Source organism: Notamacropus eugenii, chromosome 3, assembly GCF_028372415.1.
Source record: "Notamacropus eugenii isolate mMacEug1 chromosome 3, mMacEug1.pri_v2, whole genome shotgun sequence".
NCBI classification, from domain to species: domain Eukaryota; kingdom Metazoa; phylum Chordata; class Mammalia; order Diprotodontia; family Macropodidae; genus Notamacropus; species Notamacropus eugenii.
The window spans coordinates 303,696,708-303,804,819 of record NC_092874.1 but is presented as its reverse complement, the minus strand read 5'-3'; the positions used below and the strand labels follow the sequence as shown (position 1 = coordinate 303,804,819).

The 108,112-nt window shown below is 48.9% G+C and overlaps 6 protein-coding genes, 2 long non-coding RNA genes and 1 pseudogene across 23 annotated transcripts; 4 read left to right on the top strand and 5 right to left on the bottom strand.

Moving 5' to 3' along the window:
* The first annotated feature begins 8,519 nt into the window (after positions 1–8,519).
* On the top strand, positions 8,520–18,017 carry MIOX (myo-inositol oxygenase). Of its 3 annotated transcripts, XM_072596427.1 has the most exons (11): positions 8,520–8,626; positions 9,759–9,827; positions 10,071–10,151; positions 10,350–10,512; positions 14,411–14,478; positions 14,821–14,930; positions 15,327–15,394; positions 15,642–15,691; positions 16,048–16,160; positions 16,282–16,357; positions 17,491–17,580. In XM_072596427.1, the coding sequence occupies exons 1-10, from the start codon at positions 8,612–8,614 to the stop codon at positions 16,355–16,357; spliced, it is 813 nt and encodes a 270-aa protein (XP_072452528.1). In that variant the 5' UTR covers positions 8,520–8,611; the 3' UTR covers positions 17,491–17,580. The 3 variants fall into 3 exon arrangements, 2 of the variants coding, with proteins under 2 accessions (XP_072452528.1, XP_072452527.1); XR_011964293.1 differs by lacking the exon at positions 16,282–16,357 and having other exon boundaries at positions 16,048–16,244; positions 17,491–17,569; XM_072596426.1 differs by lacking the exon at positions 16,282–16,357 and having other exon boundaries at positions 17,491–18,017.
* Positions 18,018–36,593: 18,576 nt separating this feature from the next.
* On the top strand, positions 36,594–38,753 carry LOC140496549 (uncharacterized). 2 transcript variants are annotated; one of them, XR_011964290.1, is made up of 3 exons: positions 36,594–36,995; positions 37,385–37,510; positions 38,411–38,753. It is a non-coding gene; the product is annotated as an uncharacterized lncRNA (long non-coding RNA). The 2 variants fall into 2 exon arrangements; XR_011964291.1 differs by having other exon boundaries at positions 36,600–37,012.
* Positions 38,754–43,959: 5,206 nt separating this feature from the next.
* Positions 43,960–51,376, bottom strand: LMF2 (lipase maturation factor 2). The gene is made up of 14 exons (XM_072596410.1): positions 50,911–51,376; positions 50,188–50,441; positions 49,856–49,884; positions 49,259–49,455; positions 48,884–49,062; positions 47,433–47,574; positions 47,176–47,310; positions 46,893–46,998; positions 46,547–46,643; positions 46,286–46,468; positions 45,596–45,764; positions 45,207–45,318; positions 44,880–44,976; positions 43,960–44,609 (listed from the first exon to the last, which is right to left on the bottom strand). Exons 1-14 carry the CDS (start codon positions 51,002–51,004, stop codon positions 44,313–44,315), a joined length of 2,091 nt encoding a protein of 696 aa, XP_072452511.1. The 5' UTR covers positions 51,005–51,376; the 3' UTR covers positions 43,960–44,312.
* Positions 51,377–51,475: 99 nt separating this feature from the next.
* On the top strand, positions 51,476–60,199 carry NCAPH2 (non-SMC condensin II complex subunit H2). 2 transcript variants are annotated; one of them, XM_072596411.1, is made up of 20 exons: positions 51,476–51,728; positions 54,186–54,287; positions 54,886–54,942; positions 55,257–55,340; positions 55,493–55,561; positions 55,699–55,778; positions 55,886–56,019; positions 56,784–56,879; positions 57,165–57,268; positions 57,808–57,885; positions 58,122–58,188; positions 58,414–58,521; positions 58,636–58,689; positions 58,809–58,879; positions 59,110–59,203; positions 59,288–59,344; positions 59,447–59,499; positions 59,589–59,690; positions 59,771–59,920; positions 60,031–60,199. In XM_072596411.1, the coding sequence occupies exons 1-20, from the start codon at positions 51,621–51,623 to the stop codon at positions 60,169–60,171; spliced, it is 1,809 nt and encodes a 602-aa protein (XP_072452512.1). In that variant the 5' UTR covers positions 51,476–51,620; the 3' UTR covers positions 60,172–60,199. The 2 variants fall into 2 exon arrangements, with proteins under 2 accessions (XP_072452512.1, XP_072452513.1); XM_072596412.1 differs by having other exon boundaries at positions 51,620–51,816.
* Positions 59,577–62,726, bottom strand: SCO2 (synthesis of cytochrome C oxidase 2). 2 transcript variants are annotated; one of them, XM_072596423.1, is made up of 2 exons: positions 61,937–62,726; positions 59,577–61,529 (listed from the first exon to the last, which is right to left on the bottom strand). In XM_072596423.1, the coding sequence occupies exon 2, from the start codon at positions 61,513–61,515 to the stop codon at positions 60,775–60,777; it is 741 nt and encodes a 246-aa protein (XP_072452524.1). In that variant the 5' UTR covers positions 61,516–61,529; positions 61,937–62,726; the 3' UTR covers positions 59,577–60,774. The 2 variants fall into 2 exon arrangements, with proteins under 2 accessions (XP_072452524.1, XP_072452525.1); XM_072596424.1 differs by having other exon boundaries at positions 62,072–62,726.
* Positions 61,769–62,553, bottom strand: LOC140532115 (uncharacterized; annotated as a pseudogene).
* A 103-nt stretch (positions 62,727–62,829) lies between the features above and the next one.
* Positions 62,830–71,568, bottom strand: TYMP (thymidine phosphorylase). Of its 9 annotated transcripts, none has more exons than XM_072596422.1 (11): positions 71,365–71,568; positions 70,875–70,914; positions 70,605–70,739; positions 70,170–70,372; positions 69,701–69,799; positions 69,381–69,510; positions 69,095–69,213; positions 65,732–65,894; positions 65,412–65,642; positions 65,086–65,226; positions 62,830–63,093 (listed from the first exon to the last, which is right to left on the bottom strand). In XM_072596422.1, exons 2-11 carry the CDS (start codon positions 70,900–70,902, stop codon positions 62,939–62,941), a joined length of 1,404 nt encoding a protein of 467 aa, XP_072452523.1. In that variant the 5' UTR covers positions 70,903–70,914; positions 71,365–71,568; the 3' UTR covers positions 62,830–62,938. The 9 variants fall into 9 exon arrangements, with proteins under 9 accessions (XP_072452523.1, XP_072452515.1, XP_072452517.1 ...); XM_072596414.1 differs by lacking the exon at positions 71,365–71,568 and adding an exon at positions 71,223–71,352 and having other exon boundaries at positions 70,851–70,914; XM_072596416.1 differs by lacking the exon at positions 71,365–71,568 and adding an exon at positions 71,223–71,352 and having other exon boundaries at positions 70,851–70,911.
* LOC140496550 (uncharacterized) lies at positions 70,295–74,318 on the top strand. The gene is made up of 2 exons (XR_011964292.1): positions 70,295–70,413; positions 72,453–74,318. It is a non-coding gene; the product is annotated as an uncharacterized lncRNA (long non-coding RNA).
* Positions 74,319–84,919: 10,601 nt separating this feature from the next.
* On the bottom strand, positions 84,920–88,286 carry CIMAP1B (ciliary microtubule associated protein 1B). Of its 3 annotated transcripts, none has more exons than XM_072596409.1 (7): positions 88,194–88,286; positions 87,540–87,676; positions 87,133–87,336; positions 86,576–86,677; positions 86,130–86,251; positions 85,847–85,993; positions 84,920–85,312 (listed from the first exon to the last, which is right to left on the bottom strand). In XM_072596409.1, exons 2-7 carry the CDS (start codon positions 87,646–87,648, stop codon positions 85,232–85,234), a joined length of 765 nt encoding a protein of 254 aa, XP_072452510.1. In that variant the 5' UTR covers positions 87,649–87,676; positions 88,194–88,286; the 3' UTR covers positions 84,920–85,231. The 3 variants fall into 3 exon arrangements, with proteins under 3 accessions (XP_072452510.1, XP_072452508.1, XP_072452507.1); XM_072596407.1 differs by having other exon boundaries at positions 87,540–87,792; positions 88,194–88,260; XM_072596406.1 differs by having other exon boundaries at positions 87,540–87,824; positions 88,194–88,251.
* Between the last annotated feature and the right edge of the window lie 19,826 nt (positions 88,287–108,112).

The following is a 108,112-nucleotide window of genomic DNA, read 5'->3' as shown; positions in this document are numbered from 1 at the left end:
TCTCTTCATATTTTTAATTGGGATTCAGATATAAATCATCCTAGATCAAATCACTATCCTACCACTATTATTATTTTACATACACATTATTTTAGGTTATTTACATTTTTATTCTATTTAATATTCTGCAGCTGCTTGCACAGCTCAACAAAATGATTGCCTTTGTAATTGAATAAAAATGCTGGGGTGCAAACTTGTCTTCTGGAGGCTCATTGAAAACCTTCTCTAGGCATGCCCAGTGGAAGAAGGGACAGTAAAGGTACCTTATCCTGTACCCACATGTTTTAGATTTCTTCTGCTAGTTCTCGAGCAAAAGTTTTTATTCCATGTACCTTGGAAATTAGGATTGTTCTGTATAGTAACGTCTATTAACATGTTGCCATTAAATTTTGTTAAATGAAATCACTAATTAAACATTAAATCGATATTACATTACGGTAAATGTGGACAACAGCTCTGTCCTTTAGGGCTTCTGCCCTACTTTCTCTTTTCCCTCTATATTATTTGCTTTGGTGATCTCACCAACTTTCAAGGGTTCAGTGATCATTTCTATGCAAATAATTTCCAGATCTACATATTCAGCCCTAGTCTCTCAGATGAGCTTCAGTCACAAGTCTCCAACTGACTCTTGGCCATCTCAGAGAGGAAGGCTGGCGGACATCTCAAATCCAACATAGCTGAAGTTGAATTATGATCTTTCCTCCCAAAAATTCCCATCTTCCTAACTTTCCTTTTAATATTGCTCAGATCTGCAAACTCCATGTTTCCTCAACTCCTGATTCTTACTCCAAATGTCTGATTCATTGCCAAATTTTATTATTTCTACTGTGTCATTACATCCCTCAAAAATGACTTCTTTTTTCCATTCGCACAGCCACAAATATGAGTTCCAGCCCTCATTCCCTTTCACCTGGCACTGATCTTCTAAATGGTCCCTCTAGTTCAGGTCTCTTCTCATTCCAATCCATTCTTTACTGATCTGCCAAGCTGAACTCTCTAAATGCAGATCTAACCATTGCACTTCCCTGCTTAGTGAGCTCCTCTAAGCTCACTGTGAGCTGCAGGATCAAAGATAAATTTCTCTGGCATTTAAAGATCAGAATCTTCATAGCCTGGTCTCTTTCACCCTTGCCAATCTTCTTACACATTTCCTCACTTCAGTCGCTGTACAGCTCAAATACAGACATGACTGCCCATGTCTTTGCCCTGGCTGGGCTCCATACCTAGAATTCGCGAGCTTATCACCAGTTTCTAAGGATGCCTGTAAGATTCAGCTCAAATTCCATTTTCTTTGGGACTTTCCTGGTCCTAGATGCTAAAGCCTTCCTTTTTCAGATTGCCTTCACCTTCTTTCTATCTCTCTCCATAATAAGATATATACATATATATGTATATACGCACACATACATACACACATATATCATGCATGTACCAGTTATTTACACGTCATTTCCCACATTAGCTTGTAGGCTTTTTGAAGGACAGTGACTATTGCATTCTCCAGTGCTTTTTATTGGACTTGGCACACAGTAGGTGGCACACAGAGACTGACTCTGATGAGCTGGTTCCAGCACAATTTATTTGTTCAATTCTCAAGAATCGTTTGAGGTCTGTATCTGAGATACAGGGTTTTGCCATTTCGTTAGGATAGTAAGCTTCTACAATGTAGCCACCGCATTGAATCTTGGGAAGTATTTCATGGGTGCTAAATTTTTGTAGCCTGCAGTGTTGTGCTACAGTTTCCACTACACATTTCCTTGCATAATCTCCACTGACCACCATGGTCATTATCTGAATTTATGTAATATCCTCTAAGATTAGGGGGTACCTGGAAGGATAACCCATGACTGTAATTCACTGAGTCAGTGTAAGAGGATGTTAATCCCTGTACTTGTAACCCTCTGGACCGTTAGCAGGGACCTCTCTCCTCTCCTTTTTCTTCTAGGTTGAAGTGAGGTGCTGTTATCTTGCTCCCAAGCTGAAGAGCCCATTTACTCAGCATGCTGGCCTAATCTGATTTCTGGTTGCTGCTTACTTTGATAAAGAGGGTTATCAGCTATTTCTGAAGGTCTTTTGCATAACCAGTGTTTGATGGGAGATCAGCCAAATATTACTCTCCCCAAACCATCAGGGAAAGTACCTTTATTCTTTTTTTAAAGATAGATTTTTGTGGTTATCTTCTGGTTTTCAACACCTAGGTTTCCTCTGTATCCCCTGCCCCCTCCCATCTACCTCTTAATCACAAAGGAAAAAAGAAAACAAATCAGCAGAACCACCAATACCTGGAGGAGATCCAAGAGCTGCAATGTTCCCCACCCTTGGGACACCACCCCTGGACTCCCCAACTGCCGTCCCACAAATGAGGAGTCTTGTTCTAATCTCTTCTTTGGGGCCAAGCTTTTTCTCTGTAATTTCACAACATTCATTTTCAAATGTTTTGTGGTGATGGTTCTTTCCACTTTCATTGTTGGCATCAATGTGTCTCTATTGTCTTGGCTCTCTCCTCCCTTCATTTTGCACCCTTTTGTGTAGGCCTTCCCATACTTCTCCATGTTGCTAACATTTCCTGTTGAAATATATGCTGATATTTTATTATGTTGTTTAGCCATTCCCTCCGAAATGCCTTTTACTCTGAACCCTTGGAATCATGACTTTGGCAAAGCCAATTCCTATTTATCTCAGTTTCCTTACAGGGCTCTCATGAAGACAAAACAATTTCATATTTGTAAGGTAAGCTTAGCACAATGTCTGATACGTAGTAGATACAATAATAATATATATTATTATAGTTCCTGTTGCTATTTTCATCCTTGGGTTTCCAATATTTGAGATGTGATAGCCAGACATAATTCTAGCCCAATACCCTTTTTGGAGGTAAGTGAGAATGGTAGGGAGGGCCTAGCCACAGCCCTCTTACTTCCTATAAAGAGAAAATGCAGTCTCCTCTTGGAGACAGATTGGGTTAGTCCTTAGATGGGATAAAACTCCATGCCACATGAGAGCTGAGCTGTGCCTGTATTTAGACACCAACCACACACATATAACTTGCATCTATATTTATTCCATATAGACTTATGTAGGTACTGGTGGTATGGTCCTTGCAGGTAGGCGTTGTTTCCTGGGCTTCCTGCCAAGATGGCTTCTGAAGGGGGTGATAGACCTCATTGCACCCCTGTGTCTACTCCAGATAGGAAAAGGGGCCCCTCCACCCAACAGCCAGACTAGAGAAGAGACACATGTTGTCTCTCAGTCTCTTTGTTCTGAGGCTGCAAGAGTCAAGAGTTTCTCTGGAAAAACCTCAAGATAGGGTCTTTGGAATTGCTGAAGACCTCAGACTAAACAGTTCAGGTTCAGGGGTCCTGAGATACCAGAGAGAGGGTCCTGAAGATCCAGTTCTCTGAACCTCAAAGATCCAGAGCATCTAATCCCAGGGGCAAGACTGAGCAAGGCTGACCTCCCCTTCCAGGAAGCATAGCCCAAGATGGACCGTGGCCATGTCACAAAGCCCTAATTCCAGAAATGAAGCTAGAAAGGTAAGCACTGGCTTTGCCAGAGTCTAGTGTCATGCCTGGGAAATAGGAAGTGGTTGATAAAATGCTTGGTGACAGATAGTTTGTCTTCTAAAGGATAGCTCTGGTGGTGATGACCTGCTCCTAAAGCACCATCACAAACTCCAACACTTCTTGAAACAGATCCTGGCAATTCATTCAGGAGTCTGACATTTCTTTGCTAACATGTCATAGGATGAGCTCCTGCCCACGGAAAGCCTATTGATTTAACTCTTGGAGCTTAGCCATTCCGTAGGCTGAGTCCAGAAGTAAACCAAGTTCAGTAACATTTGACTAATCCAATGACGTGTGTCTCTGGCCAGCTTTTGTCCTATTGGATGAAGTGGCATCTAATAATAACGATATCTGTTATTACAGCTAACATTTACATAGCCCTTGAAAGTTTACAAAGCTCTCAACAAATAATATCTCATTTAAGCTTCACAAGAACTCTGCAACCTAGGAGCTATTATTAACCTCATCTTACAAGTGAGGATCCCAAGACAAGTGTGATCCTGGGCAAGTCACTTCACCCTGTTTGCCTCAGTTTCGTCATCTGTAAAATGAGATGGAGAAGGAAAAGGCAAACCACTCCAGTATCTTTGCTGAGGAAACTCCAAATGGGGTCAGAAAGAATTGGACATGACTAAAACAACAAAATGGTAAGGCAAACAAAGGTTCGAATGACTTGCCCAAGGCCATGCAGCTAGTGAGTATCTAGGGCCAGATTCGAACCCAGCTTTTCCTGATGCCAGTCCCAGAACTATTCACTGTACCACCCAGCTGCTTCTTGTTCCAAAGATATTTCTGTAAATTTTTAACCTGATTATCATGTGCTCTGAGAGTGGCTATTAATCTTTTCCCTTCTTTTTGAGTAGGAACTTCTTGTCTTTCTGTATTGGCCTTAGATAGGGCAATTGGCCCTGTGTTTTGTCAATGTTGTAAGGTTTGGGTGTTTTGTAGGATACTCTCTAAAGCTATTATGATCCATTTTCCAGGTGTGAAAGAAGAATTTTGTAGGTGTTAACTACTTTTTATTAAGCACATATTCTTACCATTGAGTTCCAATTCCAGTAACTCTCTTGATATATATACGGCCACACATTTGTCTTTGATAGCTTGCTCAGTTCACCAACAAGCATTTGTTAAGTCCCTACCATGTGCCAAGCCCTGAGCTGAGAATCGTTTTATATTTTCTTAAACCTTGGTGTACTTTGCCTGAAGGAGGTATTTGTTGGCATCAGATTTATCCTTTGGTTCCATTTCACCTCCAGATTCAAAGCCAAAGCCTTCTGTTTGTAAATTTCCCTCATGTGCATTGATCCGTTGATTCCAAATGACATTTGGATACAATTGGAGAAAGGTTCTTCAAATTGAAAACATTGTTTAATGTGTTTCCCACCAGAGCACATCACTCGATGTCATCATGAGCATAAAGTGATTAATATGGAATTGGTACTGTTATTCTTCTTCTAGAATTGCCCCATTGAAGCCCTGTTTACACACATACTCACACACGCACGTGTCTCTCTCTCTCTTTCTTTCTGTGTATGATCCTCAAAGAGTAGTACTCTCTGTGAAATCTGACTTAGTCATTGAATGCAAACAGTTTTTCTCTTCCTTCTTCACTTTCCATATGAAGTTCCCTTGATTAGATAAACAAGACCCAGGCAAACATAATTTCCTTCGCTAGGAATCACAATCCCCATGACAGTCAATGTGAGTAATCCTTTGTTAAGTGTTTGCTATATATGAGACACTGTGCTAAGTATTAGGAATGCAAAGAAAGACAAAGACTCTGCCCTCAAAGAATGTCTATCCTAGTGGACAAGACTACAGGTGAACAGTTATGTCCTCAGTGTGTTTGTCCTTCATTGCCGAAGAAGACCATGCCATCAGAGAAATCATGACATGACTTACACTTGATTTTGTTTTGAGTGAGCGAGGGCTGTGCAGATCACCAGCCTCACTTCTCCTCCAGAGCCATCTGAATCCAGTGACCAGATATTCATTAGGATGACTGGAGATGACCCAGGATGAGGCAATTGGGGTTAAGTGACTTGCCTAATGTCACACAGCTAGTGAGTGTCAAGTGTCTGAGGTGAAATTTGAACTCAGGTCCTCCTGACTCTTGCACTGGTGCTCTATCCACTGCACAACCTAGCTGCCCCCCACGTCCTCAGTAAATTGGAGGCAAACTCAGAGAAAAGATGCTGGCATTAAGGAGGACCTGAGCAGGATTCTTGTAGAAGGTGGAATTTTAGCTGAGGTTCGAAGGAAGCCAGGAGGCAGAGACAAGGGGAGAGAGCATTCCAAACACAGAAGAGAGTGAAAATATGCAAAAGTGGGAGAGGGAAGGTCTTGTTCTAGGAACAGCAAGGATGGGGTGGGGGATGGAGAATAAAGTATAAGTGGCCTGGGAAGGTAGGAAGGGGCTAGCTTATTAAGGGCTTTTTAGGGTCAAACAGATGGCTTCATATTTGATCCTGGAGCTCATAGGGAGCCACTGGATTTTATGGAGAAGGTAGGAGTGGGGATGGTGTGGTCAGAGCTAATTTAAGAAGATCCCTTTGACATCTGAGTGGGGATTGGTGACAGGAAGATCAGTCCCTGGTTATTGCAATGATCTAGGTGTCAGAAGATGAGGGGTGATGGCAGCGTCAGAGGAGAGAAGAGATGTTAGGGTAAGATTGACCGACTATGGTGACAGATTGGCTATGGTGGGGCAATGGGGTTCAGAATGATGCCTAGGTGCCTGGGAGGATAATGGGACCCTCAGACAATGATAGGGGAGTTATAGAGAAGAAAGGGTTTTGGAAGAAAGATAATCAATTCAGTTTTGGACATGTTGGGTATTAGATGCCTAGTGGATATCCAGTCTGAGATGTTTGAAGGGCAGCTGGAGATTAGCAGAGAAGTTGGATATGGCTGCATCAGATGATCTGAATCCATGGAACCTGGAAGGTCCTGAAATGAAAGAGCACAAAGGGAGAAGAGAAGAGGGCCCAGGACAGAGCCTTTGGGGACCCCACTCTTAGTGGGAATAACCTGGGTGAGGATTATACAAAGGACTCAGAGAAAAAGTCAGGTCTAATTAGGAAGATATCCAGGAGGAAGCAGTGTCGTGAAAATCCAGAGAGAAGAGAGTGTCCAGGAGAAGATCAGCTGTGTCAGAGGATACAGAAAAGTCAAGAAGAGCATGGATTGAGAAGAGATCATTGGATATGGCGATTAAGACATCATTGGTAACTTTGGAAAGAGCAGCTTCAGTTGGATGATGAAGTTAGAGGCCAGATTTAACTCTATGTGGAGTGTTAAGAAGAAAGTAGTGGCAGTACCCACTGTAGATGAGTATCTTGAGTTACAAAAGGGAGGAGAGATACAGGACAAAATCCAGTGGGGATGGATGGATCGAATGAGAGATTTTTGAGGGTGTGACACAAACATGTTTGTAGGCAGAAGGAAAGCAGACAATAGGTAGAGAGAAAATTGAAGTTTAGTGAGAGAGAAGATGTATTTGAGAGATGTTACCATTGACAGAGGGGGCAATCTGCTGGAGAAAATGGATGGAATAGGATCACTTGTGCATGTAAAGCCAACTCTTCATGGAAGACAGCTGAAGGGAGAGATAGTGATAGAAGAGCGATAAGCTGGGGATGAGGAAGGGAGGAAGGAGAGCTCTCTCCACTGATTGATGATGGTGACCAAACTCAGAGTATCCTCTTGTCTCATCCAATTAAGAGAGGCAGTTCTTGGTTCTCATTTGACCAACTTGAAAGGGGAACCTTTCAGTAAGGTGGTTTAAGAGTGAGTGATTGAGTTCAGGAAGATACTTTCTCCAATTTCTGCCATTAATGTGACTGTTGCTCTATTTGGTAAATGTAGCAAAGTATTCCTAGATCTAACCCTGAAAGAAACCTTATTATGACAATATCTTGTCCTCACTTGAATCAGACAATTGAATAGAGGACAGATCATTTCAGGAAGACCCAGACCCTTAGGATGGGTCTTGTTCATCTTGTTATTTTACAGATGAATAAACAGAGGCTCTAAAATGTTTAACGATTTTCCGCTAGGTCATACAGGCAGTAAGTTGCAGAGCTCTGCTCATTGTATCATGCAGCCTCTCAAAATAAAAAATCCCAAACTTAAACTTAGTTATCTTTTTGCGTTACTGTTGAATTTAATCTTTTTTTTGAGATTACTATAAGATGTAAGGTGGCAATTGCTTGGATCGTAAGGGTATTCTGATTAGCAGAACCTTTGTCTAAGCAAAAATGCTTGTATACCCATAAATTGTCTCTGATAGACTTGGGTTAAAACCCAGAGTAGTGTTCTCCTTCCAGTCACTCCAAAGTTCTTGCTTGCTGGAAATATCCTCTGTCGTTCTTATTGGCAGCCCTCCAAGCTCTTCCATGGCCCCTGCTCAGAGGTCTGTGGGGGCCTCAATCATCCTGGTTTTACTTAGGGTTGTTTTCCCAATTTCCCTCAAGATATAATGCTCCTTCAGCCTTACTGGCTGTTAGCATATTCCTGACTGGAAATCAAAGTAGTTCCAGGTCCCAAGTAGGATTTCCAACAAGCTCTAGTGACCTACCTCGCTCCTCTTCTCACTGAAGCCCACCTCCTTCCTTGGGGCTTCTTTATTACTCTGTTGGCCCACCCTCCACTTCATGGGAACCCACTCCTCTCCCATCCTCATTCCATCCAATCACACCCCATTCCATCCCACTCCCATCCTGCTCTCTCTCCAAATGTGTTGTCTATGTTGTCTATGGGGTAGAGGTCAGAGTGAGCCCTCCAGGGAAGGGGGGAAGGAAGGGGATAGATTCTGACATATTAACTAGTGGTGAGCAGGCCAAGGTCAGCAGGTTAATTGGTCACTGATTACCTCTTGGCCAGGAGCAACTAGCTTAGGTTAGATCTGGTCACTTCCACTGATGTTTATGTAACCTAAGGGTATATATAAGAGCCCCCTGGGCTCAGACAGATCACACACAAGCCACAGGTGACACTCTACACATCCCCTTCCCATCCTGTTCATCACTAGGCCTGTGGTAAAGATGAAGGTTCTCATGGTGAGTGTCCTGTCTCCCTGGAGGCCTTCGAAAATGCTGCTAGGCTGTCTCCCTCCTCCAGACTGCTCCTAGAATCCTCAGCCCCTGGGTGCCCCCTTTCCAGGCTGCTCCAGGGCCATGACCTCTAGGGTACCTCCATAACTGCTAGACTGCAGTACAGTTCTGAGCTCTGGGTACCCTTCCTCTAGTTTGCTTCCAAAACTTTGAGGGAATGGGGGGCTGGGTATATAGTTTGGGAGGTGGGATTTGGGATCCTGAGTATACTCCTTAGCCCCAGTCCCCTACACGGCCCCCAAGGTCCACCCAACGAGGCTGGTAAGGGACAAATCAGGGAGAGGAAGGAGGATGGAGAGGAGAGCAAGGGCCTGTTGAAGAAACTGGGCTTGAGGAGAGCAGAACCCAAAGACTTGGGACTTCCAGGCGCACAAACCTGCAGCATCATTTTCCCTGCCTCAATGCTGGAAACAAGTCAGAGCCAGTCTCCTCATTTCATTAGTGGGGAAACTGAGGCTTGCAGAGGCCCAGAGATACCTACAACAATCCATGGTGACTGTGGCTCCTAGCTCCTGGGACTCTTTCCTTCCTAGGAGGGGGGTGGTTTCTTCCTCCTGTTCTCTGTTGCTCCCCTCCAGTCGGTCACAGGGCTCGGCTGACCCTAGGTTGCCTTTTCTTGTTTTCTCTAAGCCCAGAGGCAGAGATGTACTTCCTCATTATTCTCAGTGGGAGGGCTCTCTGCACTTTCCCTTGGCTCCCAAGAGTGCCTCCACCCCCACCTCTAGGCCCAGGCAGACAGTGTGCATGTAGGTGGGTGACCGAGTATGTCTGAGGGGGAGCTGGAACAGGGCTCAGTGGGTCTGGAAAGAGGTGTGAATGAGTGGTGGACCGTGTCTGAGTGCGTCTCTGTTTTCCAAAGCTGATCATTTCTAGGGCGGTGATCCCAGCTGTCTCAGGGTTACTGCATCTTTTTTCTCCCTCTCTACTAGTGACATTCTGGAATAAGCTGAAGCTTCTGGGCTGTGGGGTCCCTTCCCCCTCTCCTGCCTCAATTGAGGCCTTCTCAATGGAAGACTAGCCTTCCTATCCTCTCCTGAACTGGCTGAGCTTATCTCCTCTTCTCCTCTTTTCCCCATAGGATCCAGACCCTTCTCAGGTTTACCGACCTGATGACAGCAAAAACAAAGAGGACTTCAGAAACTACACTGTAAGAGCTGTCAGTTTGACCCTGATAATGCTCCCTATCCCTGTCCCTGACCTTGACTTTGACCCTAGCCTGCCATCCTGGAGAGAACCACTTCAGTGGCCAATGAAGGAGGAAGGGTGAGGGTGGAGGGTGGAGTGGCCAAGGGGTAGAAGAGAGAGGGTCAGAGGGTCAGGCATAAGGAGGCCTAGGCACAGTGGAGTGGGAGGGAGTGGGGTTGGAGTCTAACCTGACTGGCACTTGCAGTCAGGACCCCTCCAGGATCGAGTCTACACCACCTACAAGCTCATGCACACCCACCAAACTGTGGACTTTGTCAGGAAGAAGGTGAGACAGGAGAAGGGTCCTTTGCCTTGGGGTAACAGATCTGGGTCAATGGTGGGCCCATGTCCGCGGTGATGGGTCATTTCTTGGGGGTGATGGCTCTGTGACCTGGGGGAGATAGAGTCAGTTTCCTTGGTGTCATGGGATCCATTTCTAGGGGATGATGGATCCTTGTTCCCAGTGTGTGGTTTTTGTCTCCAGCATGAGGAGTTTGGTGGATTCTCCTACAAAAAGATGACCGTAATGGAGGCTGTGGATCTGCTGGATGAGGTGGTGGATGAGTCCGACCCGGACGTGGACTTTCCCAATTCATTCCATGCATTTCAGGCAGCTGAGGGGATCCGGAAGGCTCATCCTGACAAGGGTACCTCCTGCTTCCCCCAGTTCCAGGAATTCCCTGTTCTTGTCCCTGTTCCTCCTGAGAGGTCCTCTCTCAGTCCTCTCCTCATGCCCTCCTTGGGACAGATGGGGTGATGCCCCCCAAAGGCACACATGGAATGCTAGCCTTACATGGGGGGGAAGGTTCTGCTCTCCCCTCTGGTCCTGCTGGTTCCAGACTCTGCTTATGTGTACTGCCCTTATTTCTGTATGTGTTTAAGGGAGGGCAAGGAGAGGTGATGAGCAAGGTCCCCGACTGGGCACCAAGAGACCTTGATCCTAGTGGAAGTTGTTCCTGACTGCTTGTGTGATCCAGGCAGTTAGTTCTCTCACTTGGCCTTAGTTTCTCCATCTGTACAATCAGGGCTTGGACTGGGTGATCTCTGAAGTTCCCACCTCCCCCGTTCACTTCCTTCATTTTAGTTGGTCTTATTTTTCATTCAAGCCCCTCCCTGAACTCACTGACTCCCATCTAGAGAAGGTCCCCTCCTCCCCACCTGAGCCAGGGAATCAGGGAGTAAGAATGATGGAAGTCAGGCAAGAGAGATAACAGCCAAGGGAATGTGGAAGGCAGGAGCCAGGGAGTCCACAGGTTCAGAACAAGAAGGAGAGGGAATCCTTCTCCCCAGGCAGTTTCTGGTAGTAGGGCACAGGGCAGGGATTAAAATTGTAGCCATCTTACAAGGATTAAGAGAGGAAGGAACCTGGTCCACTCCCATAAAGACAGAACAAGAGAGAGAAAACCCCAGAGCCCACAGGAGGGAGCCCACTCATTTATTTAATATACTCATTCATTCTTTCACTCAAAAATCACTATTTCACTGAATTGTGAGGAATATTCCATTGTTCTGATTGTTATTTCCAATGGAGTTAATTTCAAAAAGCAGTCACTATTGTCCTTGATGTTCAGTGTTTGGGTGAATTATTGTCCAGGTGGAGTTTTTTGAAAAGATTACTATTATTTTATTATGTTTCCATTCAAGTATTCCTCCAGTCCATCCATTCACAGAATCAGAAAAACCCAGAGTTAGAAAGGAACTCAGATTTCCTACTAAAGCAACAATTTCCTCCAGGCTACAAGCTGTCATTTGGCCTTTGCTTGAAGCTGTCCAGTGATGGGGAGCTCACTACCTCCTGATGCAGCCCATTCTACTTGAGCATGGCTTGGAGTGTTTGGAAGTTTCCCTTACACCACTGTGAACCTAAGGTTCTAGCCAGCTTGTCCTAAGCCACTGGACCAGAGGAAGGAGGGATGCTGCTGCTGCACCTGCTATAGCTGCCAAGGTCCTGAGGGAAGACAACTCTCTAAATATGAGTCTGAGAGAGACAGAACTGGGGAGGGAAATGCAACCTCCTGCCTTCCCAGCCTGAAGTGGTGGTGAAGAGTGGTTATGGCCTGTCTAGGGTGCTGGGGCCAGAGTAAGGAAGGTGATGATCTTCTGCCCCTGGGTACCAATTCCAGGTCAGGGCCACATTTAGGAAAGATTCTTTTTTCAATTAAAAAACCATTCATTAATAACTTACTACGTGCAGGGCACTGGGGATCAAGTGCCAGAGAGGAAATAGTTCTTGCCCTTCAGGAGCATACATCCTTAAGAGTTATTTCAGTTCCCTTCTTCCTTCCCAGGCATGGAGATCAGTACCAAGTAGAAGGACTAGATGTGAAGCAATTTAGGAAGGGGCTGCCAGAGAAAGGGGATCAGGATAATTAAAGCAATGGCTAACATTTTTCTATTGCTATAAGCTTCTTTGCAGATGCCAGGGAGAGAATGCGAGGGTCATTTCCCCTACTTTACAAATGAGGAAACTGAGGCTCCAAGGGGTTAATGGAGCTGTCCTGGCTCACAGTTAGTCAGTGTGAGAAGTGGGATTCCTCCCTAGATCACTCCTGACTCTAGGTCCAACACTCTTCCGATTTTATTAAGTTGTGTCTGTGGTGAATACAGAAGGTAGTAAAGAGTCTGGAGATTGAGGCAATTGAGGAGTGATTGATGGGACTGAGATGGGTTTAGCCTGGAAAGGGGAAGGGAAAATGAGATGTCTGGTATCAAATATCTGGAAAGTTCTCTTCATTCTGCTTGGGCCTGGGGAACAGGACCAGGAACAACATTAGAGTGTTACTGAGAGACTAAGTCAGGCTGGGGGCAGGAGACACTTTCTACTCACCCAGAGAAAACAGGCCACCTTGGGGAGCAGGAGAGTTCTCCTGGGGAAGTCTTGGAAGGACTGGATGACGACAACTCCAAGATGTTGTAGGGAGCATTTTTCCCCAGTTAGAGGTCAGACTGGATGTGGTGGGGTCTTCTTTCAGTCCTGAGGTTCCACAATTCTGAATCTGTGGTTCTAGGCTCATTGTTAAGGCTACCTCTTACAATTTAGCAGATTGCAGATTAGCAGAAGCACTCTCTCCTTCCTGTAATTCCTCTAGAGCTCTGCACAGTCCTTGGCAACTAACTCACTCAGTCTTAAAAAATCTCTTAGCCCTTTGTGTACCTCACACAGTCTCACTACTGACAGTTAAGACACTCTTTTCTCCTAAAGAGACCGTAAAAGTATCTCTATGGGAGGGGCTCTGGAAGCCAGTGTTACATAGAGGAGGGTTTTCTTTACGAAGAAGAAAGAGAAGAAGAAGAAGAGGAAGAAGGAAAAGGAGAAGAAAGAGGAGGATGATCCTGGAACATTAGAATGGAAAGGGGCTGTAGAGAGGCTGTAGGGGGTCCAAACTTTCCTCTCCAGGAGGGCAGTAGGAAGGCAAAGGGAAAATCAGGCCTGGAGGCTAGGCATCCAGACTCTCAGCCCAGGGCTCTGTCTCTCGCTGGGTGGAGCTGGAGGGTGGACACCCAGTGGCCTCAGACTTGGCCCCATCTGCCTTTCCAGGCAATCCACTTCATGCCCTTTCACACACTCTCTGTTGTGGCCAAATTGACTTCCTTACTGTTCCCTTAATTTGGCAAAGCTGCCCCCCATTCCCATCATGCCCTCCCTCCTCTCTTTTGCCTTTCACATTCATCATGGTTGTTGTTCAGTCCTGTTTGACTCTCTTGTGACCCTTTTTGGGTTTTCTTGGCAGAGACACTGGAGTGGTCTTCCCTTTTCTTCTCTAGCTCATTTGACAGATGAGGAAGCTGAGGCAAACAGGGTGATGTGACTTGCCCAGGACCATACAGCTAGCAAGTATCTGAGGCTCGGTTTGTTTGAGTCTACCTGACTCTGAGTCCAGCGCTCTGTGCACTTTGGCGCTCCCTGGCGGCCCTGTCAGACTCTCTTGGCTGTTACTGACCTCTTGGATGGGTTTCCAACCATGGGTTGGGGTTCCAAGGGTCCTGGGCTCTCTGCCCTGGGTTGTGAGTTCTTGGCTCCGATCCATTTCGAGGACTGGCTGAGGGTCCATAGCCTACAGCCACAAGTCCAGAGTCCTCCAAGCTGTGCTCAAGCCCGGCTTCCTATGGGAAGCCTTCCCTGATCTCGTTAGCTGTATGCCACCACCTTTCCCTGCTCAGAGTGTCTTATATATACTCAATTCTGTCTAGGGAATTCTCTCCCAGAAGAAGGTTAGCTCCTGCAGGGCAGGGACTGTTTTTCATTTTTCTTTGTATCTCCAGTTCCCAACCTTACCCTTTTCCATAGGAGACCACTCCCCCGCCCAAATACTTGGTAGATTGGGGCTTCCGCTCCCTTCTTTGTAGAATGGGCACGACTCATGTGGCCACCATTTCTGGAGAGACTTCCGGGACTGCGCTGAGGAGCTTCTACCTGGAGAGGTCTAGACATGGATCACACTTGGGATGCTAGGAGTCCACAGCAGAGCCTCTTCCTGTTCTCCCAGGTCAAGAGCTGCATCTCCTCCCCATCCCCCAGCTCCTGTCCTTGTCTTTCTTCCCTAGACTGGTTCCACCTGGTGGGGTTGCTGCATGATCTGGGGAAGATCCTTATTATAGCTGGGGAACCTCAGGTAAGAAGGGACCGCATAGATGGTGGAGGCCAGCCCTGGCATTGCCCTCGGGGCTCTGGGTTCTGATCTGTAGTTTATGGATTCTGGGTTTGGGCTTAGAGGCTGGACTGGTTCTGGGCTCTGGGTTCTAGATCCTGGGCTCTAGGCTAGGATGGGGCTCCAAGCTGAGGTTTGACCACTGGGCTGTTGAATAGGTTTTGAAGCCATGGGCTTGGGGTTCCAAGGATCCTGGACTCTGCCCTGGGCTGTGAACTCTTGGCTCTGATCCATTTTGAGGGCTGGCTCAGGGTCTGTAACCTAGGGCCACAAGTCCATGACTTTTCTGCCTCCCACTTCCCACAGTGGTCAGTTGTTGGAGACACCTACCCTGTTGGCTGCTGCCCCCAAAAATCTGTTGTCTTTTGGGATTCAACTTTTCAGGACAATCCTGACACTAAGGACCCTCGATACTGGTGATCCTCCCCCTCCCCCCCAGCTCAGAGATCTCTCCTGTTAGATAAGCCCCTGCCAAGGGACCTCCCCTCCCCCCAACCCCAGATATCTCTTGTACAGTCCTTCCTAAGAGGCTCTCCCACCATAGATCTGTTGTGCAGTTTCCCTGAGTCCCCAGCACACACATACAGAACCTTCAGCTAGTGTTGCTTTGTGATTAGAGATATACATGAGCTCTACGCAGCCCTCCCCCCTTTCCCTCTTCCCACCCCTGAAGTGACATCTCTGGTCCAGACCCCTCCCCCAAATCTCCCCACCCAGAGACCTTCCTCTTGTACTTGAACCAAAGTAGATTCCCCCTTCCCCCAGGCTTTTGTCCTTTTCCCTATTCCCCCCATAACCTTGACTCTTTCCAGCACTGAGTATGGGATGTATGAGCCCCACTGTGGCCTGGAGAATGTACTGATGTCCTGGGGCCATGATGGTAAGACTTTTCCCTTGCCCTTCCACTGCCTCCCCTCCCCCTCTCCTCCCTTCTTCAATCACACAGGATTAGGGAGTACTGAAGTGAAAACAATGAACCCCGATTCCCCTTTTATAACCTAGGGCCAGGCCTGCTGTCCATGGGTTCCTGGAGCCTTGTGGGATCTCTTGGGATAATGGCTGCTGGCTGGGGTTTTCAAGGCTCTGTGGGGTGGTGGCTAGGCCTGTGACCATCTCTCCTTATACAGAGTACATGTATCGAATGATGAAGTTCAACAAATTCTCCCTGCCTCCGGAGGTGAGTGGGGTCAAATTGTCCATTCCCCAGCCTTCAGCTGCTAACACTGCAAGGCTCCTAGCTGCCAGATTTGAGGCTCTGGCTACCAAGCAGCCTTTGAGAGGAGGGATCCATGGGCCTGGGGGGCTGGGATATGCTGGGCCCAGTCTTCCTGGGGACTTCGACCTGGAGTTTGGACTGCTGATGAATTGGAGCACGAGCTGGGTCCTGGGGGTGGGCTTGGGAACTTATCTGGAGAGGTCAGGGCCTGGCTTTCCCAGGGGGGAAAGTTCCAGGATGGGGGGCTTGGTTCCAGGATCTGGGCTAGAGAGGAAATGAATTAAGGGGTTATAATTCCTCCCTCCCTCTCTGTCTAGGCCTTCTACATGATTCGTTTCCATTCCTTCTACCCTTGGCACACTGGTGGTGACTACCGACACCTCTGCAGTCCCCATGACCTCAGCATGTTGCCCTGGGTCCAAGAGTTCAAGTAAGGACTCTGGAGGGGGACTCAGAGCTGCCCCCTCACCCTGCCCCCTGTAGCCCAGGAGACACCCAGGCTGTCCTGCTCAGGGTAAGATGTGGGAGATGAGCCTCCTGTCTCTCCTTAGGCCAGAAGAAGCAGCTGGGGCAGGCTTGGAAGAAGGCCTGGCCCAGGACTCCCTGAGGATTCTCTTCTATAAATAAGTACAAAACATTTTCTGTGTACAGGGCCTCTCTACAGGGCCTCTAACTGGGTGTTGGGATGCAGGTGTGAAGAATGGAGTAGGCTGCCTTCAGGGAGTTTCTAGTCTAGTGGAAGGCTTCTAGTCCAGGAGAGGGCAGAGATCGGAATCCCAGTCACTCTTGGGCAAGGGGAGAGGCAACAACCTGTGCTGTGAAAAGGTTGCTCAGTCATATGACCTGGGTTCAAATCCAAGGCTGCTCCTGGCCATGTGGTCAGAAGGGCTGAGCCATGACAACTCTCCAACTCACCCTGTGGGAGGCAGACCTCAGAAACCATCGAACTCAACCTCCTCATTTTACAGATGAGGAAACTGAGGCAGGAAGCTGAGTGACTCCATAGGTTCATCCTTCTAGATGTGGAAGGAACCTCAGAGACCCCCTAGTTCAGCCTCCTTATGAAGAAATCAAGAATCAGGGAAGGGAAGTGACTAACTCAGGGTCACACAGGTAGAAATGATGCAGAAAGCTCTGTCTCCAAAGCCAGTGCTCTTTGCCTCTGGGGAGTTCTCCCTCCCTCTGGGGCCAGGACAGGGCCAAGGGAGGCAAGGCCAAGCCCCCTGGGTTCACCTGGTCAGTGTCCTGAGTTCTAGGTAGCACCAAAACCTCTCCACCAGGTCTAGATGGGGCCTGAGGAGTCAGTAAAGGGCAGGCAAGAGAAATGGAGCCTGAGACCAGAGGGCAGGAGGGAGCCTGAGGTGCAGGCTGCTCCTCTGACTGACCCTAGATTCCTTGGCACCCCTCGGGCTCCCAAGACACCCCTTCCTGTCATAGTCTGAGAGCCTCCCCAGGGATGCAGGCAGCTAACTGATGGCATCATTCATTCATTCTTCTATGGAGCAAGTGCTTGTTTGGCAGGATTCTGTGTCCGGAATGTGCCAAGTACAAAGATTGGGGGAGGACTGCACGAAGCCATTATCAGCCATTAACACCTTAGCAGAGTTTAGCTGGCCTTAAGCTAAATGGCACAGAAGCATGGGGAGAATGGGGAGTGCAAGGCTGAGAGATCAATGCAGGGGAGAGGGAGGGAAAGGGGCTACGCCTGTACTTCATGGGGGTGCCTGTGCCCACTGCCCCCTTCTTTGAACCTCTTACAGTAAGTTTGATCTCTACACCAAGTCAGAAGACCTGCCAGATGTGTCCAAGCTGCGGCCATACTACCAGGGCCTCATTGACAAATACTGCCATGGGGTCCTCTGCTGGTAAAGGCCTGTACTTGGGTCTAAGCCAGCTACTTGGCCCTTAGACAGCCTGGCCAGGCTCACTTGCCTCCCCAGGGGCAGCTAGCCCCCTCCCCTGTGCACACCAACCTGTCCACAGGCCCCTTTCTTCTCCTTTCTCGGAGAGGGAGGGATCATCAGCCCAGAGACCCCCGTGAGCCCCCTGGCCCCCCTCCACTGATCTCTCCCCCCCCTCCCCCAGTAGCAGTAGCAGCCATGCCTTCATCATCTTCACACTCTTTGGAAATTCCACCCCTGTTACATCATCATTGCTAATTGGCAGGTGGCCATCACTTCCCTGCTGTCCATTCTCACTGCCATTTCCATCCAGCTGGCATGCTCCCCTCCAACCACAGCTGTAGACTCTCAACACTCCCGCCAAGAATAAAGAACATTCAGAATTCTGATGTCTTCCTCTTCACTGACTGGAGAATTAGGGGCTTGGGGTTCATGACCTCCTCTGCTCTCCCAACACCCCTCAAATTCCCCCTTCTTTCTTCCCTCAGCCTCAGAGACCCGCTATCTGCTTCCCACTCAACAACTCTGGCAATGGGGCCCAAGGACCAGAGTGGGGGCTTGGCTCCCTGAATTTGGCAGTAAGGAGGGTAGGGGCTGGAAAAGGGGAGGCAGAAGATGAGAAGCTCAGAGGATCTTAGAACCTCTAGACACAGACACTAAGAGAAGGATAGGGTCCTTGAGGAATCCCAATGAGAGGATGGGATTTAGAGGAACATCCCAGAGATTGGAGAGGGAAGGCGACCCCTTGCTGGGCCCCTCTTTGCTCCTGAGAGTTCTGATTTGTTTTCTTTGGACATTCCATAAGCTCACTTCCTCTTTAATGTTGTTGGGGACTGACCATGGTCAGCCAGATTCCACAGACCCAGGGGGTCTAGGCGCATTTTCCCAGTATGCCTGGGTAAAGGCTGTGGACCAAAGAAGTAAGACCCAGTCCTTCCCCCACCAAGTGTGCCTGATCCCTTCATGTTGCAAAGGCCTCTGCCAGTCAGTCAGTAAGCATCTATGCTATATCACTGAGGACACAAAGAAAGACAAAAGCTAGTCCCTACTCTTGGGAGCTCCCAGTCAACCAGAAAGGACCTTAAGGCTCATCTAGACCAAGCCTCTTATTTTACAGAGGAGAAAACTGAAGTTTGGAGGAGGGAATAGGACTCACCCAAAGTCATGTAAGTAGTAAGTGATTGTTGGTACGGGAAGCCAGATCCTCTCCTTGGGCTGTGGGTGGTTATGGATTCCAGTGAAGGGTAGCGGTGAAACCTCCCTAAGAGAACAGCAGAGTTTTGTTTTTTTCATGAGTTTTGTGGGTCAGCAAGTCTCTTAGCATCAGTCGATCAATTGTCAAGCGATTCAGTAAATAGTCACAAACATTTCTTAAGTACTTACTTGGTGTGAGGCCTGGTCCTAGCAAGATCAGCACGATATATTTCCTTCCTGCAGATGAAAGAATGTGGGGGTTTGGGACATTTCCAGGTTAACCAAGTCAAGGTTAAGTTTTCTCTGCCTTGCTTCAGTTCTAGTGGAACCTTTGGCCATTCAAGAAAAAAGGAACTTTTACTTTAGGAAGGGTTTACTAGAGAAGTGTCATAGTGGATCATCTAAATCACACACACACATCCCATATTGAACCACCAATAAACGGTAGTTTATTGTGTTCATTGAAACTTGTCTGGACAAAACCCAAGGAAAAAAAAATCTCTTGTTTACTCTCTTTTATGAACTTTTAAATTTTTTTTTTTAATTTATGGAATCAAACAAGATTTTCCATAGCACAGTATAATAAAAAGGTGATTGCAAATAAAACTGAAAGTTTATTATTTACAACTTACTATTCCTTTTAAATATTTAACAAAGTTATCATGTAAATTCTTTTTTGCTCTTTTTTCTTCCCTCCTCCACCCTAGAGATGGCTACCATTAGACACAGACATGTATATCTATGTAAAATCATTGTATGCATACTATTTATCAGTTCTTTCTCTGGATGCAGATAGAATCTTCCTTCATATGTCCTCTCTAGTTAATTTGCATTTATAATAATTTTATATTGTATTAAATAATATTATAAAATAATATGTATAATAATATAATATGAAAAATGACTTATTTGCTCAAAGCTGGTCTGTAAACTGTAATGTTACTGTATACAACGTTCTCTTGGTTCTCCTCATTTGCCTTTTCATTATTTCGTGCAAGTCTTTCCATGTTTTTCTAAGATCATTGAGCTCATCGTTTCTTATAGCATATTAGCATTCCATCATGATCATGTACCACAACTCATTCAGTCATTCCCCAATTGCCAGGCATCCCCACAATTTTCAGTTTTTTGCCATTATAAGGATAGCTGCTATAAATATTTTAGAACATACTTTCCTTCTCCCTAATCATCTTTGGAAATAGACCTAGTAGTGGTATTGCTGGGTCAAAGAGTATGGGTAGTTGAATAGCTCTTTTGACATAATTCCAAATCTCTCTCCAAAATGACTGGATCAGCTCAAGATCCACCAACAATGAACGAGTGTCTCAATTTTTCCACATCTCCTCCAGCATTGGTTACTTTCCTCTTTAATCATTTCAGCCAATCTCATGGGTGTAAAATGATGTCTCAAGGTTGTTTTAATGAGCACTTCTCTAATCAATAATGATTTAAAGCATTTTTCTCATATGACTATAAATTGTTTTGGTTTCTTTATCTAGAAATTTTATATCCTTTGACCATTTATCAACTGGAAAATGACTCATATTCTTATAGATTTTACAAAGTTCTTTATATATTTACAATATGAGACCTTTATTTGAGAAACTGTCTACAATATTTCTCCCCTCCCAGTTTTCTGCTTTCCTACTGATTTTAGGTACATTTGTTGGATCTGTACAAAACCTTTTTAATTTAATGTAATTGAAATGATCCATTTTACACCTCACTCTGCTCTCTACCTCTTGTTTATTCATAAATTGTTCACCTATCTGTAAGTCTGGTAAGTAATATGTTCCGTGTTCTTCAACTTTTCTTGTTATATATGGGTCATGCATACGTTTTGACCTTATTTTGGTAAATGGTATAAGATTATTGATCTATGCCCAATTTCTGTCATACTGCTTTCCAGTTTTCCCAATGATTTTTTTTAACTAAATAATGAATTCTTATTCCCAAATCTTACGTCTTTACACTTGTCAAATGCAAAATTACTATAATGATTTGCTCCAGTAAATTGTATGTCTACTCTGTTCAATTGATCTACTTTTCTATTTCTTACCCATTCCCAGATAATTTTGATAATTGCTACCTTTTAGTATAAGTTAAGATCTGGTATTGCTAAACCTCCTTCCTTTACATATTTTCCCCTTACTTCCTTTGTTATTCTTGATTTTTTGTTTTTCTAAATGAATTTTGTTATTATTTTTTTCTAATTCAGTAAAATAATTTTTTGGTAATTTAATTGGGATGCCATTGCATATATAAATTAGGTAAAATTGTCGTTTTTATTACATTGGCCCTGCTTACCCACAAACAATTAATATTTCTCCAATGATTTAAATCTAATTTTATTTATGTAAAAAGTTTTTTATAATTTTGTTTCTATAGTTCCTGAGTTTGTTTTGGCAGGTGTACTCCCAGGTATTTTACACTGTCTAGAGTCACTTTAAATGGGCTATCTCTTACTATCTCTTCTTGCAGGGTTTTGTTTGTGCAATATATAGGAATGCTGATAACTTTTGTGGATTTATCTTGTATCCTGCTATTTTGCTAAAATTATTGATTGCTTCAACTGACTTCTTAGTTAAGCCTTTGAGATTTCCAAGTATATTATCCTCAAAAAATCATTTTATTACCTCATTCCCTATTCTGATTCCTCCTATTTCTTTTTTTTCCATTTCTATTGCTAAGATTTCCAAGACAATATTGAATAATATTGGTGACAATGGGGACATTCTTATTTCACACCTGATCTTACTGGGAAGGCATCTAATATCTCCATTACAAATAATGCTTGCTGATGTTTTTATTATAAATGCTTTTTAAAAATAATTTGAAGAAAAAATCAATTTATAGCTATACTTTCAAGTGGTTTTTAATAGAAATGGGTGTTGTACTTTATCAAAAGCTTTTTCTGCATCTATTGATATAATCATATGATTTAAAAAACTTTTCTTATTGATCTTTCATGAATTCTAGTTTATTTGTACACAAGTTGCGTTTTTCTTTGAGACTATTCTTGTGACTCTTTTGGAGTTATTGTCTTCTTCTAGGTTTGTGTCTTGAGCCTCTCTGTCCCCATAATGGCTTTTATTTGTTTCTGTTTGCTCATTTTACCAGCCTCCTTCTTGATTTCAGACTTTATGTCAGCCTCTTTGTTCTTCTAGAGGTAATGTCTGGGCTCATCCTACTGCCACCACTGCCTTCTTAGTCTGAGCTCTGCAGGCTTTTGATCTGGGTTTAAGTCTGAGCAACAGACCTGTGGGCTTACCCCATTTGGAGTTCCAGTAGACTGCTGCTGGACTCAGCTATTGTTAACCATCTGGAAAGCTCTGCTGATTTGGAGGGACAGAAGTGTAGGTTTCCCTTTGGTCTGGGATTCCTGCTCTGATTATTCCTCTTCAGGTTTCAGATGAAGCTAGAAATGGGAACTGAGACCCTGTTCTGCTCCTGATGTCTCAGCCATCCAGCTGCTGCTTACTCTTGAATTTTTTTTCCTTGCTTTCCCTCCCCCTTTTCATTCTTGGATGCCATCTTTAAACACAGGTCCCCTCCACAGTCAGTCCTGGAGCTATGACACAGCAGGAGGTAGTAAACAACCGAGCTACCAGTTGGCCCAAGTTTAGGTTCTTCTATGGTGGAGTTGGGACCATTTCTTGCCCAGGTGCACAGCCTCTCCCTGACCTGGAATGCTCAAAGCACTTTCTCACCAGACCCAGCCCTGAGTTCTTAGACCTCTCCCTATATTAACCATGGCTAGCAAAATGATTCATTATGCTTTTTCTTGGATTTCCAAACAGGATTTGGTCCAGTGCATTTTCTAGATCTGCTTGGAGGAAAGTTGTTTCTTTGGGGGGGGGGGGGGGGGACAGAGCTCTCTATTTCTTCTTGCTACTCCACCATCATGGCTGGCTTCTAATTCATGTTTAAAAGACATGTATTGAAGATAGGAGCCAGGGCAGGTAATGGATGCTGAATACGAGAGTGTGGCCAAGGTTGGCTATGATAAAGCTTCCAATGAGCTTAGCAAGCTTAACATTACACAAAGGGGAGGGTTGTAAAGGTATACCAGAGGAAAGAGGAGGTTTAAGGAAGGGCTGCTAGGACCGCAGCTGGGGGTGGATGGATGATAGCCAACAGCTGAGAGAGGCCAGCAGAACCACCCACTGGCAATTTGGCTTCTGTTTTCTCTGTCATGGAACCCTAACCCTTTGGACCAGAAAAGACAGAACAATAATGACTCAGAGATAGCCGACATCCAAGATGTCTTAGCCTCAGTTTCCTGATCTGTAAAATGGAGGGAGATCAGGCATGGTCTTCCCCACTGGAGGGTGAGCTTTGTGGGACACTTGAGATAGAAATACAGGGAGGTAGCTAGAGGTTGCAGACACGCAAGCCTCTCTGAGGGTTAGGCAATGTGCAATCTTTACCTAAGCCACCAGGTGGCGCTCCAAGCCCTGAACTGGCTGCCCAACTTCTATTCCCTGGCTTATGCCCCCATCCCAACCAGATGCTTATCTCCTTCCCCAACTCTTCCTTGTGGCCCTAGTCATTATCATGTGGACTAACTCCACATTCACTGGTGTACACGTAGGCTTTCACCCTGATCAACGCCCAGCTCTCTGTGAGGTCTGAGATTTCACCTGCCTGCCTCTCTCCCTAGCCTTTGGCTCCTGTCACAAGTTCCCCTCCCTGCAAGGATCTTGGTGGGGAAGTGTATTTCTCCTTTGCCTTGATTTCAAGGCCTTGAGGGAAGGGGAAGCCCTCATCTCCTCACTTTCCAACTCTGGCCATCAGAGGAGCAGCCCTCCCTGAAACTGTTTCAAGTGTCCAGAGGTCTCTTCTCTTGTTGGCCTCCAAGTGTCTCTGGCATCACTCAGTGTCACCCTCCCCTAGACTAGGGCTGAGGAGTGTGTGTCAAATCTTCTGGGTGTCCAGCCCATACCAAAAGTGCGCTGTGTTTCTCAGGGGTGACTGGGATGTTTTTATTCAAAAGGCATCTCTTTGTTGTTGTTGCACATTTCTCCAATATTATTTGATTTCTCCTTGTTTTGAAATGTCTCACTGTAGCACAATGTCACATGGCTTTAGGTCCTTTCCTTTTTAATTCATCCCCAAAGTTTACTCAGTCCCTTGCTGCCCACCAGTTCAGCACTGATAAAGTGGGAACAGTGCCCTGGGGAGGAAGAAGTGGAGAAAGAGAAAAAGGAAGGAAAGGAGGAGGAGAAGATCGGGGGGAGAAGGAGGAAGAGAGAGAGAAGAAAACTCCTGGGCAGCGAGAGTGATGTGGGGATACCTCCCTTATGGACTTGTTAGGAGGCTGAAATGAGCTAAGGTGAGCCAAATACGACTCAAAAGTCCGAAATGATGTCCACTATGACCACTTCCATATTGGACAGGGTTAGATGAGGGAAATATTGTAAAAAGCTTTTAGCAGGGCATTTACTAATATTAACAAAACCTCTCTTGCTTTGGAGGAGATGGAAAGAAGTGGGCTAAATAATAGCTGAGAGGACTCAGACCTCATTGAGTAGCCATTAATGGTGTAGTCTCCATTTGGAAGGAAGTCTCTAATGGAGTGCCCCAGGGATCTGAACTTGGCTCTGTGCTATTTCCTATTTTTACCAATTACTTGGATAAAGGCATTGGGGGCATTCTTATTGACTTTGACAATATTGCAAAGCTGGGAGGGAGAGACACCCCATAGGAGGACTGGATCATCAGGACACATGGAGATCTGGATCAACAAGCATTGGGTCAAACCTAGTGAAATCAAATTAATTAGAGGCAAGGAAAAGTTTGACAGCTAGAATTTTTAAAAGGTCCACTTAAGAAGTACATGCTGGGGGAGGCCTGGTGAGATGGCATTTTGTCAGAAAAAGAGGTGAGGGTGTAGATGGTCTGCAAGTGACACATGAGTCAGCAAGGAAATGTGACAGCTGAAAACTCAAAGCAATCTGGGGAAAAACCAAATTTTGTTGCTATCTTTTGTCTCTACAATGCCTGAGTTTCTTCCTGGGTGCCTGCCTCTCCCTCTCCCTGACACAAAACCATCCCTTATAACAAAGAATTTTTTAAAAAGGAGAGAGGAGAAAAATCAGCAAAACCAATGATAATTGCTGCCGTGTTCCATGATCATGGTGCTCTCACTCTCCTCCCCATCTCACCAAAGGAGGTATCTTCAATGAAATCATAGGTTACATTGAAAGGCACGAAGTCCAAATAATAGGAAACTTTCATGCTCAGATCTCAGCAGGACAATTGAGTTCCATTCTAAGATCCACATGTTCTGAATGATATTGATCAACTGGAGACTCCAGAGGGCAGCCTGTGTGTTTGAGGGTCTTGAGATCCTGCCATGGGAAGACTGATTGAAGGAAGCAGGGAGAAGATTAGGAGGAAGGGTGTCTTCAAGTATTTTGAAAGGCTGTTCAGCACTCAGACACTTACTTATAAGACTGTGTGACCTTGGGAAAATTACTTAGCCCTTAAAATGAGTCAGAGAAGGTAATGGCAAACCACTCCAGTATCTTTACCAAGAAAATCCCAAATGGGGTCAGGGAGAATCAGATACAACTGAAATCTCTGAACAACAACAACAACAAAAGAAAGAGAATAACTTTTGAGAGAGAGGAAGATGGAAAGAGGGGGAGGGAGTGAGGTAGAAAGGGAAGAGGGAGGGTGGGAAGGAAAGAAAAAGACAGGGAAAGAGAAAGAGAGAGAAAAAGAGAGAGGAGACAGAGGGGAGAGAGAGAGAGAGAGAGAGAGAGAGAGAGAGAGAGAGAGAGAGAGAGAGAGAGAGAGAGAGAGAGAGAGAGACAGAGAGAGAGACAGAGAGAGAGAGACAGAGAGAGAGAGACAGAGAGACAGAGAGAGAGACAGAGAGAGAGACAGAGAGAGACAGAGAGAGACAGAGAGGAGACAGAGAAGAAAGAGAGGAGAGAGGAGAGAGAGAGAGAGAGAGAGAGAGAGAGAGAGAGAGAGAGAGAGAGAGAGAGAGAGAGAGAGAGAGATTCTTCAGTGGGTCCTGGAAAGGCCATGCAGGGAATAATCTTAACTTGATCTGACACTCAAAATAGCCTTGCTAAAATAAATATATAAAACCTCACTACATTCTAAAAGTTGAAAAGATATTCTCTGTAGAGTTGCTCCTCTATGTACCAGTGGGCCAGACTACTTCATCTGGAAACTTCCTGGCTTTGGGTTCAAACTGTTCTCCAGAACTCTCTGAGTCCCCAGTCCCTGACTTTCCCTTCTTAAAACTTAACACTGGCTCCTTGTATTAGCACAAAAACAAATGAATCTTGGTCAACTACACGACGTTGCAATCCTGGCCCTCTGGGCTCTCTCCACCCCCTCCCCTAGCTCACATCCACAGTCACCAGGAGGCATCAGACCCTGCTGCTCCTCAGATCACTCCCAAAGGGGCTGCCTCTGCATGTCAGAATTACAGTTGTTGTTCACTGGTCATGGTCTTTGAGAGGTCAGGGCTTGGTGGTCCCTGTTTCCTTCTCAGCTAGGAAGGTACCTGAGCAGGGCTGATATCTTCCCAAGGTCTGGAGGAACCCCAAGCCAGGATTGTGTGGGCAGCGGCCACTATTCCCCCTTCTCATATGCCTGTGACCCAAACAAGCAAACCCCCAGTGTCTCACCCCACTACCAGGAGTGCCTGGGGAGAAAGTCCTGTGTGACCCATCCACCCCCTTCTCCTCCTCTTTCCCCCTTGCATTTCCTGGCATCCTAGTTTGAGGCACAAAAGAACTGTGGGCTGGCAGGCTGCTTCTAGGGCTCTGGAGCCATCTGGGAAGGGAAGCTCCTCCTCTTCTGGGGAGCTTCTACTGGGCAGCTCTACTGGGGTTTCCATCGATCAATCCATCAACATTAATTAAATGCCTTTAAGGTGACAGTCAGTCACTGTGCCAAGTCCAGGTGATACAAAGAAAGACAAGAACAGTCCCTGTCTTCAGGGCCCTCCCATTCTCATGGGGTAACAAGCCATAAATGACTAGGTATGTAGCAAAAAGAAAAAAAACAAAAACAAAGAGAAGGCAATCCCAGGGGGAAGGTGATAGCAGTGGGCTGAGGTTGGGGACCAGGACAGTGCTAAGAGGAGGAGGGCTAAGGGAATTTTCATGAGTTTCTTTCTCTTGGGGTGCTTCTCACAAACAGCATAAGGTGAGATGACCCTAAGCCCCACGAATGATGCTTCATGGTACCTTGGGCTCCACATGAAGCCACCTTGGCCAATTTTTAGGTTCCTCTCTTAGAATAATTCTCCATCTTCCTCTAATGCATTGCAACTTTTTTTTTAAAATTTGGGCAGATTGAGGCAAGTAGGTAGAGTGGTGGTAGATAGAACAGTGGCTCTGGAGTCAGAAAGAGGTGAGTTCGAATCCTTCCTCAGACACCGCATAGTTATAGGATCCCTGGCAAGTCATTTAACCTCTGTCTTCCTCAGTTTCCTCATCAATAAAATGGAAATACCAATGGCACCTACCTCCTAGGCTTGTTGAGAGGATTAGACGAGACGATGGGCACTTTGCAAAGTGCTACGTCAATGCCAGCTATCATCCTCCCTGTCGTAGATACTGTGGTTATTAGATTTCATTGGCAGAGAAAGTGTCCAAATATGTGGCTTCATTTCTCAGGCTGCAGCTCCACCTGTCGTCTACTAGACAAAAATTTGCGTTCAGATTTATGCTGATACATGCTCTAAAAACTAATTCCTTTTTCTTTTTCATTTTCTTTTTCAATGAACAAGCACTTGTTTTCTCTCTTTCCTACCCTTTCAATTTAAAACAAAAGGAGAAAAACAAAACCTTTGTGACAAATATGCATAGTCAGTCAGAACAAATACAATATCAGATGGGTCCAAAAATGTAGGTGTCTGTGTCTTGAGTCCATCCCCTCTCTGACAGGAGGTGGGCAGCCTTTCCTTGTGGGTCCTCTGGAATTGTGGGTGGTCATTGCATTGAACAGAGTTCTGAAGTCTTTCCAATTCATTCTTCTTTACAAGATCACTATTGTATACATTGTTCTCCTAGTTCTGCTCACTTCCTTCTGCATCAGTTCATACAAACTTTCCCAAGTTTCTCTGAGACCATTCCCTTCCCCATTTTGTACAGCACAGTTGTATTCTATTGCATTCATATAGCACAATTTGTTCAACTGCTGCCCAATTAATGGGGAAATGATGAGATTCTTAATAGCTTCTACTGTGTTGTTTGTTTCTCTGCCACCTATCACTGTGGAATCAGAAAATAGTCATACAAGCTGACTTGAAATTTTTTCTTTGTTCATGGGTAATTGTGACCAAGAATTCATCACTCAGTGGCTACCTGGTGGTGTCTCTATGCTTAGTTAAGACAGTAGATGCAGTATATGGTCAGGAGAGAACGCCCAACCTTTCCAGCTTCTTAGAATCAGTCAGAGTTTGCCCTTATCTGGAGTAGATTTCCAGATCCCAGGATCACTACTATTGCAAGATGGTTCCTACAGTTAGGAAGTGGGGGAACCCAAGGGCCTTTGCCTCCAAAACCAGAGTCCTTTCACTTCCATTCTGAAGTCATTTTATATTGCTACAGTAATGAGGCCCTGGGCATGGTTGAGTGCTGTGGAGACGGAGAGGAGGAGGCAGATGGCAGAGCTTTGCTCTGCCTCTTGCTATCCTCTCCCCCATAGCAAAACAGTGGAGGAATGATGACTCTTCTGGTTACCAGGTGTATGCTAGACAGCAACTCCAAGAGGAGGGTAATGGGCTTTCAGTGTTCCCAACGTAACTGCTTGAAAGAACAGTCCCACACTATCCTCTCCAAGGTGACCTTCTATCTGTAGTGACCAGGCTAGTTTCCAGTAATGGGGACTCCATTATCACTGAACCATGTTTGGAAGCTAATGCTGCAGGAGGCATGGCCAAATGACTTTTTAAGTGCTCCGCAGTCATTAAGCTCACCCTCATACTCCCTTGGTGGGGCACACCTGACTCTTCTGTCATTTTTGTTCAGCCAACCAACCTGAACCATGATGGTACCAAAGCTGTTCTGGAAAGTTTAGGAATGGTAGTCAATGGCACAATTTCCCTAGAGGTTATGGGGTTCCATAGACCCATCTCCCATATTAGAACAATGGCTTTCTTTTAGTATGGGAGTAGCTTGGGATCATTGAAAGTTGCTGTACAATTTCACGAATGCAATCCTATGCATTCTCTTCCTCTTTAGTTCTCAATGAAGACCATTGCCCATCCTGTCCCCAGGATCCTATATGTTAGCCAGGACAAAAAGTATCCTTGGTTTTTCCTATATGGCTAGTTAGGGCGATCTCTTTTAAATCATCATATACCTATTGCAGACACACTGGAGTACTTTGGGGCTTGCTGCAGTCAGCCTGATGTCATGTGTCACCTAGAGCATCTGGAGGACCTCACCATCTCCCATTTGAATCCTTCGCAAGATGGTGACAGTGCCTTTGGGGAGGGCACCTTTCTCTTTTATATCTGGGTTGTTATAATCAGTAGATCCTTATGTTTATGTCATTTAGAAGATCTTTGTGATCACAACGAACTTGTCTATGATCTAATACATTGAAGATACCTTGGATGATGAGAGCATTTGAGTCTGTATGCACATACACGCATAAATATATATGCATGTATTTGTAATTATCAAATAATAAACATAGAAGGATCTTTTTTCTCTGTCACTTAACTGTGTGCCTATAAAGATGTGGTCTCCGGTAGAAGACTATTCCTAAAGCTTCTGTCTCTTGCCTTCTCCAGCTTAAAAAATCAAGGATATCTTTTATGTGTACAGATCATTTGCGTAAAGATATCATAGAAATATAAGAGAAATATAAGAGAAGGTATATATGTTTTCTCACCTGCCTGCTTCCAGCCATAATTTATCTTTTTCTCCTTCCAAGACCTTAAAAATCAATCCTTAATGTTTTCAAAAGTGTGTGGTCTCTAGCATGAATTTCTTTTGTGTATACTTGAGCTGGCTTAATGGAATATGTTGCTTTTTCAGGATATTTATTGTACAGGTGGGCTTCTCTTGTTCATCACAAGGTATTCTCAACATTTTAGGGCATTTTCAACTTTTATAACTTAAAGCTACACTAAGATGTTGGGGCCATCCTATACTGAATTCCAGCCTCTTTTATTTTTTGCCTTCTTGAATGATCTTGCAGCATCCAACTTGTTAGACTTCTCCAGGGGGATGTCCCCTTAAATGCAACATGATTAAAACTGAACTTATCACTCTCTCCTCCTAAACCAGCTGTCCCCTCAAATCTCCATATTTCTGTTGAGGATACCAGCATTTTTCTATTCACCCTGTTTTGTAATCTCAGATTCAGCCTTGACTCTTCCTTCTCTCTCACCCCAAATATCTAGTCAGATGCCTAGTTGAGTTGATAACTACCTCCACAATATTGCTACCACTTATTTTCTTTTTATTTGTATGGTCATCACGTTAGTTCAGACCCTCATCACCCTTATCTAGACTACTGCAGCTGACCACAGATTGGTCTCCCTGCTTCCAATCTTTCTAGTCTATTCTCCACACATTCAACAAAAGAATATTCCTAAAACCCAGAACCATGTCACCCCCTCTCCTTCCACTCAAAAATGTTCAGGATTTCCATATTACCTCCAGGACAAAGTACACATTCCTTAGTCTGATATTTAACACTCTTAAGGGCAGCTAGGTGGCGTGGATAGAGCACCAGTGCAGGAGTCAGAAGGACCTGAGTTCAAATCTCACCTCAGACACTTGACACTCACTGGCTGTGTGACCTTGGGCAAGTCACTTAACCCAATTGCCTCATCCTGGGCCATCTCCAGTCATCCTGATGAATATCTGGTCACTGGATTCAGATGACTCTGGAGGAGAAGTGAGGCTGGTGACCTGCACAGCCCTCTCTAACTCAAAACAAAATCAAGTGCAAATCATGTCATCATTTCTCTGATGGTATGGTCTTCTTCAGCAATGAAGGAAGAACACACACACACACATGCAGTTTAACACTCTTGACAACCTCTTTCCTGCTTATCTTTCTAGATTTATTTCATGTTGTTCTTTAATTTTTAATAAATGGTCTTTTTCTCAATTTTTTTGTGATTGAATTTTTGTTGTTGTTGTTGTTTAGTAGTTTTCAGTTATGTCTAATTTTTTGTGACCACTTTTTGGAGTTTTCTCACTAGGGATACTGGAATGGTTTGCCATTTCCTTCTCCAGCTCATTTTACAGATGAAGAAACAGAGGCAAACAGGGTTAAGGGACTTGCCCAGGATCTGAAAGGTAAGTGTCTCAGGATGGATTTGAACACAAGTCCTCCTGACTCCAAGCCTGGCACTCTATCCATTTATCCACTGCAACATCTAGCTGCCTAGGTTTGAGAGTTCAAATATAGCAGTTCCACTATCATTGATGATGAAAATTGTTTGCTGTATACCTCCAATGCCATCAAAGACACCCCCCCAAAGAGATCTTATATGTGCCAAAAGATTTATCACAGCACTTTTTGTACCAGTAAAGAATAGGAAATAAAATGTCCTTCAAAGAAGAGATGACTAAAGAAATTGTGGGGCAAGTGTAATGGGATGTTGCTACGGTAATTAGGATGGATCTAGAGAAGCAGAGGATTTATAGGAACTGACATGAAGTAAGCAAAATCAGGAAACAATATATGGAACATGACTGCAGTTAGGTAAATGGAAAGAACACACAGGAAAACGAAACTGAACACTGTAATTATAATGTTTAAGCAAGGCCCAGAAGAAGAAGATAACGTACCTTCCTGCCTTGTTCGCAGAGGTAGAGCAGGATGTCTGTAGAACATTGCATCAATCATTAGATTTGGTTTTGCCACACTGCTTTTCTGTCTGTCTCTCATTTCTCTCTTTCTGTCTCTCCTCTGTCTCTTCTCCCTCTCCTCTGTATATCTCCTCTCATCTCTCTCTTATTCTCTCTCTCTCCTCTCTCTGTCTCTCTCTGTGTGTCTCTCCCACTTTCTCTCTCTCTCTCTCTCTCTCTCACTGATATCTATCTCTGTCTCTCTCTCTTTTTCTATCTCTATCTCGCTTTCCTCTCTTTGCCTCTGTCTTTTTGGGGTGGGGGAGAGCAATATACTGGAAAGAACAGTGGTGTAAAAACAAGGATATAATTTTTTTAAAGAAAGAATATAGTTTGCTGGAGAAATGTTGGTCAATCTGTTTCATTTTTCATTGGTTTGTTGTCCTTCCTCTTCTCACTTCCTCTGCAAACACTCTTAGATTGATTGGGTTTATCATTTGCATTCTGCAGACATGTTTTCCTTTCAACATTCTTCACTGTGTTGTGAAGTGATATTGTTCACAACCTTATTCCCTTTTCCCCTAAAATATTTGACAATTGAGTTTATATTTTAAACAAGTGTTATCCTGATGTGCCACATGTCTGCTTGACAAAGCAATCAAAGGTTTGTTCTCTGAGATAATTTCTAGGTAATTTTGGCCTCTTCATTGTGATAATTGTTTTACCTCTCTAACTTCCGTAGGAAATGTTGATAATCAGAACCAATATCTTATTTCATCCATTTCCCATTTTTCAGCATGGATGACTCAACTGAATAGGTCAGGCTGGAGTTGTTACAATTGGCTAGAATGTTGTCTCCTCTTTGTACTTTCAGATCAGTGTTGATTTTGTTAAAGCTTTGCTGTATTCACTGATGGTCTGAATGCATACAGAGAGCTGATTCAGAAATTATTCTAGTAGTAGTGTTTCCTATCTGTCTGTTCAGTGTCCTTCCAATTTCATTATTCTGGTGCCACATGGAACTTGTTATATCCTAAGAAGAATGCTCATCCTCTTCAGGAATTTGGCTTCTGGGTGGTCTAGCTTGGTTCCTTTCATTTCTTAGTCTCAAACCATGTTTGCCAGCACTTCTGTCAACATCCTTTACTTTGAAGCCCTTGACAATCAATATATATATTGGCTTGGCTTTGGACAGTTTTTGTTTGTTGCATTTTTCTCTCTTCCCTCTCTGCAATATATGTTGGTTCATAAGGCAAGACCTTGATGGTCATCTTCTTACTTAGAGGGAGTGATGCCACATGAGATGGCCAACAATCGAGTAAGATGATTTCTTCCTGACTCTGAGCGTACCATTAACAAGCAACATCTACTACGCACCTGTTATGTTTCTGGCATTGTGCCAGGTCTTGACAGTACAAAATTTCTGGCCTCAAGGAGCTTACAAGGTAGCAAGGACATACATACATATGTATTTTATATGATATGTATGTATGTATACACACAAACATACAAAATAGACACAAGGCAAAGCCCAGCAATTCCACTCTGTTCCTGTCCAAGTAGAACCTTCAAGCCTTGCTTCTGTCTAAGTCACACTTCCTTTTGTCACCTGGCTTCCCTTAGAGAGAGAATGCCATATGAATATCTCCACATTCTTTCAGTAGGACATGAATTTATTGGTTGCTGGAAAAGAGTCTTACATCTAGAATGACACTGGTTATTATTTATGGATAATCTGAAGACTAACTCCCAGCATCATTTCTGCCTTCCTACTTCCTCATCCACCATCCCTCAGACAAGGGGGGAAGGGTTGCCAGAGTCTGATGAGCATGATTATATTTTTCTTTGTCCCTTAGGTTGCTGTGGCTAAAGAATTCATCTCAAGATCAATCTCTTGGTGATGATCCTTGGGAAGCAGAAGTGGACCTTTCCAGCTTGACCACAAACATTACCCCAAGCACTCAGGTTTGTAAATTCGGTGTTTTCTGGGACTCCTCGCTCTACCCCTTCCCACATTCCACTCCATCCAATCAGTTGCCAGATCTTGTCATTTCTGCCTCACATCTTACCCTTTCACTCCACTTGAGCAGCTCTACACACCATGTGGTTACCCCTGACCTCTGTTCAGGCCCTCCCTTATTACCTCTTATCTGGACTATTGCAACAACCTCTATTTACTGCCTCTTTCTCAAGTCTCTCCCTACTCTACTGCATCCTCATTCAGCAGCCAAAATGATCTTCCTAATGCAAAAGTCTGACCATGCCATTTCCTCCTGTTTAATAACCTTCTGTGGCTCCCTATCACCATCAGGATCAAATGCAAACTCCTACATGTGGCATTTTAAGCTCTTGGCTAGGTAGTCCTTTCCTATCTTTCTGATCTTCTTATGCATTGCTCTCCTCCACATACTCTACCATTCACCCTGGCCTGCGTGACAATCATGACACAATACTTCCAGCTCCCATCTTCCACCTCCATGCTTTTGCTCTGACTGTTACTCATGGTGGCAATGCTCTCCCTCTCCACCTCCACCTCTGAGTATTTCAAAGCAGAGTATCATGTCTATAAAATCCTTTCCTGATTCCTCTGCATCCCTCCCCAAGTCACCTTGTATTCACTGGGTCTATTTCTACATATTCTTATGTCTGGACGTATTGGCTCCACTATTAAAATGTAAATTTCATGAGGAAAAGGATTGTTTCATTTTGTCTGGGTCCATGCCTAGCATGGTACTTGGCACACTTGGTGCCTATTAAGTGTTTGCTTGATGGATGGACTAAAAACTTCAGGGCTTGTACTTTACTAGTTTCTTAGCTTTCAAGCATTCAGAGTCACCTCTGGGCCACGATGGAAGCCAAAGTCATGTGGCTGGGAAACTGAGCATCAGGATTTGAACCCAAGTCTTCTGACTCCAAAGCCAGGACCCTCTCCACTGTACCTCTGAAGCTATTCTCTTAAGTCAGAGTAATGAAGACCAGCACTAGGATAGGGGACTTGGGCATGGAGAAGAGGGAACAGATTGCAGAGGGTTCTCTTCCACTCCCTCCTATGGTCACCCCCCAGGGCTTCTGAACTGGAAGGCAAAGGGATGGGTGAATGATGCCCCATCTTGCCTTAGTTTGTGAGTGGACAGGACCTCCTAGTGCAGAGAAAGGGGCAATGTTCCCAGTGCTTGGTTGAGTGAACCCCTCCCTTTGACAGCCTCTCCGTGGGGTCACTAAATATGTCTGAGCTGATCATAATGGGGACTCCAGGTCCTTGCCCAGGGCTACAAGGGGGAGGGAGAGAAAGAGTGAGAGAAGAATTGGTAGAGTTGGAGGGGACCCCAACTTAGTCACCCCCTGTACTCAGTCTCCTAGCTCTTGCACCCACCCAGACATCTGGTGACCCCCTTCCCATATATTCCACCTAGACTTGCCCTTCTGAGAGTTTCATCCCCTTCATGCCTTCCCAGGTCATTTCTCATCTCAGCTTTCTCTGAAATATCCACCCCCTCCCCCTTGGATAATGGGAGATGAAGGTCGAGTCTGGGGAGGGGGAAAGCTTTCAGCTTGGGGCTGGCAGGTGCAGATAAGGATGGTGATCACAGGATCCTAGCTCTGGAATTCAAGGGATCTCAGAGACCATGTAGTCTGCCCTGCCCCCCACTCCATTTTACAGATGAGGAAACTGGAAAAAAGGGAGTTTAAATAACTTGCCTAGATTAACATGTAGAATCAGAGATCCAATGATTAATAATGATAATAATTATTATTATACAGTTAATTGGGGCAGTGAGTAGAATAGTCATCCTAGAGTCAGAAAGACCTGTGTTCAAATCCAGTCTCAGACACTTACTAGCTATGTCACTTCTGCTTAATTTTTTCAACTGTAAACCGGGAATAACACCATGTACCTTGCAGGGTTGTGAAGGTCCAAGAATATATGTGTAAAGAATTTAGTGCAGGGATCGGCACATAGTAAGTGCTGTATAAATTCCCTTCTCCCTAATAATGAGAATAAATGCCATTTATATTGCATTCTAGGGTTTGCAAAACACTTTGTCAGTCAACTAGCATTTCTTATTAAGCCCCTATTGTGTGCCAGGCTCTGTGCTAAGTGCTAGGGATACAAAGAATGGCAAAAGATGGTTCTTCCTCTCAAGGAATTCATAGTTTGATGGGACAGACAACATTCAAACAACCATGTCCAAACAAAGTATATTCAAGAAAAATTGTAAAGGACCAATTGAAAGAAGGCAATAGATTTGGAGGGGTGGGGGGGAATAGGAAAGGTTTAGTAGAAGGTAAGATTTTACAAAGATTAATTAATTTGATCCTTACAACAATCATGGGAAGTAGGTAAAATTATTACCCCCATCTTCCAGATGAGGAAACTGAGACAGATGGAAGTTGTGACTTGCCCAGGGTCACACAGTTACTGGGTATCTGACAGGATTTGAACTCAGAACTTCCTGACTCTAGGACTGGTCCATCCCCCTCTCTCAACCCCTCCCAGCAGCCACTTTCCAGAAGAGGAAGCCAAGGAAGAAGGAGATTGAACCTCTGGGATTTGAATCCAGCCTCTTTACTTATTCTTATTCCTCATATGATCATTGGCAAATCAATCTCCCTACACCCGAGTTTCCTCATCTGTAAAATAAGGCTAAGGCTCATTGGTGTCAGAGCTGGGATTTGAACCTAGAGCCTCTGGCTCCCAGACCTCTCCTCCTTCATTGGCCAATTATTCTCATGACCTGGCAAGTCACAGGCTTCTGAAGTCAAAGATGCCAGGGCCTAAAATGCCCTCCATCCCTCTCATTCTCTTCGTGCTGAGAGACCTCTTGGGAGGGGTTGGGAAGTCAGGCCAGGCTGGCTATTCAGAGCTGTAGGGAGCCTCACCCTGCTGGGGTGCTCTGCATCTGCTTCTAGCTCCAGGAGTGGGCAAGTAGCATTTATAGAGCATCTGCTATAAGCTATCAGCTGTTCCAAGTAACTATCAACAGTGATGATTGGGGTGGGGCAGAGCATCCACAAAGCAAATCCAGCTGCCCCCAGAAGAGAGGATTCCCCCCTCCCAGGGCCTAACCACCTCCTCTCTCCCAGCAGACTTCTCCTTCTTCCTTAACATCTGCCTTCTCTGGGACTCCCCCCCCCCCCCATCTTCTGAGGGCCTGGAGGAGCAGGCCCTGAAGGATGAAGCAGTGATGGTTCTGGAGCCAGGGGACTGGCCTACATGACCTCAGAGAGGGGAGGGGGAACCTATAAGTCAAAGTCGAGGCAGGCAAGGTCTAGCTCCACCCCCCAAAAAAGGAGTATTTCTGGGCTGAGCTGGTTTGGGAGATGTGTCATTCTCCAGTGAAGAGAGGGAAGGACATTCTGCACTCTGAGAAAGCTCTGGTATCACCTCTCTGGAGGTTCCTGCCCCTTTGCTACCCATCTCCCCCCGCCACTGCCCCATGTCCCATCCTGTCTTCACTGGTCCTCACCAGATACTCTCACTGCTCCCCTGTAGTGTCCCTTAGCCCCACTCACTGCCTGGTCTGTCTTCACTGCTCCAGGTCCTTCCATTGACCCCACCCCTCACCCTTGTCCTCACTAAGCTCCCTCTAATGACCCTACTCCCCAGTCCCTCCTTCCCAGTGGGATGGGGGGAGCACTAAAGGGGAGGGGCTGGGGGTCAAAGAGGCAGGGACTTTAGGAAGTTGAAGGAGGGAGATTTAGGACTCAACCCTGTAAGCCCCTCTCTACCCTTCTATACCCACTCTGGCCCCAAACTTCCCCTCCAGGGCAGCCTGTGCATCTGACACCTGCAAGCCTTCAAGCCTCTCTATCTTGACCATGATCCGGCCTCTTCCATTGTCCAGCCTCCTCCTGGGCCTTCTGTGCCTGTCACTCTCTGGAGTCCAGCCCAGGTCAGTCCAGCCCCATTGTGCCCCTCAGACCTTGAGACCCTAAGACACTCAATCTCTCATTCTAGAGATATCAAGAACCTTACCCTGGCTCCAGCATATCCCAGACCCCCTTCTCCTTTTCTCACCCTTCAAATTCATTGCTTTCCCCAAGCCTTCCTTAACCCTTGGCTGCAGAGGTGCCATATCCCCATTATCCAGAGTTGAGGACTGGGAGGATGAGGCAGGGACGGGAAATTGGGAGGAGTGGAGGGTGCTAAGGGTCCAGTGATACCTTTAAGAGGTTTCCCTGGTTGGGGGTAGGCAGGGAAGATTAATGGAGAGATACAGGCCCACAAAGGATAGAACGGAGTATAGAAATTCACAGTGAGGATGAAGAGGTTCAGAGCCCAGAATAAGGACCTATCTGGCCCTGCATCTAGTCTGGGATCTGGTCCATACTGTCCCACCTCCTGAGGACAGGCTAAAAGGAAGTGACTAGCCCAGGGTCTGGTGGTAGGGGGGTAGAACTCATCCCACAAAGGATGAGAACAACAGAGCATCGGGAGGTTTGAGGCCTCACTGCCTCTCCTAATCCTACCCTAGGACCCTATGGGGGGGATGGGACAGGAGGCTAATTCTAGAGGCTGGGATTTAGTGGAAATGACCCTGGAAACCTAGAGGCCCAGGTCAACCACAAGAGGCTGGGAGGGAGAGCCAGGAGCTGGGGATTTGACTTCTTAAGGCAAACTGATAACAGGACGCTGTGGGGCTGTGGTGCTGGGTTCGGAGGCATAGGAGACTTAGTCATGGAGGCCAGAGAACAGGGAAGAGAGGGTTGGAGCCTAGGCCAAGGGGGGAGCTGATTCTGTGAATGAGGCTTGACCTGATGGAAAGGGCCTGTGGGCCACCTTTCTCTCCCAGGCCTCTTCCAGAGAAGGCACTGGATGATGCTGCTAACTACCTCCCAACAAATGCCCTTGAGTTGGCTGAAATGCCCCCCCTCCCTGAAGGAGGCCAAGAAAAGTGCTCCTTCGAAAAAGGCTGCTTCTTTGAAATATGTGGACCCGAAGACCCAGCCAACAACTGACTGGGGCCTGAACCCTGAAGCCCCTACTCCTGGTGACAATGGCAGACCTAAGTCCTTTGGCTGAGGTGCCCCCAGAGCCTGGCTCTGATTCCTGAGGTCAGGTGGGGTGCTGAGCCAGAATGGGATGAAACCCGGGGGCTACCTATCAATAAAAACTCACTTGTGTGTTTACATAAACCTTAGTGTCTCGGGAGACTCACTAGCTTGGTGGGGGAGGGGCAGGCACTCAGAGAACTTGGGGGTTCTGGGAGAAGGGTTCAGAAGGATTGGGGGGCCAGGAATCAGGTGTCTGAGGGAGCAGGATGCTCAGAGATTAGGGGACTGGGGATGGGCTTGGGGGTACAGGAAGCAGGGAGTGCAAGAATCAGGAGGCTTGAAGGATCAGGGCTCCAGGGCTTCTGGTTTAGGGGATCAGGGGATCATGATTCAGAGGGCTTAGAGGCTCAGGGAATAGGGATAGGGGATTGTCAGGGATTGAGAGCTTGGGGTACAGAAGGTCCAGAGCTCCAGTGGTTCAGGGCTTTGTGGGTCCTAGGCCAGGAGTCCCATGGCATGAGAACTTGGCTGGGTAGGTGGCATCGAGGACCAGGAGGGGGGAGGGAGCTGGTTTAAACACACTCAATACTGACCAATCAGAAGCACAAAGCAGGCCCCTGGGAAGGAAGCAGAGTCTCAGGCCATTGTGAGGCCTCTTCAGGGAAGGCTCCTGGCTTGGGGCAGAGAATGGCAGAGGGGAGGAGGGGACAGGAGTCCTCAAGGTTGTGGAGAAAGTGGGCCATCTGGTAAATTCCCATTGTAAGTAATTATTCTTGCTAAGTTGCTAAGCTCAGTTCTGTTATTTATACCTGAAAAGGCATATTGTTGTCAGGCCCCTTTAAATATTGGTGCCCTTGGACAGAGCCTCAGCTGCCACTCCTAGGTCGTCTCTGAGGGACTTGATGCTTTGGGGCTCATGCACGGGAGGAGAGACTGGCCAGGTTAAGGTGAAATAGTCACAAGCCTGGGGTCAGGCATCAGTCACAGGCTGCCTACTCATGCTGGGAAGGCACAAAGGCAAAGTGGGAGAGGGAATGCAGATTTCAGGGAAGAAATAGGCTGTTGTGCCCAGAAGGCCATGTGAGAGACATGCAGAGAGGTAGGCTATGGGAGATACACTGTGCAAGGGGGTGGGGAACCTGTGGCCTCGTGTGGACCTCTAGGTCCTCAGGTGTGGTCCTTTGACACAATCCAGACTTCACAGAAGAAATCTTTTTATTAAGGGGATTATTAAGGATGTGTTAAGGATATCATTCTAAACCCTGGACTGATAGAATGTTGGGAAAGTTTGTGTTTTATCCTGGAGGCCAAAGGGAAGAACTAAAGGCTTCATCAGAGCAAAGGAATGCTGTGATCACACCTGGGCTTCCGAAGACTGTTTTAGAAGGTTTGTGGAGGATGGATTGGAGAGGAGAATGGAAGCAGGGAGACCAAACAAGAGGCAAGAACTCAAGGAGTGAATTGGTAAAGTCTTAGCTATCAAGTGAGGGACAGGGAAAAAATGCTGAGGTGACCAAGCCATGCGACCAGGAGGATGGGACCACCTTGAATGGAAGAGGCACGTTAGCACGAGGGGGAGGCTGGGGAGTCTGACTGATTCTGGTCAGGATGTGCCAACTGGGAGAGATCTGTGACACATGCAGCTGAAGGCATCTACCAGGCACTCAGTGACACTGAACTGGAGAGGAAGAGAGAGAGGCTTGTCTGCATTTTTATGTTTGGGAGTTAACTCAAACTTTACCTTCTTCAGTCACCTTTCCCTGATCAATTCAGTCTGAAGTGCCTACTACACAAATGGTTTGTGCTAGGCATGGGGCTTACAAAACCCAAACAGTCCCTATCTGTAAGAAGCTTGGATTCTTCTGGGGTGAGCGGACAGCCTCTCCCAGAGCCATGGAGCTTAGTAGAGGAAGCAAGCTCAGAGGGCATCCAGTTGAAATCATCTGCTAAAGAGATCAGTCCCTAATACAGGGCATCCAGGTTCTTCCAGACCTCTTAGGAAGGTTTTCCGCCATTGGCCCTGGTGTTAAAGAGGGTTCAAATATCATCATTCATCAAAATTCATCTTTCAAATCTTTTATGTGACCTTGGGCAAGGGACTTGACCTCCTTTGGCCTTAGATTCCCTAACTATAAACTGCTGAGACTGGACTGGTTGACTTCTGAGGTCTCTAGGAGCCTGTGATATGTACGAGGTGAGGTCAATCATCAGTCTGCGTGCTCGAAGATGGCTGTGCTGTCCCTAGGACTCCTCTGGCGTGTGGACAGTGATACTAAGTAATTTTTAGAGGGCCAAGACTCTATACATAGACACATTGTATTCACTAAAAGTCTCAAGGTCACTTTGTATCCTGCCCCGCCTCCAGCGAAGGTTCTCTACCTAGAAAGAGCTAAGCAAGTGTTGTTCTTAAATAAAGGCTCCAACTGCGGGATGTTAGAGGTTGGGCCTGCCTGGGCAACTGCTGTAGCCAAAGCCAGCACAGGCAGAGGGTAGAGTTCCGGACAGCACAGGTAGGAAGGGAGCATTCTCTCCACTCCTCGAATTCAGTCCCCTTCTAATGTGCCCTGTTCTCTTCCCTCACCCTACTTCCCTGCACCAGGCACTGGGCACAGGGTCCTACATACTGAAAGATTTTAAAGTTGTTAGACTGAACTGGATGGTGCTGCTCTAAGTAGTTGCATCAGGATTGTCCCTCTGCCCTCTGATGCACTGACTGCCCCTCCCCAAGCCAGCAAAGTAGGCTGACTGGGGACCTATAACCCCAAGGCAGGCAATGATTGGCACTGGCTCAGCCGCCACAAATTCAGTCTGAAAGGGTGTGGGTGTGTGGGCCTAGGACTGGTGAGACAAGGTGCCAGGGCAGAATTCCTTCCTTGAGGTAGGCTGTCTCTAACTTTGATCAACCAAAATCTGAAGGCTCTCAGGCAAGGGTTGGGACTGAAGCCTGGGCTGGAAAGGAGGATCTGAATCCTCTGCCAGAGAGATTAGGGGCTGAGTTGCCATCCCCTAGGTTACTTAACCTTCTTGCCTTGGGGATCAGATTCTCTGGGAGGGACACATTCTCCACACTTCCTGGGGACTTGGTCCTACTCTCCATCTGGGTCTGAAAGGATGGTGACTTTCCTACTGGTGCTAGAACCTACCTCCCTACAGAAGGAACTGCCCATGGGTTTCACATTGGGCAAAAATGGGTAACTCCTACATGGCACCCCAACTCCTTGAGTACAGAGACCTGGACCAGAGATCCTCAAACCTGAGGACTCTAACCATAACCTCATGCAGGTAGGAGGTAGGGCACCAAGGCCCCTAACCCAGTGAGAAGAGGGCTCTGATCACAGCCCCTCCCTGGCCCCATAAGGCTGGCTTTACTTGGACTTCCAGGCCTGGTGAGGGACTCTGCAAAGCCTAGGCTGGACTGGGCAGGATCAGTCCCACTTTTTCCTTTACTTCTCACCTCTGCTCCTCTACCAAAGTCCACACCAAAGGCTCCTTGCTGCCTTGTCTCCAAGCTCCATGATTTCCAAGCCAGCATGCCCAGGCTTGTATTCAGAAAGCTTGGGGCCTGTGCGCACTTGTGCCCTAGAGTAGGGCCTCCCTCAGTGGAACTCCTGAATTGAGCATGCATGGTCCAGCCACCCTTGCCAGCTGTTGCTCCTGTAGGGGCCCAAAGAGCTCTATGTCCAGGCTGTGATGAAGCAGCTGACTGGGGGCACTCAGCAGCTGGCTTGCCTCAAGCACTAGGCAGCCTGTGCTTGCCTACAAGGGAGACTTGGGAAGCTGTCCTGGCACAATCCAGAGCTTTCACATTTTGTTCCCTCAGCAAGCCTTCCATCCTAAAGGATGGAGGTGTGAACACCTTTTCACCCATCAGTCAAGTTTGTGTGTGTGTGTGTGTGTGTGTGTGTGTGTGTGTGTGTGTGTGTGTGTGTGTGTGTGTGTGTGTGTGTGTGTGTGTGTGTGTGTGTGTGTGTGTGTGTGTGTGTGTGTGTCAGAGAGAGACAGACAGACAGAGACAGACAGACAGAGACAGAGAGACAGAGAGATGGAGAGACAGAGAGATGGAGAGACAGAGAGACAGAAACAGAGAGAGCTGGAGAGAAGCAGAGAGGGAGACAAGCAGGGAGGGGGAGAGGAAGACACAGAGAGAGAGGCAGGATGCTTCCCTCTCCCTTTGGTAATAAGGTTATCCTTAGAGCATAGTCCAAAGAATGACCAATGCAGTCTGTCTCCAAGACATGGCTGGCATTTTTACAGGACACCCCCAAGACCAGCAAGGGGAGGGTGGTGGGGTGTGTACCAATCACAGAAGTCATCTTGGATGGACTCAACAGGGCCAGGTGGTTCGAGGGCCCCTCAGCCAGGGCCAGGCCTCCTCTGGACATCTTCTGTCAAGTTTTGGGGGACACCATTTAGAGAGGAAGCTGTCCAGCTGCAAGGCTGGAGAGCCCAGACAGTGGCCAGGGTAAAAAAGGGCCTTCAGTCCACTCCACACGAGTGGAAAAGAGAAGGCTTGAGCCCTATCTAGAATCGCTGGAAGGGCATCATGTGGAGGAGCTAGACTTGTTCTGCCTGACCCGAGGGCAGAATCACGAGCCATGGGGGAGGACGGGCAGAGATGCAGATTTAGGCCTATGTCTGTCTGGAAGAACTGCCTATTAAGGAAAGCTATTCCAGAGCAGAGGTTATCATGGAAAGTAGTGAGCTCCCCGTCTTTGGGGATCATTTATGGAAAGAACCTCCTCTGCCAGGGAGGTTGCAGAGCAGATTCCTTAGGAGTGTGATGGACTAAATGTGCCCTGAACTCCCTTCCACTACCTAACTATCCTTTGTTTGGCATGCACAGAGATGAGTGTCCTGACTTGAGCCTGATCTCCCTTATGCCAAATTGCACTGAAGTCTAGGAAGATAGGATGCTCAGTTCAGTGAAAACACTGACTCTAAACAGCACTCAGTGTGTCACCAGCCTGGACTCCCTCTCCAAGATCAGGCCTTGGTCCTCAATCCCCAGTGATTTGGGGGATGGAGCCTGGCACATCTGCTTCTTCAAAGCCTATGCTTCAAGACCCTGGGTAGACTGGCAGAGGGGGCTAGAGGCTGAGGGACAGAGAGTTCCAGCTCCACCTCTGGTCTCAGACAGAAGGGGGACCAATGGAGGTTACTGATGCTCCACTCTACCCCATTCAGGCAGCAAAGGTCCCAGGCCTAGGCAGAGAGGGACCAGCTAGCTCCCAGGCTGCTCATACCCAGCCTCTTACTCCCCTGAGGCCTGACTAGCTTTTCTCCCCTCCTAGGCCTGTATCAACTCCCAGCCTACTGCTCACAGGCCTAAGGATGGAAAAAGGCCAAAGACATTCCTTTTTTTATTTAGAAAACTTGAGGAAGACTTCTGTCCATCCATTTTACATACTTGTAGGAAGGGTGAGAGTCTGGTCTGGGCCCAGAGAGCCCTGGGCATCCCAGGCTAGGCCAGGGAAGTCAGACAGTCTCACTAAGGCATTTAAAGTTGGCCCTGAGGAATGACCCAGAGTGCAGCAGATGGGAGAGCCTGACAAGGTCCTGAGCTTGGCGGGGGCTGGTTGGGGTGCCCTGACCCCCAGATGCCCCAAGAGCATCCTGTCCTCACCCTTCCAGCCCCTCAGGTCCCTATCAGGGGCAGGGGAGCCACATCTGAGAAGCAGCCTGCGAGCAGGCTGGCCAATACTACTTCTTCCTCCGGGTGCCCTTGCAGCTGTTTCTGGAACCCTCTGAGCTCTGGGCTTGGGACCGGTCGTTGCCCCCCTTCTCCTTTTGGAAGGGAGGCATGTTCTTCTCCCCACCTGCTGTTTCAGGCCTCTGGGGAAGCAGCAGTGCCTGGAGGAGGTGGACAGCTCCCACGGAGCAGATGAGGCCCCAGAGCAGCATGGTGGGTGCCAGGGGGGTCAGCTGATCCCGCAGCCAGTGCAGGGCTCGGGGCAGCAGGCTGGTGGAGCTGTGTCGGGGTCGGCCTGAGTTCTTGTCCTGGAACGGGGAGGGAGATGGACAACCTGCTAGCAGCCCCTAATGACCACACTAATAATGAGTATTTGGGTAACATTGGGAGGCATACCAAAACCTCCATTTTACATGTGGAGAAAGTGAGGACACTAGCTCAAAGCCAGACAGGAAGGTGTGAGGCTAGGGAGCCTGCCTAATCTTCCTTGCCTGCTTCTGTTGGTTCACACGGAGGGGTACCCTCCCCACCATCCTGCCCACTCCCAGCCTGGCCGAGGTCAGTGGGTCCCTCCCTACCTGGAGGCCAAACCGTGTAAGCAACGACTCCAGTTTCTTGTCCCCCAGCGACACTGGAGGAAAGAACTCCTCAGACCATTTCCGTCGCCACCACAGGCTAAAAGACAGGAAATGAAATGGAGGTCAGCAGGGGCTGGGGACTGCTTCATGCCCTGTCCTCTTCCCAGCCTACAATTCTTCTGTCACTTGACAGTATGTGGCTGCTCTAACACTCTCAATGCTCCCTCCTCAGGATAAGTTCCCATCTCTGCCCCCTAGTCCTGCCCCCCACCAGGGCCTCACCCCTGTCCCCTAGTCCTGCCCTCCTGCCTCCCACCAGGACCTCACCCTTGCTCCCCAGGCCGTGAGAACCAGTACTTGTACAGCTGTGCCCGGATGTACGTGGGTGGTTGCTCCCAGAATGGGTACTTGGAAACCTCCACTTGCAGCAGGCGGATCACTGATGGAGAGGAAAGAAGCTACTGAGAATGTTGCCCCCAACCCCAGGCCCTCTGCTCTCGAGACTCAGTCCCTTTCCCACTCTGCAGCAGAGAGATGACTGTGGAGACCAGGGGGCTCCCCAGGCCCCCTCTCCTGCTCATCTCCTCCAGCACAAAGACCTCTCCTCAGTCCCCATCCCACACCTTCTTCTTTACTTTCCCCTGCAGTAGGCAGCCCAGGACCTTTCCCTGTGCCTCTTTCTTCTAGCACCACAATCCTTGCCCCTTCCTCCTCACCGGATTCTTTCCCCTGAAGCAGGCGGTAGACAAGACTGGAAAACCAGGGGCTGTGGGTGTGGTGGCCCAGGGCAGCAAACCACATCTGCCAGTCTAAGCGGGGCTGATGGGGAATCACAATTGGGGGAGCCACACTGACATTCCCCGGCTTATACATGAACTCGATCTCCTTGGGGAAGCAGAAAGGGCAGGAGGTGAGGTCCCCTCCTCATAGGGCCTCCCTCCTATATGGTCCTATGCTGGCTGGCCCAGTACGGGACTCACAGTTCCTCTCATGCAGGGAGGATGGGACACAGGGTCACGAGGAAGATATGCGAACCAAGGAAGGCAGGTTAATGGGGCCTCAAGAATTAGACAAGCACCTTCTTTTGCTGGGGAGGAGGAGGAAATCAGAGAGTATTTCCCAGCGGTAGCAGCATGCCAAGTCAAGGGTGTTGGGAGGGGAGATGCCAAAGAGGCCCATCCCAGGGGGATGCGTGGGGAGCCAGGTTGGGGACCAAGTGGAAGGTCAGCAGTGTCCCCGACATAAATACAGCTTCTAGCCCTGACTGTTGTGTGCTCCCTGGGACCCATCTCTGGGGCCAGGACTCTGCCCGGCAAGACTCCTGTCTGCAGTGACTCTGCGGCATCCCTATTACCCCTCTAACCTCACACCAACATCCACCCCAGCCCTGTTAGAGGCCTCCTCACCGTCCAGCTCTCCCCATCATAGCTGCCCTCCAGGACCACCTCGGGCCGTCCACCCAAGCCTGTCATGCGGCGGAACAGGCCGTAGGAGCTAGTAAGCTGTAGGTGCTCCACAGCACCAAAGAGGCGGTAGGCCCCAGGCCATAGCTGCTTGTTGGTCTCTGACTCCATATAGGTGTAGGGGACCTGAAATGACAGTGTAGGTGGCCCCAGCGGTGCCAGGCTGGCACAAAGACCTCATGCTACCCCATCCCTCCAACTCACCAAGCTGATTGTGAACATGGCCACAGTGGCAGCACCAATGATGGACAGCTGGACAGCGGCCTTGAGTTTCCCCAGCCATCTACTGATCCGGGCACACCTGGAGGTGAGGGGGGGCACATCCTAACAACCTTTTCCTGTGCCTCTGTGGCCCATCCTGCCTCATCTCAGCCTTTCTCAGGCCAGCCAGACTTAGGAATCAGTAAAGGCAGAAACCCTCAAGCCACTGGCCGACAGCTGGGGATGAGCTCTCCAAGTGTGCTTGGGTAGGGCTTTGCTCAACATTTACTAAAATGAATGGGGCTGGAGAAGGGGCTCAGGACCCATAGGGCTCAGGGTTGCTCAGTACCTGTAGACTGCAGTCAGCAGCACCCAGAGCAGGGAGGCCAAGCCCAGCCACACAGAGGGCATCGTGACCATCTTCAGCCACTGGGAAAACTCATGGAAGGTGAAGGCTGTGGAGGAGGAGGAGGAGGAGGAAGGGGATCAGGAAGGAGAGTGGACCCTGAAAGGCCAATGGTCTGAGGGTTTGCCTGGGCAAACCCTGTTATCTCCTCCTCCATCCTGAGCACACCTGTCCCACCTGGCACTCCTCCCCTCCCCCCAAATTGAGAAGCTTGACTCCATCCTACCTGTCTTGGACCGAATGCCGCCCCATTCTGGGTCCAGCTCCAGACCAAAGTAGTGAGCTGTACCGTAGGCCAGGAGCCCATAAACAGTTAACTCCAGAAGCAGGGACAGGGTTGTCAGCAGCCGCCAGGCCTGGGCTGCAGAGACAAAGATGGGAGGTGGGGAGTGGGGCCTGAGCCTGCTGGGTCACAGTCACTGCTATCTGGGGCCCAGCCAGGGCCAAGGGCTCAGGCAATGTTGCCAGGGGGCTGGCACTTACAAGCAGGTGGCCACCTTGTCCGGCCTGTGCCCAGCCACCAGGTCACATGTTGGTCATCCAGCAGGGATGTGGTGAGCACCAGGGTGAGCAGGTTGAAGAAATTGTAATTCCCCGTGAGGATGATCAGAATCTGGAGCAAGGCCTGGGGAAGGCAGCAGAGAGGAGTTAGGGTGGCCACTCCACCAGCGGGGAGGGGTGGGGAATGAGGGATGGGACAACAGAGGAGGAGAAGGGGAGAGGCAGGGGAAGGGGCAAGGGAGGGAGGGAACAGATTCCTGAGCCAGCCCTCCCCAGGCCCCCACAGCCCTCCTGCTACCCTTCCCAAAGGCATCTGAGATCTGTTCTCCCCCACCAAGGCCAAGCAGGGTGGGCCTCCACAGCTGTACCAAGTGGTCAGCCCACCCCAGGCTGGAAGCCCTCCCTAACCACAAAGCCCTCTGGCCCACTAGGGCCAAGCAGGCCACCTCTGATCCCCTTTCCGCATAACAGGTGTGAGAACCCTGGCATGCTGCCACCAACTCTCAGCTCCTTCCATTAACCCTCATGTGACTCTTATCATCTTGGGTCCTCTCCTGCCATTGCTCTCCCACTTCTCTAAGCCCTTTCTAAGCTGAAGCAGCCAGAGTCAAACCTAATAGCTTTGAACGACTCTGGTTGCCATAGAAGACTAGTAAAGCATTGCAAGCTTATGGTCCACTAAAAGCCTGAGATCTTTTTCCAGTGAGCTCTCTGGTTGTGCCTCTCCCATCTAAGACTCATGAAGCTGATTTTTGCAAGCTTTCGACCCAAGACTTGACACATGTCAAGCCAATGACAGTTATCTCTGTAGATTTAGTCCAAAGTTCTGGCATGTGAGATCTTTGTGAATCCTGGGCAGTGCCCAGGCAGTTAACTGTCCCTCCCCATTTTGTCAGCTGCATTCCAAGCACACCTCTACTCAGGCCACTTGTGACAGTGTGTGACTGGGCCCACTGGAGATCTCTCCAGAGCTGACAGGGAAGCAGCCATCATGACCCTCTCTGGGCTGTGAGCTTACCTAGGAGGGCCCGTGTTACCTGTGTGGGTGCAATCCATGAAGAAGGCCCAGGGCCTTCCCGTCCTTTCCAGACTGGCAGTTGTCCCTCCCATGAACATTCCCCCCAGGGAAGTGGAGGGCTGTGTGAGGGATGAGCTCCTGTACCCCTCCTCACTCTGCTGCTCAGAAATGCCCTCCCCTATCTTGCCACCATCCTGTGCACATTTGGGCCAGGCTTAGTGATCCCCTCCTCCACTTGGCCTTTGAGGATGTAGGCTCTCTGGGGGCAGGATTGGGTCTTTCTCACTTCTGTAGCACAGGCCTCCAACATAGCAGGCCCGTAATACATTCTGGGGAGTGGAAAGGCGGGGACTGGTCCCCTCCACCCTAGGCCCTACTCTGCTCTGGGTGCCCAAGGGCCCTCTGACTGGCCTACCTGGGAATAGAAGGCAGCGAGGCGAAGCCGGCGGATGGGGGCAAAGAACAAGACGGGGATGGCGATCTCAATGAGGAAGGTGGCCACCACACTGAGCTTGTGAAGCCAGACGGGCAGGTGGTGGGCAAACCAGGCAGCAGGTGTGGGCAGGCACTGTGTCTCATAATGGTAGGTCAGGGCTGGGGGAGGCAGAGCTGAGGCCTAAGCAAGATTACTCTGGGCAGGGGGTAGGGCCAGGATCCCTCCAGCTGGGATAGATAGTAGTGTGGGGGCACGGGACCATTCATGAGAGAATGGTGGGGCTGGGGCACAGGACAAGTCAGGATCTCTGATGCCAGGGTGTCAGGGTCCCTTGGGGTGGGATGGGTGGGTCACCTGTGAGCCCCCACCAAGCAGGGCAGCGGCTGGTGAGCTTGACCACTCCTGAGGCAAACATAAGGCGGAAGAGGAGCCACCGGATCAGCCAGAAGGGGACATCTGCGTGTGGCGGGGCCCCTGTCTCCTTGTCCCGTGGGGGCCACACAGGGGCTACCAGCACCGCCAGAAAGCCTGTCTCTAGCAACAAATTGTCCCTGGAAGGGCCAGGGAGTGGCTATCACTGCAAGGGCCACCAGGAACCAGGCCACTCCCCTATCAGGAAAGGACCCTCCCACTCATGGTCCGAGCCTAAAGTCTCAGAGTACCTGGTCAGTCTGACCTGACCTTACCAGATAAAACAAACAAGTCCCACAGAAGCCCTGACTCCCATCTCTGGCCCCCTCCATCAGTCATGGAAGACCTAGCCCCTATTCTGTCCTCCCTCCTGCCCAGACCATCATATTCCTTGGAGCCAATGAATTCCCCATCTGGTCTGCTACAGTCTCCAAGGACCTTCCACTGCTGGCCCAGGGGCTGCTAGGCCATGCCTCTCTCCAGGACACATAACCTCTTCAAACCCTGGGACAGCAGGGCACATCCAGCCTGGCCACTTACCACTGGAAGTACAAGAACACCTGGCCCACCTGTAGGAGGATAGGAAAGTCTGCAGGGTGGCCAGGCTGGCACTGGCAGCAGCTCCCTCCCCTCCCCTCCCCAAAGGGCTTATGCTAGGGGGAGGGCAAGGGGTCCCCTAGCTTGTGGGGAAGAAGGAAGAGAAGCTTTCCTATGCTTTTCCCCTAAATCCCAAGGGAAGGGAAGCAAGTTTCCAGGGCCTGCCAAGTATGGAGAGCAGGGCAGGAAGTGGGAGGGCTCAGCTGGCCAGTGGCTTCTTTCCAGAGCAGAAGGGGGGAGGGGCAGGGCCAGAGTACCCCAGGGTGCCCTCTCACCTCGTGGAGGGAGAGGTAGAGGCCCCAAAGCAGCAGGTAGAGCAGGCTATGGCGCAAGGAGGGCACCAGCAGGGCCCCCAGGCTGCACAGCGTCCCCAGAAGGCTCAGTAACTCCATGCCTTGCTCTGTGTCCAGCCCCAGACGAGGGGACAGCCAGAGCAGCGTGGGCACCTCCCACAGCTGCTGCCACAGACCCTTCCCCAGAGGCCGAAGCATCTTGCGGGCAGGCAGGACTCCATCGCGCCCATACAGCCCTGGGGGGAAGGCTGGTCAGGAGGGGAGCAGGGACCCACCCAAGGGGAGAATCAGGGGCCGGGAGAAAGGGGCAGGACGGTGGCCCCCTCCCCCCATCTCTGGAGAAAAGAACAGGAGCCATGGTGACGGAAAGGAGCTGGGCCGCTAGGGGAAAGATGCCAAGGGGGGAGTGCCAGGGGAAGGGAGGGGGCCCAGCAGGGCAGGTCTGGGGGAGGATTCTACAGGGGCCAGAGTGGCAGCCGATGGGGATGGGAGGGAGTGGGGGCGGGGGGGGGGGGGGGAGAGGAAGGCAGGTCTGGTGCTGGATAGAGGGAGGGTTCCCAGGGGAGGGGCTGGGGAAGGTGGAGGAAGGGGGATGGCAAGGGGGAGGTCACATGGGGGAAGGAGTCCCTGGGGGAGGGGGAAGGGCTGGGGAGTGTCTGGAGGGAGGGCCCCCCAGGGATAGGGGGCGGGGTCCCGCGGCCTCACCCGGGATCTGCGCGTAGAGCGAGGCAAAGGCGAACATGAAGGCAGCCGCCACGCCCTGCAGAAACAGGCGCTGGGGCTGCCGCGAGCCCGCCATTGCGGGACTGTCCCGGTCGAGGCTGGGCAGGAGCTTCAGAGACACGTCGGTCCGCCTGCAACTGGCCCCTCCCCGCTCCTTGACTGCGCCTCCGAGTTACGTCATGGACTCCTGGCTCCGCCCCGGGGGGGGGCGGTCCCGAACGCGAAGGGAGCCAGCTCCCTCCAGTTACGTCACCGCATCCACCCCTTCCCAGCCTCGCATTCGTTCAGGCCCCGCCCTGCGTGGTGGCATCAGAGTCCCCGTCCTTCCCCGGGGCCTCATTCGGCAAAAGCTGAGCCTCAGTCCCCCGATGCCCAGTCCAGGAAGAGTCTCCCTCCCCATCGTAGGGGCCAGGTCCCTTCGTGCCTCTGGAATGGGCCTCCCTTCTCCTTGGTAGCCGCCCCCTACGTGGAGGGGCCGCTAACGCCCCGCTTACCAGACACCGCCCCTTCCCTTCCACGCGGCCGATTGGACTCGACCCGCGTGACGTCACGACGTGCGTCGGGCGCCGCCTTTGATCGTCACATAGTGCTCTGAGCGGGAGACGCAAAAATGGCGCCAGACCGAGCGGCCTCTGCTGCGGCCTGAGCAGAAAGTGGAGCCCGGAGCGGGAGCCCCGGCAGCCTGCTCGTCCATGGAGGACGTCGAGAGCCGCTTCGCCCACCTTCTGCAGCCCATCCGCGACCTCACCAAGAACTGGGAGGTGGATGTGGCGGCGCAGCTGGGCGAGTACCTGGAGGAGGTGACGTCGGGACATGGGCGAGTGACGTCATGGAGGGCCAGGGAGGGTCTGGGCCGTGATGTCCCTGAAAGCTGGAAGGAGCTGGGTGGTGAGGGCTCGAGCGAGACCAGTCCGGAGTTGGAGTGGAGCCCGGTGCTTTTTAGCGCGCATTGCTTAAGCGTTCACTGTGTGCCAAGGCTGGGGTCCCTGCCCTCAGGGGGCGGACGGTCTGGGGGGGGTTTGACCCTCGTATCGCGCAGCTGCCCCTGGAGGTGCTGTGGTCCCCGGCGCTCCGAGGTGTTACATTGCGAATGCATTATCTTGTACATTACATGATATCTACAAGAGAGGCGGGACTTAGGGGAACGACGTCCGGAGCCAAGACGTGGGGCCTCTTGTTGGGGGGACAGCGGGAGCAGGCGACACTGTATCGAAGAGTCGGCGCTGGGGGGGGGGGAGACAGGACAGGTGGCAGGGGCTTTGAACGCCGAGCTGGGCATTCTGCCTTTGCTCCAGGAGGCAGTGGCGTTAGCTGAGTGTGTGTGTGTGTGTGTGGGGGGGGGGGGGGGCGGGCAGTGACGGGGTCAGATCTGCGCTTCAGGAAAATCACTTTGGTGACTGAATGGAGGATGTATTGGAGTGGGGAGAGACTCGAGGCAGGCAGGAGCCACTCGCCCCCCCCCCCCCCCCCCCAGCAGTTGTTGCGACAGTCCAGGCAGGAGAGGAAAAGGGTCTTGCCCCAGGGTGGGAGTCCCCTTGGAGGAGAGAAAGGGCAGATGTGACAGAGAAATATAATCCAAGATACTCAAAAGAACGATGGACCTGGAGCCATATTACCTGACACTTGCTGATTTTGGGACCTAGTCTCAGTCAAGTCCGAGCCTCAGTTTCGTTGCCTGTAAAATGTACCTTATACTTGTAGTAGCTACCCCACAAGGTTGTCCTAACCTCAGAGCAGCCCCTGCATACCAGCTCAGGAGTTTTGAGGGAGGGCACTGCTCGATGTCCTACCGCCTCTGGCTGTCTGTTTGCTGCCTCTTACTGTAGCTCATCAGAGCACCGAATCGCTCCACCAGCATCCCCAGGACCAGTCCTTGCTTTCTGGGCACTGGTTTACTTAGGTATTTGCATATAAACAGGTTTCCCACCTGCAGGTACTTATGGAGTCCCGTCCCCCCCCCCCCCCCCCCCCCCCCCCCCCCCCCCCCCCCCCCCCCCCCCCCCCGCTGCTAGGTTTTGCCCAGTCACCTCACCAGATTACTTTCCAAAGAAAGGTGGGGAAGAGAGATGGGAACACTGGGACTTCCAGTAGGGAACCAAAGCTTAGGAAAAGCCTGGGGTGGGGGGTGCGGGATGCTAAGAGAGTCAGCCAAGGACTGAGCTCTGTACACTTCCCCTGGTAGCCCCCAGATAGACACTGACCCAGTGCTACTCTGGTAGCCTTTTGGGTATAGTTCAGCCAGTTTCAGTCCTCCACACTGACTGTTCTGTCCCTGTTCAGGAAAGCACAGGAGGTACCCCTTAGTCGAGTCAGTGATCAGAAATTTGTTAAACATTGACTAGATGCCAGCCACTGGGGATAGAAAGAAATGGGGTTCACCTCTATCAGAGAGGGGGACACAGCAGGTAAACAGCTAGCTCTTGCCAAGATAAATAGAGAGGAGATGAAAGTTTGAGCTTTCCAGAATTTCTTGGAGGCAGGAGGAGCCCAGTTCGAATCCACCCTCAGACACTAAGGAGTTGTGGGACCCTAAGCAAGTCCCTTTACCTTTCTGTGCCTTAGTTTCCTCATTGCTTAATTGGGGATAATAATAGTACTTGCCTCACATGACTGTTTTGAGGATCAAAATGATTAACGGGTGTAAGGAGTTTTGCTGGCTTGAAAGATCCAGATAAATTCTAGCTATTGGAATAAGCCAAGATTTCAGTGAAGGAAATATGTTTTAAAAAAGTGAGAGTTTGGGCCCTGCAGGTTTTACTTGTTGGTCAATTACAGCTCACAGGATCATCTTTTGTTGTGCTCTTGTACATATGTTTTTCAGGGAAAGTAAAAAACATTAATATTTTAAAAATAAATAGTACAAGATGTGGGTCTCAAAGGCTGAGCAGGGGCCACGGAGGTGTCTTTATTCGCTCAGGACCGGGCTAGTTTGTCTGACCAAGACAATGGGGGAGCTTCTAGTGTGAGTGAGGACTGAGCCCCCCAGTGGAGGAGGAAGGTCAGGAGGTGCCAGAACCCAGTAGTCCTTAGCGTGCTCCCATCTGGGATGGCATTGGAAGTCTCCTCAGCCTGGATCTTTCTTACCTGGCTTTTGACCTTTATCTCGTTTGTTCAAGGCATCCTGGGCAGGAGGTGGGGTGAGAAGCAATGGTGGTTAGGAACAATGTGAACAGAGGCTGGGAGGTGGCATCGAGTGTGGGGGGTTGGGCTCCTGCTTACTCGCCTTTTTCCTGTGTTCCTTCTCACATGTTCTGAAGTTGGACCAGATCTGCATTTCTTTTGATGAAGGCAAAACCACCATGAACTTCATTGAGGCTGCACTGCTGATCCAAGGGTCTGCCTGTGTCTATAGTAAGAAGGTGAGCCTTTGGCCAGGAGCAGTCGAACTCTCCCATTTCCCCCCAGCATAGCTAGGAGTGGCACTCCAGGGGATTGATTCCTTGGGAGCTGGCAGGAGGCCTTGCTCCTGCAGGACTCTTGGGTACCTTCTGGGCCCTTTGTTAGTCCATATCTGTGAAGGCAGACAGGAGGAGTCCCTGCTTATTCACCAAGGCCTCTTAGAGAGGGATCCTCTGAGCTTCTGTCCTTCACCCGAGTTTCTGGGAGGGTGGCAGCCCCAGGGGCACGTTCTTCTTGCTTGGAGTCAGCCCACCATGTGATGGGTCAGTAGCTCCAGCTCCTTGTCATCTTGCTGCCTGTGGGCTGTCACAAGTCTTGGGGCCCACCTGACCCGTGGCAGCACTTTGTGTAGAGGAGGTGAGGTACTCAGTAGATGGGGGCACCAAGCTGGAGAAGCATCTCTCATTGTATTTGCCGGTGCAGCATGCACATGCATTCTCAGACCCACATGTGCATTCCTCTTGCTGGCAGGGGATTAGGCCCACATAGTTGCTTGTGCCAGCTCCGCCCTTGGCCTGGTCACTGGCCCCCTCCTCACCTTGTGTCTCCATTTGGCAGGTGGAGTACCTCTACTCACTGGTCTACCAGGCTCTGGATTTCATCTCAGGCAAAAAGTAAGGATGGGAGGAAATATGGACAGGCAAGGGAACCTGCAAGAGCTGTGTTGGGTCCATTGTGCACGGCACAAGCCACCAGTGCTCTCTCTCTGCTCTGCCTCACATACAGAAGGGCCCCTCCCCATGGGGGTTTGTTAACAATGAGAAAACAGAAAAACTATGAGGATAGGAGGGAAGGCCCAGGAGCTGGTGGAGTCCAGGCCTGGTTGCTGGTGGAACCTTGACGTGGGAGCTGGCAGAGCCTGAGCCTAGGCCCCAGCTGGCACACCACTGTAGCTTTCCCAACTGATCTCTGATCCTCATCCCTATTTACGGAACAAGCTGGCCACGTCTGTGCAGCCAGATGGACAGAGTGCTGATGACAACTGCAGAACTCGAGCAGAACCTGAAGAGGAGGTGAGGTTTTCAGGGGCCCAGCGCTCACTGAGCATGCACATGTATGTGCACGTGCACACTCACAGGCACATGCACACACCCCGGGCACAGCTCTGTGGGGGCCTTGGAGATCATTGCAGGTGCTGCCAGCTGTTGCTTCTATCTCCCCACAGTTCCTGTCCCTCGATGATCTCCCAGTCTCCCGGGCAAACATAGACCTGAGGAACAACCAGTCTGCCAACGTACGTGGTGCCTTCTCCTCCTTGACCTCCCTTTGGGCAGCCAGAGATCATGGGAAGTGGGATGAGAGTGAGGTTGGGGAGGGGGGCCTGAAGGCGACTTCATTCTGCATTAAGTGGCTCTCTGTGCCCCTTGACAGGCCGTGCCTGTCATTCCCTTGGTACCCATGGCCCTGGTGCCCCCTGATGAAGAAGAGAAGAAAAGCAACCCACTCTATAGGTACAGGTGCCCCTGCCCCCTGGCCCTGGTTCTCCTTCCAGTTCCTGCCTACCTGGGGGTCTCTGTTGGAGGGCCTCTCCTCAGAGCACGGTTGTTTGCTAGCACAGCCGCCGAGGGGAGGTCCTGGCCAGCCGCAAGGACTTCAGGATGAACACCTCCACCCCCCACCCCAGTGGGGCCTTCCTGCTGGAGCCGGGAGGCTTGTCCCCAATGGAGCAGAGACTGCCGAGGACCCAGCAAGGTGAGAGGGTCATAGATCCTGAAGGAGATGGGGTGAGGGCAGTTTGTTCTCCACCAGAACCCTGGATGGTCAACGTCAAGGGGCATAAGCATTCTCTCCATCCAGTAGCCTTTATCAAACACTCACTGAGTGCCAGCCACTGCGCTGGGTGCGGGGGATCCTGAGAAGGGCAAAAACAGACCCTGCCCCAAAGCAGGGGCTGGCTTCTTCTCAGAGCTAAGTAATCACAACACAAACACCAGGCTAAATGGGGGCTGATGCCCTCCTGCTGGCATTGCAGGTGAAAATGAGGAGGGAGGGCATTCCAGCCATGGGGTCAGCCCAAGCCGAGGCCCAGAGAGGGCAGCTTGGATGCTGTGTTTGGAGACAGTGAGCAGGCTGGGACAGCTGGCTGGGGAGCCTATTGGAGTGTGATCAACCTGGGAGCGTCCCTCAGGCCAAAGAAGCCCCTGACCACGGTATATGGTCTGACCTGATGAGTACCCATGAGGTCCAGGACCTTTGTCCACACCCATGATGTAGCAGATGCCAGCCTGGAATCAGGTCACTGGGCCTCTACTTGCCCTGACCTGGGCAGGGGTGCTGGCCTCTCCCTGGATGGCATTTAGCCTCCTCCGATGGCCACACCTTGAATGCCTCTTTCTCCTGGGATGTGCTCCTTGCTGCTGAGAGCAACTTGAAGAAGGGTGGAGGGGGCTGGGCATACCTGGCACTGTGCTGGGCATGAGCTCAGCCCCTGCCCCTTCTCATTCTGCTCTTCACAGATGCTGAGAGGGCTGAGGAGATGCCCATAGACGTCTCTGTCTGCATGTCCCCGGCCTCAGTGCTTAACTTCTCCCAGGAGGATGATGAGAAACCAGGTGTGGAGCCAAGGCTTAGGAGGGGAAAGTGGTGGACCCTCCCTCCTCCCAGAGCATGGCCTTACCCTTGCATCCTGTCTCCTTCCCTCCATTTTAAATGGAGGCGATTTTTGATTCAGTTTTACTTTGAGAATACTTGAGAGGGCCTGGCAGCCCCTGCTCCCTGGGCACCTTAGTGGGGACTCCTTTGGGAGGTCCTGAGGCATGCAGGGCCTATTTGGCCACTGGTAGTGCTTCCTATACCGGCAGCCTGGACAGTCTGACCACATCCTCTCTCTTCTCCAGAGGCAGCACTACCGGAAGGTGAGGAGGAGGTGGGAGACCTGCTCCTTGACCCAGAAACCCCTGAGGCCTCTCCAAAGCCCCCAGAGCAAGGGACTCAGCAGCAGGTAGGGGGGGAAGTATCTGCCTCCTGGCCAGGTCTCAGTTTCTTCACCTGTAAAATGGGGACAGTAATGCCTAGCGAGCTTACATCACAGGCTTCTGGGAATGATGGCTCTAAGGAGCTCTAACATCAGTGATTACTTCCATGCTTGAGGTGTATGGGCCCTTTGAGGATCCAGGTTCCTCAGAGCTGTGAGCAGAGGGATCACGGGAGAGTGAATTAGGAGTGTCCCAGGGCTCAGCTCCCCTGGGCTTCTGCCTGAGCTTTCCAGCCTATTTTAGCCCCAGTTCCAAGGGCAAAGAGGCAAAACACATGGAGTACAGTGTAATCACAGGTCCTCCCCTTGGCTCAGCTCTGCTCACAAGCAGCCCTCAGGAATCTTTGCCTCCCTTCTCCCCCACCCCACCCCCCATCCACCTAGCTGTAACCAGGTGCCAGGGATCCCAGCTGCTTGTTTCCTCCAGCCTTTACTGGGCGGGTGCTGGAAGAGTGGGGTATGATGGGCAGCTGATAATAATGGATTGGCCCCACTATTCCTCCTAGGGTACCCTGGAATCAAGGACGCACACGCTTCGGGGCAGAACCGCTGCCACTCCCCCCCACCCATCATGGCACCAGAAGGCAAGAGGAGAAGCTGGGACTTGGGGGGCAGTGTCCTTTACTGGGGACCTTTGGGCATGGGGGAGGGAGCCCTCTCAGAATTTCTCTGGCTCTATCCATCTCCGTTCTTGATGCATCCTGGTGGGCAGGGCTTCCTTATTCCTCCCCTGCAACGCAGGTAGCCTAGCATCTGGCCTTACTGGGGGTCCCAAGCTCATGGCCCCTGCTCAGTATCTGCTCTGTATCATGTGCTGCAGGAGCCCCCAGATCCCTGGCAGAGCCTAGACCCCTTTGACTCTCTGGAGGGCAAGCCCTTCAAGAAAGGTAATGAGTAATGAGGGATGGAGGGAGGTGGGCAGTACGATGGGACCCACCTGCAGAGCTGAGGGAATCCCACATGGGGTGCTGGGAAAATGTTGGATCTGAAGCCCATCCCCAGGGGGCTGGGCCTGGGGTTACCCACTTCTGTTTGCAGTGTCCCTCCCTCTTGGGTGGCTGCTCATCCCTGGGGCCAGCTCCCCGTTGTCTGATTTCCTGACTGTCTCCCAGGGAGCCCTTACTCTCTGCCACAGAATTTGAAGGAAACCACGTCTGGCAAACGCAAAAGGAAGACCTCTACCAGACTCCAGGGGTTTCATGAGTGGTACCTGGCTGCTTGTGAGTCAAGTCCTGGGTGGGTGGAAGCCCCCTGAGGGGCAGGGGATGCCAGTGTAACAGGTCTGAGCTCTGGGATGCTCATGTGACTAGCTGATCACTGACTTCATTCCTCAGATAGTGGCTGTGGTAGCTCCCAGAAACCTCGGCACAGAGGTCCCACATTTGCAGGTGAGGCTGGAGAAGGGTCTGAGCCCCTATGGGGAGAGGCAGGGGGAGGGTGCCAGGCTTGGTGCAGCATGGGGACCTTGAACCAGAACCCAGGGCCCTGGCAATCTCTCTTTGGACAGACCTGGAAGCCCTCTACTGGAAGCGAGTCAAGGAGCAGGTGGATGCTCTTCGGAAGCTTCGGAGGGGTGAGGTGAGGGCAGTAGGCTCAGCAGGGACTTCCCCCCCTTCCATCCCAGCTGTTGCTCGGGAAGGTAGAGAGGTGCTGAGGCCCAAAGGCTGGGCGTCTGATCCCACATCACCGCCAGAACCCTTCAAGAAGCACCTCTGGGCCTTCTGGCTTGAAGTGATCCCTGTGCCCATTGTGAGTGGGGTAGGAGGGCTCAGCCTCCATGTGGCTGACCTTGCCCTGCCTCTGTCCAGGTAGCGGAGCAGCAGCTGCCCAAGGCCCAGGAAGGACTGTGGGCCCTGGAAGCGGAGCGAGTGGAGGAGTCCCCAGAGCACCTGGGAGGAGGAGGTAGCTAGCCTCTGGAGGGGATGGGGCACTGGTGTTTGCAGGGGTTGGGTATAGGTCTAGCTTCCTCTGTTCCCCTTCCCTCAGACAGCTTCTTGGAGCTGGAGGATGTGGAGCCAGAGGAGCCACTGGAGGGCATTCCAGGTAGGCCTGGGACAGGGGAGCTTGGCTCCCTGGAGCTGCTGGGGAAGGGGGAGGGCTCTGCAGCTTTGGCTGGGAGCTGACTCAGCCCTGCTTCCCCCCCAGCGCCAGAGGCCATCGCCCCACTGAGCTATGAGGAGCTGGTCCAGAGGAATGTGGTAGGTTCTGCTCAAGAGCTGGGCTGAAGGGTCAGTGGGGTGGTGGCACCTGGCGCAAAGACCTCCTGAGCCCTCTCCTCTTCTCTCAGGAATTATTTATTGCCAACTCTCAGAAGTATGTGCACGAGACGGAGCTGTCTCAGCGCATCCGGGACTGGGAAGACACCATTGGTCCCCTGCTCCAGGAACAGGTGAGGACAAGCTCAGGGCCTGAAGGCCTGTGGTAGGTGGCAGAGGTGGGCGGCAGTCAGCTTTGGTGCCCTCCTTCCAGGAGGAACATGTTCCTTTCGACATCCACAATTATGGGGACCAAGTGGTAGCAAGCTTTCGGCAGCTCAATGAGTGGTGTCCCTTTGCTGATCTGGTGGCTGGCAAGCCTGCCTTCGAGGTGTGCCGCTCCATGCTGGCCTCCCTGCAGCTGGTGAGTGGGGCAGGGACTGGGAGAGGGGTGCCAGAACAGAAGCTTCAGGTTTGGGCCCCTGGGGCAAGAAGGGGAGAAGCATGTTGCCAGCTGTCCCTTCCTCCCATCAGGCCAATGACTACACAGTGGAGATTGCCCAGAAGCCAGGACTCGCTGAGGCGGTGGACACCATGTCCCTGAGGCTCCTCACTCGCCAGCGAGCCCACGAGCGCTTCCAGACATACACAGCCCCCTCCATGGCCTTGCCCTGAGAGAGAGAGAGAGAGAGAGAGAGAGAGAGAGAGAGAGAGAGAGAGAGAGAGAGAGAGAGAGAGAGTGTGTGTGTGTGTGTGTGTGTGTGTGTGTGTGTGTGTGTGTGTGTGTGTGTGTGTGTGTGTGTGTGTGTGTGTGTGTGTGTGTGTGTGTGTGTGTGTGTGTGTGTGTGTGTGTGTGTGTGTGTGTGTGTGTGTGTGTGTGTGTGTCTGGGCTCTCCCTTACAGCTGGTTCTTTCCACTTTTCTTCAAAACGTAGCACCTGCCCTCCCTTGGTAATGCTGAAGCAGGGGGGTGACAGGTGCTTAGATGATGCCTGGGGGCCTGCCCTTCCTCACTCCTGGTGACCAGAGCCTGTGGCCACAGTGGCCAGTGTGGTTGCTCCCCCCTACCCTCATCCCTGGCCCTAGTCCAGACCTGTATGGCCCTTTCAAGTTTACTGTGTTTATACAAGAAATCCATTTATTTCCCACTCCCGTGTTGAGCTGATGTGTAGAGCATCTTTATCACAGAATAAATGTATCTGGCCGACCAGAGAACTGGGTGCAGGCCTTGGCGTGGTGCCCGGTCTGCTGTCCGATGGGGGTGGGTGACCCTGAAAACTCAGTGCAGTGCACTGCGGAAGGCTGCCATGTGGCGCCGCACGCTGTCAGTGATCTGCTCCTCTGTCTTACTGCGGCCGTAGTAGTCCGTGAAAAGCCCGTCTGGGTTGAGCAGGTAGATGATAATGGAGTGGTCCACTATGTAGTCCTGATCCTCGTCGGGAGGTCCTGCGCTGTAGTAGACCCGGTAGGCGCGGGCAGCCTGGCTCACCTGCTCTGAGGTGCCTGTCAGCCCCAGCAACCGCGGGTGGAACTCGCCCACGTAGCGGCCCACGGCGGCCACATTATCCCGCTCAGGGTCCACGGTGATGAAGAGCGGCTGCACCGGTGGCAGCCCTGGCTCGGCATCCAGCCTGTGCACCACTTTGGTCAGCTTTTCCAGCTCCTCGGGGCAGATGTCCGGGCAGTGCGTGAAGCCGAAGTAGAGCAGCACCCACTGACCTGCGAAGTCAGCCTTGCTGCGAGGGCGGCCTGTGTGGTCCACCAAGTGGAAGTCGCCCTGGCCTACGGCCGCACTGCGCAAGGCCTCCACCCGCCGCTGCTGCCTCCGCTGCTCCTTCTCGGCCCTGGCGGATAGCCACGCCAAGGCCAGGCCACTCCCGAAGAGCCCGGCCACCAGCAGGCGGGTGCGCAGCCCCGGGGGGCCCTGGCCCCCTCCTGCTCTCTGCGAGGCCCAGCGCACGTGGGCTAGGTGGGCCAGGGCCAAGCGCCAGGGGCCTGGAGCCCGGAGAGGCCACAACATCTCACGCCAGCGCCCTGCAACACACAAGGGTGGAGGGTGGGAGGAGGCACTGACCAAGGCGGGAGGGACAAAGGGACAGGGGGAGGGGGAGGAGCAGAATGGGCAGGGGTGGGGTCTCTGAACCAGTGCGAGGCTGAGAGGAGTCCCCCCCCAGCCCCCACCCCCGGCCACACTCCCCCTTTCCCCCACACTTCCCCCCACCCCTCCCAGTGGCTGTGTGCGGGGCCTCGCCCAGAGAAGCTAGAGGGCTCACTCAGGCTCCCATCTCTGAGCCTTTGCCCAGGCCGTGTCCCCCACCCCCTCCCTCGGGTCCTGCCCGGGGTTTGCTTTCCAGTAGTTTCTCCCCTCTTAGATTACGAGCACAGGCTCGGCACACAGCAGGTGCTTGCTTAATCGTGCTGTTTGACTCCTTGAATCTGACCTTGGGACCTGGGCTGGAGGCAGCGGTGCTGACGACAATGGGAGACCCAGAATGACCCCCGCCGGGGCTAGTTCAGCCCTCCTGCACGCAAGTGGTAGGTGGAGGGGAGAAAGCGAAGGGGGCGCATGCGCTCACCTCTCCCACGTTTCCGTGTGCCCGCCGGCCCTGAGTCGGGAAGCTCTTTTATGATCTCGCGAGATGAATACACGCGTGATCAAGTCCGGATGTTTGGTTCGATGGGCGTCTGACTCGCGCTCAGCGGGCCACGGCCGAAGCCACCTTGGTTAGGAGGCCAAGGAGCATGCGCAGCGCGTGGGACGGGACCGGCGGGCGACACACAGTTCTGCGCCTGCGCAGGTGCGTGGTGCCGCGCGACGCGTCGGCTGACGATCTGCGCAGAGCGCCGCCGGATCTCCGTCCAAGCACGTGAGCGCCCCCTGCTGCCCCTGCGGCGTACGATGCTTGAGTGGAGATCGCCCTCACTGCTCCCAACTCTGCAACTCCCATGACCACTTTACAAATGTGGAAACTGAGGCCGACGGAGGTAAAGTGATTGCCCTGGGGGGTTGCCAGCGTCTGAGGCAGGGTTTGAACTCAGGCCTCCCACCTGTATCTATTATTGTGTGCTTGCGGCCCCCCACTTACCGGGCACAAAGCTGTACGCGCAGTGCCCCTCCGGCTCCCCGCCCCAGGCTGGGGTGAAGGGAAGTCGGTGGGCAGCAGGAGCAGAAGGAAGCTCGAACCCAAGTGGCGCTTACGGAGGCTCGGGGAATGCCCTTGAACTTGGACTATGACGTCACCGCCCCACCCCACGTGGGATTCCCTGTGCCCCCGGGCGAGCGCAGAGGTGACGGGTGGGACCCGAACCCACTCCCCCTCCAGAGCAAGCAGAGTTCGTGCGAAACGGGCAGTTTATTCCCGAGAAAAAGATCCCCGAGTAAGGGTCGGTGCCCAGGGGAAGGCGAGTGGGGAGACGGACTGGCAGGGATGGGAGTCCTCGGCTCAGCCCTGCATGGAGGGGGGCAGGATGAGCTCCCGGAGGCAGGGCTCGGGCAAGAAGGGCTCCGCGTTGGACAGCGTCAGGGCCCCCTGCAGCCTCCGCTGGTGGCTGGGACCCAGGCCTGGGCCCCGGTGGTGGATGCGAATCCAGGGTGTGCCTGGGCAGGAAGGGAGGCAGAGCTGTGAGTGAGCCCGCAGGAAGGCCACCAGCCCCAGTATACAAACCCAAGAGACCGCCCTGCGCTGCAGGAAACAGCGCCCCAACGGGGACCAAGCACTATCGGGGTGGGGGAGGTGCCTGCTTGGGGCCAGGCTGACCCAAAGGCCCTCTGAAGACGTCAGGAGATGACAACACGCCTGATGACAAGGCGTGCTCACACCAGCCCCCTCCCCTCCAGCCTCTAACGTCATTCCTCTCCATATGCTTCGATGAGGCTCAGGCCTCCCTGGACCTACAAGCGCCCCCACCAGCTTCAGGCCCCCCTGCTTCCACCCCGCCCTCCCCTAGCCTCCCGAGCCTTTTTTCTGGCTTCAGCTGCCCCTGGCACTAGTGGTCAGCCCTCCAGGACATCACAGTGACACTTAGCAAGTCACCTGCCCATTTCTTCATTGCTTCTGGGGGAATCTAAATACTTTGCTCCCTGTCTTAAAGGGCTGGGAACCCTCGAGACTCCGGAGTTATTTTTATTATGACTTTTTGTGCTTGGGCTTCAGAGATGCCAGGTGGTTCTCCAGCCTCCCTGACTCCTCAGCCTCTTCTGTGCACCTCCAGGCAGGCACCTGTCCATTTCTCCACTGACTCTTCCCTCCCTCTTTGCTCAGTGCAGAAGAAGGCTGACTCTCCAGTCCTGGTCTCACTCCTCAGCATCCCTCCAGCCCCAACTGACCCTGATCTCATCCGCTGCAGGAGTGTCTGCCTGTGGTCCTCACATTCACCCTCTCCCTTTGTGGTGCTAGCCTGGCATTCTCCTGTGCCCTCTGCTTGGTGTGTTCTCTCTTCACCTCCTTTAAAAGTCTAGCCTCCACAAAGACCCTCTCACCCCCAGGCTGGCCTGATCCCCAAGAACTGGACAAGAAGATGCATCCTTCATAGCCGGTCTCAATCTTCCCCTCCTCTCCTGGGGGTTCTTGAGACTGGGCCTGTCTTCTCTCTGCTCAGACTCTCCCTCAATGCCCAGTGCAGGACACTGTATGCAGCAAGTACTTAATATGTGTATGTTGAATTGAATTAGCTCAGAGTTATGAGGACTGCTTATAAATGCCAAGGAAGGCAGGAAAAGACCCTGAGAGGCAGACAGAATCTGGGGATGGGGGTGGGGCAAAGAAGGAGCAACCGAACCTGGTCACAAAGCAGAGGGTTTTGGGAGAGGATTTCTTCATAAGGAGGTGAATACTGGATTCTTCCTGAGGGGAAAGAGGCTTCCTTGTACAGAGATCAACACCAGGCTTAAGTAAGCACTGGGGTCAGGAGCTTCATGGAGAGGACAGTGTCACAGACCCCAGAGGGACAGAAGGAAAGCATGACCCCTGGGGACTCAGTGGGGAGAAGGCCAGGAACTGAGACTGGCATCAGACTGGCCAGGGATCAGCAGCCAGAGGCAAAGGTGGTAAAGGATCCCAGAGGGATATCAACCAAGTAGGATGTCTGTCAGTCCCCCTGGGCCTCAGTTTCCTCATCTGAAAAATGAGGGGATTGGGCCACCTGGGCTCTGAGGTCTAGATCTAGGACCCCAGAATACCTATGACTAAGGGGAGTCTGGAGGGAGGACAGATGGGAAGGACCTGGAGGAGGTTGCTGAGCAGTCAAGACCTCAGAGAAGGCCTGAGACAGTCTGGTGCCAGAAGTGGTTTGGTTCCTGTAGCTTGTGCTAAATGTCTTAGGGCCCCGAATGTGTGTGAGCATATGAAGGAAGCTGTACCGGGTACACTTGTAAAAAGCCTGCTACGCCACTCACGGTCTTAGCCTTTCCTGGAGTGTGAATGTTTGGAAGGAGGGTGGCTGGAACACACCTGGGCACCTCAGCTGCCTGGATAACTGGATGATCCTCTCTCTTTGTCCCTGTGTACCCCGTCCCCTCTCCCCCAATCTCTAGGGAGGGGCCTGGTCTCCTGCAGGAACATCCCTCCCGACATAAGGCCAAGGGTCTCACCTGCAATGACTCTTTGTCCTATGCTCACTAGCAGCTCCAGCCCCACATCATGGTGCAGGGGCTCTCCTGCTTTGTTCCGGCCAGCCCCCAGCTCATGGAGAACCTGGGCCAGGGGTAGTGCCTGGATCTTCTCCACGGTGCCTGAGGAAGGAAGTTTTAGGGTGTGTGTGGGAGGAGCAAAGGCAGTGATGGAAATGGGGAGCGGGGGCAGGGTGGGGAATGATGGGGCATGAGGGTGATCTGCACTAAGTATGGGTGTGTGCTTGTCATGGAGGGCCTGCAGGGGGCAGGGATGAGCCAGACCTTGATATTAGGGTTCTCCTCACCCTCTGAAGTTGTTTTCAGCTCCTCCTTGGTAGGGGCTGTGGGGAGCAGGCCTTGGCGCTGGGCAGGAGATCCTGAGCACAGGGCTTGGGCCAGGTTAGGTGCCACCCCCTGGGCCTCCAGCATGGCCTGAAACCGGCCCAGGGCAGAGCCATTGTCCAGTGTGGCTCCCACTTGAGCTGCCCCCTGGGCCAAGGTTGGGGCTTGTCCATTCAGCCACAACAGAGATCCTCCTGGGGATGGGTGTTAGGCAGGGCCAGTGAGCAGGTGGACAGAGAGAGCCCTTCCCTCTCCCCTTTTACCTCTGTCTCCCAACACACACCTAACTGGGTGATGAAGTCCCGTAAGTCCAGGGGACCATCTCCCTCCAGGCACTGTAAGGCTTCCTCTACTTCGAGCCCGTGGCCCACACAACGGCCCAGGGGACTGTCCATGGTGGTCAATGCAGCTGCCACCCGGATGCCCAGGCGGGCCCCCACTCCCACCTGGAGAGACCCATCCCATGGTCATTGTAAGGTGTGGACCACTTCAGGTTCACCATCTGGGCTGACAACAACTGCTCAGCCCTTAACGATATCCCGGTAGATGGTCACCAGTCTGCTCCCCTCAGCCTTTGCTTCCTTCCCCTCACCATCTTCTCGGCCACCTAGGCTAGAAGCCTCCTGGTCACATTGAACTCTTCTCTCTCCTTTATTTGCCACATCCAATCAACCATTAAGTCCTCCTGATTTACCTCCACAAATCTGTCCTTTCCTTACCGCCTCCCTCCCTTCTCTTCCCTTCTTTCTCTTCCTGTCTCCCTCCCCTTCTTTCTTTCCTCCAGTCTCCACCTCCCTTCTCCTCCCTTCCCCTCCCCTTCCCTTCCCTTCTCTCCCTAACCTTAACCCTCCCCTCCCCTCCCCTCCCCTCCCTTTCCCTGCCCTCACCACTCTGTCTCACACCTCCCTCCCATACCCTTCAGAGTCATCATCTACAGCCTTCACCCTTCTTCCATCCTACACCTTGAGGCTAACCTTCCTCGGACACATCTCACTTCATGTCAGCTAGTTCTTCAGTCTTCTTTCTCTGACACTTGTCAAGTCAACAAGCATTTATTAAGTGCCTACTGTGTACCAGGTTGGAGATACCAAGACCAAAAGTGTTGCTAGCTCTGGTCATCACAGAGATTAGATTTTTGAGGAGGGAGGGACAGAGCATAGACATGTATGTTTTGTCGGGGGCCTTTGCTAGGGAAGAAGATGTTGCCAAATGACTGTTGAGAATATTTCTGATGGGCTTTTTCCCCCATCTCATGTCTTTTTTCTCCTTAATTAAATGCTTTTTAAAAAATGGAACTCATGCTATTGTTTCTCTGTATAATAACCGAATTTCTAGTCCTAAGCTGACTTCAGAAATCCTCTGCTTCATGCTGGACCATGAGTTACAGCCCATGCTGGATGCACAGAGTAGAATTTGAGTCTGTGAAGCCTGGTCCATAGTATGGTCCAGCATATCTATTAGGCACCCACTGTGTGCCAGGGCTCTAGACAATGCTTCCTTCCTCCTTTAGAATTCATCTCAACAGACTGGCCTGTGACTATAACTTCTGCTTGTCCCTGGTTTGGAAAACTTTAAGCTCAAGAAACATCCAGATCTCATCAATTTCTGAGCCACTGATTTCCTGTTAGGAGAGTTTGCCAGATAATTTCATATTCTGAGTTTCTGCCCATATCCCCAAATTCCTTTGGATATGAATGAATAGGGAGTGGTGAGCAGCATATTTCGGTCTCCCCATGACCCGTGCTGACCTTACTACCAATCTCATTCTATCTCTTTGCTACACTTCTAGCTAATCACCCACTGCCGGCTAACTTAGGTAGTGAGCTCCCTGTCACTGGAGGTATTTGTGTAATGGGTATTCTAGTTCATAATACTGGTTGGCACAGAGGCTGCCAAAGTTCCTCCATCCAAGTCCAGGGGCATCCTGGGTCCTCACCTCACTGCAACCTGGCTTCCAGTCCTGCCACCCCTGATGGTGAACCAAAGCTTTTCTTGCTGATCTCTCTGCAGCTTTTGGGCCCATTGAGCATCTGCTCCTGAATTCTCTCTCCTGTCTCAGCCTCTGGGACTGTTCTCTCACAGTCTCCTCTTGCCTCTACCTTGTTCCATGGTCCCCTTTCCTGGCTTGCCATCTCCCTGCCTTTAAAGGACGGTGCCCTAAGCCTTCATCTCTTTCTCCTCTCTCTGATGGCTTAAACTGTCAGTCTGACCCCGCCAGACACACAGCTTCCCCTGCCTGCCTACTGGACCTGCCCACCCAGGGGTCCTAGTAGTACCTCCAGCTCACTGTGCCCTAACCCAGGGGTTTTTAACCTGGGTTCATAGACTCCCAAGTCGACCTGGGGATAGATTTCATGGAAAACAAATTGGAAAACAATTACATCCTTTTTTCTCCCTGACCTCTAACTGAAATGTAACATCTCCTTCAGTTGCAAATTTTTAGAAAGCATCATCCTGAGACAGAGTCCAGATACTTCACTGGGTTGTCAGTAGGGTCTGAGGTTCTGCTCCACAGTGACCTCATCAACCTCGCTCTAAGTGCCACAAATGACTCTTTTCCCGCTGAAGAACTGGTCCCCCAACCCTTGCTCCTCTTCCACATCCAATGGGCTGCCAAGTCCTAGGACTTCTGTGTTCCACACCATCTCTGGAACCCATTGACTTAGTATTATCTAGTATGTGCAGAGTTGCTGCATGTTGTCTGAGTCTGAGCTCTTTTTGAAGGCCAGGACCATGTTTTTGCCTTTTTTTGGGTCCTTAGAGATTGGAGTGCCTGGGACTCGGTAACTGCTTCATCCGTGTTTGCTGACTGACTGACTGAGTTACCTGCTTCTCCCTTTCCCACAGTTTTTGCTCCCATTCAGGTTTTCAATGCCTCTTCCCTGCAGGTAATGAGCATCTGATCTCTTTGCCTCTCCTCTCTCTCTCTTCCAAACTGGGAATGATCATCCCAAACCGTCACATCTATCAGGTCATTCTCCATTCACCCACAATGTCTGCATATTGCTACTGAATGGAGCCCAAGCATTTCCACTTGGCATTCAAGGCCTCCCATGCTGGTGCCAACCCCATCTGCCACCATTACCCTTCATTCCTTCTGTCCGTGTCCTGCCTGACTATTTCTTGCCCTTTCCCCCCTTGGTACTCCCCTCGTAGTCCCAATCCCAGGAATGCCCTTCCCTCTGCCACTGTCTATCAAAGTCCTACCTATCTATCAAAAGTCCTACCTATCTGGTGCTGAATGTTGAGGGAGGAGGGGAAGAGGAGGGGAAGGGGGAAGGGAAAAGGAATCAAGGAGAGGGGAATGGGAAGGGGGAAGAGAAGGGGAGAGGGGAGGGGGAGAGGGAAGGGGGAGAGAGGAGGGAAGGATAAGAGGGAAGGGGAAAAGGGGAGGGAAGGGTGGAGAATGGAAAGGGGAAGACAAGGGGCAGAGGGGAGAGATTCTCTCCCTCACCCATAGATGGTTTTTATTGTTTGAGCTGGCAGTTATGAAGTTAGTAAAAAATAAATTATAAAAACTGTCTGACTTCCAGGGCCCACAGCTCCCTCCCCCCTCCCCTAGGAATGGGTTGCTGATTCCAGAGTCCTAGGGAGGAAAGGTCCTGCAGGTGTACAATGAGCATTTGTGGGGCTCACACTCACTCACCAGGGCCTGGGCCAGCTCTCGAGCTCTTTCTTGGCTTGGGAAGATGGCTGCTTCCCCAAATTTCACATCTATCACCAGGGTCGAGAGTTGCTCCACGGCCTTCTTACTGAGGATAGAGGCTAGAGGGGGCAGAGAATGGGGCTTGGGTTAGAACCAGAGATCCCTGCAGAAGTCTAGCTGGAGGCCTGGAAGCATGGTGTGGCTCTAGTCACCTATGGTCAGGCTGTTCCTAACCAAGGTCAGAATGCTGGTGACCAGACTCCATCAGGGGAAGGGGGCAGGTCACCTGTGATGAGGGGGAGGCTGTCCACTGTGGCAGTCACATCCCGAATGGCATAAAGGACTCCGTCTGCAGGGACCAGCTCCTGGCTCTGCCCCACAATGCAGCAGCCTGCTTGCTCCAGCAGCTCCCGCATCTAACATCACAGTCAGTGAGGATCCCCATAAGTGACAACATGACCCAAATAATTGCCCCATCAGTCAATGACCTCCAGTGATTTTGGACCAATGATTTCTCCCATCAGTCATTTGACTTCCAATTACGAGTGCCCCACCCATTAATGACTGTTCATCAGGTTCACCCAGTCAGGGTCCTTTGTCCAATACCTGCTCTGGACTTTGCACCACTGAGAAGCCTGGGATGGCTTCCAGCTTGTCCAATGTGCCTCCGGTGTGCCCAAGTCCCCGACCACTGATCATTGGCACCTGTATGGGCAAGAGCACAGCCCCATCCCACCACCAAGGGCTGAAACCTCCCTGACCTCCCTCCTCCAGACTTCGGCTCTCATCTCTGGTCTGTGACTTGAAGGACATGTGTGGTCGTGTGCTCAGCCTGGTAGGTTCTCAGTCAGTCCACCCCCAACAATCCAGGTCCCTACCTTGAGGCAGCTTAGCCTACTCTGAAAGGCCAGTATCTGCCTGAGGTAGGGCAGCTCAGCTGGGGCTCTGAGCAAAGTTTAAGGGGACAATGGGGAGAGGGACCTGCAGCTATATCTTCTCCTTTCTCTCCTAGCCACCCCAGAGGGAGCGTGTGACCACTCCTTCCACCCCTAGGGACAGGGGTCAGGAGGTTGACCTTGCAGCCGCAGGCGGCTAGAGCAGGTGCCAAGATCAGGCTGACTTTGTCCCCCACGCCTCCTGTTGAATGCTTGTCCACCAGCAGCGGTCCCCAGGCCTCAGGCCACTGAAGCTGCCGTCCAGACTCAGCCAGTGCTCGGGTCAGAATCTCTGTCTCAGCCAGGTCCATGCCTTGCAGCCGGATAGCCATCAACATGGCACCTGCGGGCACAGAGAGAACCTGAAGGGGGAATAGATGCTGGGTGAGTGACTGGGGAGGTTGGGGTTGCGGGGGAGGTGTGTGGGCCTTTGGTCAGGGCTGGGGTGGTGACTCTGGGTTTTGGGGCAGGCAGAGTCAGGTGTGTGTGTGTGTGTGTGTGTGTGTGTGTGTGTGTGTGTGTGTGTGTGTATGTGTGTGTGTGTGTGTGTGTGTGTGTGTGTGTGTGTGTATTACCTATCTGTGCCTCCTGCACTGTTCCCTCCGTCACCCCTTGAACAAAGCTCCGAATCTCTGCCTCCTCCAGGCGATCCCCATCTCGCTTCTTCCTAATAAGCTCTGGCATGGATCTAGGCTTCTGGAGGCTGGAGTCTGGGAGAGGAGAGGGCTAAGTCAGAGGGGCCACTGGACACAGAGAAAGCACCCCAGAGCCTATGTTAGGGAGTCCCGGGAGGGGGCATGGCACATACATTCCCCACTCACCCATGATCTCCAAGACCCCCTCACCTGGCTCTGTCTGGTCTGTCGCTGCCATCCTTGGGTTCTGCTAGGAGGGAAAGTGGAAGGTATAGCCCCACTATCTGTCTTTCCTCTTTTGTCTCCTTCTATCACCATCCCAGTGCCTTTCTCCCTAGCCCCTCTTACCTGCTACCCCCTCCAGTGACAGTGTAACTGTTCTCCTTGTGTCCTCCTTGGGTCCCTGACTTGGACCACTGCCTCCTGATCAGTTTCTGAGTGACTGTCCCCTCCCACTCTCAGTCTCTAATTTTCTCTTTATTTCTAATTTCTGTCCCAGTCCTGATCTATTTGTACCTTCTTCTCCCACCCACCCTCTTCTCCTTTTCTCTTCGGTACCTTTGCTTTGTCCAGTCACTGTTTCAGGCTCAGTGGGATAACGGAGAGGGTGTGCCCCAGTCTGGATCAATCATGGTGCCTGGACTATGAGTAAAAAGGGGAAGTGTCCCAGGTTCCCAGAATTGGGAGGGGCCTCAGATACCTCAGCTTACACCCCTCACGTCCTCCAAGAAGTCTTCCTTGCCAGTCTTGTCACTTGACTTTGAATTTCCTTAGTTTGTGGTGAAATTCCAAGATATATGGTCCAGCACAGAGCACAGAAAAGTGTCTGAGCAGGAATTCTTTCTTCAATAATTCTTGCCTTTATATCTTAGTTTCATATTCCGATGTCCTCCAGAGGTTGAGCAATAGACTGACTGTGTCTCTTGGCAGAGGACTAGCCTAGCCCAGCCCAGTCCAGGAAGTCACAGGCAAGGCAATTAAAAAAAAAAATTTCATTAATTAATTCATTCAATAGATATTCATTTAAGCTCTTATGATATACTAAGAACCCTGGGCTGAACTGGGGGCAGGGATATGCTGGTAAATGTTTAACAACCAGCAGGGGAAAAAATACCTTTTCTCTAAAAAAAAAAAAAAAAAGTCCTCATATCATACTTTAAAAAAGAATGTTATTTTATTTTTTCTCAATTACATGTAAAAATGATTTTTAATGTTTATTTTAAAAATAATTTTGAGTTCCAAATTCCCTCCCTCCCCTTCCCCCAGGATGAGAAGGCAAGCAATTTGATATAAGTTATATACATATGCAATCATGCAAAGGATACTTCCAAATTAGCCATATTGAAAAAGAGAACACAAACCCAAAAAAAGAAAATAGTAAAAAAAAGTTTAGAAAGTGTGCCTTGATCTACATTTAGACTCCATCAGTTCTTTCTCTGGAAGTGAATTGTGTTTTTCTCTTAAGTCCTTCTGAACTGTCTCAAATCATTGAGAACAGTGAAGTCATTCACAGTTAATCATAGAACATACGATATTGCTGTCAGTACATATACTGTTTTGGTTCTGTTTACTTCACTTTGCATCAGTTCATGTAAGTCTTTCCAGGTTTTTCTGAGAGCAACCCACAAATATAACATTCCATCACAATCATATACCGTAACTTCAGCCATTCCACAGTGGATAGGCATCCTCTCAATTTTTTGCCACCACAAAAAGAACTGCTATAAAACATATCACACTTTCAAGTTTCATGTGAATTACTAACATTTTCTCAATCTCTTTCTTTAGTCTAGATGATTAACAAAGCAATGAAGCAAGCCTTTATTTTTAGCACTTACTAATTTCTGAGTTGTAAGTGTTCACACTGAACATTTCACAATTGGAGGCTCTAAGAGGAGCCAGGCTGGCTCTGGGTGGGAAAGCCCAGTTTGCCTAATGCCATCTCTTCCTTCCTGGAACTCACAGACCAGTAGCAGAATGAGGCACAAAGCCAAAGGACTAAAAAGCACCAGATAAAAGGGATCTACAAGGGATGAAGTTCCAGCATCAATACAAGGCAGAAAGGAAGGCTTCTGGGAGGTGGTGGCATTTGAGCAAGGATTTGAAGGAAAGCCTGGAATTCAAAAAAAGTCCAAGCATTCTGAGCATGAGGAACAGCTTAAGCAAAGACATAGAAGTGGGATGAAGTCCTTGGGGGATCAGACTGTGTGGAGAGAAATATTATGAGATAAAACTAAAAAGCTGAGGAGACAGAGGAGCTCGAAATTTTTCTCAGAAGACCGTGGAGAGACATTGAAGACTTCAAAGTTGTTAGAGACGATTCCACAGAAATCATGTGACACATAATTTATGAAACCTAAGGAGTCCTACTTGTCAGAAAGTCTCTAAACAAACTGGTTGAAAATGTGGTGGGGGGTGTAACTCAGAGGTGAGAACAGACATTCCTTTCTTTGTTCTCTGGGTAAACCTAGTGAAAACCTTTTCCTGTGTTAACAGCTCTTCATTAAGGATGAACAGGTGCCTTTTTCTGATGTTAGTAGTCCAGGAGACACAGGTATCCTGGGTTCAACTCTCTCTCTCTCTCTCTTTTTACCAAATAAAACTTTACTTAAAAAACATCAAGCTGCCCAAAGTAGTGGGCCTATGATCCTTGGAGGTTCCCCCCCCCAAATTTATTAATTTATTTGTTTTCAGTTTTCAAAATCACTTCCATAACTTCCAAATTTTCTCCCCTTCACTCCCTCCCCTCTCCTTTCCCAAGATGACACACAATCTTATATGGGTTCTATACATATACTCCTATTAAACACATTTTCACATTAGTCATGTAGTATAGAAGAATTAAAATGAATGGAGAAACCATGAGAAAAACAAAACATAACAAAGGAGAAAAGAGTCTGCTTCATTCTGTGATCTGACTTCATAGTTCTTTCTCTGGAAATGAATGGCATTTTGCATCATGAGTCCTTTGGAAATATTTTAAGTCCTTGCATTGCTAAGTCTATCAAAAACAGTCCTTGAACACTGTGGCTGTTGCTGTGTATAATGTTCTCCTGGTTCTGCTCATTTCACTCAGCATCAGTTCATATAAAGTCTTTCCAGGTTTTTCTGAAGTCTGCCTGTGGGTCATTTTTTATAGCACAATAGTATTCCACTACATTCATATACCACAACTTGTTTAACCATTCCCCAATTGATGGGCATCCCCTTGATTTCCAGTTCTTGGTGAATGGAATGAAGTTAGTGAAGACTTCTCAGTGCTTAACAAAAGATGGTTAGGCCTAAGTTTCAGTTTCCCAGAAATTGTATGCCACATCAACATAACACAGCTTCCCTTGGATTGCCATCACAACCTCCCCCTTGAACTCTTGGGTTGCCATACCAGCATAACACAACACCCCCTTGGGTTGCCACATCAACATCTACATCAACATAATGCCTATTGGTTATTCACAGGGTAGACTGTCGTGTTTAGATTGTGAGCCTGCCTCCCAGCCAATGGGAGAAAAAGACCAGTGGGGGTGGGGTGGGATCTGTGTTAGGGCTATATAATCTCTGTTTTTGCCTGTAATTGCCTCACTCTCCTGATTACTTATCAGAGAGGAGATGCCCTTTCTCATGAAATCATAATAAAATCTTGCTGCTTTGTTTCTACCTTGAGACGTCTCTTATTTTTATTTGAGTCGGTGGTCTCTGACCCACACATTGGCCACCACAAAAAGAGCTCTCATGCTCTGGAGATGATAAAATCTGAGTGATGCAGACATTCTGAGTTGCGATTAAAAGTATTTATGGCTTGTCATTCTTCTACCAAATAATACAAAGAAAATGAGGATGAATGGGGAGCACTGATATGTGGGAAGGGAAAATGTAAACAAGGGCAGAGACACATGTGTGTGGGGGTTTAGGTATTTTGGATAGGCTGTGAATCCTGAAATACCCAGCCAATAGGGAACAGGAGAGGGAAATTCGAATGGGGATAGGAATTAAAAGCTGTGTATTTGTCTATAACAAGTGTGCCCATCAGATTACCCTTTACTACAAAGGGCTGCCAGTCAAATTACCCATTGGCAAGAATGCTAAAATAAAAATCTTTCCCTCCCTGAATTCATTAATGGCCTTGTGGAGTTCTTGGTAAGACAATTGTTTCTTACAAAGCTGATATGATCAGGTGATGTTGGCAGGCTAAATTAGCCCCAGAGCCGCAGAAAGAGAAGGGACCTAAAGACACAAGTAGCTTGAGTGACTAATAGAAGCCTGTGAGTGTTGCCCTGGCTCATAAGATTGCAGATCTTACATAATACTGACAAAGGATACATCCCTCAAAGGAATTCTACTAACCCTGGTGTTTTGCCTTGTCTGTGTAGTCACTGGTGACTGGGCTCAGTCTAGACTGTGGCAGCCAGCTCCTTTGGTTCCCTGAGTTAAACATCAAGCCCCCTAGCATCTGGGGGCCATCTAAAGGTAGTCTATTACCTGGGACTCTGGTTCAAAGGTATGTGGCTTCATTTCTATGCTCCAGGGCTGGCAGGGAGGTGCAGGGAACCCAGCCAGGGCTCCTATCTTTTTTGGGCAAGTGTGTTCTCATGGTCTGTAAATGATCAATAAACCCTATACTTAGACTATTTTAGTGAACCACTTAGTGTCTCAGTTCCACAAAATCAATCAACTGGACAGTCCCTGACCAGATCTCCACAAAAGGCCATTTATTCTAGCAACAAGAGAAGAATGAATACTTTTGGATGATCTGGCTAAACTGGATCTTATGTGAAACTCTTCGGGGACCTGGTTTTTCTTGTACTGCTTCTGTGGGTGGGTTTATTTCTTCGTGGTTTGTTTGCTTTTTTTCCTGAGGTCATTTTCTTCATAATCTTCTGTCATTCTTTTCCACAATGTTTTGTAAATGAATTTGTACTCTAAAGAGGGTAGTTGGCTGGCGTGTCTTACCCTGACTTAGAGGGGAGATTATGTGTTTGTCAAAGCATTTTTAGGCTTATTTAGTACCCTTCCACTGTCAACCAATCAATATTTTATTAAGTGCCTATTAGGTGCCAGACTCTGTGCTAAGCACAGGGGATACGAAAGAGCAGTTCAGGAGTTTACAATCTTTTTTAAATTTTAAATTTTTTATTTTCAGTTCCAAATTCTTTTTTTCTTTCAACCTTCCCCACCTGCCCAATGAGAAGACAAGAAAAGCAATAACCATTATACATAAGAAGTCACGAAAAACGTATTTCCTGAATTAGCCAGGGTTCGAGTTGAGGGGAGGGGAAGGGGGGGAAGCAAGAAAAATAAATAAAGAAAAAGTCTTATTCAATCTGTTCTGAGTCCATCAGCTCACTCTGATCTCTTCACTCTCTGGAGGTGGCGAGCACTGTTCCTCATGAGTTCTATTGTTGTGGATTAGTCAGGGTAGCTAAGTCTTTCATAGATGATTTTGTTGCAATATTGCTGATACAGTGACTGTGGCGCTCACAATCCAGTAAGGGATACAATGTGGAAACAAATACACACAAAACCAGCTATATACAGGTTAAGTAGGAAATAATTAACAGAGGGAAGGCTCTATAATTCAGAGGGATTGAGGAAGGCTTCCTATAAAAGGAGTTTTTTTCTACCGATCAACTTTTCTGAAGAAAAAAAAATTAGTCTGAGTCAATGTCCTTTTTTCCCATTTTTTTTCTAGGGTTGATAGTTTGTTTAAAAAACCAAACAGTTTTGTGATACTGGAGCAGCAACATTATATTATCCTTTACCTTTCTTCTAATTCAGTATTTACTCTGACCTTTGCTCTAATTGATTGATGAGCTAATAATCTCCCATTTCCAGCAGATGTCGGAACAGGGAAAGCTGAGCATAGCAAAAAACTCATGGACTTTGGATTCAAAGGACCTGAGTTCAAATGCTGTCTCTGCCACTTAGTACAAGTGTGACCCTCCACAAGTTGCTTCATCCCCCTGGGACTCAGTTTCCTCATATAAGATGACCTCTGAGGTGCTTTCCAGCTCCGGATGCAGGATAAAGGGAAAGGGTCACTACAGTGACTATTCCTCGTACTGGGCATGACTGCAGTGGTGAGCTCAGAGTCCCTCTGTCTCAGTTGGGATCCTCAAACAACATCATGTCACTACTTCTCCAAAGCTCAGTTTTCTTGTCAGTAATTTGGGAATAATGCTGCTAACACTATCCTACCTCACGGCACTAGGAATTCTTTATAAATCTTAAAGGATTTTGAGACATAATTATTACATGTTAAGCTACCTCAAACTAATAGTTATGTTGCCTGGGGACAGAATCTGTTTGAGTCTTTGTATCCCCAGTATTTAGTACAATGCCTTGCACATGGTAGGCACTTAATAAATCTTTGTTTGATTAAATCAGTTTAAAATGTCTATACATACAGATGCCCAAAGTTCAGGTGACCAATGGAAGCCACTGAAGATATTAATGGAAGGAAGACACTTTAAGGCTTAGTGGGATGAAAGCCATGCCAGGAGCACAGCCTTGAATGGATGTGTGTGTTTGTCCTTTGTTGCTGAAGAAGATCATGCCATCAGAGAAATGATGACATGACTTGCACTTGACTTAATTTTGAGTGAGGGAGGGCTGTTCAGGTCACCAGCCTCACTTCTCCTCCAGAGCCATCTGAATCCAGTGACCAGATATTCATTGGGATGACTAAAGATGACCCAGGATGAGGCAATTGGGGTTAAGTGACTTGCCCAAGGTCACACAGCTAATGAGTGTCAAGTGTCTGAGGTGAGATTTGAACTCAGGTCCTCCTGACTCCTGCACTAGTGCTCTATCCACTGCACCACCTAGCTGCCTCTATTATTCAAAAGAAAGAGAGGATAGATGTGAGGGAAGATTAAGAAGGTATATGACCCAAAGATCCAACTGTGGGGATAAGAACTCATATAACAAAAACTGCTGGGAAAGCTAGAAATTAGTCTGGCAGAAACTAGGTAACTTGCAACATATACCAAGATAAGCTCCAAGTGGGTACAGGATTTAGACATAAAGCAAATTAGAGGAGCTTGGAAGAAATTACCTGTCAGCTCTATATGGATAAAGGAAGAGTTCATGAGCAAACAAGAAATAGAGCAATTCATAGGTGCTAAAACAGATAACTTTGATCACTTAAAATTTAAAAGTTTTTCACAAACAAAACAAATGCAACTAAAATGAAAAGAGAAGCAAGAAGTTGGGGAGGGAATCTTTGTAGCAAATTTCTCTGATAAAGATTTCATTTCTAAGATATGTAGGGAACTGAGTCAAATTTGTAAATCTAAGTCACATTTCCTAATTAATAAATTATCAAAGCATGTGAACAGGCAGTTTTCATAAGAAGGAACCCAAGCTATCAACAGCCTTGTGAAAAAATGGTCTAAATCACTAATAATTAGATAAATGAAAATTAAAACATCTTTGAGGTACCCAATTCATACTCTTCAGATTGGCAAAGTTGACAAAAATATAAAATAAGAAATGCTGGAGGGAATAAGGAAAAACAGGCACATTAATGTACTATTGGTGGAGCTGTGAACTGACCCAACCATTGTGGAAAGCAATTTGAAACTATGCCCCCAAATCCATTAAAATCTGCATGCCCTTTGTCCCAGTGATACCTTTACTGAATCAAAGAAAGAGGAAAAGGATATGTAATATATATCACCAAAAAGAGAATTATATCTTTTTCTTCCCTTCCCTTCTCTTTTTCCTTTCCTTTCCTTTCCTTTCCTTTCCTTTCCTTTCCTTTCCTTTCCTTTCCTTTCCTTTCCTTTCCTTTCCTTTCCTTTCCTTTCCTTTCCTTTCCTTTCTTTTCCTTTCCTTTCCTTTGCTTTCCTTCCCTTCCCTTTCCTTTCCTTTCTTTTCTTTCTTTTATGGATATGGTCAATGTGGAATTTATTTTGCTTGACTACATATTTGTTATGGGTTTTGTTTTTCTTACCTTCTCATCATGTATGGAAGGTGGAAGTGAGAGGGAGACAAGTCAGATGTGAAAATAAAATAAAGTTGAATTTTAAAAAGAGTAGGTGTGTATAGATGGGTTAACCAGGAAAGGGGGTAGAGGTAGGAAAGAAAAATGCTGGAGAACATTTGAGTAAAGAGCTATGGTGGGAGAAAAAGAAGTATTTCTTGTCATCAGAGTATATTAGTGACTACCAGTACAGAAGGAGGAAATAGAGAATTTTTGGGAAGGAATCATAAGCCTCCCACAGAGGCATGATGCAGTAGAGAGGGGAATCTTCAGTTGTCCCGATATGGCTAAGGTTGCTGCTCTGTCTGTATGCTCAAAGTAGAGAAGCTAACAACTTCTTGACCTTCTTTGAGATTTCTTTCCTTCAAAAGTTGAAGAAAACAGCATGGGAAGATTTAATCATTCTTTTCTCCCCCCAATCTAGATCTGTGGATTTTTTGTTGTACAGGAGATGTTATTCTGTAATTGATCCTCTCTCATAGGGAAGAACTGATTGTTGATGTGGAAATCATGGAAACTCTGTGGGGAAATGACCAATTTTTCCTAGAGTTTGTGACATAGACAAGGAAAGTCAGGTAGAATCTGATGTGCACCCTAGGTTATGTGAGATTCAAGTGTTCACAGAGGGGCAATCCCTTGAACCAAAATTTTGTAGGGAAAGTTTACCCAAGGAGGTATGGGTGACTCTGAAATCATAAGGGAAGTAATTCCAAGGAGGAAGAAAAACAGGATTTACCTGAGAAGACCAATGTGAGTAAGCAATGAAGTCACCCACTGACTTAACTTGTAAAATAAATGGTGGAAGATGGACACATGGGCAGATAACAGAGGGCAAATACAAAAGCCCAGCAAAGGTCTGTAACAATGAGGGAAGAAGTGATCAGAGACTGGAGGGGGAAGCTGAGGACACAGAAGAGAGTTTATAGGAGGGAAGAGAAGAGAGTCACTCCTGAGACAATGATAACTGTCGACAGGAAAGAAATGAGAACTGCCCAATTCTTCTTTTCCTTCCCTTCTTGTTGTGTATTCATGCTTTGTTGCCGAAGAAGACTATGCCATCACAGAAATGATGACATGACTTGCACTTGACTTTGCTTTTTTTGATTGAGAGATGACCCAGGATGAGGCAATTGGGATTAAGTGACTATGCCCAAGGTCACACAGCTAGTGAGTGTCAAGTGTCTGAGGTGAGATTTGAACTCAGGTCCTCCTGACTCCTGCATTGGTGCTCTATCTACTGCACCACCTAGCTGCCCACTTCTTTCTTGTTACTAAGCTGGTAGATGAAGTACTGCTGTAGGTATAGTTTACTCAGATCTTCCACCCAGAACTGACTGAGATCCTGCGATAGTTAGAGAACTAGTCCTGAAGTCAAGAAGACCTAAGTTCAAATGTGAGTTGATAAAATGAGATGATATTTGTAAAGTGCTTAGCCCAGTACCTTCCCTAGAGATCCTTAGATGCTTAACAAATTCATTTTTCCCTCTCCCATTGAGGATCTCATACTACTCCTGCAGAAAAGTGGAGGAGATATGATCTATGGTATCAATTTCAAACAGAAACAGTAAACTGCATATTGACTTAGGAAACCCTAAATTAACATTATTTTTGATGTATTGTTTTTATTTTGTTAAGCTCTTTCCAAATATCTTTTAGTCTAGTTCTTCAGAACTGGGAAGGTTCTGCAGGTCACTTGCAGCCAACGGCTGTGAATTGGACACTTTTGAGGAAAAAGGACAGTGAGAAAGAGTTGGACCTGGTTGAATGGTTGGACTCTGAAGAGCTCCATAGACGAGAGCACAAGCCTGAGTCTAATGAGTGGCAATTTAATAGAGATAAGTGGAATGTAACCCAGCTTTCAGGACCCCCCAGAAATGGCCTGGATAAGGGATAGAGGGTACTAGGGAATGTGTTCTGGCACACAACTCTCATTTCCTTTGCTTCTTAGCATCTTCTGTCCAGTCCTTTTACAGACTTTGGGAAAGAGAGACACCATCTCCCAAACTCTGAGTTGGGTGTTCACCTCAGGCTGCTAGAAGCAGACAGTGGGGCACTGAGTGAGAGCTGGCACTATCTATGAGACTGTCCATAGACCTAGAGCAGACTGGGGGAGACAGAGACAGAGCAGGCTTAAAACTGAGGCAGAGGAGCAGAGAATGAAAGCTGCTGCACCTGTGGGGAACAAGACTAGGAGAGCCAAGTAGGGTCATGGTGGGAGAGCATGTCCAATACCTCCACTTTCCTGCTGTCTTCCCTTTGTTTCTCCACTAACTTTAAAGCTACCCAATTCTCTCCTCAGACCGTCTGGGCAGCAGGCTCAACCAAGCCACCCAATGGTGAGGTTTGCTTTGGGAAAACTCTCCTCTTACTGCTTCCTTGACCTCCATTTTGGCTCCCCTACAGCTTCTTTGTGCGAAGTTGTCTCCATTGGACTGGGAAGACCCTGAGAGGGGACTAGAGTTTTACTTTTGTATGCTCAGTGCTTAGCACAGGCACATGGCAGGCACTTAATAAATGATTGTTGACTTCTTTTAATACTGTGCTACTTACTTTAATTAATATTGAATCAATATTGGGTGCACTAGGTGGTGCAGTGGATAGAGCATTGGACTTGGAGTCAGAAAGACCTGTGTTCAGATGTGACTTCAGAAACTTCCTATCTGTGTGCGCCTGGGCAAGTCACTTAATCCTGCTTGCCTCAGTTTTCTCATCTGTAAAATGACCCCAAGAAGGAAATTACTCCAGTAACCTTGCTAAGAAAACCCCAAATAGGGTCATAAAGAGCCAGATGCCACTGAAATGACTGAACAATGAAGAGTAACTTGATAAACGACATAGCCAGTAATAATGAATTATTAAATCCTATGAATTAGTTGTGAAGGGAGGGTAATTCATTAATTGAGGGAGATCTTGTATTTGAGGGGCAGATTATGGGAGGTTACAAAGCCAGCTTCAGCATCGGAAAGACTGACCCATACTGGTTATGTGACTCTGACACAATGATTAGAGTGCTGGGCATGAAGTCAGGAAGATCCGAGTTCCAATTCTGCTTCAGATACTGAGTGACCCTTGGGCAAGTCACTTAACCTATTGCTGCCACAGTATCCTCACCTATAAAATGGGGATAACAATAGTGCCCATATCAGAAGCTTTGTGAGGATCAAAGGAAATCATAGTTCTAAAGTGCTTTATAGGCTAGTTACAACAGCAGCAATGCTATTTGCTGTTACATTGCTTCACCCCTCAGTGCCACAGCTGACTCTAAGACTTGAAGTTGCTGAGAAAGTGCTGCCATGCATTGGTGGAGAAAATCCCTTGGGAGAAGCTCTGCAGACCAATAAAATCATAGACCACATTCAAAGAAATAAACGCCAGATGAGGGCTTGTATGATTATGATTATGTATGATATGATTATATATATTAGTCAAAAGATATGAACAATCAGTTGTCAAAAGACTTGCAAAGTATTGACAACCACATGAAAAAATGCTCCAAATCACTATTAATAAGACAAATGCAAATCCCAACTACCCTGAGATTTCACATTACACCCTGCAAATTGGAAAAATTACCAAAAAATAGCAACCATTAATGTTGGAGGGGTTGTGTAAGGATAGGTACACTAAAATTGTTGGTGGAGCTGTGGAATGGTACAATCATTCTGGAAAGCAATGGTATTATGCAAATAAAGTAACTAAAATGTCCATATCCTTTGAACCAGAGGCTCTATTACTGAGCTCATACCCCAAAGAAGCCATTGATAGGAAGAAAATTCTCATCTAAACTAAATTATTTATAGTAGCTCTTTTTGTAACAGCAAACAAAGAACTGGAGATCTGGTAGATGCCCATCAGTTGGAGGGTGGCTCAACAAATTGTTGTACATGAATATAATGGAATGCTACTCTTCTGTAAGAAATGTGTGTGATGCATACAGAGAGTCATGGAAAAAACTACATTAACTGATGCAGAGGGAAGTCAGCAGAGCCAAGAAAACAATCCACACAGTAACTACAACCACAGAAATGGGAAGAAATATGACACACCAAAAGAAAAATCAAAAGTAAATTAGCAAAATTACAAAGCTCAAGCAGAACTGAAATGAAGAGAGAAGACACCTCAAACCTACTTCTACATGGAGATGGGAGGTCCACAGGTGTTACACATGGCACATATTTTTGGACTTTTTCCTATGTATCGATCAATTCTGCTGATTTGTTTTTTCCTCTCTTAAAAATACTCTGTCATATGGGATGACTCTGGGAGAGGAATGGTTACTTGGAATAACTATTGCCATAGTAACATATGTAACATTGCCATGTAAGACACAAAATACTAATAAAAATTTTAAAAATACATGCTAGATTGTATATTGTCAAGTCTGAACCAGAGACCAGAACTATGATGAAGTTTCAGAAGCAGATTATTCATGGGCAGTCAGTGTGCTTTTAGTGGCCAAACAACGTCCTTTATCTCCCTCTGTGGGATATATGATTGACTGATGGTTACTTGTTTCTGTAAGAGCATAATGTAGGGAAACCAATTCAGGGTAGCTCTATATACTGCATTTCAAACATTTAGCACACATTCCCCACCCTATTGTAATCAAGTCTTCTATTCAGGTTCCAAAAAACTGACTTCACAAATGTGACTCGGGAAAGGTATGGTTAGATAGCAGTTTATTGAGGAGAAAGATCTGAGGGGTTTAGTGGGCAGCAAGCTTGACGGTATTGTGGCAGTTAGAAAAACCTATGGGATGATCTTGGGCTACGTTGAGAGGTGAGCTTCCAGGAATAAGGAGATAAGATTCTCTCTGTCCTTTTCCCTAGTCAGACAACCTCTGGTATATTGTGTTGAAATTTATTTATTTTTTCAACCCAAACGTAAGACTTCACATTTCTCTCCATGAAGAAAAAAATAACAGGAAAAAAACATTGCTAGACTCAGTCCCATGTTCTAGCTGGTGAAGAGAGCCTGTTAGGGTAAAACTCTTGTTCCCTCTCATCCAAAACATTCCTCTTCTCTCCAAGTTTTGCATCTTTAGCAGATTGGTTGAACATTCCTTTATCCAAGTCCCTAATAGAAGAGCTGTTTAGCATGAATCTATGGACTGGCTGGTTTTGCAATCATTTTACAAAGGAGTAAATTGGGATTCCAAGGCAGGAAATGATTTAGCTAGGGTTCTACAATTAGTAAGCAGCAGAGCATGAGTTTACATCCAAGACTTTTGAGACAGAGACTAGTGCACCCTTTGCCCAGCAGCTCTGCTGCTGGGTCTGAGTCCTGCTGAGAACTGAATGCTGGAAACAAGCTCCACTGTTTCGAGGATATGGAGGGGCAAGTGGACGGGCTGGGTTCAGCCCAGCCCTGTTCCCAGATGTCCCTGGTTTTCCCCGATGATTCATCACCAGTGTTACTCATGTAACTGAGGTCATTTGTGTTCCCTACTGGTAGGCTACTTGTGCTAGCAGAGACAGTGGGGTTGTGGCTGGAGACTGGACTGTCCCACAGGGTGACTCTTTGGGTTGGCCCCCAGCCTAATAGGACTGCCTTGTGCTATTCCCTAACTGGCCTACTAGGTGGGCTAACTTCCCCTTTTTCTGAACAGAAGACTAAGCCTTTTGTAGAAAGAGTTGCACAAAAGGCTCTTGTACCCTTAGCACCGTGTTAGACAAAGAGCAGGCACCCCAGATTCTCAGGATCTTAGAAGTGCAGCCTCGCTCCAGGGCACTAAAAGACCCTAAGGATAAGTATAATAATATGTGTATAGAGCTCCTGGATTTGAAAAATGCTTTGCTCACAGTGGAGATGGTGCTGGGTTATTATCTCCATTTTACCAAGAAAGAAACTGAGGTAAGTGTCATATAAGGATTGTTAGAAGTGTGATGGAAACCCCAAGACAAAGCCCTCAAGTCCTTTCCCGTGGGGAGCCCTGCCTCCCGCTCTGACTCCCTACCCTCTGGTCTGATAGTCTTTATGGTAAACACACAGCCAACTTATCAAAGAAACCCAAAGGCCATTCTGGGCCAGGGTGGGACTGAGGGACACAGTAGGGAAAGGAGAGCCACAGGGGAGGTTTTAGCTCCTCAACTCCCCCACCCCAGCCCTTTGCTAGACTCAAGACTCCCTAATTGGACTCTCCAGTTTGCATGTGGATGGGGCCAAGGCCTGAGTCACGGCCCGAAATGTATTTCTTTCCCCTCCTGGGCCTGGCAGGTCCTTGGGCTGATAGGAGGTCAGCTAGCTCAGGCCGAGGGAACAAAGGAGCAACACATAGAGGTCGAGGTTTATTTCCGCATGGGGCCACAGGCACACAGACAGACAGACAGACAGATAGACAGGCTCAGGCTCTAGCTGCAAGGGCGGTCGGGGCACAGCTGCCCCGGACTTGAGAGAAAGGGGAGTATACTCTGTGGCCCGCCGGGGGCCTGCTTTATGCCGAGGAGAGGGAGGCGGCAGCCACTGCCACACACGAGGACGCTCAGAGTGATGGGGGCAGCCGGACACGTGAACAGAGGCCGGGCTGGGCCAGGAGGCTTTATGGGACATATCTTTGTGGGGTCTCGCCTGCCCGGCCTCGCAGGGATTAATCCTGTGGATCCACGATTAGCGGAGCCTCGTATTGAGAGTGACGGATCCCAAAAGAGGGACCAGGCGCTTGGCGACACTGCAGGGAAGAGGGAGCTGAGCACAACTCCCCCACCACCATGACCCCCTTGCCAGGCTCCGAGCCCCCTGGGCCCTAGGAGAGTCTCGAAACCTTTCTCCCATTCTCCCATCTCTCTGAGTTCTCTTGGGGCAGTGGCTGGGGATCCCTCTCGAAGCCTCCTAATCTTCCCTGAATATTCCATCTCTTTGAGCACCCTACTTGTTTCCGAGTCCTCTGCTGTCTCCTGCATCTCTTGCTTTGTCTCTATCAATAGCTCTCTCTCTCTCTCTCTCTCTCTCTCTCTCTCTCTCTCTCTCTCTCTCTCTCTCTCTCTCTCTCTCTCTCTCTCTCCCCCTCCCTCCCTCTCTCTCCCCCTCCCTCCCTCTCTCTCTCTCCCTCCCTCTCTCTCTGTCTCTCCCTCTTTGTCTCTTTCAATAGCTCTCTCTCTCTCCCTCTCCCCCTCCTCTCTTCCCCCTCTTTCTCCCTTGTCACTACATTTGTCCCCCCCAGTCAGCTGTTTCCCGCCCTCAGCTTGATATCCCCAGTCCCCACCTTGTGAGGATAAGGGTAGTAGGCTGCCGGACCAGGTTTCACCGAGTTGTCCTGCGGCAGGGAGGTGCGAGGCTGCATCGTATACTGTGGGGCCTTGGTCTTGTACACACCGGGATTCACCTCATGATAAGCACAGGGGCCTGGGGTCTGCAGGGACCGGGGTGTGACCTTTCAGATCTTCCCGCTTGCGGGTCATTCTCGCTCTCTCCTTTCCTCTCTTCCTTTCCCTCCACCCCTTCCATTTGATCCCGCCACGCCCGGTGCGGTCCGCCTACCGCCCCACCTTGCTCAGATCTTGGTAGAAGCCGCCCACAGCACTTCGACCACTGATGGAGTAAGTGGGAGCCGAAACCTTATGGATCAGACGGCAGCCGAAGAGCGAAGGAACAGTATAGGCCGCCGGGCCTTGGGCACAGGGAGGGCGAGGAGAGCGGTTTGGATCGAGGAGGTGAAGGTGGGGAAGAGCAGTTCCCTGGCTCCTGGGGTGGCAGGTGGGGCTAATGCCCTTCTAATACTCTCCTTGAACCTTTAAGGACTTTCTTTAAGATCATCAGACCCCTAACCTTATCCTTTCATTGTACAACTGTGAAACTGAGGCCCAGAGAAGGAAAGGAACCTGCCCAAACTCCCGTGTGTGTGTGTGTGTGTGTGTGTGTGTGTGTGTGTGTGTATTTCCTCAGAATTTAGGTGCTGTTCCAGACCAGTCTGGAAGGCAGGTTAGGGGCTCACCGGGGGTCCGGTCTTCCTGCAAGTCTTTGGTACGGCCAGCCATAGAGTGCCCTGGGGCTTTGGGAAATGTGAGGTGGGTGGCTCGCTCTGGAAAGTAGCGACCTGTAGAAAGGAGGGCTGCGGTCGGTCCCTGGGTGGCATGGTTGGAAGGCCTGAGTTGGGGCTTCTTCAAGTGGGCTGTGGGAGCCTAGGGGACCCTTGGGCCCTAGATCCATGGGTCATGGGGGCCAGAAAAGGGAGGCTAGGGCCTGAGTGCCGTCTTGTTCGGGTGCCACTGAGATGCCAAGGCGGAATCTAGATAGGTTGTCCGAGTCAAGAGACCTTAGGGCTGTAGGGGTGTTATCCTCCTCAGTGAGGGTGGAGCAGATCCTCCCTCTGTCTCCACGTCCAATCGGGAGGAATTAAAAAGGCTAGGGATTCTGGGGGAAATCAGGACCCAGACAGGAGATTCCGAGCCAAGCTATTGAGGGAAAGGATAGGGGTGGGGGGCGGCGTCGGGTTTAGGTTTGGGACCCTGCACTGGGTGGGATGAACTCTCCGCTTGGGTCCTCTCTGACCAGGGCCCGGAGTTCGGAACAGGCGGCTATCTCGGGGTCTCCCGTAAATAGAGAAGGCGGGCCCGCCTTCTGGGCCCCGAACTGTCATGCGCTGAGGGATGAGGTGCCCAGGGCCGGGGCCACAGGTGACACTGTGTGCGGGGATCCTGGTGCCGAACGTATAGGCAGGTGCTCGGAAACGGGATGGGTCGTGCATCTTATAACCTGGGGGAAGGAGCGAAACAAGGGCGGAAGGCGACGCAGAGTTCGGTGGGGGAGTTCACCCCCATTCCCTGCCCAGACCTCCCATCTATCTTCCAGGCTCCCCAGGACTCCGCAGAGTTAGAAGTTCTCTGCCCTTTGGTACACAGGGCTGGGTCCTCTCTCCCTCCGAACATCCCCGTCCCCCCACCCTGGACGTGCCATACCGGTGCTCGGAGGCAGCTGGTACTTGGGCCCAGGACCACTGTAGAGTGCTGCAATGGGGCCCCGGGGACGGTGGGGCCGCCAAGAGCCCACCCACAAATTGTTGTCCATCCCGGACTTTGGACGAGGTTTTCGGCACCTGAGAGCCAGAAGATGCAGTCGAGGCTACCCCTGGGAGCCCGCAGCCCTGTTGCGTGCTGGTGGCATTTGGCCTCCAGGGTTGTAGCCGCCAGATCGGCCACGCCTCCGGCCGGTCTCCGAGATACCGGGACAACAAACAGAGAGACCTTTTAGTGGGGAAGAATTTGGCGGGGGAACGACGACCAAGGTCACCCCGCCTCCAGAGGCCAAGGGCCTCAACGGCCTCGCCCCCATTTGCCCCCCAAAGTGGCAAGAATCAGGGTGACAGAGAGGAACGTCAGGAGATTCGAGGGGAATCAGTGAGGAGTTTGAGCTTGGTAATGAGGGGGATCCGAGTGGATCAATGAGAGGTTTGGGGGTTCACAGTGAGGGCCTTTGGAGGAGTCAGTGAGAGATTTGGGGTGCTGAAAGGAAATCTCGGCCTTGAGGCAATTATGCAGACACTAATAACTGGGGGGGAAAGAGAAAAGGGGGGAAAGTAGAAGACCGGCAGCGACCTCTGGGCCCACACTCACCTGTTTCGTCCCCAGCGGAGCGGTGGGGAGGAGCCTGAAGAAGCAGCGGCTCAGAAACAAAACGACCATCCCGGTGGGAGGCCCCGGTCCCTTAGGGCTAGCCCCCGCTCCGCCCCCTGCTCCAAAGCCCCGCCCACAAGCCCTATTGTGGCCCCGCCCCTCATCCTCATTGTGGCCCTGTTTGCTCCGAGAGCTAGCCCTGCTTCCCCCGCAACTCCCCCTGACACACACACTGCCACCCACCCCAACCTTTGTTTCACCACCGCTTTCCGTGGGCCTGGAAACTGGTCGGAGCCCAGAGTTGGACTGGACGCTTGGCTTCCAATCGTGGCTCTGTCCCTGACAGGCTGTGAGAGCTACATCTTATCCCCTGCTCTTTGTGAGCCTTAGTTCCTCTACAGTGAAATAAGTGTTAGCTTGACCCCCAAGCACGGAAGAGGAGCAGAGTGACCTTCAGTGACTGATTCCCCTCACCCTCCCAGACAGCTCTCCTCCCAAGATCACCAGGGTCCTCTAGGTGCCCAAGTGCCCTTTTCTCAGTCCTCAGCTTCTTTGGATTTTCTGTGGTTTTAGACCCCAATGATCCCCCACTCCAGGCCCTATTCTTTCCTTGCCTTTAGAAAGGTCGTATGCCATTAATGCATTGTTGGTAGAGCTGTGACCTGATCAACTATTCTGGAGAGCAATTTGGAACTATGCCAAAAGGGCAATCAAACTGTGCATACCCTTTGACCCAGTAATACCACTTCTAGATCTGTATCCCAAACAAATTAAAAAGGAAAAGAACCTCTGTGCACAGAAAAACCTTCATGCATCCTTTTTGTGATGGCAAAGAATTGGAAATTGAAGGGAAGCCTGTCATTTGGGGAATGGCTGAACAAGCTGGCATATGATTGCGATGGAATATTATTGTGCTGTAAGAAATGATGAGCAAGATGCTTTCTGAAAACCCTGGGAAAATTTACATGAACTGATGCAGTGAAGTCAGCAGAACCAGAAGAACAGTGTAACAGCAATATTGTATGATGATCAATAGTGAATGATTTAGCTGTTCTCAGCAATATCATGATCCAAGACAATTCTGAAGGACTTATGATGAAAAATGTGAGAAAGAACTGATAAACTCTTGAGTGCACATTGAAGCATACTATTTTTTTTAATTTTTTGTGGGTTTTTTTTGTCTTCGGTTTTCTTTCACATGACTGCACATGTTTTACCTAATCAAATTGCTTGCTATTTCAGGGAAGGGGTAGGGGAGGAAGAGAAAGAGAGAATTTGGAACTCAAATTTTAAAAAATGAATGTTAAAAATTGTTTTTATATACTTTGAAAAAATAAAATATTTTGCAAAGGTCATCTGCTTCCTGATTCTGTTCTGGCTCTTTCTCTAGCTTATTCTGGGGGGCTTAAGAATTCTTCTCTCAGCTTTCCCTAGACAACCTCCTTCTGTTGTGGATTTCAAACACATTCCCTGTGTGAATCTTGGGCCCCACACTTGGCATGTCTTCTGAGCACCAGTCCTGCATTCACATCTGCCTTCTGAGTGGCCCCAGCTGGCTCCAGCCTTCTGGTAATATCTACCAGTATGGTCTTCCCAGATTTAAGCCAAATTTGGAAGGGCCTTTAATGGTATTCTAAGGAAACTTTTATCCTGGAAGCAATAGGAGATTGACTGAAGACATTTGAGTGGGAGGGAAGTGTCAGACTTGAGCTATAGGTAGATTTTTATGACAGCTGCTGGATGGATTGAAATAGGGAGAGATTGGAGGCAAGCCACCATCATATTTAGATGAGAGATATGAAGGGCCTGGACCAGGTGGTGGCTGTGTGAGATGCTATGGAAGTAAATTTTGATGGTTAAAAAAGGTGTTTTATTAATAGTGCCTTTTGTCTTCACATCATGGCCATTTCAACCCCCAGTCCTTTCTAGGTTACACCTCCAGTTGTAACAACTAAGCAAAAATGTCTAAGTGACCATCTCTGACCATGTATAGGATGCTCAGTGCCAGTAGTGTCTTACCTTTCTGCAAACTGGAAGAATATTTCATTAATTCTTCTTGAGGCAAAATTGACAGAAGATAGATTGCAACTGATTGGATATGAGAAGCAAGAGAAAGAACAGAGTTAAGCTGATGACGATGAGTTTGTGAACCTGGGAGGAACATGTTGCCACTTAGACAAATGAGAAAGTTTGGGGGAAGGAACTTTAAGAAGGAAGATAATGATGCATTGGGAACTGTCCAGCAGACAAAGATGGTCATGCAGCATTGGAAGAGAGACTGGGGCTGGTTATATACCTGTGACATCATTAGCATGGAGGTAATTGATGAACCCTGTGAGATCTGATGAAGTCACCAAGTGCGAATATATATAGACAGGAGTGCTCAGGTTAGGTACTCCATAGGAGATTGAGGAGTAGTCAGGAACATAGAGGGAAAACCAGGAGAAAAAAGGAGACGATGCCCCATCATATTGATCAAAGTAAATGAGACTGAAAAGGATGAAAAGAATGTCTTTGGAAGGTTCATACCAGAAATATCTAAGCACCAGGGATAACATGATCTCATATCATGGAATGTTAGAGCTGGGAGGGTCCTTAGAACACGAAATGAAATATCTGAGCTGGAAGGGGTCTTAAAACTTGGAATATCAGGGCTGGGAGGGGCCTCAGAACAAAGAATGTCAGAGCTGAGACCCAGTGAAGAGAGAAAGGAATTTGACCATGATCATAAAGCCAGGCAGTGGTGATTTGCACCTGAATCTCTTCTAAATCCAGAACCTTTCTCACCTATCCCTGCTGCCTGGTGAGAGTGGAGGGTAACACATAATGGAAACCATTACTCAGCTTGCTTGCCAGGAGGCACCTGGTACCTGGGTGGGACTCTGGGTGGAACTGTAACAGAGAGGGGGAAATGGAAAGTTTAGCCCCAGAAGCCATAGAGAGACATAATCTGGACTAGAGATAACTGAAGGATTGCTGAGAGAGAACCACTGTTTTGCCCGGGTATCCTATTATGAAATCCTCTTTATTTCATCTTCTTCTTGAGGCCTCCCCAGGTCACCAGACCTTTATGTGTTCTCTCCTCCAATCTTTGGTGTCCTTTCTGACATTTAACTCCTCCCCCCCATGTCCCACATTAGACAAAGCTCCCAGAGGGTAGGAGCTCCTGCTATGTCTGTGTCACTGCACTGGTTACAGGACAGGGTCAGCCAGGGACTTTTCTTCCCTCGCTTAGGAGCCTCTGGGCTTCAGACAAGACAGATTTCATAGCACTGGACAAGGCTAGAGTTCAGGTTTTCCTGATAGAGTCCCCTGGAATCACTGATTCAATCAACCAACAAGCCATTGTGAAGGGTTTACTGTATGTCAGGCACTGTCATATGCTAGGGGCACAAAATGGCAAAATTAGAACTGACTTGTAACAACAACCAATAATCCAGTAAACAAACATTTGTTAAGCTCCTACTGTGTGCCAAGTACTATGGACACAAAGATAGAAATAAAACAAAGAATTCTTAGAAGGCAACAAACATTTACTAAACACTATGTGCCAAGCACTTTACAAATATTTTATCTCATTTTATCTTCACAACAATCTGGGAGGTAGGTTGTATTATTATCCTCATTTTACAGATGAAAAAACTGAGGCAGAGGTTAGGTGACTTACTCAGGGTTACACAGCTCTTCTGGCTGGAGTTGAACCAGATCTGGTGACTTGTTCAGCCAAAGGGAATTTTCTTTTGTTTCCCCCCAGTTTCCTATAATTCAAGAAATTGAGAAACGAGAATGAAAGCCCCCTCTCTCATTCTGCTTTATGAGATTTGGCAATGTAACTCAGGAAGTATGCCATTTGCATGGAAGACTTGAGAGGGAATAGTGTGGCTAGAAGAGCTTATATAATCATTTGCATTTTAAATCCACATTATTAAAAATTATGTGACCATAGTATGCTAAGCAGGTGAATTCTTGGGAATTAAGAAGGGTGGAGGCAGTGAACTGAGATCTAAATAGTAGATTTCATATTTTAATATTTGGCCAACATTTCATCTGCTAGACTAGACTGGAACCTGGGAACCGGGGAGTAGGGAATTTTGCCTGTGGCAGCCCTCCCTGTTCTGACAGGGAAAACCGAGAACAGTAGAAACTGCGAAGTCTGTGAGCAAGTTTTGCAGACCTAGAGGAACATCTGGAGCAGAGTTCCATCTGGTGGCCAAATAAGATTTTAACTCACTCTAATTCGAACTGGATTTTCTCCTAGGTACCATGCATATCAGTCCACTTTCTAAGCTACAATACAGGTATCAACCTATCCCACACTCCTGTTCCCATGTGTATATATCACATATTGGAAGTATTAATGTCACATATAGGAATACTAATACTGGAAAATATTGAACTGAAGAACATTTCCTTTTCAGCTGGATTTATTTATTTTTTTGAGATATTGAGTCTCAGTTTTGAAATATTGTCTATATTTGAATTCCTTATTTCCAGTCCAGATTTTGCTATTTTTCCACATTGAGATTTTCTTCTCCCATGATTATCTCCTCTGTATCCAGTATGATTCCAAATGCATTGTTTGCAAATACCGTGGATAATTAATGCCTTGTGCCTATCGCTTATCATAGTGTATACAGCTATTAGTCACTGCTGATTGGACGTAATAACAGTAACATGATATTGACTATACAGCTGCTTAATTTCATGTGGCATTGAAACCCTCAGCACTGCCCACTTCTCCTATGCCCCTTAGACATGCTTCTCAGGTAATATTGCTCTATGTGGTGCCACATGCTCTTTGTTTGCATTTGTATGTGCGACCCATGACTCTGTTCCACCCAGTGTCTTCAGAGTCTGGGTTTGATCCTGGTGACTTGATTCCAAAGTATTCTTTTATTTCTTTAACTCATGTCCCCACCCCAGAATTTATTTTAGAGGAAAGCTCTAAAATAAAACTTAGGTATGGTTCATATCTTGGTTTCCTCCAGTCCTCAATTCCTATAGACTTTCAGCATCCAATATGGATAGCATTGGATAGTAGATTTAGAGTTGAAGGGACCTTAGAAGTCATTGAGTTCAAATTCTTCACTTTACAAATTGGGGAGTGAGGGGAGATAGCCTGTTTTCACCTTCTTCAGAAAATCTCTAAGACACAAAGGACTCACAGGAGTCTATGAACAGAAACATAAAGCACTCAAATAGCCCCTTAGATTCTCCCCGAGAAAGTAGACTCCTTGGGGGACTATCAGTTGGCCAATAAGAATTTATTAAGTGCCTACTATGTGCCACTCCCCATTCACCTTGAGTCTGCACTGTATGAACAAACAACTCACAGCAATGTTAGGGTTGGCAAAATTCAGTCAGTTAATTCAAAAGTATTTAGTAAGTGCTTATGATGTTTCAAGGCATCACTAAGCCCTGGGAATACAGAAAGAGGAAAGATGGGAAACATTTTCCTGCAGAAAGGGGAGAACTTGTGGCATGGTGGAAAGAACACCAGCCCTGGAGTCAAAGGACTAGGTTTGAATCTATGGGTGCCCAGGCACAAGCCAAGGTGCTAATTTTCAGAAAATTTTTTAGTATTTCTTGTCTCATTTTTAAGGTTGAATTTTTAGGTAAAGTTCAGTTGTTAATTTTATTTTTAAAATTTAGTTAAATTTTAATTCAGTTTGATAAATAAAAATAATGACCTTTATGTTTGAGTATTCAATCAGTGTTTGCCTTAATAAAGTTCTCTGGGTATATATCCTAGTAAACTGTGATGCAGCTGCTTAGGATCCTGTCTCTTTGGGGTATATCTGGCACATCACTCAACCTCCCTGGGCTGCAGATTGCCCATCTACAAAGTAATGGGGCAGGAGGATGGACTAGAAGACTCCTGAATTGATTTGCATGGCAGAAAAGGGCATTAAGGGAGAGGAGATTGAAAGAAATCTCTTCATCTCTGCCCTTTTGCCATTTTGCTATGGATGATTATAAATAAGGACATCTAGTTTAGTGTGTGTTCATCCTTTGTTGCCGAAGAAGACCATGCCATCAGAGAAATAATGACATGACTTGCACTTGACTTTGTTCTGAGTGAGGGAGGGCTGTGCAGGTCACCAGTCTCATTTCTCCTCCAAAGTTAGTAAGCTATACTATCTGAATCCAGTGACTGGAGATGACCCAGGATGAGGCAATTGGGGTTAAGTGACTTGCCCAAGGTCACACAGCTAGTGAGTATCAAGTGTCTGAGGTGAGATTTGAACTCAGGTCCTCCTGACTCCTGCACTAGTGCTCTATCCACTGCACCACCTAGCTGTCCCTAGTTTAGTAAACAAGGCGTATGACAGAAATGAAGAGGGAGCTTGAGTCTTCACTTAGAGAAGAGTTTTTTAGACGGTAGGAGTTGATAAAGCAGGTTTAACCTCAGCCTGAGGGCTTCTGGCTTTTGTTGGATTTCTGGCAAGCTGTAACTTTTTACCTATGGTAGAAAGAGTTGAGTGAAACCTTTTGGGGATCTGGGGTTGAGGGATCAGACTCAGGTATATGTATTTTGCTATTTTGAAGTCCTGTGCTGAGTGACAAAGCAGCAGGTACAGATACACCATAGCCACAATGCCCAGGGCATTGAGTTGCCTTCTTACCAGACCCAAGAATGGACCACTTGTGCCTGATCTGTGTTAGAGCCTTCAGAACTTATATTGGACTGATCAGCCAGAGCTGAACACACCACCTCCAAATATCCTGATGGCTATCATTGGTCTTCTTTGAAAATGAAGGATGCACAACAATTCAGTAGATGGCAGCAGAGAACAGCCATGTGAGTAAAGAGAAGGGGAAGAGATGGTGTCAAATGAACAAGACTTGACCAACTGCTTGGATATGTGAGGCTCATGAGCATAAAGAATTAAGGATGACATGGAGGATGTGAAACTGGAACAATAAAAAGATGGTAATCCCCTTTACAGAAAAGGGAAGTTTGGAAGAGGGAAGGGTTGGGGTGAGGGAAGGGGAAGGCAACAAATTCTTTTGGACGTAGTGAATCTGAGATGCCTCTGTTCATCCAGGTTAAAATATCCAATAGGCAGTTGGTGATGTGGAACTGGAGCACAGAAGAGAGACAAGGGCTGGATGTATAGATCAGGGAATCATCTTCATAGAGATGATCATTAAACCTGTGGGAGCTACTGAGATCACCAAGAGAAAATAGCATGTAGAGAGAGGAGGGCACAGGGCAGAATACAGATGTATTTGAGGGTTGGGAGTGGCTGGTGGTCCTGCAAAGGAGCCAAATGAAGACTGGTCAGACAGGCAAGAGAAAGCAGTGGAATGAAATCCAAGAAAGGAGAGAGTATCCTGGAGTGGGTGGCCAATAGTATCTAATCCAGCAGAGAGGTCAAGGAGGGAAGGGACTATCAGATTTGACCATGGTAAATTTGGAGAAATCACTTTCAGTTTCTGATGATGAGGTTAGAAGCCAGACTGAGGAATAAATTCTCCAATTTATGCCAAAGATAATCAGAGGCAATGAGGATAGCTTTTTCTAAGATACTGACTGAGAAAAAGAGGAGAGATATAGGATAATAGTTTGAGGGGATGAAAGGGTCAGACAAAGTTGTCTTTATTTGTAAGGATGGAGAGAACCATCTGGGTATTTTTGTAGGCAATGGGGAAAGAACGGTTAGATACAGAGATTATAGAGGATACCAGATAGGGTGATTTGTTAGAGAAGATAGGAGGAGCTGTTTATTAGATAATGGAGACCTCTCCATTAGAGACTAAAGTAAAGGAGGAGAGAATGGGGAATGATGTCAAGGGAACATAGAGACAGGGAAAATAGGGAGTTCATGGCACATTTCCTCCCTTAAAGTTTTCCCCATGTGCCTAGGTCCTTGTCTTATCTTATGGTCCTTAAGTCATTTCCTCTCTTTTCTCCAGAAGTTCAACATCCAATTTAACCTCCCCTGCAGCTCAACTCCCTTCATAATCAAAGACTTCAGTATACATGTTGCTGTCTCCTCAAACACTCTGGCTTCCAGTTCATCAACCACTGCAGTTCTAGTGATGTATCTGGTCAGGCCCTTGATCTCACCAACATCTACCATTGTTCTACCTTCATGATCCTGAACTCTGGAATTGTTCTCAGACCACAATCTCTTATTCATTTTCCCTTTTCCTGAACCCACTCTGGGTGTTTATTGCAACTTTCAGGCACCCCTTCCCTACTTTTCCAACCTATCACTGGTCATGTTGGCCTAGTTTCATTCCCTTGTAGTCAAGCCTCAACAGAAAGCAGTAAAGAAGTATTATGGATAGAGTGCTAGACCTGAGTTCAAATCCTCCCTCTGACACTAGCTATGTATGTATGAACCTGGGCAACTCACTTAAGCTCTCTCAACCTTAGCTTGTCTGTAAAAGGGGGATAAAAATATCACCTGCCTCACTGAGTTGTTTGGTGGATCAAATAAGATCACATATTAAGTAATTATATGTAAATAACATATGTAAAATGTTTTATAAACCTTAAGGTAAGCACTGCATAAATGCTAACCTATTATAATTATAATTACGGCCCCACAGATATCTACAACTATGCACCAACTTCCACCCTTGAATCCGGTGCTCCTTTGTTCTACGGCAAGTTATACTTTGCCAAAAACCTAACTCTGGGTTAGCCCCACCATCTGTGCTGCCGAATGCCTCTGGAGGAGTCACAGAACTGTGGCTGTTTGGGGTCACTATACATCCCTGTTGTCTAGCTCAGTGGGACTCTTATGGCTGCTTTTTATTCTTGATGGATTGTCTCTCCCTCTTTCTCTATTCCTCTCCACAAATGGGTTATTCCAGACCATCTCTTCCTTTTTAAAGTCTTTCCATCAGAACCTGGGGTAAAGGAGATATGTCCTTTCTTGGCAAAGGTCCTGGATCCCTATTTGACTGAGCTGCAGCTCCACAATGCCAGCTGTGCAATGAACATCTCTGCCTGGGGCTTCATTGGCACCTCAAACTCAATGTACCCCAAAATGAACTCCTCTCCTTAAGAATAAATCGGCTCCAAACTTCCCCATCTGTGTGGAAGGCAGCACCATCCTCCCAGCCATCCAAGTTTGCCCTTGGAGTCACTCTGGCCTCTTCTTCCTGTCCCACCATCACTACCAAATCTGATAAGTTCTTTTTAAAAATGTATTTTTATTCTGAACTTAACAAACACCCAGTAAAATGGGCATTTCTATATATTTATATAGAGTGCCAGGCATGGAGTCAGGAAGACTTTGCTTCATGAGTTAAAATCTGACCTAAGATACTTACTAGCTGTGTGACCCTGGGCAAGTCACTTAACTCTGTTTGCTTCAGAAGGGGGAGGAGCCAAGATAGCGGAGTAGAAAGATACACATATGCTAGCTCCTAACCCACAGCCTATAAAATACCTGTAAAGAAGAACTCCCAAAAAATTCTGGAGCAGCAGAAGCCACAGAACAATGGAGTGGAGGAGATTTCGGTTCCAGAGAGACCTGAAAAACTGACATGAAAGGTCCATCACGCACTGGACCCGGAGCAGAGCCCAGCCCTTCCTTGGCCTCATGGCACCGAGAGGAGCAGATTCGAGTAAACTTCAGGGACAGAATCTCCAGCTGCTGCACAGGTCCCTCCACCCACAGGTGCCAAAGGTCAGTGAGAGGGTCTTTTTGGCTGGCTGAGAGGGGAGTGGGGTGTCCCCATAACTCAGGCCCCCCTCAGGAGGCAGCAGTGGAGGCAGCAGAGGACAAGGGCTCCCAAAGCAGGCAGGAACTTGGATTCATTGTTAAAGGTCTCCTCATAAACCCCCTGAGGGAACTGAGCCCTGTGTGGATGCCCTGCCCCCACCCGAGCAGCTGAACTTAATCTCACACTGAATAGCAGCCCCTTCCCGATGAAGCCCTAAGGCTAGGAAGCAGCATTTGAATCTCAGACCCTAAGTTCTGGCTGGGCCAATCTGGAGTCAAGGTGAGCGTGGAGAGGAAACTCAGAAGTCAAGTAACCAGGTGGGAAAATGTCCAGAAAAGGGGGAAAAAAATATAAGACCATAGAAGGTTACTTTCTTGGTGAAAAGATATCTTCGCCCATCCTTTCAGATGAGGAAGAACAATGCTTACCATCAGGGAAAGATATAGAAGTCAAGGCTTCTGTATCCCAAACATCCAAAATAAATATTCAATGGGCTCAGGCCATGGAAGAGCTCAAAAAGGATTTTGAAAATCAAGTTAGAGAGGTGGAGGAAAAATGGGGAAGAGAAATGAGAGAGATGCAAGAAAAGCATGAAAAGCAGGTCAACACCTTGCTAAAGGAGACCCAAAAAAATGCTGAAGAAAATAACACCTTGAAAAATAGGCTAACTCAATTGGCAAAAGAGGTTCAAAAAGCCAATGAGGAGAAGAAAGCTTTCAAAAGCAGAATTAGCCAAATGGAAAAGGAAGTTCAAAAGCTCACTGAACAAAATTTAAAAATTAGAATGGAACAGATGGAGGCTAATGACCTTATGAGAAACCAAGAAATCACAAAACAAAACCAAAAGAATGAAAAAATGTAAGATAATATGAAATATCTCATTGGAAAAACAACTGACCTGGAAAATAGATCCAGGAGAGACAATTTAAAAATTATGGGACTACCTGAAAGCCATGATCAAAAAAAGAGCCTAGACATCATCTTTCATGAAATTATCAAGGAAAACTGCCCTGAGATTCTAGAACCAGAGGGCAAAATAAGTATTCAAGGAATCCACTGACCACCTCCTGAAAGAGATACAAAAAGAGAAACTCCTAGGAACATTGTGGCCAAATTCCAGAGTTCCCTTGTCAAGGAGAAAATATTGCAAGCAGCTAGAAAGAAACAATTCAAGTATTGTGGAACTACAATCTGGATAACACAAGATCTAGCAGCTTCTACATTAAGGGATCAAAGGGTATGGAATAGGATATTCCAGAGGTCAAAGAAACTAGGACTAAAACTAAGAATCACCTACCCAGCAAAACTGAGTATAATATTTCAGAGGAAAAAATGGCTTTTCAATGAAATAGAGGACTTGCAAGCATTCTTGATGAAAAGACCAGAGCTGAAAAGAAGATTTGATTTTCAAACACAAGAGTGAAGAGAAGCATGAAAAGGTAAACAGCAAAGAGAAGTCATAAGGAACTTACTAAAGTTAAACTGTTTACATTCCTACATGGAAAGACAATATTTGTAACTCTTGAAACTTCAGTATCTGGGTAGTTGGTGGGATTACACACACACACACACAGCACAGAGTGAATTGAATAGGATGGGATCATATCTTAAAAAAATGAAATTAAGCGGTGAGAGAGAAATATATTGGGAGGAGAAAGGGAGAAATGGAATGGGGCAAATGATCTCTCATAAAAGAGGCAAGCAAAAGACTTTTTAGTGGAGGAAAAAGAGGGGAGGTGAGAAAAAAACATGAAGTTTACTCTCATCACATTCGACTAAAGGAAGGAATAAAATGCACACTCATTTTGGTATGAAAACCTATCTTACAACACAGGAAAGTGGGGGAGAAGGGGATAAGCAGGGTGGGGGGATGATGGAAGGGAGGGCAATGGGAGGAGAGAGCAATTTGAAGTCAACTCTGTTTGCTTCAGCTTCCTCATCTATAAAATGAGCCAGAGAAGGAAATGGCAAACCACTCCAGTATCTCTGCCAAGAAAATGGGGTTACAAAGAGTTGGACACCACTGAAAAATGACTGAACAATTTGTGCATGTATATACACACACACACATATATACATATATATGAACAGAAAAAGAAAATTCTACCTGTTATTGAAAAAAATTTTGTTTTTAAAAAATTACTAATTTTAGAACAAATTTATTTGGAAAATTCTTTTTTCTATTTATGAGCTTGAGAAATGTCAACAAATGAGCATTTCCATATACAAAGAATAGAGAGAGTACTACATATGAAATTGTGAACTTCTATTACAATCAGTCATTCAACAGTCAGCCAGCAACTATGCCTTCTATGTGCCAGATACTGTGCTAAGTGCTCAGAATATAAAGAAAGTCACAACCCACCAATCCCTGTCCTTGAGGAGCTCTAATGCAGGAGACAGTGTGTGAATAATTATGTACATGCCAGATATGTGGAATTTAAAGGAAAGGTAATTTCAGAGAGAAGATACCACCGATAGGGGCTCATTAAATACAAATTAAATTCAATATGGTACTACTATCACTGTCCTGCCTGTTTGAACTGTTTTCTGATCTCTTCTAGGTATTTTTAAATGCTCTTCTCTTTACCCTCCTCCTTTGGGTATCACTATCACCAGCTTGTAACTCTCCACTCCCCAAAAGAATAACATCTTTCCTCACCATGCCCTGCTGCCAGGTCTTGGACATCTGGGTTCCAGAGCTGACTTGTCCAGTTCTTCTGCCTTGGAGGCCATGAGAGAAGAGGGGTTCTCTTGCACTGGGTTCTGTCTTGTCTGGTAGACATTCTCCAGACCCAGAAACTTTATTGCCTTCTTCTTTCTCTCTTCCCTCTTAGAAGTACTTTCAATTCCTTGGTCCCAGAAGATTGCTTTCCCTCCAGTGATTATGGTTTTGGGACTGTCTCAAATGCCAGAGCTAGAGAGATTTTAGGATGCCTTTATTCCTCCCTGCCTACCTCATTTTACAGTTAGGGAAACTGAGGCCTAGAAAGGGGAAGGGACTTTTCCAAGGTCTCATGGGTAGTAAGCAGCTCAGGTCCTCTGACTCCTGAAGCCTGGGTGTCCTTCCCAAGGACCCCACCAGTGTCCTCACCTACCTCTCAGTTCTTCCTTTATAGAAAATGTGTACATGGAAAGAGGCATGGGGGTGGGGGTAGGGGAGTGTCTCCACATCATAGGCTCATGGTGCTAGAGCTAGATGAGACCTTAGAGATTATCTAGCCCAAATCTTTCATTTGACAGTTCAGGAAATTGAGGCCCAGAGAGGGGAAGGAATCTTCTAAGATCACAGCAGGTAGAGAGGCTGATTCTATTTTTCCTAAGTCTCTGCTTTCAAAATATGAGACTCTTTTCTTTGCACAAACTAGGCAGGAGGCAAAAGGGCCAGGGTGACAGGTCTTGAGGCTGGTGGTCCCCTCTTCTGAGATCCCCAGGCAGGGGAGTCTCAGAGCCAGCTGGGCTTGGTCTGGTGAGCATCCCAGGGCAGGGTCTTAAAGTCAGCAGCTCCTACCGTTGCCAGCCCAGGATCGAGAGAGCTGGGGGGGAGGGGGATGGAAGAGGGGGGTGATGGAGGGGCAGGTCCTGGCTCAGGTGATTCCCCCAGTCTGGCAGGCCTCCTGGAAGAAGAGGCTGCCCTGTGTAGGGTTACCAGATTGTCCTGGTGATAATAGAGGAGAGAGACAGCAGGCCAGAGATGGAGGTGGGGTTTGGGGGAGGGGTTCAGCTCAGCCTGGGGCGGGCACTGAAGCCCTGGGGCTCCAAGCGCACCTCAGCCCTAGCCTTACCCTATCAAGGCCTCCTTCCCTTAGTAGTCACCAGCTCTGACAGAGGAAGCCTCCATATTCCAACCCAGGTAGGGGGCAGCATGAATTCTCAGCTGGTTCTTCCTGAGGGCTCTTCCTCCCAGTTTTCGGAACCTGGCCATAGCGTCTTGATTCCTCCAGCCTTGTCCCTTGTCCCTCATTCTTTCCCCTTCTCCATTGGCCCTCATCATGGGTCACCATGAGCATCTGACCTGGTCTCTGCTCCCTTTGTTCCTTCCCTCCCAGCACCAGCCTTCAGCTACTGTGAACACCTTTTCTGGTCTTATTAACCAGGAAAAAGAAAGTTAACAAAGGAATAGTCATAATAATAGTACCTAAGGTTTGTCCTGATTTACAAACAGGATCTCCTTTAGTCCTTACCACAATCTTGGGAGGTTGGTGCTACAGTTAGGGAAACTGAGGCAAGCAGAGGTTACTTGACTTATCCAAGGTCACATAGCTAGCAACTATCTGAAGCTGTATTTTCTTTCTGTCTTCTAGCAGTCAGTGCTCTATCTACTGCACCAGCCAGGTGCTCTTCATACTCAGAAATGATCCAGCTAGAAGGTCACCACTACTCTTGGGGCCAAGACCAAGCCCCAGCTCCCAGCCTCTTCAGTGTCTGTCCATTGTCTGCAGGTCATTCTCACTGCATTCCTTCTGTCTGTTCTGCTCTGGATCTCTCTCTCCCCTCCCTTTTCTGTCTTTATGTCTCTCTCCTGGCTCCTATGGTTCTTTGCTTTGGGAACAAGGTCCTCAAGAACTTCCTACTCTTCCCCAAAGTCTGACCCAAGCTCATAAGTTTGATGAATTACCTCTGGCCCTTCTCAGCCAATCAGGAAATCCTTGGTTGCTTTTACCCATGCACACCTGCCCCAGGCGTCAGAGGGAAAGACCAATGAATGGATGGATGGATGGATGGAGTGAAAGATCGGTTTGTTAAGTGCTTACTATGTGCCAAGCATGGTGCTAGACACTAGGGATACAGAGGGGACAGTAAGACCATTCCTCCTCTCCAGGAGCTCCCCTTTTACAGGGGGAGGCAATACAGAGGGAAGACTTCAGCAGCAAGTCAGATGAAAAGGTCCCTTGGTCCTTTGGGGGCAACAGCAAAGCAGATGATCTGGCCTCATCTTTCATGCCATTTCCACTGATGAAATCCCATCCATTTCTGAGGCTGAACCAATGGATAGGGCTGAGGACTCTGGTGACGACAAGACGTTCTTGTCTGGTGCTCAAGAGCTGTGACTACAGTATTCCCAGAGGGCATCTGCAAGGTCAGAGGTTGCTTCCTGGAACAGTGTCTGCTAGGGTTGGACTAGAAGCTTAGGATGGTGGTGGGAGGGGATCTTGCTATTCATGGGGCTCTTGGTTTACTAGCCCATAGGTTGGTCAGGATTGGGTATGGTGATGGCAAGGAAGATGGGCCCCTTCCCCACAGTGATTTCTCCTCTTGATGATGGTGGTCTGGATTGGTCTGCTATTCCTCAGCCTCTGGTCCAAGGTCCAGGGGAGGTGGAGTCAGTCCAGCTAAGTTCAGGACCTGGGACAGAGAATGACTTTTCCCTGATGTTCTATTTCTGAACTGGTCTTTTTTCCTTGGGAGTAAACTTCAGAAATGTGCTCATGTGGCCTGCACAGTGTGGTCCTGGGGTCAGGAAGGATAGAGGCAGTAGAGGGACCAGAGTACCAAGTGATGGGGATGGGAATTGTCAACTCTGAGACCTGGGGGCCAGCCCTCTCTTTCTGGACGCTTGCCCCTGTCTGCTCTACTGCCCTCCCCTTCCTTCTCCAGTCCTGAGAACCCAAGTTATAGCCCCTGGGCTTCCCCCACTCAGGCTATGCCTTGCTGTAACCCAGCATCTACCTTTATACCTCTCCCTGTGTGGCACTATCCACATGGCAGGGCACACTGGGCTGGGCAAAATGTGAGGGGACTCAGAGGACTCATGGGAAGAACAGGGGCCTGGGCATCCAAGTAGTAGACTGAAAGTCTCTCAATGATGAAAGGGGTGGCTATGGGGGCCTTGGGCCCTGTGTTCCTCCTTCCAGGTTTCCCCCTCCTCCAGTCTCAGTGGAACACGGATTCAGGTTTCTGATAACCCAGGTTTCTGGCTGCATCATATAGCTTAAGATAATGTTTCCCAGAAGCTTAACAGTTTCCTCCCCAATCCCCTTCCCTCATGCCTCCCCATTCTCCTCAAAGTTCCCCACCCCTCATTTCCCAACACATCCTAGATCCCAAATGCCGATACATGCTGTCAGAAACCCCGAGGCTTCCCCCCTCTCCTTGGTCATTCTTCCCCCCATCCCTCACCCAGGGCCACCTTAACAGTAGGCGGGGCTCATGGGGACTCGGCCTCAGGCCAGGACCCAGTTGGTCCAAGACATAGATAACTGGAACGGACCCTGAACTGCTCTCAATTCACTCGTGTCCCTGCCCTTCAGGGTTTCCAGGCCGCTGGGGCTGGGTCCTAAGCCCAGCAAGATGGCCCTGAGCTTTTCTGAGGCAGATGGTGATGGGGAGGACTCAGTCGCCCTGACTTTGGCTCAGGCCATGCTGGCGCTGGCTGTGGTGGCTGCCACAGCCTTGGCCCTACATTGGTTAGGATCTGGGTCTGAGCAAGACAAGGATGTGGCAAAACAGAACCCAGAGTCGCGTCAGACTCAGCGTCCTCAGGACAGAGAGATGGCCCAGACAGCAACCCTGAAGGCCAAGATCAGTCACCAAGACCAGGAGACCAGGACCTCCAAGGTGATACCAGATCTACCAGTGCCCAGTTCCAGGGAGCAGCCTGGAAGAGACCCAGAAGACTCAGAGTCTCCCAGGGGCAAAGATGAAGGTCTGGCCCCACCAGCCACTCCCCAGTCCTGGGCACCTAAGATAACTTCAAAGGTAGCCCCCTCAAAGCAGTCTGGGGATGGCTCCCAGCCATCTTGTGGTCCACAGAACAAAGCAGGGGCATCACCAGGGCCAGGCTCCCTCCTGATACACTTCACTCCAAGGCTCCCGGAGACATGGAGTGAGGGAGGCTTTGGTGTTAGAGAACAACCTGCCCTCCTGGTAGCAGCCTCAGCTGGAGAGAAATCAGGCAATGGACAAGATCCTGTGGGCCAGTGGCATGATGTGATGCCCAGTCCCAGAACCAGGAGTCGTGTTCGAGGGCCAGGGCCAGATCCTTTCACCCTGGGCACAGTGGTGAGTGTGTGGGATGCCATAGATGCAGGAAGCTCCCTTCCTCCTGGGGACCCAGTGTTTGGTGGGCTCTTGCCCCAAGCTCTGGGCACCAGAGTTTCAACTCCAGGAGAAATTCCCACTGGCCCTGCCCCTGAAGAGAAATGGGCCTTGGCTCCTGGTAGCTTCCAGGACATAGCCTCAAGGAGAGGTGGGGGGGAAGGGCAAGTCTTCCAAGGACAGAGCAAGCCTCTTGCCTTGGGACCCCAGCCAGATCCAACTGTTGTTCAAGAGAGAATGGACAGTCAGGTAGCAGGCAGACAGCCCAGCCCTAGAGGAACAGGGCTTCCAGCATCCTGTATGCCCAGCCCTGATGTTTGGACCCCAGCCCAAGGTCAAGCAGTGACACTAGACACAGAGGAAGGCTGGCCCTGGAAGGAGAGAGAACTCCTGATAACCAGCAGCTTTAGCCGGCCCCCAAATGCGCTGATCCGGCAGCTGGTGAGTTCTGACCAAGGGTCCACATTGCCCATTAGGAAGGAGACCACTGAGGTTGTTCCAGCTCCCAGGCAGGTCTTTACAGATCCCTCTCCAGAGGGCACCAGCCCAGACCAGGACCCCCATGTCTCTAGCACCTCGCCAGGTTCAGTGCCCAGAGCCCCAGTAAAGTCAGGGGGCAGGGCCAAGAAAGGGCCTGAGAACAATCTTACATGCACTGAGGGAAGAGGTGGGGAGGCCCAGGCTCACGTAAGTTCCAGTGTTATCCATGAAAGTCCTGGGATGAGCTCCTCCTCTTCCTCAGTTCCTTTTCCCAGAGCCCACAGGACCATGGGGTGTCCAAGTTCAGTCACTTCTCTTGGAGCCCCCCTTCCTTTGGGTTCTCCATCCTTAGCCCCTTCCCCCAAAGCCCTTGGCCTTATGGGGTCTCCAAGCTCAGAATCTCCTGCACGGTCTCAGTCTTTAGTCCTTCCTTCCAAAGCTGCCGGGCCTACAGAGTTCCCATCCTTACCTTCCCCTGTAGCCTCTGCTCCAACAAGGTCCCCAACCTCAGTTCCTGCACCCACAGAGTCTCCTTCCTCAGCTCCTGCACCCAAAGGGTCCCTATCCTCAATACCTACACCCAAAGTTTCCCCTTCCTCAGCTCCCGAACCCAAAGTGTCCTCATCTGCAGCCCCTGTATGCCAAAGGTCTCCTTCCTCAGTCCCTATGCCCTCAGGGTTCCCCTCTTCAGCCTCTGCACCCTCAGGGTCCTCGACCTCAGCTCCTGCACTCTCAATGTCCCCCTCCTCAGACCCTGTACCCTCAGGGTCCCTCTCCTCAGTCTTTGTGCCTTCAGTGTCCCCCTCCTTAGCTCCTGTACCCTTAGTGTCTTCAACCTCATCCCCTGCACCCTCAGGGCCCTTGACCTTAGCTCCTATACCCTCAGCGTCCCCCTCCTCAGCCCCTGTGTCCTCAGCATCCCCCTCCTCAGTCCTTGTGTCCTCAGTGTCCCCCTCCTCAGCCCCTACACTCTCAGGGCCCCCAACTTCAGCCCCTTCATCCACAGTGTCTTCCTCCTCTGACCATGTTCCCACAGGAGCATCACCCTCAGCCCTTCTACTCACAGCATCCCCAGCTTCAGGCCTTATCCCCCCAGAGTCACTCTCCTCAGTTGTTCCTCCCAGAACAATTGTGACCACAGAGTCTGTATCCTCAGGTCCTTCCTCCACAGGCCCTCCCTCATCTGTTCACAATTCCCCCACCCTACCCTCTTCTGTTCCTGCCCTCTCAGCCTCTCCCTCAGAAGCCTTTCCCTCAGCTCCTGCTGCCATAGCTTCCCTGACTATGGATTTGCCATCTGGGGCTCTTGCATTACCTGCTGGAAGTGCCCAGGGTCCTTCCAAAGCTGAGGATCTGACAGTACCCCCAGGCGTAGACCCAGCTCCAGGTGGCCAGTCAGCCAGAGCTCTACATCAGAGTGCCAGCAGCAGCTGGGGAAACCTCATTTCCATGGTCCTGCGGAGCCATCCCTTCCCTAGCCCAGAAAAACCCCAGGGGGAGGCCCCTCAGAACAGCCCTGCAGAGGGTCTGGGGCCTGCAGCTGCACCTCCCCCAAGCAGCAAGTCTGGGGACCTCACTCAGGGAGCAAACACAGTAGTCATGAATCCCCGGGCTAAGGTCAGAGATCCATCACCTTCAGAGGGGTTAGAAACCCCAGGGATGACCACTGCAAACAACTCCAGGGGCCTGAACAGGGTCCAAGTGGAGGAGAAAAGGATGGATACAACTGATCCCCAAAGTGTTGCCCAGGGGCTCTCCCCTCCCCATGAGCCCCTTGGCCATCCTGGGACAGTACCAGAAAGGAAGCAGCTGGAGCCAGTGTCCTCCAAAGAGGCCATGCCCGATGCCCAGCCTGCATCCCGACCCCGAAAACGCAGCATCTGCCAGATGGCTGACAGTCTGTCACAGAAGGAGAGCCTAATGGCCCCCTCTCAGAGGGAGACCCCTTCAGGGTTGGTAGCACCCCTCACAGAAAGACAACTCCAGGACAGTCAGCTAATGGCTTTTCTGAGACGTCCTGGAACCTGGGGGACAGTGGAAGGGCGTCGCAAGCCTAGCCACCCCCCCAAGGATCTTCCCAGCACCGTGGCAGCCCTGCGGCAGCACCTGGACCTGGGCAGCTGTGTGGAAGCCCTAGCCTTCGCCCAGCAACACGGTGAGCTGGCTCTAGCTGAAGAGGTGTATGCCCTAATGAGTGACAACTTCCTTCTTGTGCTGGGTGACACCCCTCTCTACCGGCAGCTCAGCGCTGGAGACCGGGAGCGGATCCTGGCTCTTCGAACAACCCGAGGTCGGGCTGTGCTAGGGGTGCTCCTGCTGCCCAGTGCCTATGGGGTGAGCCGCTCAGGCTTGGCAGGGGGGTCCCAAGCAACAGAGATTCCCACACTCCCCTCGGTGGCAGAGTCTCGCACTTACCTGCACATGTTTGAGCCTGGCAGAAACACGTGGCTGCCACTGACCATAGTGCCTGAGGAGGCTCCACTCCGAGGCTGTGGCCTGTGCATCATGCACAACTACCTGTTCCTGGCTGGCGGCATCAGGGGCTCTGGCCCTGGAGCCATCTGCACCAATGAAGTCTTTTGCTACAACCCACTGACTGACATCTGGACCCAGGTCCGGCCCATGCTGCAGGCTCGGGCCCAGCTGAAGCTTGTGGCCTTGGAGGGACTTCTGTATGCCATAGGTGGGGAGTGTCTCTACAGCATGGAATGTTA

Excerpts from the sequence above, each read along its gene's own strand:
- MIOX (XM_072596426.1), top strand. Across the intron at positions 10,152-10,349 it reads TGGACTTTGTCAGGAAGAAG|CATGAGGAGTTTGGTGGATT; the intron begins GTGAGACAGGAG and ends TTTTGTCTCCAG. Across the intron at positions 16,161-17,490 it reads CCCTGGGTCCAAGAGTTCAA|TAAGTTTGATCTCTACACCA; the intron begins GTAAGGACTCTG and ends AACCTCTTACAG.
- LMF2 (XM_072596410.1), bottom strand. The coding sequence starts at position 51,004 with ATGGCGGGCTCGCGGCAGCCCCAGCGCCTGTTTCTGCAGGGCGTGGCG. Across the intron at positions 46,644-46,892 it reads CTGCTGACTGCAGTCTACAG|GTGTGCCCGGATCAGTAGAT; the intron begins GTACTGAGCAAC and ends CCTCACCTCCAG. Across the intron at positions 46,469-46,546 it reads CCATGTTCACAATCAGCTTG|GTCCCCTACACCTATATGGA; the intron begins GTGAGTTGGAGG and ends CTGTCATTTCAG.
- NCAPH2 (XM_072596411.1), top strand. The coding sequence starts at position 51,621 with ATGGAGGACGTCGAGAGCCGCTTCGCCCACCTTCTGCAGCCCATCCGC. Across the intron at positions 54,943-55,256 it reads ATTTCATCTCAGGCAAAAAG|CGGAACAAGCTGGCCACGTC; the intron begins TAAGGATGGGAG and ends CATCCCTATTTA. Across the intron at positions 56,880-57,164 it reads GGAGGATGATGAGAAACCAG|AGGCAGCACTACCGGAAGGT; the intron begins GTGTGGAGCCAA and ends TCTCTTCTCCAG.
- SCO2 (XM_072596423.1), bottom strand. The coding sequence starts at position 61,515 with ATGTTGTGGCCTCTCCGGGCTCCAGGCCCCTGGCGCTTGGCCCTGGCC.
- TYMP (XM_072596414.1), bottom strand. The coding sequence starts at position 70,902 with ATGGCAGCGACAGACCAGACAGAGCCAGGTGAGGGGGTCTTGGAGATC. Across the intron at positions 65,643-65,731 it reads GGACTTCATCACCCAGTTAG|GAGGATCTCTGTTGTGGCTG; the intron begins GTGTGTGTTGGG and ends ACCCATCCCCAG. Across the intron at positions 65,227-65,411 it reads GCTGAAAACAACTTCAGAGG|GCACCGTGGAGAAGATCCAG; the intron begins GTGAGGAGAACC and ends TTCCTTCCTCAG.
- CIMAP1B (XM_072596409.1), bottom strand. The coding sequence starts at position 87,648 with ATGGACAACAATTTGTGGGTGGGCTCTTGGCGGCCCCACCGTCCCCGG. Across the intron at positions 87,337-87,539 it reads CCAGCTGCCTCCGAGCACCG|GTTATAAGATGCACGACCCA; the intron begins GTATGGCACGTC and ends TCCTTCCCCCAG. Across the intron at positions 85,313-85,846 it reads ACTACCCTTATCCTCACAAG|TGTCGCCAAGCGCCTGGTCC; the intron begins GTGGGGACTGGG and ends TCTTCCCTGCAG.